Consider the following 126234-nt stretch of genomic DNA (forward strand, 5'->3'; position numbering starts at 1 on the left):
TTCCTTCCTTCCTTCTTGTAGTAAAGGGTGTGAAACCCACGGCCATCGCACTAAACTACCCCTTTTATTTTTTATTTTGAGGTAGGGTTCTCGCTAAGTCTCTAATTTGCCCAGACCAGGCTCAAACTTGCAATCTTCCTGCTTCAGCCTCCCAGAGCGCTGGGATAACAGGCGTGCACCAAGATGCCTGACTCTAGATCTCTTTTTAATTGAATTTTAAATATATGTATTTATATTTTTATGGAGATGATGGATGTGTTTAAAGAGAAACAGATGGCCTTGAAAGTGAGGAATTCATTATAAGGAAAGGTTAGGCTCACAGAAGCCACAGCACCCCCTTCTCTTCAACCCCTTGGGGCAGGCAGCTCCCGCTGAGAGGGAGGGCTCTGGGTGCTGGCTCGAGGAGAGGAGACAGCTGACGCATTTTCATAAATGATTAAGGGAGTACGTGGTTAGGGAAAGTTTGTACTTTCATGCGGAAGGAGGAGAGAAGTCTTAGCAGAGGTTCTGCGCTGTGTGGATGGGAGCCAGGGCTGTTCCAGACGTCAGCTTGATCCAGGGTGGATTCAGGTGAAAGGCGCTAGCTGCCTCTTCCATTGCATCAGTGAAACCCAGTTGTCGACTTCCCTACATCTGCTGGGCTGATGGCTTTAGGATTTGGGGGGCTGCCAGGGGCTGCAAATGGAAACAGCAGCCCCATGCAGCCTCTGGTGTGACAGCTCTGGGTGGCAGCCACACCGAAGTGGGAGGTGAAGGCAAGCGGCAGGGAGGGGTGTCCTGCTTTCCCTGTGGTCCGGGATGGGCGGGGCTTCGGGGTGGATGGGGTCTGGCGGGGGTAGGTTGAGGAGCTGGGAGTGTTTGCAGGTCTGGCTGGGTGGTAAGGGGCCATTCTCAGCTCCAGGTTCCTGGGGAGCTCAGGCCAGATCCTTTCATAGCCGTCTGGCAGAGTAGAGACCTGGGCTGCCCCCACCCCGAACCAGCCTGCACCTCCTTCCTGCTCCTGGGGTTGCTTCTGTGCTCCACATGGGCAGGTCCTGACATGGCAGGCAGGACAGGAGGGTGCGCCGGGGCCCCTGCCCGAGTTCCCACTGCAGTGTCCAGCTGGGAGACGGGCAGGACGGCTCTGGGGCGAGTGGTGTGGGCTGCAGCAGGCTCAGCTGCTCTCACCTGGCTCTGAAGCAAGAAAGAGCTGTGCCGAGCAGCCCTGAAGGCAGCGACCTGCGTGCTCACCTTCCTTACCTTTTTCCCCTTCTCCGCTTCTTGCAGTAAGATTTTTCTTGAACCAACAACCAAGTGATCGGGCACCTGAAGCTGAAAGCATGCAGGACTTGCAGAGAATGTCCCCAGCTCTCGGGCAAGAGCCCATTGCAGAGGCAGCTCATGTCCTCGTCATTCACCCAGGACCTCATCTCATGAAAGCTTGACTGTCAGAACTGGATTCCACCCCAAAAGACAGCTCTCCTCAAAGAAGATTTGCAGTTGTTCTTTGTAAAAAAGAGAGAAAAAAGGGGGAATTTATTTAAAATAGGCACAAGTAAGCCCCCAAGGGATGGGGGTCATGAATTGCAAGAACAGCTCCCATCAAACTCAAATCCTCAAGCTTCGGACTGTGCCGAGGAGGATAGAAAATGAAAGGGTACAGACTCCCCCTCTGCCTTCCCTGGAACATCAAGGCAGTTGGCGCGATGGGAAGATTACCTGCAGAACCGCTGTATTTGATATGAAAAGGGTTAATGTCATCTTAGTAGATTAGAAATTCTCTGGCTCGATTAAGAATGAGAAGCAAATGCAGAGCTTCTACATGAAGGCGTGCGCACGAATCCTCTTTAGGCACCAGAAACAAAAGGGGGGAATGGCCCGGCGGGCTCTGTTTGACGCACAGACGGGCGAGGATCACGGGTTTTATGGTCCTCATGTGGAGGATGGTGAGGTGATACCGGGTGGGAGCACGATTTGGTCAGGGTGGTGGGCAGAGGCTGCAGCCGGCGAACCTGTCCGTGGTTTGTTAACCATCACTACGCATCAGTCAGCCCTGGGCAAGGCATGGTGTGTGTGTGTGTGTGTGTGTGCATGTGTGCATGTGTGTGTTTGTAGGCAGTAGGTGGAGCAACAAAGCCCATGCCTACAGAATCACTTGCCCTGGCTGAGAAGGAAAGACGAGCTGCTAGGAAGCAATGAATTCCAGAAGGAGGCACTCAGCACAGAAAACTTCCTCATGGCCAGAGATGCAGGGGCGCTTCCGATCTGGCTGTGTGGCAGGAAGGCGCGAAAGCCCCGGCAGCCTTCTCCTTGGCCGCGCTGCCCTCTGCTCCTCCCAAACGCCACCTGCTCCCTCCCCAGGGACTGAGGGCTCGGGTCAGGCCAGCCGTGTTATTGGATTTTAAATGAGGCGATGGCTTTTTAATTCTTGCTTTAATTGCCTTTCCATACTGGGCACTGAGAATGGTTGATTACCAGGCCACTAGGCCTGGCGGTGACATTCCTTGTCCAGTGTCCCTTCAATGCCGTGGAAGGGACTGGAGTTGTAGAGCCTCCGCCTTCCGGGTTCCCAAGCACAGCCGGGCCTTGCGCTGTCCGTGGTGCTGGGCGCTCCTTCCCGCCGCTTTTGGAATTTAGAGGGCGGAATAATTTAAATAAATAGACCTGTGTACCTCCCTCTTCCCTAAGGGTGGAAAAACAACCCCTGCGGAGGAGCCTCTGGGTAATGGCCCCTCACCCAAGCGCACTCAGGAAAGCAGACTCGGGAAGACCACGAGGAGGAGGCTGCAGCCTTCCGCTGTGGGTGGGGCCTGCGGCAGCTCCCCAGGGACGGGAATCCCTGGAAACATGACACCCCTTCCTCCGCCGCTGCCGGGCAAGTCTGTGTGGGACCCAGTGCTCCCCAGGGCTGGTGACGACGGCCCCGCCTCTGTGCATGCCAAGGGGCCGCAGCGCAGGGAGGCCGGTTCCCCGGACGGTGTGGGGGCCGGCGAGGAGAGGCCCCGTCGGGGCGCCGTCGGGCCGCAGCGCGCACCGCGCGGAGTGGGTAGCAGCGTCTCCCTCACCTCCGACTCGCCAGCGGCCGTCCTGAGCCCGTGCAAGCCCAGCCCGGGTGCGCGAGCTGATGGGAGGGCACCTGGCCTCGTCCCCCGCAGGCCTGTCCCACCCGGCTCCCCGCAGGGCTTCGGTGCATCACCGTGCATCTCGGCCATCTCACAGCCACCCTGATGGGCCTCTAGCCCGGCCTGGCCTCCTCCTCTCTCTCCTTGTCCCCTGAGGACTTACGACGCGGGGAGCCCTCCGGTGTCCACCTGATCCAAGGTCAGAGTCAGAGAAGCTGGCACCGCGTGTTGGGGCCCGGGAACCTGGAATTCGGCGTGCTTCCTCGAGGGCGGCATCTTTTGGGGCGGGAGGTGCAAGGAGCGCAGCCCTGAAGGGCAGTTTCCTGATGCTACAAGGCCGCCCGTAGGGGGCGCTCTCCTGCAGGGTGGTGGGGCTGGGGATGTGGGAGGGGGAAAGGCAAGGGAGGTCCCCCAAACTGCATATGCTGCGGGGGACGGGGAGCCAGGAGGCAGAGGGGATCACGGAAGCCCTGCAGGGAGGAGGCGCTGGGGGAGCCAACAGGGGTGCTGCTGTGGCGCCTGGGCCTCGTCCCCCACCCCACGGTCCTTCCCCACCCCTGTCAGCGTGGGTGACAGGCCCCGCCCAGCCTCCCCGCTTTCATCTCAGCATTTCAATTCGCTGATTTAACATTTCCTCCGAACACAGGGTTGGTTTTTCCCCCTTACTTGATTTCCTGGGGTTTGTCTCTTCATTGTTTTTCTTCTTAAAAGAATAAAGCCAAAGACAAGCACCTGTCTTTTATGCTCTCAGCTGAATTTTTGCAGCTGTTGGTGGTAAGATAGGCAGTGGGAAGAGAGAGGGAGGGGGCTGTTTGGAAGCTGGGACACTGAGGGACAGGACTTCCGCAGCTCCTCCTGGTGGATCCGGGTAGGAGCAGGGACGGGCGCAGGTAGCACCAGAGGAGGCAACAGCCAGAGCCCTGACTGCCTCGACCACACCCAGGGCCCCCTTGTGGATGGCCTCGGGCTGGTTTAGGGCCCTCCTACAGCCACCGGGTCCTGGCCCGGTCCCTGCCAGACACGAGGTCACCCCCGACCCCTGAAGCAGGGAAACGAGGACCTGGGCAGCCCTGCCGGGGAGACTGTAGCAGAGGAAAGGGTCTGGTCGAGTTCTAGAAACAGACAGCCTGGCGTGGACCAGCAGGGAGAGGCAGGCGGATTACACAAGGCCTCAGAGCCACAGGTGGACACTCTCGTGCTTTGTCAGCAGCCCCCCTTCCTCCTGCTTGATGGCTGAGAGAGGAAAGCCAGGCCCGGACATCCACTGCCCCTCCCCATGACTTGGCTGGGCTGACCACTCCCTCCTGCTCTCGACTGTGAGTCTCAGTTACCCCAAGCTGGGGAGAAAGACAGGTGTGCTCTGAGCGGGTCATTCCCGCCACAGACAGGTGGCGCTGCACGTGACTCCTGATCGGACCTGGGATGACACTGATGACATTGAGGGGCGTTAGGCTGGAAGCGTCACCTGAGTTTCTTGAAAGGCCTTCTGGGAGCTGGTTGTGGGGGCAGGTACCTGTAATCCAGTACTCTGGGAGGATGAGGCAAGAGGATAGCAGGTTCAAGGCCAGCCTGAACTACAGAGCGAGACCCTATCCCCAAAAAGAAAAGAAAAGAAAAATAATCCTGGAGGGAGACCCTGGGTGATTTCTGGGGATGTCTCTCTGCCTGCGTGCCTGTCCCTGCCCAGCCCCGTCACATGGCTCCTTGTCCATTGTTTCCCAGTAGGTTGGGCCCCTGGCTGGATCCGGACAGAGAAGAGGGGAAGCCAAGTATTTTCTCCTCTCTGGTTGCTGCTGTCTGTGCCAGTGGCTGTTTATCAGCTTCCACAGTTTGTCACCTCCACACGTGCAGAAGTGGCCAGGAAGGCTCCAGGCAGCTGCTGCTCCACGTCGTAGCTCCAGCTCCTGCCTCTTTATCACCTTCCTCACGGGCTCTGCCACCTGGTATTCAGTGTCCCTGCTGACACTGCCTCACACTTGGCCCACACATGAAGCCCAGGCTGGCCTTGAACTCATGGCAATCCGCTGCCTCAGCCCCCTGAGGGCTGGAATTACAGGCATGCGCCATCACACCAGCCTTCCAGGATTTTTTTTCCCTGCAGTATTGGGCTGGAACTTGCAATTCTCCTGCCTCAGCCTCTTGGAGTGCTGGGATTACAAGCAGGCACCACCATGACTGACAAACATCTGTATTTTTAATGACGCCCTTCAAAGTCTTCACCTGTGATGAGGGGATTCAGGCTTTGGAGCCGGGCGACTTAGGAGGCTGCAGGGTCACGAGAGTCTCTCCTGGCTCCCAGATGAGATGTTACCTTCCTTCCAGCCCAGTTGGGAAGTCAGGATCAAAAGCCAGCCCAGGCCTCGCCACCCCAGCCTCACTGCCAACATCCTTCTGCCTTGGGCTTGTCAGAAAGCGGTGTCCAGGAGACAGAGGAGGAGGAGGAGCAGCAGCGTGGCCAGGAAAGTGTGAGGCGGCGATGACAGCCCTGCTTAATATGGAGAAAGGGCTCCTAATTATTGTTTGGCAGGTGGGGAGGTAAGCAGTCAGTCACGCCACCGCCGTGGAGGCCGGCAGCATGGCGGAGGACGCTGCTCACCCCAGGACCACACCTTGCGGGAGGAACTTCTGACTGAGGGCCAAAGGCCACATGCCCCCAGCCAGAGAAGAGCTGGGGTCCCAGGGACCAACGGGCAGGTAGGGAGCCGCATGCTCACTCCTCTTGACAACGGGGCCTTTGAGGAGCCTGGGCCGCCGGCCTAGCCTCAGTTTCCTCATGGAAGACACCCGATGCCTCAGCTCCTCCAGTCTAAGGACTCTGCTTCCTCTGTTACCCTCTGAAGTGCGGGCTGTTGCAGGTTCTCATCCAAGGTGGTTCTGGGCCCCAAGAGATTCTTGTCCCAAATCCAAAGTCTCTGCCAACATCTCCTCCAGTTGGCAGCTGTTCCAGGCTCCGCCTCCTACCTCCTTGCTGTGGGCATTTTCTGGGTGATTCCTTCTGACACGGCCCTGATTCCCATAACTCCTGAAGTCCGAGTAAGGCCAGGCTCTGGGTTAAGCAAGATTTACTAAGTTTGTAAACACAAGCTGGCCAGTGGGGCCCAGCTGGGGTCCAGAGGTGCGGTGCTGAGGGCTTGCTGGTGCCTTTGGCCGAGGCCCGGTGGCCAGAGCACAGGCCAGATCTCTAAGCCCTGCTGGGGGCACCGAGCAGCCCCACTCACCGCCCATCATGTTGTCCACTCCGGCCCAGAAGAGGAGCTCAGCTGCACTTCTGCACACACATCTGCCCAATCATTTTTCTCAGGACAAAAGAGCTATCTTCCCACAGCACGCACTGAGCATCTCGGACAGCTTTGACACAGGAGTTTGTTCCCATTTCTGGCCATTCAAGTTGCAAAAACACTGGGGCTGTGCTTGAGTAGAGTCCCCTTTTCACGAGGGCGGTGGGGTGTTGTGAGCATGGAACAGATCACGGGAATCATCAGGGCTGGAGTTGGAAGTCCCAGAGGGCTCAGGTGGTCCGAGGTGGGGCTTTCAGGCTGTCGGATTGGGAACCTCCAACGTCCTCTGTGGGTTAGCTGGCGGGTGAGACTGACAGTTGGTGGTGGTACTGGGGGATGATGAGACAGGAAGTGGGGTCTGGCCGAAGGGAGGTCATGGGTGTGATCTTGGGGACGTCTGGTCCCCACACCTTCCCCTCTCCAGCTCGCTTCCTTCCCTCCCCACTTCCCGGCCGCCATGAGGTGAGCAGCTGTCAAGCACCAGGCCCTCTGCCTTGTTCCTGCCCTGTCACAGGTCAGGGCTGCCTGACCATGGACTGGGTCTTCTGAAGCCACCGGCCAAAGTGAACCTTCTTGGGTGTCTGGTGATGGTGGTAAAAAGCTTCCCAACATGCGTGTAAAGAGCCCAGTGTGTATGGTAGGGGCTCAACAAGTGCTGAGGCATTTCCCCATCTTGGCTCAGTAACTTCAGCCATGACAGGAGAGGTTCAGGGGCACCCTGGGGCTGCTGAGCACGGCAGAGAGGGAGGGAGGCTTACAGAGAGATGCCAAGGGGCCAGGGAGGGGACACAACTGGCATCGAGGGTGTGGGGACCAAACCACAGGAGCAATTGACCCCCAGGCAGTTAAGAGTGGGCCAGGCAGTCCTGAGGTCACAGGACGCAGGTCAGAGTCTGCAGGAGGGCTTCCTGGAGGAGTCGGCATTTAGACGCAGGATGGAGAAGAAAGTGCTTGGGGACAGCACCTCACAGGACTCAGTGGCCCTGATGAGAGGGCTGGGTGGGGCTGTCTGCGCTGTCTGGGTGACCCTGTCCTGGGGGCAGGGTGCCCACGGCCTCTCACTGCCCTCCAGGGCGGTGCCACACACCTCAGCACATTAACAGGGCACCCGTGACAGGCTCGCTGTCCCCTGTGGTAGGAAGTACAGAGGACACAGGCCTGGTTTCTGGCCTGAGACCGCTCTCTGGCTGTGTTGGGGAGGACGGGGCGGCAGGCGGATCAGAGACCGATGCAGGCGGACGCCTTGCTTTCATGGGTGTGAGGACCCACAGTGGACTTAAGGCCTCTCAGCAGCTTCGGACCAGGCCTGCATGGGAGAGACTCACCATTAAGCACACGCTCTCTCCCCTCTTTATTTATTTTTTTGAAATATAACAATGGTATATTGGCTCTGTTTAAAACTTTGAGCTACAGAGTGAAGTATACATCCGATGGCGGATGAGCTGTTACCATGGCTAGGATTTGCCTCAAAATCACAGAGCAGCGGTGTGGCAGGCAGATGGCACACGACTGGCCGGGAGGTGACCGCTGTACACCCTGGGCAGTGGGCACCCAGGGCTGCATTAGATCGGTCTCTGTACTTTCATGCATTTTTAAAATTCTCCACAAGGAAAAAGTTTAAAATGAAAACTCAAAAAGTATAACTGGCACCACTTTATTATTTGCATCTTTATTTTATTTTTGAGACAGGGTCTTGTTACGTAGCCCAGGCTGGCCTTGAACTCATGGTGATCCTTGTGCCCCACCCCCCGAGTGCTGGAGTTACAGGCCTGCAAGCCACACCTGGCTTGCACCATTTGCTTGAAAGCAAAGATTTTAAACTATGTGTCTGGCATCTGTCCCTGTGGAGGAAGCCCACAGAGACAAAATACACTGTGGCTCGGGGATGCTGTGCAGGGATCCGTGTTTTATGAATCGCAGTGGCCCCTTTGGATTCTGGGAAAGTGGTGGCAGCTGGGACGTAGACTGCATTCAGTTGGCTGAGGGTGATCATTCCAATAATGCTGAGGGCTGGGCATGCAGGCTGAGGGAGAGGGATAGCCTCTATTTGAGGTCAAGTAGGGAACGGGCACCCCAAGGGCTCAGGGCTGAGAGAAGATGGGGCCGGCCCCCACAGAGCTCCTGCTGCCTCTGGTTACTGTGTGCTGTGCAGTGGGTACTGGCTTCATTTGCACCTGTAACCTAATTTCCCGCGCTGCGTCCCATTAGGCAGGTGACAGGTGTTCTTCAGCCCTGGGGAGCTGTGCTGGGTAGGAAGACAGCTCTCCCAGGTCCCCCAGAGCCCGGCACTGGGCTCCTGACTTCCTCTTTCTTTGGCTCCTCCTGGGGCCACTGCCGCCCCAAAGCCAGGTTCAAGAGGCCCAGAGGGACAGGGGGAGATGTTCTCCCTTGCCTGCGCCCCTATTCCTGCCTTCCAGGGAACTCTGCTCCCCTGAGAACCTGCCTAGGGACATTAAGGAGGGGACAGGGAGGAGGGCAGGACAGGCGGGAGACAGCAGGATGCGGCCAGGTGGGAGGCGGAGGGGCTGGCAGGGTTTCCTGCTGCGACCCAGGCCTGGACCGTCACCCAGTGGGGTCAGTCGGGTGTGGGGACTCCAGGCCCAAGGCCCACTTCTGCTGCAGAGCCTACGGGAAGCCGGGTTGGTAGAGCACACCGCATATCTGCTGGGAGGTTCCAACAGGGATGTTGGGCCAGCACGGCCACCTCCCAGGGGAAGAGGCCTGTGGGGCCCCTGGCTGGCTGTGACCTGCAGCAGTGCTGCTTTCCTTGGGCTCCTTTCCTCATTCCTTCCTGCTGAGGCCAGAGGGACCAGGAACGGGCAGAGCCTTTCCCCGAGGCGCAGGGTCCTGCCAGGGGCACCTCCCTTGGGGGGCTGGAACCGGAGCCTCGGCCTTTCACGACTGCCTGGCGTGGAGCTCTTGGTATGGCTTCTGCCCTTCCAAGCTATCTCCTGGAAGTCTGTCCGTATGCACCGGCTCTTCTGCCCTCCTCGTCCTAGAATATCAGGCCAAGTGCTGGACCAGGAAGATGGGGTGACAAGGCCAAGCCCATATTTCAAGAGGAGCCTCCAGAGCAAGATCTCAGCTCCCCCGGGGGCCCCACCCTATTGGTTCAAATGTCTGGGTGTGAAGCAGTCAGCTGCGGTTGGGGAAATAGGGCGGGGCCCTGTGATAAGATCCCTCTGGCCCAGCCTGTGGCCATGCTGGGACCCGGGAGCCTGTGGGTCCCTCGGACCCTGTCCCTTCCAGACCAGGCTTTAGTAATACCTATTCTTCCTGGGCCTCCCCCTGCCCCCACCTGAGGACCCCTCACCCCTCAGGGCCGCCTTCTCCTGCCTCTTGCCTGGTATCGAGCCTCCCTTCACCACCCGAGCCCCTGCCATCTTTGTAGCCCCGCACACCATTCTGACACACCCATCGGGGGCTTCTCTTTCCGCTCCAGGGATGCGGGGTCTCTGCAAAGCTACAGCCGCTTAGACAGGGACTGTGCCAGCTGACCACCACCTGCTTTTCCTGGCCTGGCTCCAGCGCTGCCCCCAACCCCTGCCAGCTCACACAGCACCCCAGGCCCTTCGTCCAGTTCCTTAGAAACGCAGACACCATCCTTCTCGCTCTGTTCCCCTTGGCTGGGATCCTTCAAGGCTGAGCAAAAATGCTACCTTCTGCCTGCCTGCTTTGCCTGACTCTTCAGGTGGAATTAATCACCACCTGCGTCCCCACTGTACCTGCGAGCACTTCCGGCGCGGGACCTCCTCCTCCTCATTAGTGCGGCTCTGTCTGTCTCTCTCCCCGCCCAGCGCTGCAGCGTCCAGACAATGGGAACTGTATCTTATTCATTTCAAATTGGGCCCTGCACACAGTAGGTGTGTAGTACACGCTCCTCACCTTGAATAGATAATTGCTATTCGCACTGTGCACCAATTGCCCTTTTTCTTGTAAAACATTTTAAAACGCTGATGAAAATAATCCCTATGGTGTCTTAATGTAGCAGATAAATGCGGGGAGGAAGCCCCCACAGTTTGCCCCCGCACCCACCCCCAACCCCGCCCGGCAGCCGCAGCACAGGTTAGACCAGCAGATTTGTGCCCAGTCTGGCTTGGTGCGGGTGGAAGAAGTTTGCATTCTAACAAGGTCCTGATAAAAATCGCTGGGGTCCCCAGTCTGAGCGCACCTGCCTCCCCCAAGCCCCATACCAGCCAGGAGCAGGGTGCTACCACAGACTGTCAAAGTGCACACTAGGACACAACTCTATGCCAACTCTCCTGGCTGTGCTGAAGCCACCTTCTGCGTGATATTACAGCCCAGCCTGGAGAAGGGGTGGGGAGTCCAGGGGTCCACACACTCTGAGGTCTTGGCCTGGCCATAAGGGATCACATGATCCCGCCCTGCTTCCCCCCAGCCACAGCTGATTGGTCCACACTCAGACACATGAACCAATAGGGTGGGGCTGCTTCAGGGCTGGAATTTTTTGAGAGGCCTGTCCTAGAGGGTCTGCATAGGACACTGGCTTGGCCACTGTCTGCAGGTGGCAGAATGATTCCCTCTGCCGGGGGTGGGCTAGGGCCCCAGCTGGTCACTAATTTGCTGAGTGACCTTGGGCAAGTCATCTCTAAAAGGTGGCTTATTCTCTGATAGTCTCTCCTGGGTCCCAGCAAAATACACGAGGCAGAAACACCTGCGTTTACAGCTTTCTGCAGGCTCTTGCTCCAGACAGGCTGGTGGAGTGTTACTCTGCTTTCCAGGGCGGAGGGGAGATGCCCCCAAATGGCACGGAAGACCTCAGTTTCCTCCTGTGCCTTCCAAAGCAGGACAAACAGCCTCTACGGTTGCTGTACGTGTGTGGTGCCGAACGTGTGTGGTTCAAGGCCAGAAAAGTTCGACCACATAAATTCGCTATTTGTGAAGAACGAGTTGTAACAAACATTTATTAGGCAGCTACTCTGCTCCAGAGCTGGGAGGGAGGCAGAAGTGCAGAAAACAGGCAGAAACAGCCCCCTGGGGGCAGTTTACATTCTACTCGGGGGTAATAGGTAATAAACAAAAATAGAACTAAAATATACAGTGACAAGGGCCAGGGAGAGGAGTACAGTGGGGGTTCTCAGAGCATGGGCTCTAGGCTTGGCCAGTCAGGGTCTCTGAGAGACAGGAAGCAGGAGTTTCCACAGGTGTGGGCGGCAGCTGGGCTTGTGTGTTTCCGAGAAAAACAAAGACCAGCCCCGGGCTGCCGCCTGTGCGGGGCCTTGAAGCCCGAGCCAGCTCACAGCTGCCCAGGAGGGAGAGGGCCTCCGAGCCAAGGGGCAGCAGGAACCAAGATGGGGTGGGGACTGCAGCCTTTTGCGTAGACGTGGACCTGATCTGAGTCAGGCCAGCCACACGGGGTCATTCACTACGCCTGAGCAGAAGGCGCCTTTGAAAGGCTTCAACTCCTGCTCTCTGCTCCCCCTGCCACTCAGCCCCAAGTAGGGAAACTGAGGCACAGGACTGTTCCTCACCCCTTCCAGACCCTGGCTGCAGGTTGACACTGTTGCTCTGTTTCCTCCAAGGCCCCTGCCCCTCCCTGCAGCCAGCTTTACCTGACAAAGAGCTGTTTGGGGCAAAAACCAAGACAGAAAGTTTGCATTTGGGTGGCGGACCACAGGAAGGCACAGGTGGGTGTTCCTCTTGTCCCTGGGGCATCATTCTAGCACCCCAAGGGCAGCCCAGCCCCTGTGAGCCTCTGGCTGGGTGGGGAGCGAGTAGGTCTGTGGTCTGGAGTGGGGTTGAGACTATTCCAGTGCCTCAGTTTCCCTAGGGGGCCGAGCAGTCCAGCTGGTGGGAGGAGGTGCTTAAGCCTGTGTATCTTGGATCCGGTGTCAGGGGGATCTCAGTGGTGCTTTGTGCTTGTCCTAGGCTCATCAGGGTCACAGGCGAGCCTGGCTGCAGGGCCCTGGGGTGAAATGGGGTGAAGTACAGCCTGGGAGCAGCGGCCGTGGGTGGCTGGGCCTGACAAAGGTGGCCAGGCCATTACTCACCAGTCCTGATAGGCTTTTATGCTCCCAGTGGTGACATTTTTGCTGAAATTGCTTAAAAAAAAGTAGTGTGCCTCCCCCGGTCATTTTTCTACTTTTTCCTTGTAAATGAAAAGGCAGGATGTGTCCCAGGAGGGCTGCCGCTGGAGCATCACTTCTCCTGGACCCCGGACCTCAGGGTGAGTGAGAGATGCAGTCTCAGGGCCCATGCCTCCCAACCTGCCTCCTGCCTCTAGCACCCTCGTCCTGTCCCGACCCCAGCACCAGCCGCTTCCTGCCAACTCCCTTGGCATCTGGCTTCCTTTACTGCCACTTTCCTTTCCTCCCTCTCCCTGCAGGTCCCCTCCCCACTTCCCAGGCCCCTCCTCATTTTGCAGATGAGCAAACAGAGCCCCAGGGAGATGGAGGCGTCACCACAGCCACCGCGCTCCTCCTCCTGAGCAGTGTGGCTCCAGGACCTGGCTCCTAATGGGGACACCTCAGGCGTTCCGTGTGCCACAGCTACTGTTCATGTCCTCTGTGAGGGGGTGCTGATGGGGTCCCTCCAGCACAGTGTCTGTGTCGTGGTCCCCTAGGCGCGCCCCCACCAGACCAGAGCCTGACTCTGGACCAGTGACGCCAGTGTGACTGGGACCCAGTTAGGAAGGCAGAAGCAGGGTCCAGGCAGTTAAATCAGACCGGACACTTTACTGACACCCCAGGAAGTTTGGGAGCCCCAGAGTTTGTGCCGCGCTGTTTCTGGGGGATGGCTCACATGCCGACCTCCAGCCACCCCAGGGCTGCAAGGTCGGAGCTGGGTGCTCACAGCCTCTTGTGCACCAGGGAAGGAACATCAGAGTCCCCGCCTCGGGCTGCCTGGCACTGGGCGGTGGTGGCAGTGGGCAGGGGCTCGGCTGAAGCTGGGGAGGCTCTGATAAATACAGGGTCTGCGATGTCTGGAAACCATGACCTGGCATTAGAGGGCTGGCCTGCCCACCTCTTTCCGGAGTGTACGTTCCCGGGGCAGCTCTGGCCTGGCAACCGGCCCCTGTGCAGGGACAGGCATATCAGAGCCCAGCCTGGAGGCAGAGGCAGGAAGGATGGAGGCCGGGAGCCTCCTGCGATGCCCCCCATGCACCTGCCTCAGCCTCCCCTGGATGGGGAAGGACACTGGTCCCACGGGACCCACAGGACGGAGGCTCCCGCCCTGGGGCGAGTGAACCAGGGCTTCGAGGGACGGCTGTCTTCTAAGATAGATCCTGTAAATCCTTTCCTGGCAGGGGAGGAACCTGACAAGGTCACACAGCTGTCTCTGGAGGGCGAGGTAGTGGGCTGCAGGTGGCATCTGCCACAGCGCACACCAGGCCAATGGTCCCAGAGTCGCCCTGACGACCTCCCTCCCACCCCACAGCAGGTTGCTGATGGCCACAAACCTGTGTGTTGTGAGATGTGCGGACCGATCCCGATCCCCCTCCCAGAGACGGGCTGACTTCTTGTGACCAACACAAGGGGTAGAACTGGCTTCTGGGACATCCGAGGCTAGATCACAGGTGGCCTTGCAGCTGTCTCCTGGGTTTCCTGGGTCGAATGTTCTTGAAGCCATCTGCTGTGTTGTGGAAAGCCCGAGGCCCAGAGAGGGCCGCGTGCACAGGGCCAAGGCCCCAGCCACGGGCCAGGCTGAGGCCGCAGAGCCGCTGGCGCACACCAGCTAGCTGTGGGGCGAGCCATACTGCAGATGGCTGCGCCACTGCCAGGGCGGCCCCCGACATCCTGCGGAGCAGAGAGGAGCCCTGCCCTGGGTCCTGCCCAGATTTGCAGATTCATGAGCCACACCAATGACAGTGGCCCTTTTAAGGCCCCGAGGATGGGGATGGCTCACTGAGCAGCAGCAGGTCCCCAGGACCCACCCTGACCCCGGTCTATCAGCAGATCTAGTGCGCGCTGCCTGCTGAAGACACCCATGCCCCTGCCATTGCCTCTTCTGGCTGGCGGAGCGTAGCCGCCCCTGGTGGGGTCTCTCCTCCTGCCCCGGCCCCTGCCTGTCCTGCTGAAGCCTCAGACTGCACCCCTGCCCAGCCCCGCAGCTTCCTCTACTCAGAGTGGGAGCCAAGCTCCCTCCTGTGCCCCAGAAAGCCGCAGGGACCGGAGCCACTCACCTCCCTGCTTCCCCCACCTCCAGCTCCTGCTCTTCTTGTTAGTCCTCGGCCTTCCCAAGTCCACCTCTTCCCCGGGCTTTTGCACCTGCTGCTCGCTGCTCCTGAAGCGTGCTTCCTGCAGACGCCCTCCAGACTCCATCCTCCCTGCTCTCTAGGAAGCACGACTCCCAGGCCCCCCAACCCTTTATTCAGCCGCGTTTTGCTTTATGGCTCCTAGTGCTGCTGTCATTCCACACTAGATCCTAACCAAAGGCCCAGCAGTGGCACCTCTGCCGTTCTGTTTGACAGACGTCTCCCCACAGACGCGAGAGCCCTTGAGAGGAGAGGGTTTGCTGTTTGCAGCAGCGCTGCATCCCCGGCGCCCCGGCCTACAGTGGGTGCTCGGCACGTTTGTGCAGTGCAGGATGAGGAGAGCCAGCCTGGGCTACTGGAGCCCTGCTGTCCTCTCCTCCTCCTGCAGACCGCACTTCCCACAGCCCTTGCTGCGGGCTAGTGGCTTGGGCTGGAGGGTGAGGAGGGGCACAGTGCCTGGCACAGTGGGGGCACAGGGCCTCCTGCCTCGAGTGGGGACATTGCTCACCCCCAGCCCAGTGTCATCCTCCTGCTACCGCCTCTGCGCTCACCCCGGCCTCCAGGAGCAGAGAGGGCGCGGAGTCTCGGAGAGGCCAGCCCAGGTCTCCAGCTCGGGTTCCTGCTGGGAGCTCAGTGCCTGCCTCCCCCCCAGTGGGTGTTTCCTTCCCAAACCCCAGGCTTCTCAGGTCTGCCTGCCTCTGCGCCAGGCCCAGGGATGTTTCCAAGGCCTGAAGGATGGTGTGGTTGCGGAGGGGCGGGGGTGAGGTCTTCTGTGCTCTGGAGGGAACGTCTGCCCTGAGCCTCCAAAAATAACTTTCTGTTTGGCTCTGGAACGCGGTTCTGCTCTTCATCTGACACAGAGCTTTGCGGGGAACACAGAGGCAGGCGGTGTGCGTTGCGGGTGATTTGGCCTCGGTCCCCACGTCCTGGGGGAAGGGGATGGCAGCGCCCCAGGTGACATAAAGCACCCTGTACATCGATGCGAAGATAGTGTTGGGGTTGGAAGAATCCATCACATGGTTACCCCAAAGGGAAAGTGCTGCTGATTAAAGTAGGACATGCTGTTGACAGCCAGACAGGCCCCATTCCAAGGATACGGAGGTAGAGGCAGACATGGCGTGCTGTAGCTCACACCTTCCCGGCAGAAGGGATGCAAGGTTTTCTTTAGATCCAAAAGCGCTGGGCTGCTGCTCTCAGTAGGGCTAAGGGACAGTAGATGGCGACAGTGACAGTGTCACCAGAGGACAGAGGTAAGCAAGAGGGGACCCTGCAACAGAAGCAGAAAGCAATCTGCCGCCCACAGAACCTGCTGAATGGTGAGGCCAGCAGCTCACCCACTGTCTTGTCAGCTGGGAGGGAGACAGATGACCTCAGTCCCACCGTCTGACTCATGGAGTGTCAGCATGGGGACTGTCCAGACCTCTTCTAGTGACTCGGCTCTCTGGGTTCAGGGTCCATCCCAGGCCCAGGAGGAGGGTGCTGGAGGGGCCTCATGCCTTGGCTTTCTGGAGGCAAGAGCAGAAACCCCAAACCTGGAGCTGTAGAGGTCTATACAAGGTGGTGTGCTGTGGGAGGGATGGCTGAGAAGTGGGGCCCAGGAACACCCAAAGGAGGCAGGTCCAACCACGCCAGGAGGGCCTCAGGGGAGATCTGCTGTGGGAAGGGACTGGGGAGACCACAGTGGACCCCAAAGTGCTGCCCACTTCTCTCCCTCAGGACACAGTACTCGTTCTCCAGATGTGGGGACACGGGCAGCTGACAGCTACCTCCAGTCTGAACCCCTCTTCCCTGTGGCTGGTCTTGGCTGAAATCAGCTCCTCCCTCAAGGTCACCCCCTTGTCTTGGTTTGGAGGTGGGGCCTGAAAAGATCTGTGCTTGTCCTCAGCTCCTAGCTACTCTCTGGTTCTTTCTAGTACTCTCTGCTTTCTGACTGCCATGAGGTGAGCATCTTTCCTCCCCCACGCCCTTCCACCATGATGTTTCTGCCAGGGAACCAGCCGACCATGGACTGGATTCTCCAAAACCGTGAGCCGCGATAACCCTTTCTTCTCTTTAAATTGCTTTCTTAGGTATTTTGACACAGTGAAAATCTAACGTACCTCCTCTCTGGGGCAGCTGGCACCCGTGACCGTGACATGCGTGAGGGTAGAGGATGGTCCTCTGTCCCCAGGTGGGACAGCCTGCAGGGCCATCTCTACTGGGCAGCTCCCCTGAGGGGGCCACAGGGCTGTGGCTTCATTGCTGCCCAGCTTCTCCCTCTGCGGGGCGCTCCCTCCTTCACCCACAGGGGCTGTGCCCAAGAGCTTTTCCCAGAAGCCCTGCATGCAAATCTCCGGCTCAGAGTCTACTTTGGAGGAACTTTCCTTGCCCTGGAGGCCAAGCGCAGAACAGAGAGAGACAGCGCATGGTTGCTGGGACACCAGGAGAGTCCTGCTCCAAGCCCCGGAGGCTCCTCCCCCTCCCGTGGGTGCTCTGGATGAAGGCAGCTCCAGGGGCTCCCCTGGGAGTATCCTCTGGCAGCTGGACTGTGCCACGGACAGGGGCACAGGTGCAGCCCGGGCAGGGGCTCAGGGACTTTCGACAGGTGACATAGCCACCAGAGGCCCCCAGCATGGCTGGACCAGCACAGGCCTCCTACCCACGTGCAGATTGCAGCACATTTGAGCACCATGAAAGCGCAGGTCTGGCCAGTTGTGTAGCCTGTGTATGATCACGTGGGTACAAATGCACGTGTGCTCGTTCGTGCACAGAGGGAGGAGGAAGCTCATGCGGCTCATACCTGCACTTCGGTGTGTGGTTTCGGGGAAGTGTGACTGAGTGCGTGCTTGCAGGTGTGGGTGTGCATGTGCAGGTCCGGGGCGTGTGTGGAAGCGTGCCCGTGTGTGCCTCCAGACACTCACTGAGGATGCCTGCTCTGCACCGTCTCCCTCGCCAGGCCCGGCCTCTGCAGCCTGACCCCTCTGAAGCTGTCGGGCAATGCCCCTTCTGCCCAGCCTCTGCCAGGAGGCCCTTCTGGGGGAAGCCAGTGCCAGCTCCAAGCTGCCCTTCTTGTTCTCCCAAAATATGGAATTCATTTTGCTGCTCAGATCAAAACTTACAGGTTTGGCTGCTATATTTCCCGGTGTCTCTACACCGGGAGCTTCCGGTGTCCCCTCACTGCCCGGGGAGGTCCCCAGCCATGGGAACCGCCACTTCCACCAGCTCAGGATCTCCCCGGAGATGTAAACGGAGCCTCCTTCTAATTTTCTCTCCAGGTGGTGGTCCATAAATGCGGACGATGAGAGCGGAAAGCCGATGCCACGCTCCTGGCCCCGGCTCAGCACCCCTCCCCGGCTGGGTGTCCAGGGACCTGGGTCCCGAGCTTGGTTTTGATAGTGACTTGGGGAAACTCATGCTGTCTGCACCCCAGGTGGCTCCTCTGTAATGGGAGGGGCCACGGAAGGCCCCAGGGCTCCTGCCTGGCCTGCCCTGTGCTTAGCTCTGCTCCCCGGGTCCCCTGTGCCCCCCTGCGGTTCCCCACAACTGTGGCCCACCTGCCCATCCCCATTTCAAGCTCTTGGCTGACCTGGCTGCCAGCCACACGGAGGGATGAGGAGGTCTGCGGGCCGCATGTCCTGGGTTATTACATCGAATAAGCCGACAAAAGCCATCAGAAGATACAGCATTTAATAGGAGATTAAAAACCAACAAGAGCGGCCAGGGTTCTGACCCCGGAGTCTTGCGTTTTTAATTTAATTTCTTTTGCCGCTCAGATCAGAACATTCTAAAATGACAAAAGTAGCTGTGTTTGCTCAAGGGTTTTAGCACTAATTGATTTGGCTGAAGTTGTCCCATAAGCTGCATCTTCTCAGCCTCCGTGAGCCTGTGTGGGAAGGCGAGGAGGTGGAGGCGACCTCAGGGGCCCTGCCAACCCCTCCCACAGGCCAGCAGGCCCTGGGCTGCCACTGCTGCTGCTCCAGCTTCTTCCGCCATGTTAGCACACACCTGTAATCCCAGCACTCTGGGAGGCTGAGGCAGGAGGATCACAATTTGGAGCCCCGCCTGAGCAACTAAGTGCCTTAATGAGACCCTGCAGTGGAATGACAACTGGTGGGGAACTTGTAACACCCAGCCAAACTGAATCAGTGTGGTGCTGGGTGTGGGAGGCCCACCTGAGGGTTGTTGCCAGCAGCATAAAATGGAGAACTGGAAAAGAAAAAGCGGAGCTGTCAGGGGGCTGTTGGTTCTCCCGGGGCTGTTGATTCCGCTGGAGGAGCTTGTCGTGCTGGTTTTCCTGATATAAACTCTGCTGTCCTCATCACTGGAGGAGCTCTGGACCTTGTTGTCACTGAGGATGGCTGCAGTTCACTTTGGGGGAGCTCTGGTTCTCACTCTGAGCATCGCTTCCTGGCTCTGGAGGGGAAGGTGGTGCACTGTTCAATCTCCTGGAGAAGCTTATCGCTCTCGCTTTCCTAGTCATCGGACGAGCTCAGGACCCCGTCATTGCTGAGGATGGCTGTGGCACTTTTCAGGGCAGCTCTGGTTCTTACTTTGAGCATCGCTTCCTGGCTCCAGTGCAGATCCCTCAGCCTGCTAGTACAGATCCTTCATCCCGCTGGCACAGACTTTCTAGCTTCTACCACTGACTTTTGGGCCTTCCCAGCCCAGATCCATGAAACAGGCCTGCATGGGATGTTGTCGTGGTCTTAGGCCTCCAGTTAGACTCGTGGGAGGCATTGTTACGGGCTCTAGTTCTTCAGCTGGACTCACGCAGGACATTGCTGTGGGATCCAGGCCCTCAGCTGGATTCTTTGGGTCTTTAGTGTGTGGACAGATTTCTTGCACTCTTTTGAACTTGACTCTTTGGATAACTATTATAAAATAATCCTATAAATTGTGTGTCCTGTATTAAATTGTTTCCCTTGCAAACCCTGACTACAACAGACCCTGTCCCAAAGTAAAAGATAAACAAGGGCCAAGGTTGTAGATCAGTGTGAAGGCTGTGGGCTTAGCCCCTCTTATCCCCAGCCCCATATAAGTAAATACAAGGAAAAGAAGGAAGGAGCTGATTTGCCTGGGGTGAGTGTACCCTGAGGGGCTGGTGACCCTCCTGGCAGGGGCAGGTTTCCGGCCAGGCCACCCCTCTGCAGCCCCCAGTCTGTGCAGACTTTGCAGGTCAGAGCCACCAAGCCTTGGGCCATGTGGGAGGCCTGCTTGCCACAGGCCCCTCTGTACTTCTGCCATTGCCTCTCCCTTGGCCTGGCTGGCTCTGGTGTCCTCGCACTTTCACGATTGAGGATGACAGAGCAGCTCTCTTCCAGCCCCAGTTTGAAATCCCATGGTGTCTCAGGTGGCTTTCTGTTGCTAATAATGCAACGATTGCACAGCGCATGGGTTATGAAGAAGGTCATTTTATATGCTCACGGTTCCGCTCCAAGGTCAAAGGGCCACAGGCGCTGATGGCTTCTCACACTGACTGTCCTTAGACAGATTATTTTCTTAGAGGTGGCCCAGTGCATCACATGGCAAAAGACAGGGAGAAAGTGTGTGTATGTGTGTCCTGGTCTGCCTCTGCGTATAAAGCCCCAGGTTTCAATCACAGGGGTTCCACCTTGGTGACCTTGTCTAATCTCTACCACCTCCTGGATGCTCCACCTTGAAACACATAATCCATTCGATTTCCTCCCTCTGAAACTGCTCACCATGCAGATTAAACTCCAACAGGATTTCAAAACCAGATTCTAACCATAGCACCAGAGAAGGGCTTTGATTGGCCTGGCTTGGGTCATATGCCTAAGCCTGGCCCAATCACTGCTGCCTGTGAGGTGGGATCTCTGCCCAGACCACATGGCCACAGCAGGTGGAAGGTGAGGACAGAGGGCAGAGTGTAGGGCAGGGTGGAGATTTCCAAACCAGGAGACAGGGCACCTCTTAAGTGCCACCTTCTGTTACTATAAAGAAGAAAATAAAAACTCGTAAGATACTGTTGAAGCCAGTTGTGGTGGTGCATGCCTGCAGTTCCAGCATTCTGGGAGGCCGAGGCAGGACATCATCTGAGTTGTCTCAAAATAGTAAAAGAGTACGGATGTAGCTGAGTACAAAGGCCCTAGGTTCTGTCCCCGTACAACAAAACAAAACAAAGCCCCCCAAAAGCAAAACAAACCCGAAACCCCGGGGTTGACATGTTCTACCTGCTGGGTTGTCACACGTGAAAAAGTGTCTGGAGGGGGCATGGAGGATGCAAAATCCTCTTCCTGCTTGGTGCCACCACTGCCAACATGGGCGAGGAGAGGAGACTCAGCTGCTGCACCCCGGGCGTAACTCCCTAGGGACAGGCTCAGCCCTGTTCTCGAAAAATGTGAGAAGTGTGGTATCTTCGAGTCCAAAACTATTGTCCCCCATCTCGGCATTCATGAGCCAGGGGAAGGGGGTGCTCAGGAACAGAATTCTTGGCAGCCGTTAAAGTTAATGAGCTAGAGGTGCGATTATCAAGATGGAGTGGATGTGCAGAGGAATTGTTGGCTGAGTGGAAGCAAAGAGGCGGACAGCCTCCTACCTCTCATTAAAATGTAGCAGTGTACAAATAATGTGGTGTACTACTTAGGGATGCACATGCAGGGAGTGAATATGTAAAAGCACACGTGGGAATAATACCCTACCGTTGGAGAGGGAAGGGGGCCGCACGGGGATTTGGGGGGATGCACACACAGGGTTTCAAAGGGATGTACATATAATGTTTGGTTTCCTTAAAAATAATCTACACCAAATTTCTTTTTAAAAATGGAGATATCCTGCTTGTAGGAAATCCATGAATTTATGTATATGTGTATGTATTTTTAATGTCCTGCTTTTCCTTGCCATTTTATAATGAGCGTGGAAACATGGTTTGTAATGATTACATAGTTTCTCCCATGAGGATGCCCTATAGTTTATGAATGCCTGTCCTGAAATGCCATGTATAGGCTGTTTCTATTTTTTTTGTCCTCACTACAGTGACTGTCCTCAGGCAGGTTATTTTCTTAGAGCAGAAAGCTCAGGTCCGTGGGTCAAAGATCTGACCTATCTCTAAGGTGCATGTTAACTATTGGTTAAGGATAGTAGTCAAAATTCTGTGGGTTGCAAGTGACAGAAAACCAATTCAAACTGGTTTAAGGAATAAGGAAGAAGGGAGAATGCTTGTGTTGCTGAAAGGCAGGTAGGGTAGGCTGCCTTCGAGGGTGGCCCAATGTCCTCCAGGCTCTCCCAGTCCCCTGTCCCTCTCTCTCCTTCAGAGACTTGAGCTCACCCTCTCCACGTGGCACAAGATGGCTCCAAGTGCTCCAGCACTCACCATCCATATTCATTTCCTGGGGCTGCTGTAACAAATATTGTAACAATGTGATTTCCATGGATAGAAATGCATTTGCTCAGAGTTTTGGAGGCCAGAAGGTTGCGATCAAGGTGTCAGCAGGGCCAGGCTCCCTCTGGACCCTCCAGAGGACAATCAGCTCCTGCTGATGGACAGTATTTCCTGGTTTGTGGTGGCATCACTGCTCAGTTTGCATGTCACCTGCTCCTTGTGTGTCTAGTCTCTCCTCTCTGGGTGTCTAACCTCTCTTATTAGGGCACTTTCCCTGGCACTTAGGGCCCACTGAAATGATTCAATATAAATTTACCCTGTTAAGACCCTGAATTTAATCACATCTTTTGCTGTACAAGGTGGCAGTGGTCCCTTTGGCCTGTGAGGTTGTAGTCACAGGTCTGGGTGTGAATTGCCCAAGGGGCGGGGGGAGGGGGGCCTCACCAGCTCAGCATATCCAGTTGGTCCTGGAGCTCCAGTCAGGTGCAGTGGGTGACCCGGCTCCCCGTTAATTCTCTCTGCTCAGAATCCCCACGTGCCTTCCATTCCTTCCATGGACCCTGAGTTACAAGGACACCAACGCACCGTGGGACAGCCGGGACTCTGAGCATTACGCTAATGGATCCCAAGGGCAGCCAGACGCTCTGGTGTTTGGGGTCCCTGGCCACGTGCAGCCTTGGTAGCAGGACAGTGCGTCCCTACGTTGATTCACGTGGCTCCCCTGCCCTCCAGCCTGGCCAAGTCCCTGCTCTGGAGTCCATTGGGTGCCTGGCTGCTGCCTGGGGAGTGCGGCTCAGCCCAGGAAACGCTCGGCCGGGGCTGGGTCTGAGTCCCCGCATCCCAGCCTGGTAGGCTGGGGCCTTGGAATGACGCGGCCTCCAGCCCCGCCCCGTCACATAGAGTGCTCCGGACCAGGCAGGGGAGGCAGAGGGCGAGTAGACAGGGCCTGGATGCCCCGAGGTTCCCCTGTGACGTTAGCTTTGCCCTCTCCAGCCCGTGATTGGGTTCTCAAGGCCCCAGTTTCACTTTCAGGGCCACCGGCTTGGCCCATCCTTTCTCAGAGGTCGGCAGCCAGGCTCCGAGCAGGTGGCTCTCCCAGCGGGAGGGTCGCAGAGATTTTGTTACAGCTCCCTTCCTGCGCCGACCTGGAGTCAAGCCAGATGGGATCTTGTCTTGTCTGGAATTCTCCCACCTTGCAGGAGACCCCGCCTTCTTTACAGTCCCAGCAGCCCATTTCTCGCCTCTGTTTCTGCCAATGCCATGCCAATTTCGGCCCGTGCCTCAGTTTCCCAGTTTGTAACTATACGCACCCCTTGGGAGACCCGTGTGAAATTCCTCAGCCTGTGGGAGTTGACTGATAATGTGCCCCAGGGGCTGGATGAACTGGGTCTTTCTCTTCCCGACCCCCCACGAGGCCCCCAGGACCCCTCTGAGCCCAGTGGAGAGGAGAAGACTCCTTGGGCCCAGCGGCAGGGGAGGGAGCAGCCAGCCTGGGCAGGGCGGCGGGTGCCGAGGAGCCTTTCCGTTCCGGACAGGTGGGGGCCGGCTGGAGCTGCTGCTCCAGTTTGCTCCCGTTTGGACAGCGGCTCTGCCCACAGTTCACCTTCTCAGGGCCACAGATGGCTGTGCACGGCCGGGCCAAGGAGGCAGCGGGGGAGGCAGGAGCACCCCAGGCTGGGGAGAGGCAGCCGTGGGGCTGTGGTGCGGAGCCTGAGGTTTGGCTCCACCCAGCCCAGTGCTAGGCCATAAAATTCAGGGCCATTCATTCATGCATTCATTCAGATTTTCACGCACACTTCCCAGAGACACTGGCTGGGAATTCGCTATGACACGATGTCGAGGCCACCCTGGCGCCCACAGCGCAGCGAAGCCAGCGGGCGTGAAGGGAACACGAACGGGGAGAGGTGGGCTTCACACTGAGATGCTGGCTGGGGGAGGAGGGGTCCTGGGAGCAGGGAAGGCCTGGAGCTGAGGGGTCCACCGGGTCTGAATCTCTCTCCCCTCCCTTCCTTTGAAGTTCTGCTTAGGCTCCCCGCCTCCAGGAAGCTCTCCGCCACTGCCTCACTCATACCTGACGGGCCTCTGGACGCAGTATTCCCCGGCGTGTCTGGTCCCTCTGCTAAGTTCCCCATGGGGGAGGACTGCCCCGGGGCAGCTGTCGGGAATCTGCTTGTCGGGAATCCACACAGGGCCTGGGCGTCACCCCCGTCTCCTCAGACTCAGCGTGGTCGCCTCTTCGACCGGAAGCCTTCCCTGGCATGTGGCCTGGGCTCAGAGGGCCTCGGAGCTGCCCCATCCTCCTCCACCTGTGCCTGGAGCACCCGGCCTTGCTCAGGGAGGCGAGGAGCTCTGTCTCCACCTCTGCCTTCTGCTAGTGATGATGTAGTAGCCGTGGGTGCAGGCTTTGATCTACGGCAGCTGCCTCCCGCCACGAGGGATGGCCAGGGCCGGGACATCACTTTCCCACGCTGACCGCCGCGCTCCTGGATTCATCTTGCTGGAGGAGCTGAAGATGAATGGGAAGGTGGCTCTCCCATGGTCCCTCTGTCCCTGTGTCCCTCAGTCCCTCTGTCACTACCAAGCCAGGCCCCGGGAAGTGGCTGGTGGTGGACTCTCTTGACCCAGAACCTGTGAAAATGGGGAAACTGGAGTCCAAGAGAGGGAGGGCTGGGGGGCAGCGGGCCGGAGTGTGACCCGAGCACCATCCATGGTGCACAAACTGAGGCACGCACACTTTCCCTCCGGACGGAAGGCGGGGAGCGTGAGAGCCGAGGGTAGGGGGGCCAGGGAGGCCCCATCCCTTCTGGCGGCCAGGACAGCGGGTGGTGAAGTCCTCCAGACCTCGCCCACGTCCAGCCCCGGGGAAGGGTGACCATCGCACCGAGACAGAAAGCAGGTTGGGGGCAGCGCTGCCTCCAGGACTCTGGTGAGGCGCTGTGCTGTCCTGGTGAATCTCACTGGGCTCCACCAAGCGCCCGGCCCGGGGCATCGACTTATGCTCCCAACCTTCCAGCCTCTCAAGGCTTGAAGGTAGAAGGCTGGCGCCTCAGAGCGGGGCACCCAGCTGGTCTCGGCAGAGACCAGCCACCCTCCAGCCACACAGCCGCCGTCACACCTGTCCTCCAGGGTGGGGGGCTCTGAGCTGAGACCTGGGGGCTGGTGGTGAGGACACTCCCGGCTTCTGCCCGGAGCTCCTCTCCACTCCCCATTCTCTCGGGTGCCTCTCCTGTGGGCTGTGATTCGTCTCCTTTCCTCCCCTTTGCTTCCCACAGCGCTGCCTGGCCTGCGCCTGCCCGGGGTCGCCCAGTAGGGGGCACTGCAGGAGCTGGGCGGTGGTAGAGCACCTTGGCAGGGGGAGGCCCTTGGGCTTGGATCTGGCTCTGTGCCAAGGGCCTGCCCTGCATCCTCCCTGTGCCCACTTTCTCCTTTGCCCCCTCAGCTGGGAAGGGCCCAAGTGTCTGCTGCCAGCTCCCGGGCGAACACCATCCCTGTGCCCCACACACTCTGCCCATCCTCCTCTTGGCTCACTTCCGCTGCTTCACTCCTGTCCTCGGTCCTTCCCTTCCGCTCTCACCCTCTCTCTCCAGGTCCCTCCTCTCTTTTGTCCCTTCTCAGCCTCCTTCCTTCTGGGTGGGGACCGACTGTGGAGCCCGGCTCCTGCAGTGCCGTGGCCTGGTGGGGCCTGGAGTTGGGGCAGCTTGGTCGCACCGTCACAGTTGACTTCTCGGGGGCATGGGCCCAGGGGAGGGGCTGCACGCCAGCCAGACCCTCAGGAAAGAGACTTAGGAAGCCCCTTCCCCTGCTGCATACCTGATGAGGCCAGGCGCTTGCAGCTGTTTGCCCAGGACCCCGCCTCCTAGGGAGAGCCGGGTGGGGTAGATTCCCTGCAGCACTTCCCAAAACAGCAGTCGTGGGCAAAGGTTCCCTAGTGAAATGAGTTAGAGAAACTGCACGCTGTAGATTCCCACTGTTGGGGTGCGTTCTGTCACCACGACGAATGCCTTGCTTCATATCTGTTTGGACCAGGGCCCCCAAATCTGGGCCAGGGAGCCAAACGCCATTTTTTGGAATCATTTTTGGAGGAATCATTCCCTTAGCTCAGCGTTTTACAGAACTCATCCCGGGAAGCTTTCGTCTCAGCATGGCTCTGTGACAGAGAAACAGGGGCAATTCTGAGCTTCTCCGCTGGCGCATAGCGATTTTAGGAAAAGCATTTTCCATCCCTCAGGTCGTCATCTCTTCATGTCTAAAAAGGGAAGAGTCTGTTGCTCTGAGGATGCAGGATGATGATTTCTCCGATAAGACTCTGTGTCAAAGGCAGGACTCGCCCTAGCTGAAGCGGGGTACAGGAGAAGTGCTGAGTGTCATAAGGGCCCCGAGGCCGAAAACACACACGGGGCCACACGAGCCAGGAGGACAGTGATAACCTAGGCAGCGTGCACACTCCGTCCCTTGCCTCCTCCTTGCACATCTGTCTGCTCCTTTGTCATGCTCTTTTGACCATGCTGAGGCTTCCTTCTGAGCTGCAGGAGCCGCAGCTCCCGACTTCCTGTCCTTCCCTCCTCCCTGCGGTCTGGACTGAGCTTGTTCCCCCGGACCCAGTGCAGATCTGCAGGAGAGAGCCTGGCTTAGCCTGCTAAGCATCTGCTCCTGCCCCATTTAAGTGTCAAGGGTGTCTGTGTCAGTCACTGATCTGGTTCGGGCCATGCCATGGGCCATTTGCCCGAGGGACAGTCCCGGCAAACGTGGTAGAGCTGGGACACAGGCACGGCAGACCCCACATGGAATCCGTTACATGCAGGGGCTGCGAGGCAGGGCGAGGGCTCGGGTCGTGGAGCCCCTGTGACGAAGGCCAGTTTGTGTCTCTGCCTGAGGAGCAAGTGAGGGTCAGCAGCAGTAAGGACTGGCATCCTCAGGAAGGACCCCACTCCTACCCGCCAACTTCATGTGCGTGAAAACACCTGGATGTGGGACACAAAAAATGTGACCCCAAAAGGAAAAACACTGATTATTGAATTGTCTTAAAATTGAAAGCTTCTGGGGCTGGGGATATAGCTCAGTGGCATAGCACCTACCTGGCAAGCGGAGGTCGTGAGTTCGATTCCCAGTACCAAAAAAAAAAAAAAAAAAAAAAAAATCAGACTTCATAATTGAAAGCTTCTGTTTATCAAAAGAAATCATTAAGAGTAAAATGGCGGGGCTGAGGATTTAGCTCAGGGACTGGGGATTTAGCTCAGTGGCACAGCGCCTGCCTGGCAAGCACAAGGTTGTGAGTTCAATTCCCGGTACGGGAGAAAAACAAAACAAAAAAAAAAACAAAAAAAAGTAAAATGGCAAGACACTAAATTGAAGAAGGTATTTGCAATATATATATCTAAGAATGGACAAGAACTAGAATAAAGAACTACACATAAATGTAGAACTTCATAGTGAACTATAAAGCAGTAAATTAAACACAGAATCAATTTAAAAAACGGCAAAAGATCTGAACAGGCACTTCTCAAAAGAGGACACCAAAAGGGACGGAATGGCCAGTAAACCCAAGGAAGTGCTCCTCAGCGCTCGTCCTCAGGGCGTTGCGAGTGAAGCCTCAGGTGGTGTCACTGCGCACCCGCTGAGCGGCTTCCATGAGAAGACAGGCAGCAGGACTCGAAGCGCATGCGCACAAGCCGGACCCGACCGAGACTTCGGGCCTGTGCTGGTACAGCCTCGCCGGAAAGTTGTTCAGCAGTGTTACCAAGCTTGAACCCAACAAAGAATCCCACCCTTATGAGGTGTGGTCAGAAGATATGGCGAATGTTTGAAAAATTTATCACACACTGAAAGACACGTTCTCATGAATCTCCCTAAATGCCCCCCTCACACACACCCCTCCCGCTTAAGCACACTCATCCCGCCGTCCTTGCTGCTTTCTGGAGCACTTCTGGAAGTTCTCTTCTCAAGGGTCTTTATGAGATGTGATAAAAACCATGGTGAGCGCTGCTGCCTAGTGCCGTCCAAACAAAAGGCAGGCTTGTGAAGGTCTTGCGGTGCGCTTTCGTCCGCCTTCTTCACCAGTTCTGGTGCTGCTGGACTTCTGCGTCTTCCCCAGAGTCAAAACGACCGTGAAAGGGAAAGGTTTTGAATTGATTCAGGTCATTGAGGTAGCCATGACAGAGCAACTAAAGACATTCACAAAACAGAGGACTTCCAGGACTCCCTCAGCAAGGGGCAAGCGTGCCAGGGTCAGTGTGTCAAGCCGAGGGGGAGGATTTTGATGGGGGTTAATGACAGTGAGTCTTTTTCTGTAATAAACTTTTAAAAACGTAAACCTTCTTTGTGTTTTTGAATCGTAACTAATAGTCCCCATAAGAAGGTGCTCGGACGCTGTAGCGAGGGGTCTTCCAGCAGCCTTCCTCAGATAGCCCCGCTGGAAAGAGCGTGCTGCCCATCAGCTGCAGAGGGCACACCAAGTGTGACACCTCCGGGGGCCAGAGCAGTGCCAGCTGGGAGCAGGCAAACCACGCTGCACACGCGCCGGAAGGAACCTCGCAATGTCAAGCAGAGTGGGCCAGACCCCGCGACTGTGTGTCCCGTGCACATGGAGTTCACAGGTAGACGGAGCCGTGTGAGTTGTTGGAGGGGCTTTGTGAAGGGCTGTTAAATTCCACCACTTGACCCAGGTATAGACAAGACCTGTGCGTTTCACAAAGGTGCATCCAGCAGCTCATTTCCGGCTTCTACACGTTCCTATATCTATGTGCTCAGTCATGTGATTCTGGGGAGAAAAATACAGAGAGCTTGAAGTGCAGATCCCTGTGACCCACCAGAGACTCTGACTCATAGGCTGGTGACAAGCTCCCTGGCCGCTCTGTGTCGGAACCACGCCCCACGGGTCTGGGGCCCAGGGTCCTGGGCAGGAGATGGAGCTGGGGAGGTGGCTGCTCTCTGGAGCTTGCTGGGCAGGGGAGACGGTGTGTGGACTCGGGCCAGCTCACCGTGGGAAATGACCCTTGAGGGCTGCCTTCTTGGGGCACCGTGTGGACCGTGGGACCCTGATCATCTGTGAGTTGCTCTCCTGTCCTGGGCTGGGACCCATACCCGGACCTCTCAGAGGACTTGCTGGTGTGGACAGTGCTGCCACAGATGGCTCTGGGTGGGCAGTTCTGCGTCCGTGTTCTCCCCACTCCCCGGGTGACCATGAGTCCTGGTGGACAGGGCCTGGGTCCCCAGTACCACACACACACCCTGCACAGTGACTGGAAATCAGACGTCTTGGTGGCTTCCCACCTGCCCTGCTGGGATCCTGACTCCTGGCTTGCTGGAGCTAGAACAAGAAGAGTACTCTGGTCCCCAGGGTGAGAAAGCACCGCGCCCTCCCACCTCCAGCTGCCTGTGTGTGACTCCAGGTAGACAGGGGGCCCTGGGTGCCCACTCTTCCCTCCTGCCTGGGCCACAGACACCGGGAGGCGGTTCTGGCTGTCTGCCTGTAGAGTTCATTAGAGGCTGAGTTATTAACTCCGGGCTGGGGCAGGGCAGCCAGGCTCGGGCGCCCTTTGGAGCCAACAGGGGCAGGCTGGCGCTAATTGAAGCCTTAATTAATTTTCCCAGTGGAGGCTCCAGCCGGTGCCTTCCCTCTGCCATCTGGCTGCGTGTCTTCTCCCGGTGGGATCCCCTCTGCTGGCCAAGGCACCCTGGCTGCACGTCCTCTGGGCCCAGAGGACTTCCTTTGGCCCCTCTGCCAGGTCCCATGACCCAGGTCCTGCAAATCCCTGGGCCTGTCCAGGCACACCAGTTTGACCACAGAGTGACCCAGAGGTGGACAGGATCAGCGGACCTTCCAGAAGGCTCCTGAGGACTCAGGGTGTCAGTATTTACATCCAGCTCTCAGGAACTGAGCGAAGGGTAGGGTCCGAGCAGTCTGCAGGTCGGTAGAGGCAGGTGATGGAGAGGAGTTGCCTGGAGAGACCCTTGCTGGAGACAGGGTGCTGTGGGCAGAGGAGGGAACCTAAGTCAGGGGGCCCCTCCCTGGCTCCAGCATTGAGCTGCGGACCAAGTGTTTGCAACCCTTGAGGTGGCTCTGTAGACCCATGCTATGGATGGGCAGTGGGAGTGTGGGGTGGTTCACCCGTCTGACCAGTCTCCCACCCTTGTTGATGAGGGGAGTCCAGAGTTAGCAGCCTCCTTCCTGATCAAGGTTCCGGGGTTGGTGTTGGCCATCTTGGGGCCCATAGATGCTTCCAGCCCTTCTCCACAGATGAGGACAGGGATCAATTTCCCGCTCTATCCCTTCCTTAGCCCCTATGGAATGGGAAGAGGGCAGTGTGGGCAGTCAGTGAGTTCCTATCTTTAGCAGACCTGGCAGTGGTGAGGAACGGCAGAGACTGACGCCAGACTACCTGGGTTCAGTTCCTGGCTCTGACATTTGCTGGCCGTGTGACTGTGGCCAGTCCCTTAACCTCAGTTTGCTCTTCTGTAAAGTGAGGTGGGAGAGCTACTTGCCAGGCCGGGTGTGAGCTCAGTGAGCAGGCACAACTTCTACGAGTCCTACCCTCCCCACGCCCTAAACTCTGAGTGCAGCCTCACCTGGTCCTTGGCCAGGGTACCTGTGCCCAGTCACTGTCTGGGCCCTGGGTCCAGCCACGCTGTCACATAAGTGAGGACAGCCACCCGCTCCCAACGCGCCCTGCCCATGGGTGCCTGGGCCCCTCCACCCAGTCTGCCTGGATCCATCCACTGCGCAGCTTCTGCAGACTGGAAATCAGATCCGACAACAGGTGGGAAGGCTCCTTGCCAACTGCGGAGGCTCTGCCCGGCCAGGAGTTCAGTTGCTGCCTGCACCAGACCTGCACAGAGCAGGGGATGCACTGAGGGGCGCCCCCAAACCCTCCCTCCACCCCAGTGCAGCGTCCTCACGGCCGCCCCTCCCGGCTGGTCCGCAGACAGCTCCGGGCAGTGCTCCGGCCTCTCCATCCTAAATGCCATTCCCCCATCCAAATGCCATTTTCCTGTCTGGGCCGGAGCAGCTGCCTGCTGTCTGAAGCGGCTGGAAATTTCTCAAACGTCGCTTTGATTTATGGCTCTAGTTAATTCTCGAGGAGGCCCGTGAGCTGCCCTGAGCGCCGCAGCCTCAATGGGATAAATCATTTAACAGGTGGTTAAATATTCCTAAGGTCTGGGGCGCACAGGAGGATGGAGACGGGGGTGGGGGAGCTGGGGAGACCTGGTGAATTTTTTAAGAGGAAAAGGAGGACAAGGCTGCTTCAAAGCCTGTGGTGAAGTTTGCCACAAGCTGGGCTGGGCAGCACCTGTGGACCCTTCCCACCCTGGGCACGCATGGCTCCCTGCCGCTGCGGGTTCCAGATGATGCCAGCAGGTGCCCACAGGACCCCGGCGCCTCCAGCTGCGCTGAGGACTCTGATGTCAGGTGCAAGGGTGACACGGCACGCGCAGCACGGGGGTGGGCAAGTGGTGTTCCAATGTGAACTGACACTGGCTGTCACTTTGAGAGTCCAGGACTGTGTTGTCTTCCAGCTGCATGTCTGCAGGGAGCTGTGAGGCTGCAACACCTGTCCCTGGTAACCTCTGACCCTCACAGCCAGCTCCAGAGCTGCAGGGCAGGGAGCCCCCTGTGGTACAAAGGTGTGGACAGGCTCAGAGCCCGGATTCCATCAGGAGCAGGGGCAGGGAGACGACCCTGGGAGTTGGGAGGGACTCTGGAGGTCACTAAGCCCAGCATCCATTGGACAGATGGGGGCAGGGAGGAGAGTGTTGGAAACAGGAATGAAGTCCCTAGGGGAGGCCTGTGGGAGGGTGTCCCACTGGACCACAGCTTCCTTACACGAAGGCTGCCGCTCCAATCCAGGGAGGCCGCGGCAGTGGCAGGAAACAGGCCTGCTGGAGACCCGGGAGGGAGGGAGGGAGGCTTTTGACCCTCACCCCTCCAGTGCCCAGTGCAGCCTGTGTCAGGCCAGGCCGGAGGGAGCACGCCTCGTGCTGTGGGGACAGGGTTCTCTGGGGCTTAGGGCCCTCTAAGGCGCATGGAGGGGCGGGGGGAGGCAGTCACAGGGAGACAGGTCTGCTCCAGGCCACCCCGGGCCTCTCAGAGTGACTCCTGTCCCCTCTGAGCAGGCTACACCCTGGCAGAAAGAGCTCAGGGCCCGGCATGCAGGTGCAGACAGGCTGCCCACTTCCTGCTAGAAGGCCATGAGAAGGAGGATGTCATCCCAGTGGACAGACCAGACCCAGGGCTGATGGCCTCTGAGGCTGCCGCACAGCCCGCGTCCCCCATGTTCTGAGGGCTCCCCAGGCAGCTGAAGCACAGGTGTCAGATGACACTTGCTTCCTCTGCTCTGACCAAGCCCCAGAGCTGCGAGGGGTCCGGGTGGGGAAGGGGCTGGGAGATCCTGGGACCTCCCTCTCCTCCCTCTGCAGCCCTGTGTGTGGGGACCCCAGGGAGGGATGACAGGCAAGGGCACATCACAGAGCCCGCAGGAGCCTGGAAGGGTGTGGGGGCTGCTCCACCGTCACCTGCTGTCCTCCAGCTGGGGAGTTTGTGGTGTCCGTGTCTGGAGGGTAGCTCCTTGGGGCAGGATGAGGCCTTGAGCCCTCCGATGCCCCCCACGATCAGGCAGATGCCCTCCAGGCATTTAACCCTTGTGTGAGAGCGGCCCTCTCCTCCAGAAGTGTTGCCAAGCCCAGAGAGTGCTGACAGGGGACCCTGAGCAGTGGGGCTAAGTCCCAGCTGGGTCCGGCCAGGGCTGGGGCATAGGAGGAACTGGCCTGCAGATGTGCAAGGGGAGGAGGTGGCCTGCCCTCCTCCCCTTACGTGGGCGCCTGGTGACCAAGCTGTTCAGGCCCTGTCCCTCTGCGACAAACGGGGGAGGGTGACTAGCACATGCCTGGCTCTGGCTTTAGGGCGCACTCGTCCTCCCCACCTCTGGTACAATTAACTGTCCTGCCAGGGCAGCCAGAATTGTCATCAGCCTGTCAATCAAACCCCCGTCCGGTCGGTGGGGCGGGTTCCTGGGAGCAGGGGCTCTTGGCCCAGGCAGAGCACTGCGGCTGCGCTCCTGGCGGGTGCTCAGCCTGCAGCGAGCTGTTGCTGCGGTGTCCTTGCGATGAGTAGGGTTGCAGGTTCGAAGCTCAGGGCTTCTAAGAAGAGGGGTCTTCCGCCCCCGGCTGATGGGGACCTCAGGGATCTTCCCTCTTGTGCAGTTGGGGGTCGGCGGTCACTGGCTGCAAACCTCCAGGCAGGTCTGTGACCGCCCCTCCAGGCCGCCCCAGACTCTCCCAGGTGCCCGGGGAGGGGTGTGGCCTTGTGCGGGGATCAGGGGTGGAGCCAAGGTTCCTGGTCCGCCCCCAGAGGGCCGGCAGCCCCCCACACCTCGCTCGCCCACGCCGCACCCCAGGCTCCGCCGCGAGCCTCGCTCTTGATGGCCGTTGTCATCTCCGCGTTGCTCTCACGTCCTCATTCTGCCTCTGCTCCCGCACCTCGCGCGATGGCAGCCTCCTCCCCAGCCAGACCCGGCTGTGCTTAGCTCCTCCCCGCGCCCCTCCCCGGCCGGCCTCCTCCTGGCTCCTCAGCCACACCAGCTGCTCTGCCCTGGCTGGGACGCTGTTCCCCAGATGTCCCGAGGGCTTGGTCCCCAAGGCCGCCTGCCGAGGGCGGCCCTCCCTCACATCTCTACCCCTCTAGTGCCGCCCTGCGCAGCCTGCTACAGCCCCCAGCTCTGACCCTGTCTCTTTTTTGTCTGTTTCACAGATCACCTTTTTTGGTCACCTCTGCCTGCCCCCGCCCAGCTCTGTCACTTACCTGGAGAGACCTCCTGATGACATGGCATGTTCCTCGCCGTCTTAGGAGGCGCTGGCCGGGACCTGTTGCCTCCGTTATTTTGGCCCAGTGCCCGCAGAGCTCCTGGGGTAGGGTGGCGCCCAGGGCACACAGGTTTGACCGGCGCATGGACTGGGCCCCTGGCTGCTGCCGGCACATAGGCACCCCGAGAAGCCCAGCGTGTGCCAGGTGCGGTGTGTCGTGGGGACCCCGAGCAGGGAGGCAGGCACCGTCCTTACCTTCACGAATTGCATCCCCCACCGCATGTCACCGCATGACTCTGGACAGTCACCCGCCGCAGGAGCGGACCCCGGCCAGGGAGGGGGCGACACAGAAGGTGATGTGTGGGGGAGGGGCGCGGGGCCTATTCCTGCCTCTTCCCCGGACTCAAATCCGCCTCTGCTCCCTCTTCGGCCTCCATGTCCCTGTCTGCACCTTCATCATCTCACTGTCGCACTGCAGCACCTCCCAGGCCCTGAGTGGGTGTGCTCAGCAGTTATTGTGCAGTGCCGGAGCCCTGCTGATACACACAAGGGGACCCACAGGAGAAGCAGCGTCCGGGCGTCGGGGCCACGGTGCTTGGGGACCCTCAGCGCCTGCTTGCATGGTCATTTAAATACATTGCTCCTCTTTTAACATCAGGAGATGACACACATGAGTCTAGGTCTTTGGTTTTATTTGAAAAATAAAATCAGGGGCTGGGGATACAGCTCAGGGGCACAAGTGCCTGCCTGGCAAGCACAAGGTCCCGAGTTTGATTCCTGGTACCAAAAAAAAAAAAAAAGAAAGAAAAGAAAAAGAAAAAAAAGAAAATCAGCCGCAGCCCCGTGGGGCTCACTCACATCCACAGGGCCCAGGGGCGGGTAGCTAGCTGGCCCATCACCGGTCACCGCAGCTCCCTGGGGTCCCTCAGCGCCGCCTCGGGCTCACTCTGCTTACACGGCCTGGCCCATGGGAAGGGCTCCCTTGGGCTTCGCGGTCCTCCGGGCCTGGGATCCTCAGTCTTCCGGGTGCGAAGGGTGCTCCGTGCGCAGCTCTCTGCACAGCTCTGCTGTCCGCGCTGTTCCATCCGCTTCCACAGGACGGGGCCTCCCAGCCTCCTGCCCTCCAGGGACATCACCTCCCTTGCTTCCCTGTTCCTTATGTTTTTTAAATATGCATTTTATTGACATTTTCCAAGTTTTAAAATTATTATTATTTTTTTCATTTTAAAGAGAAAAAGATAAAACAAAATTTCAAAACAAGATATTAGGAGAAGGGCCGGGGATAGAGCTCAGTGGCATAGCGCCAGCCTGGCAAGCGCAAGGTCCTGAGTTTGATTCCCGATACCAAAAAACAAAAAAGATAATAGGAGAGTAACAGTGGTTAATATGTTGCATGTTGTTATCTTTAAATTAGTTACTGAGATATAGGCATTTAATTGTCCAATATTAGCACAAACCTATTTTTGCTTATACTACCTAATGCTTACATTCCTGGTGGAGAGCTGGTATGTGTACATGCCACATTTTAATTCTTTTTTCCATCCCTTTCCTCCTGCCTCTGCCTCCTGGTCCCCTTCCCACTTGCAAAAGATCTATCTTCCTATTTACTACATACATACATGCGTACATACATTTATTTATTTATTTGGTTTCTCAGGTAAGAAAATTGTGTGATATTTAAGGCTGTATGCCTGCTTTACTTCACTTCACATTGTGTCAGAGTTTCATTTTCCTACAAATGCCTCAAGCTATCTTTCTTTATGGCAGAGTAGTACTCCACTGTGTGTAAATAATCACATTTTCTTTATCCACTTATCTGTGGATGGACATCTAGGCTGCTTCCAAGATTTCGCCGTAATGAGTTGCGCTGCTATAAACCTGGGTGTGCATACACTGCAGTGGTGTGATGTCTGTAACTCTTTTGGGAAGGTACCTAGAGGAGGAATAACTCATTTGAATTTCATTTCTAGTTGTGTTTATAGGACTCTCCATGCTGATTTCCATAGCAGTTGTACCAGTTTCCATTCCTACCAACAGTGAGGAAGGGTTGCTTTCCCCGACCTGCCACCCGCAGCCTCACCAGCATTTGCTGTTTGACTGCCTGATGGCCATCGTTCTTTCTGGAGTGAGAAGAAATCTCAGTGTTGTTTTAATTTGCACTTCTCCAGTGGTCACTTCTGTACTTCCCGCTCCTCTCCCTGCTGTTCTTTGGAGCTCAGCCCATGGTCTTGACTGGGGTGGGGTGGGGCACCACTAGCTGGGAAGGGGCTGGAGGAAGTTTTGGCAGGGGAACTGTCTGAAGGGGAAATGTTCTGTCTTGATAGGATGGGATCACTCCCACTTATCAACACTCATTGAGAAACACTCAGACCAGGCGTGGTGGCACACGCCTGTAATCCCAGCACCCGGGAGGCTGAGGCAGGAGGATCGTTGTGAGTTTGAGACCAGCCTGGGCTACGAAGTGAGCTCAAGGCCAGCCTGAACCGCATAGCGAGACCCTGTCTCAAAAAAAAAGGATAAATACTCATTTGCTTAAAATGAGTGCAGTTTATTGTTTGTGTTATAACCCCGAGAAAGGAAATGTAAACAAGAGCTCAGCCCAGTGTTGTCACCTCCCAGAACCCCTTTGGTTGCCCCAGGAGGAGGAGGGTGCCGGAGCTGCCTTGTCACTGCCATCCTGGGGGACAAACTTTGCCTGTGGCCGCCCAGAGCCCTGAACCCTCCCCTCGGCCTTGAGGCCGCAGTGCTGAGCCAGTTACGGGTGCCTCCCCAGCTGGTGGCCAAGTGCAAGAGTGGCTGGGCTTGAGCTCCGCCGCTTTTGCTTGCTCTTCGGAGTACACAGAGTCAGACAAACCCAGGCTCAAGCCCCATTTATGGCCTCACTACTTGTGTGGCCTCAGGTGCGTGACTTCTTGCGCCTCAGAGACACTAACAAACCTGCCTCCTCGTCCAGAGGCACGGTGCGCTCAGGGCTCCCGTCCTGCCCGTGCCAGGCCCTGCTTCGGAGCCGTTCCTGGCGGTGAACCGCCCCCCATGTGAATGAGGAAACTGAGGGCCCAGGGCTGAGCTGGTGGAGGCAGCAGAATCGGGGCAGGCAGTCGGACTCCAGCTGGAGTGTGTGGCTGTACTGCCAGCGGCAGCTGCTTTTGTGTTATTATTTCTTCTCCTTCTCCTCCCCTGACACCAGAACCACCTCCAGTCTTTAAGGTCACCGTGACAGCTAACGTGAAGCTCACAGAAGCAGGCTCTCTTGGCTCTCCACAGCGTTTCTGGATGGAACGCAGGCTGGGCCCCTGCGCCAGGCAAACCCCTGTGCTGTGCTGAAAGGGGCCAGGCGGATTAACAAACAGTTTGGCTAAATCCACAAACACTTAGCCAACATCCTTGACGCACTAGCAGTACGCTAGCACCTGTAGCAGAGTAGGGGTGGATGGAAAGGGATACGATAGGGCCGAGACCCACGCAGAACCAGACCAGACCTTCTGACATGAGAGAAGTCTTTATCGGGGGGAGCGGCACGGCTGGCTGCCCAGCAGACTAGGACAGCAGCGAGCTGAGCAAAGCATGGGGTTTTTAAGCTTTTGGGGAGGGTGTCTTTGGGCCAGAACATTTTTCGCGAAGGGGTGTCCACGGGCCAAAAGAGCCCGAGCAGGACGGGTTGCTCGTGGGTCAGAACAGCCGAGCAGGGGGTGTCCATGGGTTAGAACAGCCCAAGCAGGAGGGGTGTCGTTCGTCAGAGTTGAACGTCTGGTTCTGCCAAGGTGGATGAGGGTAAGGTTGGCTTTTGTCTAGGGGAACTGGAGGGGAACAGGTGAAGAGGAAGGAGTTTTTATTAACTCCTTAATAAAAGAGCTTAAATCTCCCACAGGGGGTTTGCCTTGTGACTTATCAGAAAGGATGCCCCTGCTGCCGCTGCAGCCTGGGGTACAAGAGCTTCCGAAGGGGGAGGTGTGGGGAGACAGCCGTTCAGGCCCTCTCTATCACCTGATCTTGGCTTTGGGAGTGTGGTGGTGTCTGCCATGCTCTTTGGCCACCCAGTCCCAGCTAGTCGCTGGAGCCCCCAGTCACGCCTTATTTCCTGTCCCACCGCTGTGAGATTCTAACACCTGCTTTCTCAGGAGACTGTGGAGGGGTGTGTGATGGGTACAGCGGGCTGCTCATGGACTCCTCCCCTCTTCTCTAGTCTGCTTCCTTTCCTGCCGGGGGAGGCTGGGAAGCCATGACTACATTTCCCACACTCCCTTGGGCCCCTGACCTATCGAGTTTCAGCCAATTCCAGCACAAGAAACAGGTTTGGAACTGAGTTATGTGGGGAGGGAGGACAGGAGTGAGCTGCCCTTTTTTCTAGAGTCAGTCCTGGTCCTACAACTTCTGGGGCAGCTGAGGCAGGCGCTCCCTTGGCAGCCTGCTTCCCGGGTGTGGGGCTAGGAGCTGTTCTTGGCGGTTCTGCTAAGCTGTTCACTTGGGGCTTCCTTTTCAGTTCCCCGTTTTTTGGCCTAAAAGAAAGTCGTGGGATTGTTCACCTGCAGCTAAGAATCCTTCCACCGTGCCCGGCAGTGCCTGTCTTGATCCCTCCTCCCCTGGTCGAGGTCCATCTTGATGCCACAGCCCCTGGGCCGAGAGACTTCCTCAGCGCCATCGTGATGCTCAGTTGTCCCCTGGGAAGCTCGTGAACCCCCGCAGGGCGCATGTGCCACCCCTCCCTGTAGAGACAGGAGCGCGGCCAGGTGGGCTGTCCACCTGCGTCCTGACTCCATGCAGCACTCAGGGTTCTGGCCGGCGGAGCCCAGGCCTGCGCAGCCAGTTTAAGCAGAAAAGGAGTTCTTGCGGGATATTGGCTCCCGGACTCGTCAGAGGGCGAAGGAAACAAACACTCCTGGTTGAGCTTTGAGGAGCGATTCCTGAAAACTCCCTGCAGAACTCCAAGAGATCCTTTGCCTCCCTGGCAAAGGGAGAAACTGCGGAGGAGAGAGGCGTCCCCCGGCTGTTGGCTCCAAAGCCTCACTGTGTCTGCAAGTCAGGAAGCCACCTTCTGAGTAAGAGAGTCAAAGCCACAGCTGCTGGGGCTCCCTCTGCTCTGCCTTTCTGTTCCCTCAGTATGGGCGTCCGCATCTGCTCTCCTTCCCCTCACCACAGCGCCAAGCCCAGGTCCTGTGCAGTGCCTCTTACACTGGTGACACCCAGACACGTCTGGAAGCCTCTTCCACATCACTTTTAGGAACATCACCCAAGACATCAGCTGGCCAAGATGCCTGCCATCTAACCCCGGAGTTTTTTCCTGACCAATCGAAGGGAAGGAGTTGCCCAGGGCCACAGTGAGTTAATGGCAGAGCCAGGATTGGAACCCAGGTCTCCTGACCTACAGTGCAGTTGCCTCAGAAAGGTTAGGGTGCCTTTGGCTGCTTCCTCATCTTTTCTCTCATTCCAGCTTGCTACCGGGACCGTGCCCCTCTCAGTACTATCTGACCGTCCCCTAGAGACCCAACCCCTTGGACGTCCTTCCTGGGCCAGCTTGCTTGGCATGACACATGTGTGGTGATTGGACTTAGCCAAGGAAGCAGCCCTGTGTGGCCAGCTCTCCCCATCCTAGGCAACAAGGCCATCGAGAAGTGCCTGACTCATTGTCCCACACCAGCTAGAGGGGGACACAGCTTGGCTAGCAGCTGTCATGCCCCGCCCCACTGCTTCCCTCTGCTCCCCCTCGCCCCTCCAATGGACTGGGACACCTCACTTCAGTGTCCTCCCTGGCTACCAATCGGACAGCCTCCACTCCGACATGAGTACAGCCAGATAGGCAGCGTGGCACCCTTCCCCCACCCACGCTTGGGGGCGCCGGGTGAGGCTAAGGTGGGGAGGGAGAGACCGGCCCCCTCCCGACACACCCAGCACTCTCCGCAGCTCCCAGGCCGCCCTCGCTGACCCCGGCCCGCAGCTGCGGTTCGGGCAGCGCTCCCAGCCCTGCTCGGTGAGTCTGGGGGCTCCCTCCTGCGTGCGCCCCTGTGCCGCGCGCAGTGCTGTGAGGAGGACTCGCTCTGGTGCCCGTAATCCTGCTCCAGAGTCACTTCTCGTGGTGTCGGCTCCAAAAGTCCTGTAAACCTACTTGGGATTTTTACCCTGAGCCGTGTGGACAGAGCGGCTGTCCCAAAAGAAAGGGCAATAAACACCCAGAGCTGTTAGCAGCGAGGAGCTCCCGAGGCCAGCAGCCGGCAGGGTCGACCCACGGTGTCCAGCATGAGCTGGACAGTGACAGCTGCTTCCCTCCTGTCATCTGGTGACAGCAGGAGCAAAAGAACCCCAGGCTGATTGGCAAAGGGAGCAGGTAGGAGGTACAAAGTGATTTCCTCCTATGGCCTCAAAATACGGCAAGCCGTGAAGCTTGGGCCTGCAGTAACAAAGGTAAGCCTTCCAAGCCTCCCTGCACTGTGGAGGACTTTGCATGAGGATTTCTTTCCACGGTTCCCCATGCTGTTATCATTCGGGGTTGCTCTCCAACTGCAAAGATGGTTCCTAGAGTTCTGGGGTCTCTGTGGTTCCAGGTTTTGTTCTGCAGGGAAGAGGGTTTTAGTCCCAGCATTCCTAGTCAGTGTCCTGAGACACACACTGATGGACAGATCCAGGTCACATGACTGCTGATCCCGGCACTGTACCCTATGTTCAGTGCACCAGTTTGCTAGAGGAGGAGGAAACCTGGGGAGAGACTAAAGTATTCTGAGAGACTGCACAGCTCCCGTTTGTAGGTTCCCCTAACACCATGGAGTCTTGAGAGAAGAGTGCCTTTATCATGCAAAACCCCTTCTCCAGTGCAGGGACTGGATTGATCGATCGATCAGCAGGCCTGACCACTTCACAGACACTGGTTCCCACCACGACCCAGCCACACTTCTGCCAGCTGTGGGAAGCTGCTGCCAGGAGCATCACCTCTGCTCCATGTCCTGGGCGCTGAGACTGCAGTCCAGTGTGCTGGGCTCCGGGAGTGTGTTCTTACTCCATCTGGGCCTTTGTGTCGGGTATGGTCCTTTGCCAGGAATGTCCTTGCCCCCTTCCTTCCCTCCGCTAAGCATCCACATCTGCCAGTACCTTCTTAAGCCCTCATCACCCTCCGTACACTACACTACACTATGCCCTGGCCACTTCCCCTCCAGAGCAGCAGCTTGAGCCGAGGGTGTGGTTCCAAGGTCTTAAACCTCCTTGCCTCTGACACAGTCCTGGGACTTGGGCCTTCCAGCAGGGAAGGATTGCATGCACTGTTGCACAGTGAACTCTCCCTCCCTGCTCTGAAGGGCCCCCACCAGGGTCTGTAGGGGGCAGCTGAAGCAGAAGATTGATCACATGTGCGTCCTAGAGCAAGGCCAACCCTTAGAAGAGGGAGCACCTGAGGTGAGCCAGGTGAGCAAGTTTTTTCAGCCCCGAGAACATGAGGCACCCAAGGCAAGCTAGGTGAACAAGTTGTTAGGCAGAGGGGTTTCACGGGACATCAACCTGCCTAGTGTACAAATAAACAGGCTGCAGTTGTTGGGCGGCTTCATTTCTCCAGCCAAGAGAGAGGGTTCCACCTGACCTCAGCTTTCTGCATTTTGACTCCTGCCTTCATTTCTTCACAGTCCTTCCTGTGGGAGTTTCTCAAGTGCTGCACTGGACATGGCAAGAGTCCCTGACAGCAATGGGGTAAAGTTTCCAAGGAGAGAAAGGACTTGAGTGCACTGCTTGTTTGCGGACTATTGATGATCTGGATCTAAATGTCCCCCAGAAGTCTCATGTGTTCAAAGGTAGGGCTTTCAGAAGGTGATTAGATCATGGAGTGCTATACTCATCAGTGGAGGAATCCATTAAGAGTTCATAGCTGACTGTGCTGTTAGGAGGAGGGACCCGGCTTGGTGGGGGTCATTGGGCATGTGTCCCCCCCCCCCTTGGCTCTCTCCCTCTGGCTCTTGCTTTATCTCTGCTTCCTGGCTGCCATGCACTGAGCAACTTTCATCTACTAGGCTCTTTTGTCATGTTGGAGCCAGCTAACCATGGACTGAACCCCCTGAAGCCATGATGCAAATAAATCTTTCCTTAAAGTTATGGGTGTCAGGCATTTTGTCCCAGCAACAGGAAGGCTGACTAAAACACGGGCTTAATGAGCACAAAACCAAGTCCCTGAACCAGAGACCACAGAAGACACAAATTCTCAGTCTCTGCTGGTCTGTGTACATTGACGTGTGCGGTTCACCCTGGTCCCATCTCCGTACCTCACTCAGTCCCTATCCTTTGTGAACACACCTGGAATCAGAAGTTGACAGTGATGACAGGGTTAAACATTCCTGCTCCCGTCACCACCACTTCAGAACCTGCTGTGGGGAAGATTCGGACAACTATGGGCAGCAACTAGCAGCTTTCAAGTCATTTTTAAAGATGAATATCACACAGGGCTCACCTATCCATGCACATACCTTAACAAAGGTTCATAGAAACTGTACCTGCTTGTTGTATACTTGCATTCTGCCTGAGAGATATATACTATATGCAATAGTATATTATAAATATATATATATAAATTATAGATAGACAGATAGATAGATAGTCATGCTGGTCGCAGCCCATGAAATTGATTTCACTACCCACCAAGGGTAGTGTGCTGTTTGCAAAGCAGCATCTAGGAGCAGCTCCCGACTCCGTGGTCACGGAGGGGTGACTGTGAGCAGCCAGCGATCCTGGGTGCTTGGTGGAGAAATGGGGCCGAGGTGACAGAGGAGACAGAGCGTGCCTCCCTAAGGGGAAACAAACGATTCTTACAAAGCCATTGACAAATGAAGTCCTGACAGGCCGTGGGCTGCCTCGTGAAAAGGGACTAGCGTGCTTTGCTCCAGTTTGGGGTAGCAGCTTTGCCATCACCGAGAGAGAACTTCCCAGACCTTCCCCACCCCGTTCCTCTCCTCCTCATTCCCCTCACCTCCTTCTTGTTTTCTTTCCCTCCATTTTTCTCTACCTGTTTGGCCTTGGTGAGGGCGCTAGGCAACCGTGGGACCTGGGCCACCTTCCTGTCTACACAGTGTCCCTCCCTGGCCCGTGGCCTCGGCTGAGTCCCAGCCCTTCTGTAGGCACTAGGGTGCTGGACCATGCTGTTCCTGTAGGCTCTGAGAGGGCCCAGGGGGCTGGTGCCAGAGGCCCCGGACAGCTGCCCACTGGGGCAGGCTCACTAATCACAGGGGTAGGGCACATGTCGGTTCTTAATGCTTTCTGCAGCACAGCCCACCCCAAGCATATAATTTTCATCAAATGATAGCAACATTTAGCTTCAGCAATGGAAATGTCAACTTTAATTATTTTCAAGGAGTCTTGATGGCTCTGGGAATAAATCAATATAAATAATGATTTCATAAACTCTGAATCATGCTCCTAATAGCATTGTATCTATAATTTTAATATGCAAAACAATTTTTCTTCACAAGTTAGCAATTAATTGTTGTCAAGTGCTTCTTTTTTCTGTTCCCTTTTGCTGTCAGCTTGGTGCTGGGGCCGGGTAAGGGCACATGGGCACCAAGGCCATGTCCCTGACTCAGTCGACATTCTAGCTCTACTGCCTTAAGGGTCCAGGTCGGTATAATTGTCTCTTCCCCATAAAACTGTCCCCGTACTCTCAAAGCCACATAACACCCACTCACCCCTGGCCTACCATCTCCCAGATGCCTGCCCTGGCCACCATGCCGGCAGGGACAGATCTCTCCTCACCTATGTGGCATTCCCCAACTTCTATCCAGACTCCCTGGACAGAGAGCAAGACAGGTGGGGGGGGCACGGTGAGCTGGGAACATGTCCGTGGCACGCCACTCACCATCTGTGGGCCTGGATGGCTGACAGGTGACAGTGCCAAGGGTCGACTCCTGAGCAAAGCTTTTATTTGGAACTCACAGAGAATGACTCTGGTGGATGTGAGCTGAAACCAAATTGATTAAAAAACACCAGGTAACAGGGACAGCTTGAAGTTCTGCTGCTTTTGGACATGCGGCTGGCAGTCCCTCAGAGTCCCCAGTTCCTACGGCGGCACAGCAGACAGGGCTGCACAGCGGGAAGCTCCTGGATGCTGCTGTCCGAACAGCTGCCTTTGGAAAGTGGTACAGCCACAGCCATGGCCACTGCTGCCACCCAAAGGGAGGCGTCCCCCACCGCCGTGCCCCGAGTGGGGACTGCACTATGCGCCCTTGTCAGCGCAGTGGAGGTTGTGCTACTTTAGCTTTCCTGCTTACTATGGGGTGGGGAGGATGAGAACCTCAGGTGCTACAAACCCAGAAGAAGGGTCAGGCCCCTGGGCCCACAGGCTCCCGCTGTCAAACAGCTGAGGCTCCCACAGCCGTTGTTTGAGGGGACGTTTTCTACATCGCCAGCCACACAGGTGCGGCCCGAGCACCTGCCCCTCCAGCCTGACCCCTGCCCTGAGCCTGCGGTGCCAAGGAATCTGCAGGAAGAACGCACAGAAGAGTCCAACACCAGCATCGTCTGGTTCCACGACAGTCACATCTCTCAGTGTGAACAGATCATTGCATTCTGGGCTCAGCAGCTGGTCTCAGGGGATGACAGCCAATGGCCCGTCATGCCGGCTGTGGCCCGTGTGGGTGCCCGCCTCCGCAGGCTGGCCTTGGTGGTGACTCTGACTGACCGCATCTTTCCACTCACATAGACGCAGGGGCCTCCCTCGGTCACCGCACATCTGGGCGGAAATCAGAACTTGCAGTCTTTGAATTCATTCACAAGACGGTCTGAAAGCTCAGGTCCGCTGATTTAAGGAAACCTTGTTTCTCCTTGCGAGGCGCAGAGGCTCACGTGGGATTCGTGCTGGGAGGGTGTGCAACCCCCTGAGTCCCTTTCTGGGATTGTGCTCAGAAGACGGCTGAAGAGTCGGAGCCAGCGGGCACGCGGGCGGCCACACACCCTGTGTGTGTTCCTCGGAGGGGCTCACTGAAAAGAATCGTCTCATTTTCCCTTCATGCACAAAGGGAGATGTGAACGCTCTTTCTGACTGTGTTCCTTCGAACAAAGACAAGATACAAGGATTGACGCTGGAGAACAGCCCATTTGGGTACAGTGCCCAGGGAGACCAAGTGACGCCATTCCTGAGCAAGCCCTTCAGAGGTTACCTGGAGCCCACAGCGCCTGCCCCACGGGGCGTCCAGCAGATAGGTGGGGCGGGGCTTCGGCTCCACTTTCCCCAGCAGTTCCCCTCCTAGCCAGTGCCCAGCTCTACCTCCATGGCTCCAGTCCAGCTCTCCTCTGCCTGCCAGGCCTCACCACACCCTCCTGCAGACCTGAGAGCCCTCGACCATCAGGGACGACGGAGTTGGGCTGTAGCCTGGAGTGCAGGGCCTGGACTGCCTGCTGCCACAGAGGGACAGCGGCAGAGGGGCAGCAGGTGGGGAGCGCAGTGGGAGTGACTGAGGACGGAGGGGGGGGCACAGTGGCACTGGAAAGCAGGCGCTAAGGGCTCCGAGCGCTGGCCTCAGAAGCTCCCCAGGGTGGGCACACGGGTGCAGGACAGGGCTGACTGGCCCTGGGGACAAGCCCCGCCTCCCACCCGCCTCCCCTGTGCAGGGGGAGCTGTGTGACGGCCATGTGGTCCTGCCAGGGCCGGTGCTCCTGTTTACTAGTCACGGCCTGCAGGAGCAGCAGCGTGGGGGGCCATGCAGAGGTCTGGCAGATGCCTCAAAGCAGCTGGCCAGTCCTCCAAGGACAGAACGGCTTTCCTCTCTCCTGCCGGCACCCGCGCTGGCCCTCGGGGGAGGTTTCTGGCTCCCTAGTGCTCCAGGGCTGTGTGCAAGGTGAGCCCCACTTGGCCAGGTGGGGGGACAGGTGCAGGTGTGAATACAAACTCTCTCTCATGCCTGCTTGCCAAGGGATCTTCCAGGAGGAACCCCAGGCCTCCGTCTGCCCTCTGTGGAGGATGGGTGAGACAGGGGAGCGAGGACCCCGCCACACCTTTCCAGCGTGCTGCCCCCAGGGATCCCCACCGCTACCTTCACTTGAAAGCCTGTAACATGGGACTCCTCGCTCCAGCAGCCCCACTCCCAGCCAAGAGGCCCCAAGCAGCAGGAATGGAGTGCCCTCTCTGCTCTGCAGCTTTTCGGCGCCCGTGGGCCTGCTGCGCATGCCCTGGGTACTTCAGTACACCGTCTGTGAGCACTCGGCCAGGCAGACCCGAGGTAGATAGATGGGTGCTGTGGCGCCGCCCCCTCTGCCAGGGCTGCTGCAGGCCGGCCCTCCCCTCCTGGGCATTTATTGTCTGGGCAGTGGCCGTGGGTCTGGGATCCGAGCTGCAGCAGAGCCTCCCAGGCTGTGCCTCTGCCTCCACCCCCACCCCCAGCCCCCCGCCCCTGTGCCCCCAGGCCCTGATTGCACCCTCTTTTCCCCCAAGGCCTCCCACTGGCCCTGGAAACTATGCCCTTGCGATTCTAAGGGCTTTGTTCTTAGGGCTGCAGTGGCCTCTTGCCTGTCCCTGGCACCCTGCCTATTGACAGTGGCAGATGCTGGCTCTGCCACCAGCTTGGGGAATCCACCTGTTCTGCCTGGTTGGGATTCATTGCCCTGGGTGCCCCTCATTGGTAGTCTGTGCCGGGGCCCTGGGTTCGCTCCAAGCTGGGGAGGCCCCTTACTGCCTTCATGACCTCCAGCAAGAAGCCCCAAATCTGTAAAATGAAGGGAAATGTTCCCTTGATTCTTCCCAGCTTCAACATGTGTTTGTGTGATGATGCTGGAGCATCTACCCGCCATTTCCTTTGCTGATAGGAGGGGGAGAGTAACCAGTCCACGGAGACGTCAAGTGTTGAGTGTAGAAAGCACGCCTTCTCCCTTTTCTAGGGTGAGTAGTTATCCACCCTTTAAAGGAAGAGCTGGGCCTATCTGAGGGGTGCCACCAAAATGTGACACACTTCCACCTGGACTTGGGCTCCAGTGCCCTCCTGGCCCCACCTACCCTCCCTCCAGGGAAAAAGGAGGTGCTCATCTTTAGGGGACCCATCCTTGGGGAAGGTCCTCAAAGATACCTGGAGATCGTCCAGGGCTCTAGTGACCAGGACACAGCTCTGGCCTTCCAGGGGGTGGACGTGGGGTCTGAACAGTGCTGGACTCTTGGGACAGGAAAATAGCCACTGGAGGAAGGCAAGATGGGCACAGCGCACCCCCATTTCCTAACAGGCCACGGGACGAGGAGGAAGGGGTGGCAGGCAAGAAGCCCGGGAGCAAGGTGGCAGCATCTGCACGACACAGTCCAGGGTCCCGTGAGACACTTCAGGAGACGCAATGACAGATGGGGAGAGAATGTGCCCAGTAGGGGAGGCTTCCCCCATTCATGTCCAGGATGCAAAGGCCAGAGATCCAGTCCTGAGCCCTTGGGGGAGGAGCAGGGAGGAGCGGGCTGCTTCCCACACACCAATCACCATGCTCTGTGCTCTGCAAGGCTGAGAAGAGACCAAAGGATGGGCAGGATCTGGGGCCCCTGGGGGTGGGATGCGTTCTGAGCAGATGTGGCCAGGCTGGCCCAGGAGGGGAAGTCGGGAGGACCGCCCAGGTCTGAAGCTTTCCCAACACGCCCTCTACAGGAGGTTGGCTTGCCCACGGGCACCCTCCCCAGTCCCCACCCCATGGCCCAGCCCACGGCTGCAAGCTGCCTGTGTCAGACCTGCAGACCTCAGCAGAGCTGGGAAGGCCCTCTAGGCAGGAGGACTGGAGCCCCCTGCCCCGCCTCTGTCTCTGTCTTCCAAATATCAGCCCTGGAGCCCAGAAGGAGCAGAGACTGAACGCATCGCCCTGTGCTTGCCTGGCGCGCAGCTCTGGCTGCCAGTCAGGGTTAGCTAAGTGGGGAGGTCCGAGTTCACACACAGGGCTCAAGGACTTCGTTATCAGCAATCCCACACGGACATAAGACCTTGTGCTGCTCAGAAGGCTTTGCCCACACCCTCAACAGGCAGTGCCCAGCCCGGGGCACTTGCCAAGGTAGGAAATTTATCTCCGTTTTACAGCCATAGAGGAAGAGGCCTCTGAGACCCTTGCTCCCACGTTGGGAGCGTGGGGAATGGGGGTCCAGCTCAGAAGTGGGGACCCTGCCAGTGCCCCTCAGTTCCCTTCTTTTTACACCTTCCCGGCCTGGGTCTTTTTGGCTCCCTGTATACTCGTAACTGAGCAGCTGAGGAAAGTGTTGGCCTTCATGGGCACCCAGAGAGCACGTGGGCAACCAAAGGCTCCAGAGTGCTCACAGTGAGGGCCCCACACGGTGCGGACGTGGCGTCAGAGGAGGAGGGGCCCCGAGGCTGAGGCGCTGCTGGGCTCTTCCCAACCTCTTCTCTATGCCATCGACTCATTTTCTGCTCGGAGTGAAGATAAATCACTCAGCTCCGGAAACCCACACTTAGCGCTTCGCTCTTTCCGTGGGGTGGGGGCGCCTCCCGACGGAGCGTGTGCCTCGCAGATGGCGCGCCATATGCCTCCTTCCCTCACGCCATCACCTTGCAAGCAGATTCTGTCAGGTTTCAGGAGTAAAAGCTTAATTAACAAGTGGTGTGTACAATTATGTACTTAATTATCTACCGCTTTTGTTTTTCTGTTGCTTTTTTGTTTTATAAGTTTGGCAACAATGATAGGCAACTGTTTCCTCACGCGATCTCTGTGCCTTTGTTTGTGTGTTTGTTTTCTGCCATTTGGAGACCACCGCGGGGCTCTGGGGTGGAAATCCCCGCTTTTGGCCCGCCTAGGACGGACATGCTCAGCGTGGGGCCATCCCAACTCACTGATCAAAATCCCCGGGCAGCAACGCGGCAGGCACCTGCGCTTTTAGGAAGAGTTGTGGTGGTGTCTGCATGTGGACCAGGTGTCTGGACACCAGTTGGCTCTGGGGAGGTTCACCGGAGCCTGAAGAAACGCCAGAATGGCAGCCACATTGTGGAGCACCATGCTCAGCCCTTTGGCTGGGCCGTGCACACTCCAATGACCACAGCAGGCCCCTAGCACCCCTGTTGTTGCAGCGGTCCTTGGGGCTCAGCTTCCCCTAGCTCTTTGGCAGTCTAGATTTATACCAAAATACACAACAGTGGCCAAAGTAACACTTAGATCAGTTATTTATACCAAGAGCGACGAGGTGCGCTTGCCCCAGAATCCTGCTCACTTGGACTTACTGTCCACTCCCCTAAACACAGCCTGAACCAAAGTGCAGTCATCTTAGGCTTCGCTTTTCCCTACATCAGGGCCTCCACGTTGCTGGCAGGCAGCTGGAGACCCCTCTTCTCGCTCTTTCTCCCCCTACTATGCTGTGGAGCTGGGGGGATGTCTGCACCGGGGTGGTAAGGAGGCTCTGGGGCCGAGGGGCCGGCCTGCAGCTGGGTGAAGACGGGCCATCTTAGAGAGCAGAATTACACAAGGCAGAATTGTAGAAACACAGAAGCAGCCAACCAGCAGGAATTTTCTGGGCTGAAGCCAGGCCTGGGATTCGTGGTTTAGAAAAAAAGCATTTAAATACACCCAGAGGGCTTCCTCTTCCACACCGCCCGACTGAGCATCGGGGAGCAGTCTAGCGTGGTCATCTTCTATGGGCACCGGTGCAGGCAAGCCTTTTGCCGTAGACACCTTCCTCTGAGCTAACACCTCAGTTAGCACCACATGCGGAGAGCGGGGCCCACAGCAGACAGAGAGGAGGCCTGTCATCATGGAGGTGGCCTATCTGGGCTCCTGAGGGCCTGCTTCTCAGGCATTCTCCCCACCGTGCCTGTGGATATTGGCAGAGGCTGGATGCAAGCTGGAGAGAGAAGGAGGAAGAACTGTAGAATCAGGATGTCTGGGTGTCCCTTCCTCCTTCCAACTCCAAGAGAGGTCAGGCAGCCGCTGCCCTGCAGTGCAGGCGGGCGGGGTGTGCGAGCCGCGGGGGCACGGTGAGGGCTTTGCCCCTGTCCATTTCCACTGCAATTCTGTGCGCGGAGGGACACGTCCTCTTGGCTCCAGAGGGCTTGTGCCTAGAAAGATGGCGGAGGCCGGGCTGGGCCCGAACTGGCTTCCTGGTGTACAATCGCCAGGGCCCAGAATGAGGGCTGGGCCAGTAGGAATTGGCCACACTGATGAAACTGGAATAGACACAGCAAGTGTTGGGTGGCTGTCCTGTACCACAGAGAGAGAGGAGAAGGCGCTGCCGTCCTCTGTGGAAGATCACGTCCAGCTGAGAGGCCTGGGGTGAAGGCGTGGGGTCGGACTAGCGGACTCTGCCGCAGGTGGTCTGGGACGTGCCCGGAGCCTGTGGTGCTGTGGCAGCGGGAGTCGGAAAGTGAGAAGACACACTGGCAAGAAGAGCTGGAGACTTAGGGCGGCATGCACAGGAGGACGGGCGAGGCCTGCACGGCGCTGCCAAGGGGCACCGGCTGCCCTCATGCCCACCCCACCTTCGACCTAGCGCTTCAGGTCGCCCCCTGCAATTTCCATTTCCATTTCCTACTTGAAGATTCCCAGAAGAAAGGCGGAAACCCAGCGAGGCAGGAGGAGGAAGAGGCCCCTGAGACCAGACCTGGGCCAGCTTCGAGGGCCGAGTAATTTGAGGACCCGTGGGGGGCTCATCACTGTGAGCTGGAGCTCTTCTGTAAGAAGCTGCCAAAGCTCCTGGGGGGCCCCAGTCGGAGGAGGAAAAGGCGACCGACGCCTCACTCCCCTCGGCGGGGGCGGGGCAGGGAGCGAGAAGGTGGCGACTGTGGGAGCCGGAGGAATAGGAGGAATAGGGGGCTCCCCTCACTGTGCTGGGTCGCTCTGCGTCCGGACACTTCTGCTGCTGGGCCAGGAGCCCCGCATCTGAGGCTCACGACAACTCACACCCATCTTAGCGTGGAGCAACCCACCCAGGGCTCCCTTGACAAGAGGAAAGATTGCCTGAGTTCGAGATCGGGAAATACAAGGACGCTGGAAAGCAGACCCAAGCACGTCTGCTTCTGTGACCAGGGAGATGGCCCTTCTGCCCCGCCTCCGCCCAGGTCCTGCCGCCACGACAACTCAGGAGAAAGCTGTGGCCTCGTCGGGCACACCCCAGTCTCATCCTGCTGGGGGCGGGGAGGCAGGGGGAGGAAGCCACACCACCAGGGTTAAGGTGCCCTTTACAGTGGTCATAGAGCCCCCTGCCCTCTCGCCCTTTGGGTCATTCTGCAGAGGGACCGCGCCCAATGGGTCCCAGCTGGGTGCTTCCTGGGTGCTGTGGGTGCTGCCGAGGCAGCGGGGGACAACCAGGGACAATGCGGGGACTGCAGTGCTCAGCACAGAGGCAGAGGAAAGGACGTGGTCACTTTCAGAGGTGCAGCTCCACTGCTTCCAGACTGGGGAGGTGACTGTGGTATCTCAGTGCCATGTTTAGGCCTGGTGCTGGGGACAGGAAGCCCCGCTGTCTTCTCCCTCCTGTGGGTTGTGGGTGCTGGTCAATTGGGTTCCATCACACAGGCTGGCGCCTGCAGCCCCAACACCCCGAGGACACTTGGACCCTCACATCTAAGCCACTGCCCTGAGCGGGGTCCATGGCAATCCTGGGGCACTGCTGAGGAGGAAGGGACGGCAGGGAGCACAGTTGTCAGGAGATCAAAATGGTCACCTGGCTGCTCCCTTCCCCTGCCCAGGACTGGCTCTGCCACAGGGACCTGGCAGTTGCTCGTGAAGACTTGTCTGGCCTCCTTGGCCAAACCGCATTCCCTCGGCTGGTCATCCGCCTCGTGCGATCACAGCCGGCCGCCCCCATATTCCCCGCTACTCTCACTCAAGCTCCCTCCGCCCTCGTCCGGAGAGGCTGGGCCGCTCTATGCCAAGGTTGTCCACGATAGACCACATGTGAGCGGCCAGGGTACGGCACCCCCTTCCCTCTGACCACCACAGAAACTGCTTCCCATTCTGTCATTCCAGATGGCTCCACTCTGCCCTGCAGGAGCCCGAGGGCCACCATCCCAGTGGTGCCATCACTCGCATCCTGCGGATCCTCCCCTGCAGGTGATGGGGCAGGTGGGGTGAGGGCTGGGGGGCCTGGCCTGGGCAGGAGGGGTGAGGAGCAGGCTTCCAGGGCCTGGGCGCTAGCGTTGGGCCGGTGGGACACGTAGTAGAACACAGGGCCTCTTGTGAACACCTGGCTTCCCGTCCCTTGCTGTCCAGGTGCAGAGCCATTGGGTTTTTGAGCAGTTTTAGGGGACAGCTACCAACAGGTGAAAGTTCAAGTACAGAGGCTGCGGGCAGTGCCCCCAAGAGAGGGCTCCGTCCCAGGAGGCACAGTCAAATCTCAGCGAGACCATGCAAGGCCAGGGGAGGCCCCTGGAGCGGAAAGGGCAGGCGAGGTCTGGAGCTAGAGGCCACCGGGCAAAGGCCAAGTCCAGGGTGAAGAAGCTGCTGCCTTTCGGGCTGCCTGCCCCAGCCTGCCCTTGGCTGCTCTTTGCCTTTGCAATTAGACGGTTCCAAAGCCCCTTCCCAAGGTATTTTGTGCCTCTTAACCACAGACGAAGAACAAGGGGAAAGGTTGCTCTTCCCAGGTGGGCTCATGGTCTACAAGGTTTTGAAACTGAGTAAAAGCACTCTGGAATCAATGAATGTCTCAGGGCCACATGGTGCCCTGGGTCCACCAAGGGCAGCCATGGGGGCCACAGCCAGATGGTGGAAGGGCCTGAAGGACTCCATGCGGTCCTTTCAAGTAATTCTCTTTCAGCTTCCCATCGGATCTCTATCCCGATTCCAGGCACCTCCCCCAGGGCTGCACAGAGGCCACTGTCCCCACTCCCAGCGGAGCGTGGCCTGCTGGCCCCAGGCGGCACACAGCATGTCAGCAGAAAGGCTGCTCGGCTAGAGAGATCGATAGGTGGATAGAAACGTCAGCCTGAACGCCAACAGCGGGAGGCAGAGGTTTGGGGAGGAACGGAGTCCGGCTGCCCCGCTGGGGACAGCGGCTCCCGGGAGCGCCTGGCCGACACGGCACACACTGTCAGCACGGGAGGAAGGGTTGTGAATGGGGTCCTGCTAATGAAGACCCGCTAGGCAGCTCTAGCCTAGGCGGGATGTGGCCTTCATTCTGGGCTGCATATCTGCACCTCCCAGGTCAGTCAGTGGCCGGGATGCCCGGCCACCCCTCCTCGGGCTGCGTGGGTCCTGTGAGGATGGCAGCCAAGCCGCCCTCACCAAAGCACCCAGCAAACACCTGGGGACCAACTGCCTCAGCTAAAACGCACCAAAGCCGACCAGGAGAAGCAGGAACTGGAAGCCCTGGACAGGGTGGAGCTCGGAAGTCTCCGAGGTCTGACTCTCCACGTGGAAGGGCACAGCGAGAACCGACTCTGGCTTGAATAAGCCGCGGCAGGTCCATGAAGGTGTCCTTTCTGGGGGTCACAGTCCGCTGAGGAACATCTGTTTAGGTCTCTTTTGGAGAACTTTGGGGACAGAGAGAATACCACACAACCTGGCAGGATCCCAAAGAGCCAGGTTGGCAGGGGCTTGGGGCAGCATTTTTCTGTATTCTAGCCTGAAGAAATCTGACTGCCTTTGGGAGAGTTTGAAAAAGTATGGCCAAGCCAACAAGGTGGTCTGGAATTTCTCTGAGACACAGCAGCTCTGCAGAGGTGTGGACAGCAGGGCTGCAGGGCGGGAGAAGAGAGCTGTGAGCACCTACGGCGCTGCTTAACGTGGCGGCAAGAGCTTTTCCAAACAGGCCACCACACTGCTGATCTTTATTCCTCTGGGAAGTTCCCCCCAAGTTCTTGGGTAAGTCAGAACTTGCTAACTTATGTCAACTCATTTAGGAGCAGCAGCTTTTTGGCTGCAAGAGTGTCCAAGAGCAAGAATTGGGAGGAGAAGTGATTCTTGGAAATTGATTGGGTAGGGCTGGAGGCCCAGGGAGAAGGAAGGGTGGGTGGAGCCAGGGACGGCTGTTGCCCAAGACCCTGGTGGCGGCATCCACACCCTGACAAAATCACCCTGAAAAATCTGTGTTCTGGGCTGATAAGATTTGTGCCGTTGAGAACCAACTGATTTTAGGGGTTCTCTGGGTTATACCAAGGGGCACAGCCAGACGGGAGCCTGGGGTCTCAGGGCAGGTGTGGATTTAACAACGAGGGGAGATCTGGGACAGTGGCTACCAAGCCTGGCAACAGGGGCGAGAGCCTTCAGGAGTCATGGGGTGCCTGATGCCAATTTGCCAACTGCTGGGCTGAGCAGCTTGTTGAGAGACAACAGCTTCCAGGCCCCTTGTTGAGGACCGTGGGGCCTTGGTTCTCCAGAATAAGCCGCGCTAGGGCAAGTGTGGGCGTTGGGTAGATGATAAGAAGCAGACCTCTGAGCTGGGGGCTTCCATCCTCCTAGGGTCCAAGCGGGGCAGATTAAAGCAGAGGACATCTGCTTGGGAGCCTTAGGTAGTCCTGAGGTCATTCAGGGTCAGCAGGCCTCGGACCCTCCACCTTGGCCTGAGGTGGAGTTGCATCCGAGGTTCCTGAGTTATATTTGCTTGCAGAAAGCATGGAAGAGTAGGTCCGCTGTCTTCTGTTTGTCACAGAAAAAGCATAAGTGGTAAGTGGGGACTGGCTGGTCGAGGCCCTCAGGGTCCCTGGCTGGTTGTTGTGGGAGAAATCACCCAAGTGAAAGGATATTCCATAACTGGAGGCTCTGCTCCACAACATTCGTGGGGTCACAGCATGACTTCCTTCCAGCCGCTCTAAGTGACCCACATCAGTGGGGTCGGGGAGAAGCAGGGAGGCCTAAATATAGTGCATGAATCTCAAAGCAAGGGCTCTGCTGGCCTCCTCCTGGAATTGCTCCTCCACCTCATGGTCTCTGGATTAGAGAAAGGGATGTCCTCTGGCCTACCCCTTTTGGTTCTGCCAGGCATGGCGCTGGGGTTGAGAAAGACTTTGGTCTTTAAACTCCTGGTCCCTGGGTCTAGGTCATGGATTTGCCACTGACCAGCTGTATGACCTTGAGCCAGGACCCTCTGGGAAGAGAGAGCCCTTTTCAGTTTCCCTAAGGATTAAATGAGCACGCAGGTGGGAAAGGGTATATTGTACCTGCAAGGTGCTGTGGAATGGACAAGGGTTTTATTCTCAGCATTGGGGGCCCAGGGCCCCAGACAAGGGTTCCAGAAAGGAAGACTGGGCATTGAGCGCTGCCTGGGGTCCAGAAGACAGCCCACCTTGACATTGCCATTTCAATGTGGGGGGCAAGAGCTTCTCCAGAATCCGGGGAGTCAGGCTCCGTGTGGTTACGCCTCCACCGAGCAGGAGGAAATGAACCTCGCTGGCCACTCCGCTTCCCCAGATCCCTTTACTGCTGCACGTCATAAATTACCATCCCGTTTTACTTTCCTTTTACAGCCTCTTCCAGGCCGTTTCTGGCAATTTACTCTCTGCTCTGGGCCAACTACGTGAGAAACGGTTTCCTGGTCTTTATCTTTCTCTGTCGACAGCTCACATTGTTGGCGACTGATGCGGCCGCTGGGGGTCAGCTCCGTGGCCACCTGTTGGCGCAGGAAGCATCAGAGCCAGCAATTGGAACGACACCAGAGAGTGGGGCCGCCCGGCTCGCCCTCGAGTGCCTGGAGGGAAGTCATGCTCTGACTCCACGTGTGCCTGTGAACTTGGGGGCCAGGATCTGGAATAAGGTCCTCAACTCCTGGGGCCTGGGGCAACTCCAGGGGGCAGCAGCAGATCCTCCAGAGTCAAAGTCCTATAGTTCTACCTTCAGGAAAAGGCAGGAAGTAGGGGTCCTGAAGGGAGGCACCAGGCTTACAGTCTAGTCCCAGCTCTGTGACCACTCAGCTGCCCCGGCAGAGAGACCTTCCTCAGACCCAGTGTCAGTTTCCCCCTTTGTAAAGTGAAAGGGCTGAAGCAGATCACAGAGTCCCTCTGTGCCGCCAGGTTACACCTGGACGGTGCCACTGCACATTCACAAAGCACCAGGTCTTTATCCGAAGGTGGCAGGAGCCCCTGACCAATGAGAGAATGTTGTCAAGCGACACGCACGGCGGTTCTGTTCTCCATGAAATGCTGGCCTTTCAAATGAGGTCAGTGCAGGAGGGAAGATTCGAACGATGCTCCTGAGAGCCTTAACATTTTTGACTGAATTTTCGGATCCTGGTTAGGGGGCAAGCAAAACGCTGGCAAAGTCGTCTCTCCTGTCATTATTCATCTAGAAGAGGATTTGGTCCCCCAGTCCTACTCTTCGTGTAAATTGTCAGGGGTCGCTCTCCCGCATCTACTTTTCGGTGGGACGTTGGCTGCCACCTGCCTGGCAGCGAGGAGATGATGAAGAAGCAATCAGCAGATGCTGATGAACTGAAGCAGCTGGGTGGGGACAGGAGTCACAGGATTCCCAGCAGGGTGGAGGGCTGGTGGGTGGGAGAGAGCTTGGCCCCCACTCGTAAAACAACCTGAAAAAGGGAAGGGAGAGACTTGGAGTGAGGAAGGAGGCAGAGCTGCTGTCATTCAAGCTAAAAGACCCTGCGGCCCAGGCAGAGAAAAGGGTGGCAGATGCATGGCTGGTAGAAAGATAGCCTTCTCCGGGCCTCAGTTTCCTTATCTGTAAATTAAGAGGGTTAACTAGACAGGGCCTGCCCTTCACCCTGTCAGGTAGCTGTCTCAGAGAGGTGGGTCAAGGAGACCCAGGACGCCTAGGAATGGAGTTTTCTGGCCCCTCCGGGAGCACTCCCAACTGCGGAGATTGGCGTACAGTCTGAACTTGCCACTGTCTGGGTTTAGGTTATAAAAAAATAACTTCCAAAATTCAGAGGAACAACTTCCCTGGTGAGTCACAGGGCTGGAGAAGACTCCCCCGTCCGAACTAGCGGGTGTGACGTGGCTGGCCAGCCAAATGCCAGAACTTTCTTTTCAGGGCCGTGCTATATGTTTATTCAAATAAATTCATATTCCCATTTGAACGAGGGCCCCTAAAATCATACACCATCATGTGACACCCCCCCCTTATGACTCCGTCTCCCTTAGGAAACACACAAGTGCTGAACTGTGTGTATGTGTGCGTTTAACATTGGGGGACAGTGGGAAGCAATATATGCTTTTCATTTTCTTTTTTTTCTGCTGTTTATTCTTGGAACAGCTCCTGTGTCAGAGGTTGGACTGGTAGAAAGGAAGAGGGAGGAGTTGGGGAGGGACTTTTACAATTTACCAATCCTCAAGAGTGCAGGTCCCTCTGTTTTTAAACCCCAAAAGCACTTTAAATTGAGCTTCTTCAACCAGGAGGTGGTGCTCTTAATGGCTGCCCTGAGGCAAGGCTATCTCTGGCAGAGCAATCTGAATCATTAACAGGAAGTTGGGGGGAGACTGAGCAACCTCAGTCAGAGTGCCCCATTCTTAGAAGATAGCAGGTCCGACACATCTCCAGTGGGGGGCTGGACAGAGATGCGGGCTGTGTCTCAGGATGGGAACCGCCTTGGGAGAGCCTGGCCCTAGGATTGTGTCTGTAATCCCACTTCAGGAGTTGGTCCGATCTCCCCATCTATCTCCCACATCCAGCTGTGAACTGCTGGCAACACTGACTCTGCTTATTTGAATGTTACCCTGCCAGGTTCCGGCTGAGGATAAGCTATTACAATCTAAGACATTGTGTGCCAAACGGTAATACTGCCTTTCGTTTGTACAGCACGTCACCCACTCCCGACGTGCAAACACATTTCCTAGGAGGCAAGGGTAACTCTAAAATTCAGTGGCCCACTAAGGCAGCAAGTCCCATTTTCTGACAATTCAGGAAGGGAAGTTTGAGTCCTGTGAAATCAGTTCTCTTAGCCAGCAGAGGATCTGGGAGAATCCCTCTAAAATGATTGGGAAAAAAGAGTAAACTGAGATCTGTAAGAATGAACTTGTAAATATACCACTTCCGGTAAATTAAATACTTTAAATAAAATTCGACATGTGTGCCAGGCCCTCAGCTAAATGCTATCTGGAATAAAAAATAAGGCAGGGCCCCACTCATTAAGCTCATGCAGTCCAGCTGGGGAGGTCAGGCTGTCCAAAAGCTCATGGACATATCGCAGAGAGGTGAAAATACCAAGTTCCTGTCTTTCCCTCCCAACCTTCTGGCAAGCCCTGCCTCCTGCCCCAGGAGCCTGGCCTGCCCTGTCCCACTCCCACAGGGCCTTGCCGCCCCCACTGGACACCCACCTCAGCCTTCTTCCTCCAACCCCCACACCTGCTTGCTTGTATTGCAAGCCCTAGGCTTCTGCCACTTTATTTTGGAGGGATCTGGACTCCCCTCAACAGCTAGGACTGTGAGGTCTTCCTATTCCCACTTCCCTGTTGTCTTAAGGGTTTTAACTGCAAAGAAACAACGGAGCTGACTAAAATCATCCAGAAATACCAAATATAGGCTCCTGCAAGCTCCCCGCTACTCCCTACCCCATTCTGGGCTTGTGTTTAGAGCCCCTGACTTTCTTCTCTGAACACCACTGTTTTTACTGCCAAGGGGGCAACAGCCAAAAAAAACCCAAGCTTATCCCCGCTGAGGAGCCTTCGCGGAAGCTCCACAGCTGCGCATGCTTCCTGTATTCTCACTAAGGGCCTCCCCAGAGCCTTGCCACCCCTACTCCCTAGTTACCCAGTACTGATGCTTAGTTAGTCCTCCCTCCCCAAAGAGGCCACTGCGGTTTCCAAGGATAGGAAATCCGCTCTTCTGAGAACAGCAGCAGGGAGAATGTGAATTTCCATCAACCCACCCCGCTTCCCCCTGCTCCCCCTGTGGTGTGGCTTGCAAGTCCATCACCAGCCGGCCAAAAGCCCCTTTCAGGCCCAGCCCTTCCTTCAGCACCCAGTCTGGTCTGAGACCTCCCCTTTCCCGGAGGGCAGTCCTAGCTGCTGAGCACCGTAACAGGAGCGCACAGGCGGAGAAGAGCCCCCCGTTCAGACCATCACAACATGGCCGCACTGTACAGGGAAGTCCCTCCACTTCTGCTCCAAAGCCCAGCCAGCCCTTGCTGGGGAGGCCGCCGGTGGCGAAGCAGAGCCCGTCGTCTGAATTCAAGGTGCCTAGGGAGATCAAGAGGATTCAGGACACAAATTGTTGTGGGAATCATGAATTGCAAGTGTCTGGTGCTCAAAGAGGTGGAGCAAACCAAGCTCTTTATTAAACCAGCTCTGGCCCAGAGGAGATAAGTTCTCCAAATTCTGGGCCCCAAGCACTGGGGAAAGGGGTTTTATAGCTCTGTTTTAATCTGGGAGGGCAAAGGAGGTGCTGAGAGGGATTCTGCAGAAGCTCTTTACAGAGGCGAAGTGTAGCAGGTGCTGTCATCCTCTGAGGGCTGGAAGCCGAGGGGTCTGGGTACAGTGGGCACGGAAGGTATCAGGTTTTGTGGTTAGGGAAGTTTTAGGTACAGGCCAGAGGTTCACAGGGACATCCTGCAGTCGACAGACAAGCACAGAACATTTCCTATTGCACTTGGGGCAGGAACTCGTAGAAACAGGGACTTGGGGGTCTTCAGGCTTTAGATTTCCTCTTTAAAGTGGCCCCCGAAAGCAAAAGTGCTGGAGGGCTCTTGGTGGGCCTTTCAAGCTAACTGACAAGAAAATAATACATCTTAAGGAACAAGATTCCACATGTGTGTGCAGTAACTCCCCAGAATGAGTGTATTCAGTATGTACTTCAAACCTGGACTTATAAAAAACAAAGAACCTTTTCTAAAAAGAAAAAGGACATTAAAAAGACTAGGTCTTGGGTCTATCCTGTCTCCATCTCTGTCCTACCCCCTCAAAGCCCTAGGTCAGGGGCTGTCCAGTCCTTCCGACCCAACGACTGCGGAAGCTGACGTCTAAGCCCCTGTCTCCCCAAGAGGTTTTTGACCCCAGGGACAATCTCATTCCCTCTAGGCAGGTCACCGAGACCCTTTCAAAGTAGGCAAAGACTCCCGTTCTGCAAAGCCAGGCCTGAGAGGCCGCTCAGCCTGACCACAAGACAGCATACTTGACATGAGAGACTTTTGTGGACAGTGCTAAACCTGTCCTAGTCCCCAGGGCGGCTGTCCAAAGACGCTCACGTCCGCAAGAGCAGAGGGGAATGATCAGAATGACCGAAGCCTCGACCAAGCCGGGCTCCTTGGGGGCGGGGCCTCGGGGCGGGTGGGGGAGGGGCAGGTGGGTGGGGCCTGGGTGGGGCCGAGACTATAGCAACGGCCACGGCCACGGCAACGGCCGCCCCTAACGGCTCCCTGTGCAGCGGGCGGGTTGGGAGCGGGAAAATCGTCCCCCAACCGCCCATCCCCAGAAGAGTCAGAGCAGTGGGTTCGGGAGGAAGCGGTGGGATGCGGGAGAACTTTCTAAGGGCCTAGGGAACGCGCGGAGGGAGCCTGGAGCCGCTGGTCTTCGGGGCTTCCGGCCCACATACAAGGCCCGGGTGGGCGCTTGGAGGACACAGGGCGATGGACAGGGACGCGTGGCAGGACACCGAGGCCTCTCTCCCGGGGATGTGGGATGCGGGCCCCAGATGGAAGAAGGCAGCAAAGACCCTGCTCCCTCCGGGTGTTAATTTTGACCTTTTTGGACCTTTGGGGGTGTCTGAGAACACCTGTGATTTGTCCCCTAGAAGTGACCTTGCAAGGGGGCTTCTGTGTTGGGAATGCGGTGGGGAGGGTCAGGATCGAGGAGAGGGGCGCTGAGGGCCAGGGACTGTGACACTTCAGGAGTGGACAGGTACCAGCCGGGGCTGGACGGGGTGACAGGATGAGCAGGCAGGGCAGTCTGGGGCTTAGGTGGCTCCCTGCTGTGATCTTCAGAAAGGACACTCACAGACCAATCCAGAGGGAGCCCGTGGCGTCTGACCTCGGGCACCAAGAGTTTGGGTGGACAGGACTAAAGTCCATCAGGCGCTTTCTGATGCCGTAATTTCCCTGTCATGAGCATCGGGAAAGGAGGGCTTCCTTGTGGCCAGAGCACAGAGGCGATGAGAAGTCGGCTCACGACAGCTCCCAGGAGAAAAGGGTGAATGGGAGTGGGCCATGGCCAGGCCACCTCTAAGACGTTCACAGGGCTCAGGCAGAGACTCAGATCAGCCGTGGTTTAAGACTTGGCCTGTGCAGCCTCTGGGGGTGCAGGCAAGGCAAGAGGGGAGCCCCTCCCCTTGTCATTCATCTGCTTTCCCAACTGGAGGGCCTGCTCCCTCTGGGCAGTGAATAAGGAAGACCCCCCCCCTCCCGCCCCCGGCACTGTCCTGGCCCAGAGTTAGCACTGGCATTGCACATACTTAGGTGTTTATGAGATCCACATCAGCAGTGGGCTGGGAACTGTGGGGCCTGGAAGCTGAGGGATGCATGCACGAATCCATGGATGTAGGGCAGTCTGAGCTTGAGCTACTGGGGAATGCAGGTGAAGCCGCCCCCCTTTTGTCCTCGTGCTTACCTAAGCTCGTGGCTCCAGGAACCTCAGGGCCAGCTGCAAGTTCTCCCCCTGAGCTATGAGGATTTCCGGATGGGCGCTGGGTGGGTGGTCTACGGACATGGCAGTAACCACCCCCCCCCCCCGCCGCCCCCATACCTCCTTGTTTCCCCTATAGTCTTTTCCAACCAGCCTGCACTAATTTCATAAAGTGAAGGGACCATGGTAGCCACATGAGTCTGCCTGCCTGGCCCAAAGAGATTAGAGAAAGAGGAGAACATCTTTGAGGTGGGGTGACCAGATGCGTGCTGGAACACGATGGTCCCCAGAGTGTATAGAACCTTTCCTTTTGGAAGAAGCCAAGGTCCTGCCCTCACTGCTGGGACCCGGCACCCCCTGGGTGTTAGTCTCCTTTGGAGCTGCTCCTTGCCTGGGCCCTTGCTAGCTCCCCAGGCCCACCCTGCCCCACGTGTTGTGCTTGTCTGCATCTAATCTTTGTTCCTGGCTGAGGCAGAACCTTTGGTTCCAACAAAGCCCAGGAATCAGAGCCCCTAGGGCCCAGCCAGGACCCAAGTCAACTTGATGCCCTCCCTGATCACAGGGTCTCACAGGCACTAGGATGACTTTTCAAGCTCTGACGTTGGGAGTGTCCCCATGTGTTGGTGGATTGAACACTGATGTTGTCACAAGCCATACCTAGAGGCCATGTGTATGTGACTGCTTCTCTCTGAGTGGCCCTGAAGACCAAAGGAGGGCCCAGGTGGCCAGGCGAGGCCCCTAGTTGGATGCTTTTCCACTCCCAAAAGATGAGCTCTTTCATAAGAGAGCAGAGGGTGCACCGCAGAATTGGGCCTCCAAACACTTCCGGGACTGAATTCTGAACGGTGGTTCTTGCAGACATCTGTGTTGGGGACAGGGAACAGGCTCTTGTCTCTGCAGTGGCAAATGACCAAGGCCAGAGCAGACACTGTCATGTTTTAGGTGTGAGGACACTGTGTCAGGAGCTTACGCTGAGACAGCCCCCGAGCCCCATGGGGGAGGGGCGCGCAAGCGTCTCCCTCCCTCCCACTTGGGTCACGAGCCACACTGCGGGAGGCACAGAGGAGCACCTGATGGGCCTTTCCTTGTGCAGCAGGGGAAGTGGGATGGGGAAGTGGGCTCTTTGTAATAAGTACGTCCTTTTTATGCTGTCTTCGTGAGCCCACGCCGCCTGCAGACTCCTTGGCTTCTTCCTGAGGTGAAAGCCACATCTCCAGCTGGGCTGGCCTTTGTCCTTTTTTGGGTACAAGTTTCTAGCAAAGATTCACCTCAGGAGCCACAGAGGAACCCTAGTCTCGAATACAGGACAGTGAGAATTTCACCTCAAAAGGAGTCCAAGGATAGCACTACTGGCTATCTGGGCAAAAGCAAACCCTCAAACACCTCCTCTCCAGCCCCCCAAATAAAGAGGAGGCTCTGCCCTCAGATGGCCGAGGCTCCACTGCAGAGCCACCAGGGCGTCCTGACCGTGGCCCTGGTAGGCAGGTCAGAAGCGGGCACAGGGCGGCGCTGCAGTGACTTACTCTCTCACTGCCCAGAGCAGCTGAGCTGGAGAGCAACTAACGGTTGGTTGGTGTCCATGGGCTCTGGGGAGCATGAATCTCTGCGGACTTCCAGACACACCTCTGCTGTTCTTTCCCCTGCCAAGCGCAGTTCCTGAACCCAGGGTGGCTGGGGCGGGCAGAGAGCAGGGAAGAAGCACTTCCTGGGGCGAGCTCACCTCTCCCTTCTTGTCCCCAACTGTACAGAAGGCACAAAGACGGGAGACATCGCCCATTTGGTCCACTGCCACTCTGCTCTGGCTGTGGCGTCTACAGCTGCCTGGGCTTAGTGGCCTGCTATGGCCTTGGAGCTGCCGTGGGCTCCCTGACAGAGGGCGAGGACAGCCCAGAGAGGGCAGAGTTAATCCTGCAGCCCAGGTTGGCCGGAAGGTCCGGCATCTTAACAAGAAGGGCTCAGGTCTCCCTGGGTGGGTTTCCCCACAGCAATGACTGACACTGGCTGGTCTCTCTTGGGCAGGGCAGGACAGGACAGCTAACATTTCTTTCTCTCCAGATCCAAGTTAGACTCTGTCTCCAGATAAACTGGAACCCCAGTAGGAGGAGGAGCCTGCACAGAATGGGGGTGAAGCCGAGGAGCCCTCAGCAAGCATGGGGTGAACTGAAAATAGCCATAGCCTAGGCTTGTAGAAGGACACAACTTCTGGTGTCAGGGAAACCTTCCAACTCTTTTTTTAAGATTACACATTTTAATCTGATCGACACGGGTAAACTATGGAAAACAAGAAAGAGATTTTCTCTTAGCTCTGCTTTACGCACGGCCAGATGCAATTTTTTACACCAAGCTTTTAAAAACCGTGTTGGTCAGAACACCTTATGAAGCTTTTCTATGTGGAATCCAGGGAATATACTATTCACAGAGTGGGGAAATCATAATGGGCAAGAAAATACAGAGACAAAAGAAATCACCAGGGGGCAGAGGAGGTCTGTGTGGAGCAGGGGACCCTCCAACCGCTCTGGGACCCCTTCTCTGGGACGCAGCACGCTCCCTGGCAGCCGGAAGTGGACTTGTTCTAGGAGGCAGCACATAAGTCTGGAAGGGTCTCCCCCACAGGCAGAGGAAGGAGGGTCTGTGTCAGAGAGAGGCTGCAGGTGGCTGGCGTGGGAGGGCAGGAGTTTTGTGCTTCCGGGCAGCGGTGGTAGTGACAGTTCTATCGTGGATGATACCGAGGATGATACCGAGTTGGAGCCCTTGGCTCATGTGAGTGACCGGCCACGGGCCCAGTCCTGCCTGGATGCTGCAGCCTCTCAGAAGGAATTTTTGGTGACTGCTGTCCTGTTCCAGGCTCTCCAGGGGCTCTATAAAGCCTGTCATGAAGCTGCTTGATATTTGGCTGGCTGGTGCTGTCGGGAAGCCAGTTCCACCTTTTTTTGTTTGTTTGTTTTGTTTTTGTTTTTGTTTTTTTGGTTTTTCTCCGGTACCAGGAACCGAACTCACGACCTTGCGCTTGCCAGAGCAGGCGCTTTTGCCGCTGAGCTAAATCCCCAGCCCCGCCAGTTCCACCTTGGGCTGCCAACACATCCGCATACTTGACGCATCTTCACAACCAAAAGAACCCTCCAATATGTCCAGGCTTTGCGGGCATTGTACAGCTTTAGTCCACCATGCATGGTTTCTCTGCAGTCCCTGCACAAACAGAGCAAAGGCGTGCCTGAGTCTGTGATGCTGTCTCCCTTTACTCTCTGGCTCATGCCTAGGAGATGACACCGGGCTGGAAAGGCAACCGGTTTAGTGTACGATGACCAGGTAGCTAAAGCCTCTCTCCAGCTTTGAAGATCACAAGGCTCAACCCTCCCTTTCTAGTTCTTCATTACAACTGCAGCAAGGAGCTGGGTAATTTTGCTTGGGGGTTTTGCAAAGTATTTTTTTCTGCGTTCAAACCCAGAGTTCTTGTCCACTTGCTGTGCCCAATACAGTGGCATCGGCCATGCAGTTATCATGTAAACAAAGGTCAAGAACACTCTCAAAAGCACTGGTCAGCAGAGCCTGAGTAATTAAACAATCAATATCCCCACTGACAGAGATTTTAAATGTCTTTCAGCTGAGGGCAAAAATTCAGCTTCTTCTTGCTCCTCCCTAACGTGCTCTCCCCAGAGCTGTTCTTCAGCGGCAGGGCTCCCTTCACTTCCCCACCACCTTGTGCTACTTGGTTAGTCTTCCAGAGCCACGTTGGATTTTGTTCATCTACTTTGTTCAAGGCCAAGTCAAACTCTTTTTCCTACATCTTTTCTGCATCTGAGAAGCTCAAGGTACTTTCCACAAGCTTCATCCCCAAAGTTTACCTTCAGAAAGGACCATACATTTTTCTCAAACTCATCAGTCTTTTCCTGGCAGTGCATGATGATTCTTTGCCACTACTTGACCTGCTGCAGCTGAGCTGAGCGGCTGCAGAGATCCTCTCCGGTCGCCACCTGGCTGCTCACTTCCTGGGGAGACGGCACTCTGACACTCTCAGGGATAAGCAGCTTGCCCTTAGATGTAAAGGAAGCACTGACTGGTCTTGGGATCTACTGGGGCCGGCACGTACTTTGGTGCCCAGCCTTCTGCGGAATCTGAAATGGTGGAAAGGGCTGCCCTGTGCCAAAGCGATCGATTCCCACACGGTAACGATGACAAAAGGCTGTCCACTTGTTCCTCCCACGACGGAAGAAACGCCAGTTCGCCCATCAGAGGAAGTAACTGAGAAGACGGGCACACCCCTGAATGTCAAAGCACCGCTGTGTGTGGGTGGGAGGCTCACAGAGCAGCTCTCCCGTCTTTGGGCCAGAGCAGAGAATCTTCGCATATTTTCCACAGCTCTGTGACGATTCAGGATCTGCCACACTCCAAGCACTTGCCCAAATCCGCAGGGCATGGTTTTCCAGGACACAGGGTAGAGAGGTGAGGAATCAAAAAGCCTACATCTGGATCATTGGCGATCTGTCCTCCGCCAAGGCCAGGACCATCTGAACGGTAACGGCAGGATGCCAGGCCAACACAGAGCGCAGCATCTGTGTCTCAGCTCCTGGTGTCATCAGAGTGGCAGAATTGTTTAGATTCCAGATGTAGACTTCAGATTCCTTAGCACCCGAGGCTACCAGATGTTCACATTCTAGCCTCTGACTGGGCCTGTCCGTTCGTTCGTCACTCTGGGCAATTAAAACTTCCAGCTCCGGGCTGCAGCCTCTGATAATGGAAAGCAGTCAGGGGGCCAGAGATGGGAAGACCTTAGGGGCATACTCGGTTCTCCCCACCCCTGTAAGCAAGCCCTCCTGCTTGTTTCCAGGGTTCCAGAGACTCCCAGGCCCTTCTTCCCCTTCCCAGCAGTTTCCTGTGGAGTTTTGGGTTCTTTAGCAGATCCCCGTTGCTTTCAACTTTGGAAGGGCTGACTTCCAGGGAGGGCAGCCCCCTCCCTGCTCCCCGGGGGGGCAAGTTCTTCTGCCTTCTCTGACCTGGAATCTCACAGCTCTCCGGGAACCGAAAAGAGGTGCAGCGCGAGTTCCATACACACCGGTATCTCTTCTCTGGCACAATAACAGTACCCAGAGAAAGTTCACGGTGGAAACCTTACAGTGTGGCCCCTGGGAAGGAGGATGAGCCCACCCTGTTTGACTGCTGAGTACCGGGGAGCAGAGACAGGCCGTAAAGGAGAGTTGCCTTTTCCAACAAACGCTGCTCCATGGCTGTGTGTCTATCCAAAGGCTCGGTGACCAGAGGCAGTGGTGAGAACCAAGGACTGAAAAACTGCAGTGCGCATGGATTCAGCTAAAGGGCCCCGAGGGGAAGGGCGGTCAGGTAACCTAGGACAAAGGGAAGCGAGGGCGAGGGCTGTCAGGTCCAATCCCCATTTATAAAAGGAGTGGGGGATGCTAGTATGACTGTGGAGAGGTGGAGGTCCTGGACCTCGGCAGAAGTCAAGCTTGCCACCACCGTAACCACCTGAACCCCTGCAATCAGAAGCAAGTCTTGATCCTTGCATATCCCTATTTACGAAAGCAGCACTATTCACAGAAGCTAAATCTTGGAAGCAGCCTATAGCCCACGGACACTTGAGGGGATAAAGAAAACGTGGCATTTACACATAACGGGGTACTACTCTGCCCTAAAGAAGAATAAGCTTGAGGTATTTACGGGAAAATGGATGCACCTTGAGAACATAATGTTAAGTGAAATAAATCAGACACACGAGCTTAAATATCACACAGTTTCTCTTGTAGGAGAAACCCGAAGCATAAATAAATGAAAGAGGAAAATAAAGATAAAAGGAAACAGGGAGACAGATCTTTTGGAAATGGGAAGGGATCAAGAGATGCAGGGAGGGGCAGAAGGGAGGGAACAGGGATGAGAAAAGGAAATAAAATGCGTTGTGTATACACACCAGCTCCACGCAGGAATGAAAACATTATATACTGCAAACATGGACTGATCAAAAGAACTGGAATAGAGAAGCTGCCGGGGTGTTCTGCCCCTTAATCCTTGGTGCTGCCACCCTGGCGGGGCTGCACCTCCAGGCGGAAGAGGGCTCCGGCAGGTGTGTTCATGAGCCAAGCTCACTAGGCACACTCTCCTTTGGCACGCAGACCACTTGGGACCTTAAACTGGGTCCAGCCTGGCGGAGGCAAGGTCGGTAGCTGGCCTGTCCGCTGGGAGAGCTCCGCTGGGAGCCAGGTCTGCACAGGCGCAAGAGTCCAGAGCTTACCCCGTACGTGGTTTCCGGCAGGTACTACTGAGTGCTTCATTCTTGAAAGCCTTGATCTCCTAAAGAACCTGGCTTTAATTTACACTCTCCTCTCCAACACAATTGTCCTTTTCCTCTGGTCAGAGGTTTTGAAATGGATCAGAACCATACAGAGGCCCCTAGGTTGAACAAGTATAGTTTCTGGGCTCTTATTCCACTCACTCAGAACCAAAATCCCCAAGAAGGGCTGGTATCTCAGGCAGGCTCTTCCTTCCCAGAATTCCCCCTCTTCTCTCTGAGGTCAAAGTTAGAGACCTGGCTCTGGCCAAGCCCCTCGGCTCTGTGCAGGGGAGGCTTCATGGTTGATACTTGGTGTGAATGGGCCTGAGGGTTCCTGAAGCTGGTGCCATAGACCTAGAACTGTCCGCAGCGCTAACATGCGGATGGAAACTGTGGCTTCTTGCTTGAAGAGCTCCCTAGTTACTGGGTGTGCTTGTCCTTGCACTGCCTGAGCTAGTCAGAAGATCGGGCTTGAGATGTATGGATGGGCTGCCTCACGACACAGCTCTGCCTCCATGGAACTGGGGGTATTAAATCTCCTTGGCCTGGAGGACAGGAGCCCCTTCCCGGAAAGCCAGGGAAGGGAGTCCCTTGGCTGCAGGTAGTGGGGCGGGGGGCGCTAGTTAGAAGGCTGGGGGTGCCTGGGCTCCAGACCTTGTGTTACCTGCTCCACCATTTAGGCTGGTGCTCTAGGAGCTTGTGAGTAGCTGCACAAGGCAGCAGTGAGTGGGAGAGCCATCAGGAGAGACTTAAGTTAGATGGACACTGTTAGTAGCCCAGTGGCCAAAGTGACATTTTTGACTGTCAAAAAAATTCTAATTAAAAAGGATCAGCATTCCTTGGCCTCTATTCAGAGATGCCTAGACTCCAAGAGCAGAAAACACTAGTGAATGAAAAACTAGAAACCCTCAACTGAGGGGCAGGCATTGCCCCAAGACCCCGTGGGAAGGGCCCCTGGGTCTAGGGCCAGTGTGACAGGCCGGAGGAATAGATAGGTCTGTGGTCGAGCAGCCTCCCGCAGGCCGCCACACCTACTTTCTCTCTCCTGTGACTTGTAGGAAGATTCCGAGTATTCAGCTGCAGAAATGTCTCGGATCTGCAAAGGTATAACTGAGGGGACAATAGGGAAGGAAGCAGGGGTGGGGTGAGTACCTCTTTCTTTGAAATCCAAAGCCCTGGAGTTTCACAGGGGCGGTCATTGGAAAGAATATTTTTCTGCTGCTATTTCCTGTGGCTGGAAATGTGGGCGAGGTCAAGCCCAGGAATCTCACAAAGCACACAGCTCACCTTCTCCTGCACCCACCCTCGCCCAGGCTTCCCAAGGCCTCAGCTAAAGAGCAAACTTCATCCTGTCTTCTGGAGTCTGGGGTGTCCCTCGTGCTCTGCCGTGCCGGGCCATCCGTGCTGCACCTGCTGTACCACAGCCTCTCCTTTCTCAAGTTCTCAAGCTCAGTGCCTCTGCCCACAGCTGTCGGGGACGTGTCCCTGAGCCACCCCTTGTGGCACCTAGCATAGTCTGAAAGCACACCTGGGTCTCTCTCCTCTTCCAGGCTGACTTGACCTGGGGCAGCTCCCCATTTCTGTCCCCAGACTCTCTGGCACTTAATAGGTACTCAATAAATATTTGCAGAAAGCATGAATGAAGGGGTCTCTGTGGTTCTCTCCCTTCCCCCGCTTTCAGCCGTAGTATCTTCTTCAACGGGCAGTTCCTGCGAGTTGCCCGGCTGCTCCGCTCCTCAGAGGCCCGTGAAAGAAGACTGAGCTGCAGAGGAGGGCAGAGGCCGTGCAGGCATGAGCATGAAAAGGATGGAGGAGCCTGGGGGCAGGAAGCCGGGGAGGGCCTGCATTCGTGGTGTGGTAGAGGACGGCTCAGGGCAGGGGGCGCCCGGGAGGAGGTTTGAGAAAAAGAAGTAAGGAGTATACCAAAGGAGGTATGTGTGGGTCGTGCAAGGGACGCGGGGTTTGGAGGTGGAAGCGGCCTGCAGAGCCGTGGAAGCCACCCCCGGCCGACATCAGGCCAGCGTGGGCAGAGGCGCCTTGCACGCTGGTGCTCACAGCAGCTGGAGCAGGAGCTCACGTGAGCTGGAGTGGCCCCTTTAACTGCACTGCTATTTCGGGGTGGAAAACAGTTCTACTATGGGGACTCTTCCCAACAGAAAGACTCGTGGCTTTGTGGGGATACACATGCAAGGAAGTTATGGCAGCGCTGCGCACTTCAGAGTGGAAACACCCCCGGGGGTGGCCAGCTGAGGAGTGGCCACACTCGTGGGGACTTCCATAAAATGGGGCATAGTGCCACCTCCGCAGAGTGTGACGGCGTGTGCGCTCCCCCCTAACGTGGAAATACGGGGGCATGTTCACTGGAACGAAGCCAGCTACAGAGCAGTGTGTGCTGTTTGTGTTTTTAGAACAAACTTCATCTGTGCACATACACCTACATTGTGTTTGTGCACAGAAAAAGGTCCAGAAGGATGCGTTCTGTCTCTGTCGATGCTATTGCTTCTGGATAATGGGATTTGGGCTGCAAGGACAGCCCCTCTGACATCGTCTTTCTTCTGTAATAAAAAGGAAAAGGAAAGGCTCTAGGATGTGACGGTGAAGAGACTCCAGCCCTCTGGGAGCTCAGATGCCTTGGGCCACTTCCACGGGGAAGAAGCAGGAGGGGCAGGCAAGCCCTCAACAGACCGCAAAGGTCCTTGGGAAGTTTCCCGGGTCTGGCAACGCTGAGATAGGGTGCTGGCTGAGGGACGGCTTCTGTCTGTAGGACGGAGGCCGGGTGGGTGGAGAAGAGAGCGGAACTAACAAGACACTGGCAACAGGGCCTCTTGAGTGGGAGGCCAGCTGGGGTGAGAAGGGCCGTGGGTGCCCCAAAGCCGAGGCAGGGGATTACCCTAAAACAAGGATGCGGAGCACACTGGGGACGAGGGGGCTGTGCGCAGATGGAGGATGTGGAAGGAAGCTCATGGTCATGGCCCAGGATCCTGTCAGTGAGCCCGTAGTACACGCGGCCACCTGGAAGGGAGAGGGCCAGGAAAGCGGACAGGGCCCTGATAGCTACGGTGAACACCGTGCCAGGGGGCTGGCAGACTGACGTCGGTGGCCCCCAGCAGCCCGGTGAGCGGTTGCCCGCGACTTTGTAGCAGGGTGCTCTGAAGGTGCCACGCGTTTCCCTCGGCAGAGCTCGAGCTCAAGACTGGAGAGAGTGAAGGTCCTGCTGTTCCAAGGCTGGAGAGGGGTCAAGAGAGGGGCATCTGATGGGTTGCCCCCAGTGTAGACAATGAATGTGACGTGTGACCAGAGAGCTTCCGTCAGGGGCCAATGGCAAAGTGCCCGGGTTCGGCCCTCCCAGTTCTGTAGCCCACCCCCACCTTCCCCATGTATTCTGAGCGCCTTCTGGCTTCTCCTCGTGGGAACTGCTGAGCTGTCTAGGCGGGTGCTGTTGGGGCAGAGGTAAAAATCAGCGAGGCTAAGGCCCAAGCTGCACATTCATGAATTTGACAAATATTTATTGAGCGCCTACTATGTGCTAGGCTACATTCTTCCCAGCCCTGGCAGGGAAGTCCTCTGGCTTGTTGATAGATGCCTGTGGGAAGGAAGGGGTTCTGTGGCTCAGGGCAGGGCTCTGAGGACACAGGGTTGGAATGGTTCTCATGATGTGGCTTCAAGCCAGGAGGGTGCTGAGCTTGAGGCCTGGCCTGAGGTTTGGGGACCTGGCACAGACTGAACCAAGAGCAGCCCTCTCTCTTTTGGGAGAGCTGAGGAGTGGAGCTGGTGGGAGGGCGCACGCAGTGGAGAGATGGGTGTGTCTGCCTTCCTGGGCATCCGGGTTCTTGTGGAGAGGCACCAGGCTGGGGCGAGCCATTCCCTGCCACCGTGAGGCGCCTGCCCTGGGACTAGCTGTAGCTTCCAGCCCTCATCTGCTCTGTGAAAGTGGAGAAGAAACCCAGAGGCCAGAGAGGGCCAGAACATTGGCAATCGTAGGGGGCAGAGGGGTCTGTAAGGAACAGGGAAGCCTGAAGTTGCTCCGAATACGTGGGGAAGGTGTAACAGAGCCGCCAGGGCCCTTCCCTGAGGCTTAGCGGATTCTGTTAGCCAGAAAAGCCCTTCTGGTGGCTTCTTTTGTCCTCAGGTCACCCTGAAGCAAGGGCAAGAAGAGTTCGCGGGCAGGGTATAGAACCGCGGGGCAGGTGGGCCTGCAGGGAGGTGGCGGTGAGGCCTAATGCCCTAGAGTAACTCCCGAGACTTCCAGGACACCTTTCCTTCCACCTCACCACCTGGCCCTCTGCTGGTTCCCCTTCTGGGTTGAACCTCACATTCTAGGGTCCCTGCTCTGATGCACCCTGTGCTTTATCATGTGACTGAGTATGTTGGGGCCCTGTGACCTGCCCCAGGCAGTCGCCAGTTTGTGATTCTGATGAGCTCGGAGTCAGGAGCTCACCTGGAGCTGCTTGTATGGTCGCTTTTGGGAAGGGCCTTCCGGCATGGCTGGAAGCAGGAGCTGCTTGCAGGGTGACGCACAGGGAGTGGCTTCTCCCTTCTTTTGCCTTCGAAAGTCTTTGGGAGCCCTCGAGGCTGGGCTGCGACCTCGGTAGCCCACAAGCAGGAGCCGGGCACCCTTCTTTCCTCTGGCTCCTATCTCAACCACCGCTGGTTTTGGAGGGAAAAAAAGGCCAGAGCCAGTGGGAGAGGGCAGAAGAGGAGGGGAGGAGAGGACGGGGAGGACGGGGACGAGAAGGGGGGAGTTCCGCCCTTCCAAGCTTCAGGCGGCCCGGTAGCAGTAGGGCATTCTAGGCCACCGTCGCGGTGTTGGGGTGGGCAGTGCTCAAAGCAGGGCCCGAGGACTCAAGGTGGATTCGATCTGCTTCCAGTGTCCTAGGTGGGACGTGAGGGCGGCTCCTTGGGAAGACAGGCCCTTCCCATCTTCTCTGCCCTTTCCAGTGGTCTCTCTGCGCACATGGTTCTCAGAGGGGTGGGTGAGTCTCTGGGCCTGCAACCAGGCCTGGGAAGGGGAGTGTGGAGCAGCTGCTCGCCTGACCACCCCCCTCAGCCCCAAGCAGACCCTCCTTGACCTTGAAAGCCACCTCCAGCCTTGGGTTCACAACTTACTGAGTTCGGCCTTGTGCCAAGCCCGTCAGGCAGGTGGTTCCTTCCGACTGGAACCTCTTCACCTGCCTTTCATTCACCACACGCAGGAAGAGCTCACAGTGACAATGCTATGCACACTCCACTGTGGCCTGCATGTAAGAAAAGCCACCCCTGGCCTTGTCGGACAAGGTTAGACACTGGGCTTGGCCTCAGGGGTGGAGCTCCCAGGGCTCCCTGCACAGCCCCCCTCCCTCTCACAGGGCTCTCTGAGCTCCCTAAGCTCCCTTCACATTCACTTTCAGCAAGGAAAACTCTCCAGAGGGATTGTACCTGCTTTTTCACTAGGCCTTTGTGAGTGCGGGGTGCCCCGCCCTGGTACAGGGTGGTGTTGGGAACAGCCTAGCCCTCAGCTTACAGCTCCCTAAGACACACAGCCCCACTCAACCCACTTCTTCCTGGAGCCCCAAGCTCCCAGACACCCTTCTTGGGGCTAGAAAAAGCCTCCTAACATTTTGCTCCAGGTAGACAGCAGAGCAAGTGCATTCCTCTGGGGAAACACCTCATCTTGCACCAAGGGCCCGAGGAAGCTGCCCCATAGGCCCGGTCGTGACCGCCTTGCTTCCTTGGCCACGTGTGCTCAGGTCCAGCAGACCCTGTGCTCTTTCAAGGCCCCGGGGAAAACAAGGCCTGTCCTGAGGGTTCCAGCCTCGTGTGCCTCGTCGACCCCAGCTGCCCCTCCTTTTATTTTTATTTCAATGTAATATGACTGAATATTAACAAGGTATTTTTTAAGAACACTCTTTTTACTTCTAGGAAAAAAAATAAAGCAAAATATCATAAGAAATTAAATGACAGTATTAATACGCGGTGTAAGTCATAGACAAAAAGACTCTTACAAAAAAAGGAACCAATATTTAATAGCACAAAACTTTCTTTTCAATGAACTAAGAGGACCTAGCAGTATAAAGGAAACAAATTAACATATATATTGAAATGTCTTGGGGGATTATTAGAACTCCTCCCTACTTCCTATTTCTCTATCTTCTAACTTGCTTTCTGTCTGTGTATTTTGAGTTTCTCATATAAGAGAAACCATGCCACTCGTGTTGTCCCCTGTTTGATACGGGAGTCATCTCTGTTGTAGGTGGGCGGGGGAGGTGAAGCCTCTTTCCTTCCTTCCTCTCGAGGGATTATGACCTCTTCTCTGGCCCTCTGCCAAGGGGCAGGGCGTCCTCTCCTTTTGTCTGCTGTCCTGGGCTGTCCCTTCTGTAGCCTCACTCCCTATGATCAGGAATTTACCACCATTGAGGGTCAATACTCTTTCTTGTGTGCCATTTCCCTATTTAAACAAATGACGCTGAAGGAGCCGGGCTCCCGCAGGCTCCTCGGACCATTTCTGGGGGCAGTTTCTCAGCTGAGCAGTATCATCTCCGCTTGGGAGTTTCCCATTTCTCCCACTCATGCAAGTTTTTGACACGTTTTCTTTCTGTCTCATCTTCTTTTCTTTCCTATCATTCTTTTCTCTCAAGCTTCTCCTGGTCATGCCACGGGCTCGGGTTCATCTTGATCCTGCGTTGTCCCCAGCTCTTCCTGCTTTGTCACAAGCACCCCGTCATCCCTCATAAGGGCTGTCTTTGAGGCCTGACTCCAGACCCTACAAAAGGAGGACAAGGGAGGGGAAGGCACAGGGCTCAAGGAACGTCACAGGGTCCCCAGTTTTACTTCCTGGTCTCCACTGCAATGTCACTGATGAGACTTGGCCTCTCATGTCCCAGATGGCACTGACCAGTCAGTCAGCTGTTTCTGCTCCTTCTCACGTTCTCCTCCAAGGCCTGTGCCCAGCGAGGCCCCCCACCCGGTCTCCACTTCCTCCAAGCCCCACTCCAGGGGAAGGCGACCTGAGTGGTTACCTCCCTGCCTCCAGCCAGCCAGAGATCGGGTGTCCCCACGAGTGAATATGGGGTGGTGTGGACTGGCCATGTCCTCCCAGGGGGTCCAACCAGGCTGCCCTTTCTGGGGCCCTCAACTCTGTGCTCCCCTACTTTCAGCTTTTCTGTTCCTTATCTGCAGCGCACCCTAAATTCCGCCATTGAGTTGGATGGCCAGCTGCTGCAAGGGGAGCGGAGCATGTTTGTGGGGGCCTCTTTTGACCACTCGAGCCTCAGGTCCAGGGTGCTTTGCGTGCTTCCTTCCGGTGATAGGTGAGAAAAATGGCGGTCATAGACCAGAGGAAGGCTGCAGAGAGCAGACATGGGAAGCTTCCTTATGGAAGGCAGGGCAGAGTCCCGTGGACTTGACAAAGCTAACGTAAGCTCAGCTCGAGTTGCTGCAGTTGTGAAGGGGGTGGGCTCCATGGGCCCCCAGAAGGGAAGGAAATTGGCTCAATTAGCAGCGTGAGGGGAAGGTGCCCTCGCAGTTGAGTTAATACAGACTCTGGACAGAAGAAGAGGACTGGAGGGACTGAGTCCTGAAGAGGTGGGCACAAGGGTCTCTGGCAGGCCTTGGAAAGAAGTAGAGCCCTATTGTGTGCACGAGGGAGGTGCAGGGAGGACGCCAAGGCACTGGGCCCCTGACCTTCCACTTCCTCAAGGAACAGCTGCTGGGGGAAGAAGCCTGAGCAAGTTTGCACAGAGGGAGGCAGCTGCTCAAAGCCCAGGCAAGGGCTGCTCAAGAGAGCCGAGCTGAGGCAGGAGGAGAGCAGGTCCTCCTGGTGCTAATGAGAAACTGTGCTGCTGCCGCCGCAGGCACTGAAAGCTGCATGTCTGAGGTCAAGAAGCAGCTGAGGGCTGCTTCCAAGTGGGCCGTCTGCAAGCAGCTGTGCCATGGGGGCAGTGAAGAAAGAAGTTGAAGCCTGGGTGTTGAGACCGGAGCGGGCTCCAGAGTCGAAAACACGAGCATGTTTTACAGTGACTTTGACTGAAACAGGAAAAGAGATAATTAACAAGAAAGTTGAAGTATCTGAAGGCCCACTGACGCTATCAGGGATAAGTAAAGTGTGGGATGTCTCAGAGCACAAAGGGAGGAGATGCAGATCAAAAGCACAGTCACTGAGCAGAAGCAGCCAGGCGTGAGAAGACCGCATGTCACACGCAGTCGTTTCCATCATGTTCCAGAGGAGGCACCCGTGGGGTTTGAATGCAAGACAGCGGGCTCCCTTCTGGGAAGGGCATTTCCGGGTGGGGTTGCTGGGGGCCCCTGGGGCAGGGCTGGCCCTGTTCTGTTTTCTGGCCCAGATGCCATTATCTGCAAGGTGGATTGGTCCAAACATTGATGACCCAAACTCCCTCTTATCTATTTCCCTCCATCCAAACTCAACTTAAAACAAAATACTGCCATTGGGCAATTATTCTATGGGCTCCAAGGCCAGTTGCTTCTGAGACCATCTTCAACAAAGTGCGGACCTCCTCTGGCCAGGCAGAAATGGGTACAGAGCGTCACGGTAGCAGCCACGCTTCCTCTCCCCACCTTCTGCAAGGGGATAATGGACAGCCTCTGAGAGCCAAGGGCCACCTCCCCTCCGAACTGCTCCGGGCCCTGCTGGGCTCTGCTAGCGGACACAGGCCGGGGTGCTCTCCCCAGGAACAGAGCCCCAGCCTGGAAGTACAGCCCTCAAGAGGGAGCAGCCTTTCTGTAATATGCCCGAGGGCTCTTGGTGGCTGCGGCGGGGTGGGGGGTGGGAGGTGCTACTCAGCATTCTTGAGACCTCAGCACTACGCCTGGGCGAGAAAAGGGGGACCCCAGGGTTTGACATGACACCAACACAAGTAATTGTGCCTGCGATGAGTATGGAACTAAGCCCCGGTGTGCACATTAGCTGTGACCAGGGCTGGGTCAAGTTCTGGCAAGAAGGGCGGACACATTGCGCCTGGCCCGCGTCCCTGCGGCTTCCCTGGTGCTGACCTGGCAGTGAGCTATTGGGCATGCGAGCACTGGTTGGGGCAGTGTGGTCACAGCCCGCCTCCCTCTCCTCCATGTGTCACCTGCAGCCTGGGCAGACATCTGTCATTAGTCAGGATATGTGTGCTGGGATCCCGGCGTCCGCTGCCACGCTAGGCCTCACACAGTTCCTTCTGCGGCCCCAAACGTCCTCTGTTCCCTCAGGTTCTCCCCCTGGGCTGGCTTGTTGGCTTCACATTTACTTTAGTCTGCCACATCCCATCATAGGCCTAGTCTTTCTGTTCAGCGGGTTTTCAAATATTCCCAAGGCTTCCTATGGGGTTTTTGCTCTTTTAAACAGCTCCTTTTGATTTTTTTTCCCCCTATAATGGCGCCATTTTATCTCAGCTCCTTTGCCTGATGCAAGGGCTGGAGAAAACCGTATCTGGGGCCTTTTCACTGTCCCCGCCTCACACACACAACGTTAAACCTTCTATCACCATTAAGAGACACAGTGCCATTGCAGTTCTCTCCACTCCGGGGCCTGTCGTTTTGGAGACCGAGCCCAGTCGATTTCCTCTCTCTGGATTTGAGAACTGGATTTGAGGAAGCCTTCGTCATTTATCTTAACCAAAACCCGTGCCCTAGGGTCAAATTGGAAGCCGACAGGAGTCAGCGGCCAGAGGGAGGGCCTTCCACCACAAGGAGGGGATGACGACACAGGAATAAAAAATGGTGCCAGTGAAAGAGAAAGTGCTAGAAACTGTTGGGGACATTTCAGCGCAATTGGTAAAATGGAATGCAGCTACTGAAAACCGGTGCGTTATGGCTCTTAGGAGCATTTGCTTATCTGTGTGCATGGGCTCGATGGTTTAGCCAGCCCCTGGGGACAGCCCTCCTATTTTCTTCCTTCCTGTAGAATTTCCAGTCTGCCCTGGCTTCTGTCATTGCGAAGTTGCCCACCGAGTTCCCCCGCCCCGCCACTTCTGCTGGGACTCTGCACTGACCACTGAAATCAGCCATTGAGAGTGTGTAAAACAACACACACTTTTTCCACTACGTCCTGGGCCTCTCCCTCTGGGCCCTCTCTGACTAGGGGGTAAATTTCATTACTGCCCCCAACTTTTAAAACAGTTCCTTTTCATTTCTTACTGATCACTGTCAAAAGGGTTGATGATGATTGGAATTTCCTATAGTCAGTGCTAATGGTAATTTCTCCCATTTTAGTGGAAACTGCCCTGAGTCCCTTTGAGTCTGCCCCCGCCTCCAGCAGCCAAGAGCTACTCATCCAACTTGTGCGTTTGGCCCCCAAGACCCTGGGAGCACCGCATCCAGCACCTGAGCTGAGGGTTGGGGTGCGCAGTTGGTGCCAGGATGTGGGGTCCTGACCACGCGGACGGGAGGTGGGACAATCCCGCCACATTAAACCCACAATCGATGGCAAATCTGACGGTAGCGTTGTTTGTGCCATTACTCTGCTTGCACTGTGACCCCTGTAGGTCTTCGGGGCCTCCTCTGCTCCCTACCTCCTCACCACCCTCCTGCACCGGGCAGTGAGGTGGCCCATGAGCCCCTCCCTCCTTCCTGGAAGCACCCAGACCCCAGGATCACAGCGTCTAGCTGCCAGGCCTTTTCCTCACTTTCATCCTGACCTCCAGTAGATAGTCTGATTCCCAAAGTGCTCAGGCCACGACCCGTGTGGCCCAACAGGCCAGAGAGGCCAAGGCCGCCCCGTCTTTCCAGAAAGCCTCAGGGCCAGCAGGGAACAGAGCCTCACTCCACACCGGGACCTGGAGGCTCGCTCCAGGGTGCCTTACTCGGTACTGGGCAAGTGTGGCACCCGGCAAGCTGCAGCCCCCACCTTTCCATCCCTTGATCCGTCCTCTCCGGGGCCCCTCGGCACCCTGCTCTTCCATCACGTGTGCTTCGCCCTCTTTCCTCTCGCTGCTGCCGGTGTAGGACTCAAGAACCAGGAACCTCTGGTGGCGAGAGAAACCAAGTGGGCACTCAAAGAGGTGGAGAAAACCAAGTGTTACTGGGCTCGCCAACCCAGAGCAGGGAAGTGCTGCAGAGCCCAGCCCTGATTCCTCATTTAGGTTAGGTTGGCCTGGGGTCTGAGCGCAGCGGAATCGTATAGAAGCAGTCAGGACACGCAGGCATTGTTTGGAGGTCACAGAGGCTGGGTTCATGGGAACATTTTGTGGCTGTATACATGGGGTTACGAGGCAAGCAGGAAAGTGCAATGCATTCCTTGTTGGGAGGGGTATTGTGAGCTTCACGTTCTGAGGCAGGAAACTGAGGAGGAGGCTGGTTCAAAAAGGCAGAGGCACAACGGGGTGCAGGGCGCCCCGGGGATCTCAGTGCTCTAGACTTCCTCCTTCCTACCTGCCAGACCCCGACAACACCTGGCACTTTGGGTCTGCAGCCCAGCTTTCACTGAGCACTTTGCTGTGGTCCACGGAGGGCTGCATCTTTGGTCAACTCGAAGAGCCCCCTGCGCGCTCTTTCCTCTTTCTAGCAAGGGGAGAAACCCCTGATCCCTGGGGAACAGCCCTGGCACTGTGTGCGAATCAGGAATTGCAAGTCTCTGGTGGCGTAAGAAACCGAGTGGGCACTCAGAGAGGTGAAGAAAACCAAGCTCTTTATTAACTCAGAGGAGATAAATTCCAATTCTGGGCCCCGAGCACTGGGGAAGGGGGGTTTATAGCTCTATTTTAATTGGGGAGGGCAAAGGAGGAGCTGAGAGGGATTCTGCAGAAGCTCTTCACAGAGGCAAAGTGTAGCAGGTGCTGTCATCCTCTGAGGGCTGGAAGGGCAGTCACCAGACAAGCACAGAACATTTCCTATTGCATTTCAGGTGGGAACTTGTAGAAATAGGGGTCTGGGGGCTTCAGGCTTTAGATTTGCTCTTTCTTCTAAGATGCCAGGGACGTTGCTCCATAGCCGTTTTGTGTAACAGCAGGCGTCCCCGTGGATGTGGTGGAGACATGTCCTCCGAGGGCAGAGCTTGGGACCTTGCGGGTACCAGAGGAATACAATGAAGGCTCGAGCAGACCGCCACAGGGTGGTAACCAGGAGTGGGGGGCCTGCTGGGGCAGGTGAGCGCTAAGAACTGGGTCAAATAGAAAAATGTAGGAGGGTCCGGAGTCACAGCTGTCGTCCAGGGTGGGCAGGCCGGGCTTTGGGGTCACCACTTTGCTTCCGTACCACGGGGTTCCATCCTATCCCCCAAAGCTCAGCTCAGAGGACGACAGAGGAAGGAGGGTTGGGGTTTGGGGCCCAGGCAGAGGAGGAGGGAGGCTCTTTTCTGGGCTGGAGCTGGGCTCCACAGCCAGGTTCTGGGAGGCTGAGAGCTCAAGGAGCAGCGGGAATCTCGTAAATCACCTTTAGGTGGCCCCTGCACCCTAGGGAAGGCACAGGATGGCTCGAGAGTGGAGGAGGAGAACTCAACTGCAGCCTGTTCGCCAAACCCTTTCAGTAATCCTGGGGTGAGTCCAGGCCACCTGGTGGGAGATGGCAGCAAGTTCCCATCAGAGACCAGACAGGGGCTGCGCAGAGGCCTCAAAAGCCAGATGCCCTTCCCTGGGGAGCGGCCTCTCCCCCCCACCCCTTCCCACGCCTCCTCCCTGCCCAAGAGCTCCCAGGGGCTAGAGATCAGTTCCTAGAACAGGGACCAAGGCTGCTCTCAAGACACACGGCTGGCTCAGCTTTTAGGGACCTCCGGGAAAGTCACCACCGGGCCTCTGACCCCTCACCCCAGGCTGTCCTGTCTCCCTGTCCGTCGAGGGCCTGTTCTCTTCACAGAACTTTCCATCATCCAGGTTTATCTTGGCGTCTCTGCTCCGGGGCCGGCTTTCTGTCTCCCCTCCAGAGCAAGTCAGCGGGCGGCAGGGCTGACCATGCATCTCCCCAGGCTGGAGAACGAGACCGCCGCAGACAGGGACTTAATGAGTATTTGTTGAATGGATGAATGGGTGGATGACAGCAAATGGAAAATGACCAGCCCTCAAGAGGGAGGGGGCTGTGTCAAAGCCCCTTGATTCTCATGCCAGGATCCCTCTGGCGGACCCGCCAACTGGGGACAGACCTGTTGGGCTCCTGAGGGAGGGTGCTCTCGGCCTGGGTGGTCCCTGGGATTTCGGGTTGGGATGCAGCCCTCTTTCATTTAAACCTGACTCCCTGAAGCAGAGGGCGGGGGGATGAGACCGGGGTCCTGCTCCATCTCCAGGCATGAGCTAGGCAGGGAGCTCCGAGGCGTGGGCCTCTGATGGCATAGGAAGTGCGGTGCTCGGCACAGGGAGCCTGTGGTGCCCTTGGGGACAGTGGCCGTCTAGCAGCGAGCAGTGGGGTCTCCCATGGTTCAGAAGTGTGCATAGGCTGCGTTACCTTGCTGTGTCTTCCCCCAGGGTTTGGGGCGTTTTGGATGGAGACTGGCCCCCAGCCCCTTTTAGACTTCTCACAAGCAGTTCCAGCCCTGCGTTCTCCCCAGCTAACTGTGCCATCGCTGCTACAGCTGCCTGACACGGCCAGCATGAAAGGTCGAGGACACAGAGGCGCCCACAAGCTCCCCCCGCCTCCAAGTTCAGAGCCTGTGGGTACAATGGGGGGCAGTGTAGGGCAGGGAAGCTCAGAGGGGAGCTTATCAAATAAGTGGGTGACGCCTCTCAGTCTTTTGCAAGCTTCCTTCAAACTCCCCTTATGCTCTACTGTCTGTAACCAGGCCCTTGCCCGTCATGCCTTGTCCTGTTTTCTGGTCTTGTGTGTATTCCTGGGCAACTCTGTCATGTTTGACCCTTAGGGGCCACCATCCCGCTTTCTCTCCCCTTCTCAGCAGCGGCCACCTGCCCTCCTGCCAGCCTCCCCTCCCTGCCCTTAACAGCAATACTGACAGGCCTCCAGCTCCCTGCTTCGGCGTCACCTCCCAGGGCAGCCAGTGGTCCCTGGCCATTTTAAACACTGAGGACAAAGAAGGGGTGATAATATAAGGATGTAGAAGAGGCTCAAGAAATCATTTGCCTCTGAGCACCCATCCGAGAGGCCTGGAGCTGAGTTCTTCATGGGGCCCCTGGCTGCTTTGTTGGATTTTCTTGAATTTCCAGGAGGTCTAAGAAGATCTAGTTTGTCCTGGATGTTGTATGTGGCCTCACCAGCTGCCGGAAGTGAGCACGGCTGGATGGGGCCCTGTTTCCCAAATCGATGGGCACAGGGCACCCCATGGAAAGGGAAGCTGACTGTCCCAGAGCGTGGGAGTTGGAGCAGAGAACTGGAAGTGGATGGAGGCGATGATAGGGTCTTTGTCCCCACCGCTGAGCAGCCCAGGGCCGCCAGGCTGAAGAAGACCTCGTGAGGGTCTCACGGGGCCTGCAGCTGGGGAGGGAGAGGGCTCTCAAAGCCAGAGTGCCCCACTAAAGGCCTTCTGAGGGTGGACCCCGGGACCGTCCTGTCTGGTGGCCTGGTTCACAGGCGCCCCAGGGTGAGAGCTGTGGAATCCAGGCTGCACACACGCTCAGCAATGTCGCTTTTGTAAGGATCAGGGGTTAGGTGCTTTGAGGTGTGACAGCATTGCTCTTTGGCTTCTGGGTACATAGACTTAGAAACATCCAGCAGTGAATGGGATGGGGGGTGGGGTTAGGGATGGATCAAAACAACCAACAAAGCAGAAATCTGTGTCCAGAACCTGTGACCCTGATAGTGCAGAAGACAGAGGAGCAACTGTGGGGACCTGGGCCCCTGTAAGCAGGGAGTGGGCCGCAAGAGCCTCCCAAGAGGTGGGGGGGGGAATAACGGGCTGCCTGGGCAAGAGAGCTCAGAAGGAGCTGTTGGCAGCACTCTGAATCAAGACTGTGCATGGGGCCAGCCCCCTCTGGATCATGGCCTGGCCTTGAACTCAGCCTGGCAGCTAGGCTCCTTAACCTCCGTGGGAGACTTGCAGCCGTGGTGTCCTGGGAAGCGTATGCTCAGCAGCAGGGATGGCTTTCGGGTGGGACCAGCCAGTTTCCACGTCTCAAAGCCAACTGGGAGCAAGAGACCAAATCCAGGAGTAGAACTCACATTTCCAGGAGAAGCAACCTGACTTAGGTTTGGAAGGAAGAACGCAGCTGCATCTTAACTTCCCATGTGCCATGGACAGGACCTAGAAGAGGTCAGCAGTTTGGCTACAGAGGTGCCTGGCATGGAGTGTCACACCAGTGTGGACACCAGGCTGGACCACACAGAGGTGGATACAACTGGCTCTGGGTTGCCAGCAGGAATAATGCTAAAGACAAAAAGAGGGACACCCAAGAGGACCCCTGCTCACAAGAGGACAGAGTCCTGGAAGATTCTCCACTCCGACAGGGACTGAACTTTAGCCCAGCATGGACAGTGGATACACAACCATGTGTCCTAAGTTATGAACCAAATAAAGAATGTCATTCTTTCTGCCCAGTCACATGGGTTAAAGGTGGGGGCCCTGGTGCCCCAGCAGCTGCCAGCTACCAGGGCAGGGCACCAGTGTGTCAGCTCCCAGAAGCCCCCTGCTTGCAGCACCCTCTGCTCTTTCACAGAATGTTCATACCCGAGTCACTGAAGCTGAGAAGCAGGAAGTGCCGACGCCAACCTGCCTCACCCACGTGGCCACGCACCTGCCAGGCGGGAAGTTCTGTCCTGCAGGATGGCGCTGGGTCAGCCAGACAGACTCAGCCAGGCTCAGCCCTGAGGTCCAGAAGATCCTGGTAGCTGAGTCAAAGGGGCAGCTCCTTGGCTAACCAAGAGCCTTGCGGGTGGGGTCTCCATGGCAGCCACAAGTGGGGAGTGGCCAGAGGTCAGGCAGCATGGTAACCCTTCTGCAGGGAAGAGGAGGCCTGAGGAATCCCAACCAGATGCGGATAAAAACACTGAGGAACAAGGAGAAGGCACCGGGAGGTCCTGCTGGGGCTCTTGGCCCCTGGAGAAGGGGCTCCTGTCCTGGGTTTTTAAGGTGAGAGTTCTGGCTCCAGGAGTCCCCAGGGTAGCAGGAGTGAAGGACAGGAAGGAGCTGTGACTCGTGCAGCCACACGTGGGTCTGAGGTCTGTCGGGAGGGTCTGCCAGAAGCTCTGCGGCGGGGACTTGCAGGCTGGGGCTGTGTGGCTGGACAGACAGGTCATCCCAGCCAAGCCATGGTGCGTGGATTGTCTTTATCTCAGGACGGGTTCGGTGTGGCAGCTCCACAGAAGTCCTGTGGTTTCAGGGGCCGATCTGGGTCCCAGGAGATGAGCGCTCCTGCTCAGAAGCAGGGGCGACCTTGTCCCAGGGTGACAGCAGAGCTCTGCTTTTCCTGGGATCTGAAGTGACCACAGGTTTAGGGCAATGACTAGAGAGCTCTAGGTATTGTTCCAAGAGGTTTGGAACCAGACAGTTGTAAAAACTGGCAAGTGAATAGCCCTGCAAGTCCTGTGATGCTTGGTTATCTGGCCTTGGTGTCCTCGGTCTGGAAGAGGACAGGATAGGCTGGGTCACGCGCACGGTATTCCTAGGTTTAGGCAACTGCCCCGTAAGTGACTAACACGTTTCTACATATTCTAAGTAGGGTCTGACTTCAAGTTTTAAGGTAATAAAAGAGAAGGATATAAAATGAGGGCAGACGCAGCAAGCTTTACTCGGCTTTTCATCACCCACTGGGCAGGGGCAGACCCGGCCTCCGTTCTATCACAGGAGCTGGGCGCAGGCACGGGGGTGCGGGGAGAAGAGGCCACAGATCCTCAGTGGGCAGCCAGGAAGGTGGGGCTGTCCCCAAGGAGGGACCATGGGCTGGTCCTAGTGGCCATGTTTATTGCAGTGTGCAGCCAGGCAGTGGGGGCTGGGCCCAGGCCGGGAAACCCTGCCTATCTTTCTGCCATCCTCAGCCTGTCCCTCATGGTTACGAGGCACTGGCAGAGTGGCTAGGGCCTATCTGGAGCGGGGGGCAGCAGCCCAGGTAGGCACGGGGGTGCAGCCCGCTGAACCAAGCCCTAAGGAGACAAAGTGCAGATGGCCCAGAGGTAGGCCAGGCCAGACCTGCAGATGCAGAGGGACTGGGGCCTGACCAGGGCCAGGGCCACCGAGGAAACGGAAGATGGGGTGCCTGCACCCAAAGTTCAGAGGTCATTGCCAGGGACAAAACTACTTTGCCACCGGCAGCCAGGACCACAGGTGATGGACGAGGGCCGTGCAGTCTTTGCTGTCCTTGGGGCTGCCCTCCAGCCTCTGCAGGGGCGGCTGTGGTGGGCGTTGGTACCCTTCCCGGGGGGCTCCCCTTCAGTAACTCAGGAGGTTTCAAGGGCAGCGGGCAGCGGGCAGCAGACTCCCCGAACCTGTCAGACTAGCCCTGAGGGCTGCGCGGGTAGCACCAAGCCCTGACCCAGCGCCAACACGGCTCCCCTAAAGGGAGGGGATAATTTATTTACCCTGCTCAGGGCCTGCCCTGGGACCTGGGCGTTCCCGGGTTTCTCGTCCTGAATCCCCTTTTAAACCAGCTCCAGGTTCTTTCTTCACAGCCCAGGCAGGATGACTGGGTCCCAGGGCCCACGAGTGAGCGGGCTCAGTGCCACGGGCAAGCCCAGGCTGGGCAGCGTCTCTGGGGCCTGGTCGAGCAGACGGGCACTGGAAAGGAGCGCCGCGCAGAAAAAGGGGTGTTCTGGGCAGAGACCAGAAGGCTTGAGGGGCGGGGGCTCCTCGCTTATAAAATCAGGGTAATGCCAGTCATTCATTCGTGCCTTCATTCATTGAGCAAACCGTGTGCACAGCTCTGGCCCCAAGCACACAAGCCTGTCACGCAGGCTCTGTCTGTCTTCTACCTGGAGTCCTGCGGGGAGGGCAAGGGACAAAGCGAAAGCACAACAGATTCTACAATAGGTGACAGCTGTGGGTGCAGCCCAGCAAATAAAACCAAAGGCCCGCTGAGCTAGAGCAGGGCTCCTGGGGGGCGGCAGGAGGTTACTCCCTCTGAGGATCAGGCAGAGTCATGGAGAGAGGGACCCACAGGGGCTGCCTTGCATTGGGCCTCGGCGTGGCCCTGGCACCCAGCTGTGAGGGCCGGCGGGGGCGCAGGGATGAGGGGAGACAGCCCAGGGCTCCTCTCTGGTATTTGTTCTTCTCTGTGGCACAGAAGGGGTGGTCTCCTGCAAGAGGGCAGAGGACTGGAGGGTGGGAGGGGCCAGCTGCACACAGACCGGGAGCCCAAGGCAGGCAGTAGTCAGGACGCGTGAAGTCACGGCCGTGCTCAGCAGCTCGGGGAGTGGGGAGGGGAGGTCAGCACCGGGCTAGGGACAGGATGGACGTGAGGACAGGGCCAGGGAGGTGGCGGGCAGAAGGCAGCAGCCTGAGGCATGGGGGGGCCAATGTGACACCAGGAGGGAGCTCTGATCCCAGGAAAGGGGGGACCCTGGGGTGCGGGGGGGTGCGGGTCACTTTGGAGGAGCAGAATCAGTGAGCTGGGCCTGGGCACTGGTGTGGTCACAGCAAGAGGGTGACCCAGGACAGTGCGCCCTCCTGCGCTACCCAGGGGGCGGCATCTCCGCACCAAGAGCCTCTGTCTCACCACACTTATGCATACAAACACGCTCCCCACTGATACTGTAAAGAAGGTTGGGGTAGGTTACGTTTTTAAACTTGTTTCTGCCATCGAATGAGCTAGTCATTTGAAAATGTTAAAGAATAACTGGAAATTTAACAAGGCGCTGTGTGTTATGCCAGGGAAGAGAACGGCAAGGGCCCGATTCACCCTGCATAGTGGGCGGCGGCAGCCTGTTTTCTCCTGACCGCTCTGGTCCTTCTGATAGAATGGCGCAGCTGGCTCTTGGGGACAGGACTAAAGATGCTCTTTACCCAGGAGGCCAGGTGGGGAGTACAAGAGGACAGACAAGGCGACCGGCAGGGTGAGCCTGGTGGGCCAGGTGGGAGGCCCACCCCGTACGGGGCTCTGCAGAGCTGGGAGGCCCCCTACCTCCTGGTAGGGGGTCCCCGTTGCTCTCCAAGGTGCTCCCCACATGGGCTTTCTGGCCAGGTTTCTCAGCCCCTGGACAGGGCACGTCAGCAGGTGACAGCAGCGGCAGAAGGGCAGCCTCCCTGTTGACGGCTGAGGACCAGGGCGAACCCACCTCTAACCCCTCTAGCTCTGTCCCCTCCCGTCAAAAGGGGGCAGCATGTGTACTAGTGAGCTTTGGGTTACCATAATGTGACACCTGACATAAGCTACTCGTGAACTCAGAGAAGGTTTCTTTTAGCTCATGCACCTGGTGGTTCAGATCCAGGGGGAGGTGGCCCTGTCCAGTACTGGACGACACAGAGACTGTAGAAACAAGGCCGCGTCGGACATTGCTGGTGTACACTCTCCTGCACAGGTGTACCTTTGGGGAATGGGGCTCAGCTGAACAGGCTGTGGCCACAGTGGGTCCAGATAGGGGCCAAGGTGCTTTCCCAGAGGAAAAAGAGCGACAAGCTTGGGCTGTGTGTGGGGATGGGCTGAAGTCCAGCCGCTGCCACGGGCCAGGGGCTCGGCTCCAAAAGCAGTCTCTTCCGTGATGACATGGGCGGTGAAGTCATCCGGAAGCCGTTGGGTTTTCGCGTAATTGGCTCCACCCCTGGGGGCCAAGCATCCTGACCCTGAGGGCCCAGGTCCTATGCTGGGGCTAAAGGATGTCAAGTGCTTGGGCTTCGTGGCCACGGCTGGAGACAGAAAGTGGGAGAGGAAAATAAAACACCCACCAGCTGCACCGGGCAACAGCCAGGTTAAGCCTGCTTAACGCTCTGTGTACAGCTGAGTAGAATCGGACCCAAGAGTTAAGACAGCAAAGGAGCACACACCACATGGAGACAGAGGCCAAGCTGCTGTCCCCCTCTAGGCATCCATCAGACGCTTCCGGTGCAAGTGAGGAAGCGGTGTCTGTAGCCAAAGCAGCCTCGGGTCCTGGGAAGTCACCTAGGCAACTGCCTGTGACCCACAGCACAGATGCTGCCTGCAGCGGCACCAGGGGGAAGCTAAGACTGCACCGCCCAGCCGTGTGACCTCCAGAATCAGAGATTTTTAAGCTGGGCGAGTGAGGTTCCAGGGCTTGTCTAGATTGGTGTTTTGGGGTTTTTTTTTTTTTTTTTTTTTGATAACTATTTCTCATTTTGTGTAAATATTCTGCCTTTGTGGTTTTATCAGGGTCGCATGAAGCGCGACCACTGAAATGCACCGTGCAAAGGGCAACAGCTACTGCGGCCAGAGGCTGATCTTGTCACCCCGCCTTCTGCCCCACCACTGTCCCATCGTGGTGGCTCCTAACTGTGTCACACTGGTCTGAAGCAGCTAACATCTCAATCCAGGAGTTAGGGAGAAAACTGCGCCCTGAGTCCTGGGACCTCCTTGAAGTTGCACCCCAGTGACCTCAGAGCCTCCCACCCGGCCCTTGGTGGTTTCACATCGCCCACCCTCCTCCTCCCCATCTCCCCGCCTCAACTGAAGCACCTGGGGTCAGCGTCACCACCCTCCTGGTGTCCTCAGCCCGCACATTTGTGTTGTTGGCGGAAGTTCCCCAGCTCCCAGCAGGGGCAGGTGACAGTGTTGAGTCCCAGCCCCGCTTGGTGGCCAGGTGGAGAGCACACAGCCTCCTGCATCCCCAGGGTCCTGGAATCTGGGCCTCTTCTCAGCACCCCCCTGTTCCCTGATTGGGACAACCCTGGACCCGGAGGCAAAGGTAACCCAGGGAGGCCACCACTCGCGTCCAAGGACACAAAGCCAGCAGGGCTGCCGGCTCCCAGAGCCACGGGGACAGAGCAGCTGGCAGCACCCATCACCCTCCCAGGGAGGTCTCAGTCACCAGGGCACAGCTCTGCCCCTGCCCCTCCAAGGCCACGGGTAACCATGCGTGGTGTGTCTGAGAGACAGAGTCCAGGTCCCTGGGTATGGCAAAAAAAGGACTGCAAGTGCATACCCAATGGTAAAAGGAAAAGCAGCTACATTTATTGACGTTAACTGGAAGGTGTTCTCAGGGCAGCAGAAATAAAAAGGCCGGCACAGAAAACCCGGTGCTGAGATGGCGGAAGAACTAAGATGAACGACAATAAATCAGGCTTTTGGATTTCCAAAGATGTGCACCCCGCCCGGGGGGCTCTCAGTGGGTTTCTGGATAAGATTGATAGAGATGATTGACAGGGTGCTAAGTCACCTCAGGGGCACCTTAGTGCTCAGGACTCTTCCAGAACTCACTGTTGAATCACGTGCATGATGTGCGGACCGCACGCGTGAAACTCTTAGGAAGTTGGAGCAGGGAAGTTACTGAAGGTCTGGCCTGGGATCTAACACGCCTGTGCCCCGGCCAGGGGCTTTAGAGATTTCCTGGGTCTTTGTGCTTATTTGTGCTTCTCAGGACTGGAAAGTAGGATTAGCCCTGGGAAGCTGTCCAAATTCCGGTGGATGGGGGCGGGTGGTCTCTGAGGTCCAACTGCGCTACCTGTTCTACACCCCTCCTTTCTTAGCAATAGAACCCTGCTTTTTAGTAGGAAATTGAGTGGCTGCCTAACTCCACAGTCCTCCATTCAAGGCCACGTGTGGCCGTATGACTGCCGCACACACACAGCTGCCCTGAGTGGATTTTTTAGGAAGTACTATAAAGAGATGAGCCTACTCTTCCTCCCACCCTGCCCTCCTGGTGGAAGGGAAGGCCGCCATCTTGGACCATAAAGTAGAAACCACCAGTTGAGTAACTGGTAGCCATGGTGCCCCAAGAATGAGCCCCAGACTTCCTACACACGGTGAGTGAGACTTCTGGCTGATCTGAACCATGCCATTTTTGTGCGGGAGAACCTGTGCTGACAGCCAGCACTATGTGTCTCCCTTAGCTCCTTCCTTCCTCCCCTCACCCGGCACTGATGGATGCCTCCCCGTGGAGACACCAGAGACCTAGGAAGCCTGTAGGGACACCTCAGAAAGGACATGCATACCAGGGAACAAGTGACCCAGCTGTGAGGGCGGAGCCTTGGGGTCTGCATCCTGCAGCAGTGGTGGCCAGGAGCTTCTGCAGATCAGGGAGAGCAGTGACGCAGGAAGGTAGGGTGTGGCTAAAGCTGGTTACGAAAGGAGGCTTCAGAAAATCCCACCACACATGCGCAGAACAAGCCTCAAGCCCGGAACGTGGACTTCTCGTGAGAACTCAAGCAGATTTTCCACAGTACGACCTGGACCTAACTCCCGTGTGCAAAACACAAAAAAAAGGGACCTTCGCCATTAAGTGCTCGCTTTCCTGTCTCTTCACGGTAGCCCACTCTATCTGTAGGGTGTGTTTTTATTTTTCTTTTTTCTTCTCTTTTCCCCACTTTTACTTGACCAACCTTGCTCAGCAGAGCCCATTTTTCCCCAACCCTTCTGGTTTTTTCCCACCTTTAATCAATGTGAAACTTTACCATCGTTTATGCTTGCTTCATTCAATTCTTTATTTGGGACAGGAAGAGAACCTAGAAATCTTCTCTAGAAGGAAACTCCAGCACCCCAAAATCAGAACCAGCAGGGCCCCCCCAGCCACCCCAGCCACCCCAGCTGTCCCTCAGGCCAGCTAGAGAGGTGGGGTGCTGGTGTGTGGGAGGCTCTGTGCAGGCTGAGGCCAGCGGCAGAGCCTATCCAGATGTTCAGGTTCACCCCAAACGGAGACGGGGTCTGGAAGTGAACACTGCGGCAGCCCTTGCCCAAACCCCCACAGTCCATGAGGCTTGCTTCTTAGAAGGTGGCTTCTCCTAAGTCCCCACTGAGCTCAATTTGGTGAGTACTTACTGAGCGCCAGAGCAGTGGGGTGCTGGGAACATTCACAGCCAGTACCCCAGGAGAGCCCTGCCTATAGTGTGTGCAGACCCGCCGCCCGCATGGCTCTGTAAGCACACTGCAGCCGGTTCCCACAGGCTCCCGAAGCGGCCGGAGCAGCTCCCAGGCCGGCTCAGGCATACCACTGTGTGGGGCACCTCCGGCCCTGCCCCAGGTCCCCAGCTCTGGCCTAGCCCTACACTCCTCAGGTTCCTGGACAGCCCTGCTTGGGCCCTGGAGCTGCTGGCCCTGACCTGGCCCATGGCCGAGAGGCTGTGGCCGCTGGGGATCTGAGAACCAGGGGACAGTCACCTCCCCAACTTCCTGCCACCACCCACCTTCCTGGCCCTCCCCTACTCGCCAGTGGCTGAGCAACCACCCCCACCCCACCCCGCCTCCATCCTCCCCAGCCTTTTCTCGTGCACTGCGGCAAGTCCGCTCTCGCAGCTGTCTCTGGGTTCTGATCAGTTCACCAGTCCCTGCTGCCAACCCCCTGCCTGTCCCATGAATGTGCCTGAGGGTGGCTGCGCCTCTCCTGTCAGCTAGAGAGGGAGGAGCGGCCCCCTCAGCCTCCCTGCCCACTTCAGCCTGGCATCCGCTGCTCCACCTCCAGGCAGCTCAGAGCCAGCTGTGCCATCTGCCCGGCAGCCTGGGGCATACGGCCTTTATGGCCCTTGGGTAGAACATGAATCTGGGCCCCAGTCTCCAGGCACAAGGTGCCAGCCCTGCAGGGGAGCAGCTTAATGACCTTCGTGAGCAGTAATTACACCCCAGGGCCCACTCCTAATAACCACGTATTCTCCCTGTCAGTGCGCCTTAATTGAAAATGAGTAGGCGATACAAGTCACTGTAAAGTTGGCTGGCAAGCCCTTAACGTGATATTAATTGTAGTAATTAGTAGTCACTTTGTGTTGGAGTCATCTATAAATAGGGGGTCCATTAGTTTAGCAAAAGAGCATGATTTAAAATGCAAATAAAAGTCCAATTAGTCAGATAAATCACTCACCTTTCCCAGGAAATTATCATCTTCTAAGACGACAGCTGCCACTTTGGGGTGCATGGGTCAGTTCAGGGCCTCTGAACTCCATCTTATACTTGAACCTGAGTGGCCCATCTGCAACACTGTCCCTTTAAACAGGGTGGCCCAGGCTCCCTCAGGAGGTTGTCACTCTTCCAGTGTTCCCACATACTCTTATTTTATTGGTAGTAGCGCTGGTCAGGTGCCCTAGTAGCTCCTCCCTCTGTCCACTGATTGGTTCCCTGTGGTAGCACAGGAACAGTGTTTAAAGGAGCAGTAGCACAGGGCGCATCTAGACCCTGGGGGGGAAGGTTGAAGGGTGAGGAAGTCTGTCATTAAATATAGATCTTTACAGCCCACGCAGAGTGAGTCACCAATGCCGAGTGTTGTCTGTGACCTGAAAGAGTTAAAAAAACAGACCTGGCACTTTGCTCTGGGGGTGGACAATTTACCCCCTTATGCACACACACCAAAAAAATACCTGTGGTGTCAGTTGCTGGTCTCTCTCTGTCCCTCTGTCTCTCTGTCTCTGTCTCTCTGTCTCTGTCTCTCTCAGGCACGCTACAGACAGTGGTGACTGGAAGTAGATGGCAGCTGGCGGGAAGTGACAGTCTCAGCCTCCAGCCAGAGGGGGCGATGTCTACAGCAGCCTTCTGTGATGGAAGCGATCCCTTCACCAGTGCCCACTATGGGCTGATGTCTGAACCTCACAGTGAGGGAGCCCCTGGGGTGCAGCCAGCAAGTGGGTGCTGGTCCTCTCCAGGGTTGCTCAAGCTGCCAGAAGTGGGTGTTTGGACCCAGCTCTGAGCCCTTCCTGCCTGCCCCTTAGCCCCTCTCCACTCCCCCTCAGAGATATTTGCTCTAGCCCACGGTGGTATTTGCATTGTAATTAGAGCAAAGGAGGATGGCGGTCACACCTGTCACCCCAGCATTTGAGAGGCTGAGGCAGGAGGATCACTGGGAGTTCAAGACCAGCTTGGGCTAAATAGTGAATTCAAAGCCAGCCTGCCCTACAAAGAGCGATCCTTCAAAACAAATGGGTCCTGCCGGCAGGAACCAGCAGGGAGAAGCTCCTGTACAAGAACTTTGGCCTGGATTTTAAAAGACCAAAAGATGCCATCGAGGGCACCTATGCTGACAGGAAATGCCCCTTCACCAGAGCCATCTCCATCCATCTGGTCCTGTCTGGTGTGGTGACCAAGAGGAAGACACAGAGGCCTCTGGTCCATCCAGACTGTCTCCACACTCCTGCAAACTTAGTCACTTTGAGAAGCCCCAAGAGAATGTGTCTGTGTGCCTGACCCCGCCTCAGGGACGTCCAGATCGGTGACATCATCACAGTGGGTCTGAGCAGGCATCTGAGCAGGACAGAGCACAGTCTCCACAGCCACCAGCACCAAGAAGCAAATCCCGCAGTGCTGACACAGGACACCTGCAAAGCAAATAAACATATTTTGCCAGTCACACTACACACACACACACACACACACACACACACACACTCACTCACTCACACAAAGAGTATTATCCTTCATTAACTTTTCTTTTATGATTAAGTGCATCTTACAGGGGGTAGTACTTGCTATTTTTAATGTCCTACTTGACAAAATAAAATATTGGCAACCCTATGTTGGTCCTGAAAATATATTTTGTCAGGGTACGAAGTCCAAATGTCGAGCTGCCGAGCTAACTGGTGGAGCAGCTTGAGGCTGCTGAGTCTGCTGCACATGGGGAGCAAGCATGGTGGCTGGTGAAAGAGGGACACTCACTGTGGGACAGTTCCCTCTCAGAAACAGCACAAGAAGACGAGATCCTGGATGCAGACACACAGGGAGGCCTGGGTCCTGCCCTGGGCCCCTGGCGTTACAGATGAGGAAACTGAAGCCCAGGTAGGAAAAGGAGTCCGCTATGCCGCACAGTGAGAGTGGTCCAAGCTCAGCCCTCACCCCCCCTTCCCCAGAGACCATCACCTTCCCAGGCCCTTAGGGAGAGGCAAGCGGCATCTAGGCGGGAGGGCTGCCCAGGCCTGGGGAATCTCTGGCTTCTCCACAGTGAAACTGTTACAGGCAGCTGAGTTAGACAGAAATATTAGAAATATTATCGGCAGTCAGACAGGGCCGGGCCCTCGATGGAGCCAGTGCAGAAGATGAGACAGACACCTCCAGCTGTGGACAAAGATTAAACAGATGTGCCCACATACTTCCCTAGGGACAGACCTCAGGGATTGATGTTCTAAATAGGTAGCAGTCACCTTGAAAAAGCCAGGAAGAGTCACTAGCCCAACCCCCTACAGGAAAAGCCCGGTCTGTACTCATGCCCGCTTGCTACGGGACTCGCTTCCCCATTAGATCCCAATTTAATCAATTTTACCTGAACACTTATACTTGTAATCTTATTGGCTGATCATAGTTTTATCCCACCCCATGCCCACCTAGCGAGTTCCCATGTTTTCTACCTTGGACCTGCCTCACCTTGTGGTTTTGCTCTATAAAAGTCCTTAGAAAAAAAAGATTCCTGGGCAACCCACTCAGGCCCCCCTTCTGTCCCTCTCTTGGACAGAAGCTTTCTTTCCCTCAAAAAATATATTCTGCTCTTAACCTCTGTTGTTCCTAAAATTCATTCAGTTTTAGAGAACACGAACTCGTCCCAGATACCGTTCAGGCTGGGAGTCTTTTTCCCTATGTCAAAACCAGTTGTGCACTCCGAGGAAGTGGAGAACAGGCCTGCCGACAGCCCGCCCGAGCAAGCCACCAAGGAGCAAAATCCATGCTCAGAACAGCACCCAGACAGGCCCACCCCGGGGCAGGGAAACGACTGGCCCGCCTCGCTGAGGGACCCCAGCCTGTCCACCAGGAACAGTCTGGCCCTACTCTGACCCTCCCACCTCCAACATTAAGATCCCGACCACAAAATCTCCCCACTTGTGGGAGGACCCAACACCAGATGGGCCTCTACCTCAGCACTGTCTCCTTAAACTCACTCAGCACCAACTCCAACCCCCAGGGAGGCTCCAGTAACCCTCCTGTTGGGGCAGGGGGCACCTCAAGCTGCAATTTCTCTCACTGGGCAACTAAATGAACCTTATAGGTGAGACTGGGATTGTCAGGCTTCTAACATTCAGTGAGTATTTCAGACTCAGTTTTCCATGCAGCGTAGTAAGGAAAAACAGCAGTGATGAAAACAGTGAGCGTCTGGCCCTGAGATCAATAGACAGACATAGAGACAGATGGAACAGGACTGAGAGACCAGAAATGCACCAGTGTGTCTGCAGTTACCTAATTTCAACAAGCGAGCCAAGACCACTCATTGAGGAAGAGGTAGGCCTCACCAGACAGTGCTAGAACAGCTGGGTAGCCATATGCAAAGAATTAAACTCAAAAACCCTAGCACAGGTACCATATTTCCCTCAAAGGAAGACCTAAACAGAAAACAAGCCCTAGTGTAATTTTTCATGGTGGTCATAATTCGAGCCCTACCCCAAAATAACCCCCAGTTGAGATGATCAACCAGACAGATGCACTTAGTACATCCATTGTTATACACAGCGGAAGCATTGAATTACAAAATATTAATATATATTTAAATATAAACAAATACTACTGACATTAATACTTAAAATAAATGATAATATAAATTATAATTTAAGTATTTGTGAACACCAAAGTGGACGCCTTTAGACAAGAGGTGAGCACTTACATAAACAGGTGAACGTGAGCCTTATTGCTGAATGACTAATCAGAGCAGAGACACAACACATGGATAATGGGCTCCCTTGATAATGAGTAGATGTGTTTGTGTTTAATATAAATCTTTTTTTTTTTTTTCTTTTTGAGACAGGGCCTTGCTACGCGATTCAGGCTGGCCTTGAGCTCACTTTGTAGCCCAGGCTGGTCTCGAACTCACAATGATCCACCTGCCTCAACCTCCCAAGTGCTGGAATTACAGGTGTGTGCCACCATGCCTAGCTACAAATCATAATTCAATATATTGTGTGTTGTAACAGAGGCACTTACTGCAGTCATGTGAAAAAAAAGAGATATTTTCTGAATTTTGCTGCCTGCAATTTTTTGTTGCTTTGTATGAATCATCATTCTTAGCTGTCATCATTTTTGTTTCCGCACCTGGCCCGGAAGTCTTCAGTGAATACTTGGTTTCATGGGAAGTCTGTGACACCCAGCCTGCAGGAGGTCATGATGTGGCTAAGGACTTCGTGGAATAAAATCCCTGGCAGCAGTACTGCCAATGCACTATGAGCAGGCCACAGGACGAGAAGTGCTCGTCAAAGGATAGCTCTATGGCTGGACATGAGCAATCGGGGCCAGTGGTTCTACAGGAAATGGAGTCACAAGAAACTCGGGCCAGAATTCAGGGTTGGGAGAGGAAGAGCAGAGAGACCACCCAGGCAGGCTTTGTGATAGCAATGAGGTTGTTTTGTTTCTCACTTGGGTGGGAGCAGGCCGAGACCAGGCAGGAGTCAGAGGCAAGCTGAGAAAGAGCAGAGGTTTTCCAGAGGGAACCGGTTGCCAGGCAATAGGGGTAGTTCCCAAGCATTGGTCTGAGGAGTTGCTGCCTTGAGGAGTCTGGGGGTAAGATGCTCTTTGGGTGGCAATGCAGACCTACTTGGGTGCTGGAACCGAGGGCAATGTAGCTGTACTGGGACTTCCTGGGACCAGAGGCCAGGACATGGTGCTCTGTAGTGGTCTTTGGTCATTCCCATGGGCGTGACACTGAGGATATTCCCAAAGAAGATAACACAATTGTATTTGAATACATGTAGATTCTTGTACATGAACAAATAAATAAATGCAGATTGTTATGCATGAAAAAATAAGACATCCCCTGCACATAAACCCTATGGCCTCTTTTGGAGCAAAAAATAATATAAGACCCAGTCTTATTTTCAGGGAAAAAACAGTAGCACAGTTGGGGCTGGGAGACCACTTCCCTCCAGTCAAGAGCCATTTGGGCAACAATCATTCTATGGTTCTAAGAGAAGCAAAAATAAAAATAACAAAGGCCCAGGAAATCTGTAAAACTCCAGGCTAGAGCGCTTGCCTGTTAGATCTGGAGGCCTGACCCTCAGTAAACTTTTCCCCACGGAACCTCATCAAAGGTTCCTATGTATGGACCAATCGCATGCACATAACTGAATCAGAGTGGGTCCTGGCCCAGGCATGTGTGTTGGGGTCCTCTGAGATAACTCAGCACCATGTCAGTCATTCCTGTCTCTCTTATCCAGAGAACCAGTGAGCAGCATCCAGGCTGGGCTACACATCTTTTACAATCCAAACGCCTGATTTTATCTGTGTGCTTTTTATCTTCTTGTCATCCTGACACCACTTTGCTGTTCATGCCACATTCGTATTTCTGCGGGCGTGGACCTGCCCTGAGCATGTCTTCTCATCATTATCTTCAATAAATGCAGCTGCTTTTTCTTTTACCATGGGATGTATGCTTGTGATTCTTTGCTTGTCATACACAAGACCCTGGAATCTGTCAGCTCCACCACTGGATATCATCCCTACCTCACACCGTATACAAAATTAACTTAAAATGAGTCAAAGACCAAAGTGTAAAATGTTAAAGCTATAAAACTCTTAGGAGAAAATATAAGAGGAAATCCTTCTGGCCTCTGCTATCGTTTGGATCTTACACGTCCCCAAAGCTCTCTGTGTTAAAGGGCTGGCCCCAGCTCGATGCTACTGGGAGGTGTCAGAAGAGGTGGCGGGGGAAACGTTCGGTTATGGGGCATGTCCCTCACAGGGGGCCACGGGACCTGGGTGGGGCTCTTCCTCTTGGGCTTCCCAGCCATGATCCTACCACAAGACTCTGCTCCTGCCCCACTGCATCCTGAAAGCAATGTGTCCCGGGACCAGGACTGGAAGCTCTAAGACTGTGAGGCCAAATAAAACTTTTCACAAGTTTATTATCTCAGGTACTTGACATGGTGACAGCAGGCTGACTATCACAGCCTCAGATTCCGAGAAGGAGTCATAGCTAGACACCAAAAGCGTGAGCAACAAAGGAAAACACAAATTGGACTGCGAAAAAATGAAAACCTTACGTGCCTATCAGGACAGTGAAAAGACAACTTGTGGAAGAGATGAAAATATTTGTAAATTACACGTCTGATGAAGGACTTGTACCGAGAAGAAAGGACTCTTACAACTCAATAATAAAAAGGCTAAAAAATTTTAATAGACAAAAGATCCGAGTAGACATTTCCCCCGGGGGCAGATACACACATGGCCAGAAAGAACATGAAAAGGTGCTTAACATCATTAGTCCTCAGGGAAGTGCGAATCAAAGCCACGACCAGAGACGGCTGCACACTCACTGATGCGGCTGCGGAAGGACCAAAGCCCAGCCGGGGCAGCAGCGCGCAGCACGAGGCCGCCCTGCAAAGCCGGCGGAAGCCTCTCCAAGCTGAGCGCGACCGCGTGAGGCGGCTGCCCCGAGGGGTCGTGAGCACTGCGCCTGCGCAGAACCTAGTTCGTGGGCGTCCACAGCAGCATCCGGATATTGATTTGGGGAGAGCGGGGCGCAGCGCTCGCTAACGAGTGGATAAACAAAACGCAGTATATTTCTTCCTGGATTTTTCTGGGTTTTTTTTTTGGTATCAGGAATCGAACTCAGATTGCCAGACAGGCAAGGCCGTATATTTCTGCAAAGAACATTCACAGGCAAGTATGTGTGCACACGTTTTCTTTTCTCTTGGAAAAATTCCTAGGAGTGAAATCGCCAGGTCATGTGGTGAATTCATGCTTCACCTTTTTTTTTTTTTTTTTTTGAGGCCCAGTCTCACTATGTAGCCCAGGCTGGCCTCAAACTGGAGACGACCCTCCTGTCTCAGCCTCCAGACTGCTGGGCATGTTTCACTTTTTCAAACCACAGCACACATTCAGAGTCTCCCCCGCTTCCCATCCTAGGGAGGAAGTGACATTTAAGCTGGGCCGGGGGAGTGGGGTCGACGAGGAGCCCTATGGGTGTGGAGGCCCCACGCCTGGCAAAGGTAAAGAGCGTCGCCTGTCAGGTGACCTGACTCAGTACAATCCTTCTCCCTGGGTGTGAAAACGAGTCCGCCAAAGAGAAAGCAGCGCCTGAGGGACAGGGTGTGCCCTGGCTGCATGACAGCACTGCGGAGAATTCCGTCCACGGGCATGATTGATTCAGCCGCTGGCCCTGGTGGCTGAATTCAGTCTTCAGCCCCTGTTCCGCCACGGGAATTGGGGAGCTGGGGCTGCCGGCCCCGGCCGTCCCTCTAATCGCATCTTGGCCTTTCTGGTCCCCATCCTGAAGCCACTTGCAGCCCCTTCCACCACCATCTCCCGGGCATACAGGAGCTGCTGGCACCGCAGAGGTCCCAGGCTGTGCTGGGAGCCGGGGACAGAGGCCAGGTCTGTGCTCCCAACCCTCTCTGCAGTCTCCGTGCTCAGCGAGTGTGCAGGTGTCGGGCCAGGTGGCGGTGTGCTCTGTGTGGTACATGCAGTGTGTGGGACGGAGTCAGAGGGTGGCAGTGGACCTGGGCGTCCAGGAACTCTGCCCCTCCCTCTGACCTGCTGCTTCCTCTCCTTGAGCACCTGTGCCACCTCTGCACCCTACCCGCAGTAGGACCAGGTAGACACAATGCCACCCTCCATGTGGCCCTGCGGCCCTGCCCAGGCTCTATCTCCTTGAGGTCGGCGTTGGCATCGGCAGGCGGGGCAGCAGCGACAGGGCCAGTGAAAGGGAGGGTGAGTTAATCTTCCCTGGAATATTAATGGCCCCAGCAGGAGTGCTGGGGACGCCAGGCAATCTGCCTTTATTAACAAGGCGGCGCCAGCTGGAGCAGGGCCCAGGAGGCGGAGGAGGCAGCTGGGAGGAGCCGACATCTGGGCAGCAAGGGCGAAGGCAGCTGGCCCACCAAATCCGCCAGCCACCCCTGTCTAAGCGGCCCCTTGCTCTGCTCCTCCCCGGGCTGTGCCTGCACACCGCGTCACCCTGAACCTCCGGTTCCCACCCTGGCTGCAGGTAGGATCCGGGAGCGGTTAATGATCATGATGTCGCCCACGCAGGGACCCTGGCTCCCGCGGCCCCACGCCTGCCACCGAGAGCGCAGACCATGGCGGTGGGCTCCCTTCGTGCCGGGCATGGGTGCCCTGCTTTGCTCACGGAACCCCATAAGCCGTGGTCTGACTGTCAAGAGCCTGGTGTACAGAAAAGGAAACCGAGGCATAGGGTGGGAACATGGCCGACGACACACAGAGGCAGCCGGGGGGCTGAGGAGAGGACCTCGAGTCTCCACAGGCAGGCCACCAGGCCCTGGGTCTCTCTCTGAGATCAAATCACGAAGCAGCAAGGATCACGGGGAGAAGCGAGAGAGGCAAAGAAGCTCTCAGCAAGCTGAGCCAAGCTGGGCAGCTCAGAGCCCGGGCCACACCCGTGTCCCTCCTGGGGAAACTGAGGCTGGGCATGGGGACTCGACTCCCTGCCGAGTGGGGCTGGTGCTCACAGGCGAGCAGGAGTCACGCGTGTCTGGGGGGCCATGGGTGCACACATCCCTGAGCCCACCTGGCCCCCGCCCACTCCCAGCCCCTGGGGGTCTCCCTGGACCTAGGACCAGAGCAAGTCTGCGGGGTCCAGGGCTCCCCTAAGGACAGCCTGGCCCGGGGAGGGGGCCTGGACCCGCCTGAGAAGCAGAGATGAACCTCTGGCTGTGGTGGGGAGCAATACAGATGTCCCTCCTTTGGCCTGTTTTGTTCACCACATCGGAGCAGTTCATTAAAGCTGTTCGCAGTGATTCATTCTGATTCCCCAGCGGGACAGAAACAAGGCCTCAGCCCAAGGCCAAATTCTGCTCATAGGATCCGTCCCCAGGCAGAGGGACCCAGCCACCTGGCACCAGCAGCACCCCCGGGTTAAGCTGGCCTATGCCAGAGATGGCAACACACCCAGCCCGCTACACCCAGGCCCTGAGGCCCCTCTCTGAATCCTGCCCCACTGCCTAGGCTGAGCCACAGGGGAAGGGGATCGCAGCCGCCTCAGCCCTGCCTCAGCCACTGTGCCTGACGCCACTGTCAGAATCGTTGCCTGTCACGGTGACCACGGCAGAAGCAAGCTGACAGGGAGTTTCTTGAGCATGAGGCATTGTATGAATCCGCTCACTGTGAGGATCTCAGTTCACAGAGACTCTGGGGCCACAGAGCTCAGTGACTTACCAGGGGGACACAACCAATAGGTGCTAGCTGCACACACAGTGGGTGAACTCCCTGAAAACCATTATCGAGCCCCCTTCCTTTCCCTGCTTTACTCTGTGGCTAGAAACCTGAGACAGTCATCACGCCAGCTTCCCCTGCTGCTAGGGGTAGCCCTGTGGCACAATTTGGCCAGCAGGTAAGAAGTGAAAGTCCTTGGATCAGGCATTGCTTTCCAAATAAAAAGACAATACCAGCTTAGGGAGAATCCTGTGCCTTTCCTCTTTCCCACTCCTTTGGTTCCTATTCTCCCTTTCCCTTATTTAAAAGGAATACAGATGTGATAACCAGAGGCACAGCTGCTACTTCGTGGCCATGAGGAGGATATCAATAAATATGATGGAGCAGAGAGAGGGTTGCAGGACCCCAGTGACATTCTTGAGATACTATACCAGCTCAAGGTTCCCCTTCTCCCTGGATTCTTATTGGATGAGCCAAATAAACTCCTCCCTTGTTTAACCTCTGCCAACATTTCCTGTCACTTTACTCACTGCCTAATGCACTCTGAGCTGATAAGATTCAAACACAAGCAGTTGCCTCCAGAATGCTGATCTTAGCAATCTTGCCTTACCTGTCAGAGTCTATAAAGGCTCTGAGTTTATAAATAGAGATATATCCTCTATTTAAAAAAATTTTTGCTGGGCGTGGTGGCACACACCTGTAATCCTAACACTCGGGAGGCTCAGGCAGGAGGATCATTGCAGGTTCGAGGCCAGCCTGGGCTACAAAGTAAGTTCAAGTCCAGCCTGAACTGCATAGAGAGACCTTGTCTCAAAAAAACAAAACAAAACAAAAAGCAGAAAATAAAAAAAAAAATTAAGACAAGCTCTGCCTAAGGTGCCTAGGTTGACATCAAAGTCATGATCCTCTTGCCTCAGCCTCCCAGCTTCCCCTCTGCCTACTCCTGCAGCCTTCCTTCCCTGCCCTGCCACGGAGGCCAAGTCTAAGGCCACTCCCTAAGACCCAGGCTCCATGGTAAGGTCCATCTCAGAGGGGACCCACCCAGGACACAAGAGCCAGAAGGACCCAGCACATATGGGCTCATCCATGAACAGAGGAGAGCCATGCAGACCTTCAGTATGGTGGGACAGGCCCCAGGGAGTGGGGAAATGAAGCTGGGGTCTCTGGGGACCCCCCAAATGTTTTCCCAGCTCCTGCTCAGCAAATCGCACAGCCCTCGGGGTCTGCGAGCCGCCCTGGCCCCTCATCACGCCCCATTTTGCTGTGCTGAGGCAGGTTTCTGTCTCTTGCCATCTGGCTGTCTTGGAACAAGGCTTGCTGCTACTCTGTGTCTTATGGACAAGAAACCAAAGCCAGAGAGGAAGGGCCGCCCTGACGTCAGGGCAGATCCAAGTCCTTTACTCACGTAGCCAGAGCGACTGGGGACCCGCTGCGTACCAGGAAGAGAGTCGCCTGGGGACTGAACTGTAAGCGAGGGCGGCTGGGCCCCACTCCCCTGAGCTCACAACAGGACGAGAAAGAGACCGGTAAGCAGACGACTGCAGCATGACCCGCGCCGGGACTGTGGTCAGCAACCTTTGTTGTCACCAGGGACTGGTTGCACGGAAGACAGTTTTTCCATGGACCGGGGGTGGGGGTGCTTTCAGGATGACTCAAGCGCATTACATTTCTTTACTTTACTTCCCTTATTATTACATGATAGTAATATATAATGAAATAGTGACACAACTTGCCGTAATGCAGAACCACTGGGAGCCCTGAGATAGTTTTCCTGCAACACAGATGCTCCCATCTGGGGGCGATGGGGTCAGAGACACCCGAAGTGTGTTGCTTCTGTCCATTCTACTCCAGAATCTCCTCTTGATTGCTACTGCTGCAGAAAACCCTGCTCCCCAATATCGGACGTTGGAAGTGGAAGCAGGGTTCTCAGTGCTTTTGTGGCAATCTCAGGATACTCTTCCTTGACTTAAATGCAGAACATAAGCAGAGTTGACATGGTCTCAAACATAGTTTTAAGGTTACCATCATTTGTGATCACAAGCAGTTGACCCTCTTCTGGCACAAACAAAAACAATTTACCTGGCTTATTCACGAATGGGTCACAGATCCATTCCTTCCTAAAAAAAAAAAAAAAAAAACCTTTTTTGCTAGGTGTGGTGGCACACACCTGTAATCCCAGCACTCAGGAGGCTGAGGCAGGAGGATTGCTGCAAGTTCGAGGCCAGCCTGGGCTACAAAGTGAGCTCAAGTCCAGCCTGAACTGCATAGCGAGACCTTGTCTCAAAAAGACAAAAACACAAAAACAAAAACAAAAAAAAAAAACCTTTTTAGGGTCTTCATGGTTGAGAAGTAATCCTCAAATTCTCTGAAAGGATGGAGGAAGGAAGCCCTGGCTCAGTCTCTTTCAAATTTCTACTAATATTTGAAACATCTCAAAAGTCCTTGTTCACTTGTCACCCTCCTAATTCCAGTTTGGCTTTGAATGCAGCCATTTTATCTGACAACTGGAACACAGCTTTCATTCTCCCCTGAAGTGACAGGTTGAGTTTATTGTGAGGTTGAATTATCACACAAGTAAGTAAGCATTACAACCCACTCTTTGTCACTGAATTCTGTTGCCAGTGACAACTGTCTTATTAAAAAAAAAAAATCTTTGTAGCAGCCTCGTAACTCAAAAACCTAGGTCAGTGGTCTACTTCTAGGACGCCATCTTGCTTCTGTGCATAAGAGAAAATGTGTGTGCTCTGCATCAAGAGCTGCATGAACGGGTGTGAGTTAAGGCATGTGCAGTGATATCTTGGTTCATGAACTTAGTTTGTTTTACAATTTTGGAGAAGACACCCACATTTGTGTTCGTGTAGGGAAGATAGGTGTAGTTGTGTTTGTCACCCAATGTAAAGTTTGTGAACAGAAGCAAAATTCTGTCAAATGCTTTTGTTTGAGAACTGAATTGCTTGCAAACAGAAGTATTTGTGAACTGAGGTACCACTGCATTTCAGTGGGGTTGATACTTTGAATTACATTCTACAAAGCAATGTTAAATTCTGGTGACATATTTTGGCTAGCCAGCATTTCTGTGGATGACACTGTGTGTAGACTCACATTTGAAGGGATGTTTTTGACTGGAGTAGCAAAAGCAAAAAGCCGTCCAGTCATGGCAGCGGCTCTGTCTGGGCACACACTAACAGAATGACTGACTGAGTTTTCCTAGTAGATGATCATTCAAAGACTTGAATAATCTGTAGCTGTGGTGTTGGTTGGCAAGAAAAGTGCACATAACATATCCCTGTGCATTCCTCCTGGAAAATATATTGCAAAAACAGGCATTGTTGTCTTGTCAACATCAGCAGATTGGGCAGACTGGATTGTACACCAGGGTGACTCATTAATCCTCTCTAGCAAGTGTGCCTCAATATCTGCTATTTCACCATTGCATCTTGCTATGGTACTAGTTGAAGGAATACATGCCGCCTTTTGACCTGCAGCCTCTTCTAAAAGTTCACATCCTTAGCAGCAGGCGGGACCAACCCGTTACCAACAGCAAAGGGCTTCTTAGCTCTAGCCATACGGTTTAGCCACTCAGAATGACGCTGTCAGTGCAGAGACACTTGATGAAGTGCTGGACCTCAGTAATTGTTTTTGTTATTTGTGTTCACATTTGTTGTCTTTTGCAAAACTCCAGAGGCTGGTCTTTTAGTGCAGGGTGCTTGGTCTCCATGTAGCAAAACCATTTTAAAGGTTTTGTGACTTTGTTGGATGGCTGTCCCCACCTATTTTACACATATCATACAAAGAGGGCTTGGAGATGTGAATCATCTGCTGCAATGAACACAAAATCTAAGCAGGACTCTTGATCTTTCTTTTAAATGCAGCTCCCTTTTTTTGGTGGCTTTAGTGTCTTCTGTTATCTCTTCATTAAGTCTTTTCTCCTTTTCCAAAACCTCTCCAGTGATGATTTTTACTCTTTTTGGCTAGGGTTAGCTCATGGGCTTTGCCAAACTGTGACTGAGACAAGTGCACAGGGTGGGAAAGACGTGTGGACAGGAGTTGTAAATAAAATGATGAATGGGCCGGCCACACAGAGACTAAAATAAGTGTGGCTTCTGACTAAAGCCTCATCAGATACAGCTGTTTGACTGCAGTACATAGACTCACTTGCCAAAATAAAGCCTGCCAAATACAGCTTGTCACTTGTCCCTCACTGAAAGGGTTTTGATATGATTCTACAAGCATGATTTGTGATGGTCTCTGTGTACTCAGACCTCTCTGTTCATCTGAATCTGTATTTGCAGCTGCTCCCCAGGGCTAGCATCACCATCTCAGCTCCACCAAATCATGGAGCATTAGATCCTCATAGATACTAGGCAACCTAAAACCCTCGCATGTGCAGTTCACAGTAGGGTTCATGGTCCTATGAGAATCTAATGCTACCACTGATCTGACAAGAGATAGAGCTCAGATAGTAGTGGAAGTAATGAGGGCAGCTATGAATATAAATGAAGCTTCCCTCAGTCACCAGCCACTCGCCTCCTGCTGAGCAGGCTGGCTCCCAACAAGGCCATGGACCACCATCGGTCGTGACCTTGAGGTTCAGAAACACTGTGCTATGGAGCCAGTTAGGAGGGCACTTGATCCAGGCTTGGGAACTCAAGGAATTTCCCAGAGGAGAGAGTATCCACATCAAGGAGGAGCCCTCCAGGAAGAGTGGCGGGGCAGGAAGGTCTCACAGGCCAAAGGGAATGGCACATGGAGTCCACACGGTAGTCTAGCAGATGCTAGGGGCTGATACGCCCAGGGGTAATGATACGCCCAGGGGTAATTATACCCCCAGGGGTAATGCAGCCTCCCTAGTCCTGTGTCACTCGGGTGCAGTGATCAGTCAGTGGGACACCACTGTGCCCCTCACTGCAGGGTTAGGACCAGTCTGAGCCAATCAGAACCTCTCTGGAGACTCTGAGGGAGATACAGAGGAATGCGAGGTGGCAAGTGCTGGGGCATCTGTGGCTGAGCCCTAGAGGGGCTGCCCACGTGACCAGACTGCCCATAGCTGCTCTGGCCCCAACAACCGGGAGACCTGTGGTCCAGCCCCCACCAACCTGCTTCTCTAGTTCATCAACTAATCCCCTAGTCTCATTTAACTTTTCTGCCACCAATTTTTGGTGCTCATAACCAAATAATCCTGACTCAGAAATTAGTACCAGGAGTAGGATTGCTGCAAAACCCTAGGCACACAGCAGCTAGTTAGAATCAGTTTTTATAACTCCATGGGGAGAAAACAGTAGGACTTCAGTTTCTATTACTGGATATAAAAGTAGCTGCCAACACATAGTGGCAAGCCACTAACCATGTTCCACCCTTGGTCACCCGGGACCAGGTGCCAGCCAAAAGTGAAAGTCTGTCACAGCTGCCACAGACCAATTTATAAAAGATGAGGAACATTGGGACCATTGGCCTGACAGTTGTCCCTAACACTGGGTAATTTAAAGCAAGAAAATGACAGGATCAAATCACAGCGTTCACCTCGAGGCACAGAATAAAATTCAGGGCCGTTACATGATCAGGCAAAAAGAATCTTTTACTGCATAGAGCCATGGAGTAGAAATTGCTGAAGACTGAATTTAGAGATTGATTTTAAAGTTATTCACAGCCTCACCAGGTCCTATCTGACAGAGACGAGATGGCCAGGAAATATTGGCATCCTGTCAGAATAGTAATGTCCACGAGGATCGTGAAGACCCTTAGGACACTCAGCATTCAAGAACCTTGCCGCACCACGGCTGAGCTCCTTCGTGACTCAGCCTCATGGTTTCTTCCAGAATATTTGGAATCTGGGCTCAGCGTGGTCCAGATGAAGATGTAGAATTGGAGTGGGTAAGAGAAGATGATACCCTCCCCCAAAATTGCACAAGTTCTCTGAAGCATATTCCTACTGCAGGAGGTACATGCATAGGAATGGGCCTGAGGGAGCTTTGGTGGTGGGGGGGGTTGAGCTTGGGCTTGGCTTTAGTCACTGATATGAGAGTGATTACCAGAAATTATGCATTCAGGGTGTTCTCTCAGGCGGTTGGCAGAAGTTCTGACATTTTGCAGAAGTCACTAACGCGAACCTGGACCAAATGATGATCCGCACTAATTGGCAAAAAGGGACTGGAAAATCCTCGGCATAATGAGAAGAATGAGGCCCACGCCGCTGGAGACAGGAATGCTGAATGGATCTATCAACCCACAGCCATTCAGGGGCCTCTCCCTGCCTCCCTCCCTGGAGGACATGATCGGTGGGAAAGGATAACGCCTCTTGTCTTTCCACAATCAGATATACAGAAGGCCTAGAGCATAACGAAACATGCATCCACGAACCACTTACCCGCTTCCTTAAGACAGGAAATGTGTTAGCGCGGGTCCTGGGGCAGGGGTGGGTTGGAGATGCCTGGGAAGGAAAGTGGGGTGGGGGGCAGGGGCATCTAGGACACCAGGAGGCCCGAGCTCTGGAGAGGAAGGAGGCAGCGGAGGTTGGGGACAGAGTCTCCGACTGCAGGGCTGTTCTGAGAAAGTCCCAACGAGGCCCTTGGGCAGTCCCTGAGCAGTCCGGAACCTCCGCACACACAGGACGTGCAGGCTCTGGGACCCTTCACCTGGGTACTGAGTGCAAAAGTAGGTGACTAGAGTTCACCGGCACAGCGCTGACTCCTGGGGACAGGAGCGCTCCTGCTGGCGTTAGGACAGAGTGGTACTTCAGGGGCTCAGAGAGAGGGCTGCGCTCCCACCTGATCTCACCTGACAGCAGGGCAGGACTTTGACCCCCTCCAACGGTCACTTCTCAAGTTCCCAAGAGAAATGGCAGAGAAAGAGACGCTGGCACGGGATCACACACAGGGCTGCCGAGCACGGAGCACCGCTGGGCACGGCCTACGTGGGGGGCGATGGCCCCTGATGCATGCTTAGACTGCCAACTGCTTGTGACCCCGGCAGACATCCAGTCTCTCTACAACCTATGGCAAAAGCCCATTTTTTTTTTAAAGCATTAAGCATCACCTTGTGGGTGACAGAGAACACACATCAGTTTCTCAGACAAGACGAGGGCCCTACACCTCCAGGGACCGTAAAGCTCGGCATTTAGTGCTGATCTGGGAAATGGGCTGTGCTCCGAGTGAGGAGCACCCAGCACCAAAGGCGGGTATTTGCCCCCATGGGCAGAGGCGCAGGCTTTACTGCCCAGCCTCGGGGCCCCAGACCATCCCCATCTCAGTGGCATCACCCCACCTCAGGCTGGCGCTCTGTGTAGCTGTTCCTCGCTATGCTGGGCTCTGTCCTGATAAACTCACAGTACGTAGAAAACACGCCAGTCGGGGCGCACCTAACGCGCTAAGCTGCTGCCCATTCTCAACCATGCAGCACACCGGGGGGTCTCCGGGCCCCTCACAACCTGTGCTAGTGTGGCTGACTGGGGCTGCCTTGTGGCAGAGGGTCTTACTACATCACTAGGAGTAAGCCTGGCAAAGATCAAAATCCAAAACTCAAAGTACGGTTGCTGCTAAATGCACAGGGCTTTGGCACTTCTGTGGAGTCATTCTGCCCCCATGGTGGCTGTCGGCATTCCTGTTATGGTTTGTGTCTGCACGTCCCCCCAAAGCCTCATGCAGTCATGGTTGGGCTTCTAGAGTTTACGATTGATTCATGCTCCAATGCTGGGATTTTGAGTGTGAGCGCTACCCCCACCCTGGGGCGGGTAGTTTGCATACAGTGTAAGGGAGGGAAAGAGGCTTGCTCTTGCTGCTCCTCCTCCCTTGTGCTCTTGCTGCTTTTGCTGTTTTCTACCGCCATGAACGGTTGCCCTCTGCCATGGGCCACTCTGCCTTGGAGCCGGCCGAGCATGGACTGAAACCTCCACAAACTGTGAGCTATAAAAACCTTTCCTTCCTTAATTCTGGATGTCAGGTATTTTGTCTCAGCAATGACAGAAGAGTAACCAAGACAGTAAGGTTGAGAATCATGGGTTGAACCACTAAACGTTGAGGACTGTCTGTACCGACAGCGAAATACCAATGACCAGAAGGAAGTCACAGGTGCCCTGGATGTCCCGAAAGATGCAGGTGACATGGGCTGGGACATGATTGGGGTCTGGCAGCTCAGAGAGGACCCTGCAGGCAGTGTTGTTCTGACACACAACTGAGTGTTCTGTGGTGAAGAACAACCTGGAGGCTGGAGCCTTGGTGCACCTGCTTGGATCTTGAAAGTAGCCTTAAAATCAATTCTAAACCAGGTGTGGTGGCACACTCCTGCAATCCCAGCATTCAGGAGGCGGAGGCAGGAGGATGCCTGTGAGTTTGAGCCCAACTTGAGCTACATAATGAGTTTACAGTCAACCTGAACTACATAGCAAGACCCTGTCTCAAAAAAAAAAAAAAATCAGTTCAGACAAGAGAGGGTTCCCTGGGCAGCTAGAACACACCGTCTTGAGTGGAGCCCCAAGGAGGGAGGCTCTGCAGAGCCGGCGGGGTCCAGGTCTGGGTCCTCAATCCTTACCAGCAGTGCTCAGTGTCAGGCAGGGTGCAGGTCTGCTCCCCTCCACCTGCAGCCACCCTCAGTGCCTGGGTACCAGAGGCTCTTGAGAGCTTTTGAACCCAGAACTCTTTTCCCTGGTGAGTGGGCTGTCACCCCAGGCTGTACAGAGACTTGAGCCTTGGCCTGCCACACGAGCTGTCGGAAGCCTGAAGGGTCTACTGTGCATCCGATGCCATTGGTCCCGGCCCTCTGTGGGGTGACAGCAGCACTGTCTTTAGTGCGTATGGCCCCTGTGTCAGGGCTTTCTTTCTGACCCACGTGGGCACCTTCTATTCTCTGGAGCAGAGGCCAGCAGATCAGAAAGGAATATTTCATTTGGCAGTAACAGGAAATGCTGGCTTAAACAGTAAATGGGACTTATTGGATCTCCTACTTTTTAAAAATACAAAATTTACTGCTTCAGGTAAGGCTGGATCCAGCACCCCAGGGAGGGTACTCACAACCGTGTCCCAGCCTCTCCTCACTGCCTCCCGGGGTGTAGACACCATCCTCACATTGCCCTCTCTGACTCCATCGTGGCTGTCAGCATTCCCGGAGCTGAAGCTTCCTCCTTCCAATCTGACGGCACAATGGCACAACTCTGCTTGTAACACTTGGAAAAGCAAAAGAGGCTCTTTTCCCAGAAATCCCTGACTTCCTCTTATCTCATTGGCCTTGACAGATCATGTGGCCATTTGTGAGCCAACTCCTGTTGCTTCACTGATTGGCTGCTGATATCCAGACCCCGCCCCAAGGCTGAGCGGAGCCAATCCTATCCCAGTGGCTTGACCAAGCATGAGAGAGGCTGGTCCTCCTAAGGAAATGGGAAGTGGGCTTTTTTGCCATAAAGGGGTGTTGGTGGGGGGAGCTGAAGCGTGGCCCCAGCATTCAGCCAGCTTCACACAGGGACATGGAAGTGGGGGAAAAGCAGGGTTGTTCTCTCACTTAATTACTGAACCCTAGCTTGTGTTTTGTCTGCCTCCAGCCTCGCTCGTGGGATTCTTCGGGGGGCGGGCACCTCCCGGGAGGAGGAGCCGGAGCCATGGCTGGGTCAGGGCCAAGGGGGACCCAGAGCCTTCAGCCCCAGCCCTGCCTTGGGTCCCGGGCAAACGCTGTGCACGAGGTGGCTGCCCCAGCCTTAGTCCCGCTGACAAAGCTGGAGCAAGTCCTCAGGAGATGAACCCTTCCTCGGGCTCCCAGCCGCACGCTCTTCAGACCTCTCCGCCGCCTTCTCGCTACCAACCCCGCTCGCCGGTGTGCTCTAAGCGGCGGTGCTGCTGCACGACGCTCTCCAAGGAGGGCGTGCTCCCCGCGCCCCGCTCTGAGACTGTGGCGGGGACGCACAGCAGGCGTGCGGCAGGCCCGGCGGAGGGGGACGGCGACCGACTCCTCCGGCTCCTCCACTGTGACCTGCACTACCGCTTCCCCCGCCTCAAGTGCACTCCTCAGCCTCGATTTCGCCTGAGCCTATTTTTCACGGCTGTGGCTCTGGTTTCTGGGGCAGGGTGACCGTGATTTCCTAGAAGCTGCTGCCAGGCTGGTGGCGGATCCCAGACACCCCCTCCCCACCTGTCTGCGGGCGCGGCCCCTCCTTGCTGGGGGGCCTTCCTCACGTTACTACGTTTCAGTTACAAACCTAGCACTCCGTGTATTACTTACATAAACTTGTTTTCCTGAAATCTCTGTGTTTTCCTGTCTGTGAGAAACTGTTTAGGCACGGGGCAGAAGGCACAGAAATTTTATCATTAAAACTAACGGAAATATTTCTTCATCTAATGGCTTTTCATTTGGGGCAGAGTCTCAGAAATTCACGGAAGTCGCTGAGTGTGGCCCTCTGCTGAGCCTGAACTCTGCACCTCTGCTGGGGGCGACTGTCCCCAAAGGGGACCTCCAGGCCAGCCCCACTTTCCCCAGTGTCACCAGGTGCTGCCCAACCCTTCCAGGCAGGACAGGAGACACAGCCAGGGTGGGAGGAGCTCTCTGCACTCTGAGCTGTCCCTCCTTTCACAACCCAGCCCGGCCACAGAGAGCGGCCCTGAGCAGCGGAGTTTGGAAGGCCCGGCGCATGTGGGCATACAGGGGTGAGGAAGCGGGGCTGCATGCGGTGTGACCACCCTCACCCTGAGCTACGCAGTGACAGCAGTGGCCACGGTGGCAGGAGGCGAAGGAAAGTAGGGGGGTTTGGGACTGGGTGGGGGAAGGTGGGGGGAGGAGAGATAGCGGCCTAGACTGTGGGGGAAAAGCAGGGTTGTTGGGGCGGGGTCTGGATATCAGCAGCCAATCAGTGAAGCAACAGGAGTTGGCTCACAAATGGCCACATGATCTGTCAAGGCCAATGAGATAAGAGATAGCGGCCTAGACTGTGGGGGAAAAGCAGGGTTGTTGGGGCGGGGTCTGGATATCAGCAGCCAATCAGTGAAGCAACAGGAGTTGGCTCACAAATGGCCACATGATCTGTCAAGGCCAATGAGATAAGAGATAGCGGCCTAGACTGAAATATTTCCGTTAGTTTTAATGATAAAAAGTCACAGAAACTGCTCCATTAGCTGGAGAAGAGGATACCAATCAGCTCCCATCAATGAAGGGCTTGGGTGTCAGGTACAGCTGCATCCAGGTGCTCTGGTGCTGTCCTCTGTGCTGTCTCAACTCTCCACTGGGCTGGCTTTGACCCAGGCGGGCAGGGGTGGCCCCTCAGTACCCCCAAGGATTCATCCTGTGAGCTAGAAATGTCCCCCAAGAAAGGAGCTGCCTCTCCTAACCCAGCACTGGGGAATTTGGGCAGAGAGGTCAGTGTCCCCCTGGAACCAGCAGTGAGGTCAGCTCTGCTCTGCTCACAGGGACCAGGAAGAGGGAGAAGGAAGAGGATGAGAAGAAGCCAGGGCAGTGAGCCGGCGACCCCTCACACTTGAGTTTGAGAGGCAGGAATTTTGTTCTGCTTCGGGCTCCCAGCCTGGAGCGCATTTGTTGAATGAATGAATGAAGCTGAACTATCAGAGGTGATCAGAAAACCAGTGCAGTGGGCAAAGCTTCTGCTCCAGGGACTTTTGCCAAAGGTCACCATGCCAGGGTCCCGGTGTGGACTATGAGGAGGGCTGGGGTCTGCAGACAGCCCAGTTCCCTCGGCTGAGCCATGCTGGGAGCAGGGAGAACATGGCAGGGGCCAGGGCCTCCAGGGGCCGGGGAGTGGAGCGAGGCACCTGGCAGTGACCCCGGGCACAGGGAGCGCATTAGGTGTGCTCTGTTCCCTGCAATACCTGCTCACCCCTCCTCCAGCTGGCTCTGGAATATAAAGACTTCTCCTGCAGCTAGGAGCGGTCAGTCTCACTGAGTTCTGGCCAGTGGAACCATCTAGGAAGTTCATTAAAGACAGTTGATACACACCCTTTCTTATTCTTATTCACCCCTCTGCCCTTTCAGCTGTTGGAAAAAGGAGGAAATGGCTGGATCTGTGGCAACCCTCTTGGACCACAGGAGGTCCCTGGAGTGGAAGCCACTAAGGAAAAAGAAAAAAGGCCCAAGGTCTCTGAGGACAGCAGAGTTGCATCATCCTGGACCCGTGCAAGAGAGAGAAATACATTTTTATCTTGTTTAATTTGTTGCTAGTGTATCTCTGTCATTCTCAGTCAGCCTAATCCTATCAAATTCTCACTCTAATCCTGTGATGTGAATCATCATAAGCGCAAAAGCCCTGGGGACAGTGGCGCGCTGGGATCCTTCTGAGACGGGGACACAGAAGACCAGCTCCACAGTACTCTAGCTGGGGTGACTTCCAGCCATCAGGAGCAGGTCTCCGGGACATGGAGCCGCTGAGACACGGCTCCTCAGACACTCCGGGTGTCCTAGGTGCCAGAGGACGGTGCTGGCCCACTTTATGGGGCCGCAGGAGGTCACCGGAGGAGTGAGCGCCTAGGAGGGAGGTCTGAGGCCTCCTGGGGACGGAGCCTCGGGGAAGGGAGAACAGAGACAGCTGTGGGATGTCCCTGTCAGCTCACAGCAGCGGCTGGGCTTCGTGTATCTGCATCCCAGCCCGTCCTGAGGGAGGCAGCGCAGGCGCGGTTGGCCAGGCCAGGCCCCGCAGCACGGCTGGGGCTCGGTGTGTCCCGGGGGGGGGGGGGATATGGGAGCCCCAGGCACAGGACAGGACAGGCGGAGAGGAGAGCCGCCAACATGCAAGGACTTCAGCGTAGGGCTGACAATAAAACAGGTGAGTGAAATAAACAAGACGCTTCTCAGAAGAAGTACAGGTGGCCAATAAATACATCAGAAATGTTCAGCATCTCTGACCACCAAAGAAACGCAGATGAAAACAACACTGAGATTCTATCCGACCCCAGAGAGAATGGCCACCGTCAAAAGATCAAATAATATCAAATGCTGGGGAGGCTGAGGGCAAAAGGAACACTTTGGCATTGCTGGTGGGAATGTAAACTAGTACAACCACTATAAGTATCAGTATGGAGAGTCCTCAAAATACTAAAACCAGAAATTTCACTCAACCAAGCTACTCCCCTTAGGTGTCTTCCTGAAAGAGTTTGGGTCATCGTATTACAGCGAGACACGTGTGCCCATGTTTATAGCAGCACAGTTCACGAGAGCTAAATCTTGAAAGCAGCCTGTATATCCATTCACAGATGAACAAATAAAGAAAATGTGGTATTCACCTACAATGGAGTATTACTCTGCCATAAAGAAGGATAAACTTGAGTCATTTGTAAGAAAATAGATGCACCTTGACAACATAATGTTAAGTGACATACATCAGAAGCACAAGCTTAAATACCTACTGGTGATCTTCTGGAGTTCAGCAGAAAAGAGAAAAGCTTGCATATCACAGTTTCTCTTAAATGAGAAACCTAAGTATAAATAAAGAACAAAACAAAAAAGTGAGATAACAGAAAACAAGGAGACTGATGCTCTGCAAATGGGGAGGGCACAGAGGTGAAGGGCAGGGAGGGCGCAGAGGGGACGGGGCCACAGAAGAATGAGACGCGCTCTGCCCACACGCCGCCTCCCGCAGTGCCTGGTCACGGTGCTGATGAAGCATTTTCTCTACAGCGTAAGGCCGGCTGGTGCTGCTGGGGAACCCCGGATGTCCTTCAGGACAAGGCCAGGCCCTCCGGAAGCCCCAGAGGGTAGCGCTCCCCCCACGGCCCTCGCACCCCGCAGGTCCAGCCCTGCCTTGGTGTGTACTCTCCAGGGAGAGATGGGGTTTCAGGCCTTTGCAGGCTGAGGGGCGTCAGCCTGGCTCTCCAGGAAGGCGACAGTGGGCAGCCTCCTCTTTGCCCTCACCTGTCTCCCCTGGGACTCAGTTTACCCCAGGGCAGTGACAGGTCTTGTCATATGTGCATGAGAAATAACAGAATGAAGAGCGCATGAGGACTGCACGGGAAGCCAGGGCGGGGCTACCGCCTGTGTGCGCGTGCGCGCATGCGTACGGGTGGTCCCTGGGAGCACCTGCGTGCGCGCGCAGGCGGCGGTGGGGCGGGGCGGGGAGGGGCGGGGCTCCCTGGCGGCCTGTGAGGCAGGTGCTGGCAGTTTATCTGACTACGATCCCGATACCGACGAGGAGGTGTGCTAGTTCCTCCTCACTTTATTGAATCCACCAACCCTTCGCCGCCTCAGGCCCTGAGAGGGGTGATTAAAAGACACTTCAGCATGCCGGTTATTGCCAATTAACAGGCTGCAATATAAACAATTAATAAAGCCGCAGCGGGAGGGGAGAGGGAGGCTGCCAGCCAGGCGGGGCGCACCGGCCCAGTGCCCACCGTGGCTCCTGGGATCCCCAACCTGGGCAGGCCGTTAGGGTTGGGGCAGTGGCTGCAAGGTGGCAGAGGGGCCGGCGAGGACAGCATGGGCACGGGCCGCAGTCCCCCTGCTGACGCCGACACTGGGACGCCTGGACGGCGCGCCCGGGACGATACGCTCCGTGAGCCCTGGCCGTCACCGTGCCTCTTAGGATGCAACGCGAGACTTTCCCCTGCAGCAGCCCTCCACCCGCCCCAGTCCCTGCGGCCCGCCCTTCCCTGGCTGAACGGTGCCGCTCCTGCCTGGAGGTGGCATTGCCAGTTAAGGGCACCCTCCAGGCCAGGCAGGTGAGCATCCCCAGAGCGCCACGCTGTGCCCACGTGTGCCGGGTGTCACACAGGCCAATCTAGAACCCCCAAAGCGCCCTGAGGGGGACGTATGGTTGTAGGAGGGGCTCAGGACTGGCTCCTGTTGTCACGGGCACTGGACTGCAGCCGCAGACTCCACGGGTCCCGCCCTGCTCGGTGAGGTCAGGAAGTGCATATGAGCGCTGCACCCTTGCACCGCCGGGATACACAGGCAGGAAGCATAGAAGGGCTGGGTGGCTCCCAAGGCAACTCATTCCCGGGTGCTGAAATTCCAATTTCCTATCAATCTGCGTGTCAAATACTATTCTTTTTTTTGTTTTTTTTTTCTGGTACCGGCGATCGAACTCACGACCTTGCGCTTGCCAGGCAGGCGCTATGCGGCTGAGCTAAATCCCCAGCCCTTCAAATACTATTCTTGATGGCCCTCTTCCTGCTCTTCCTCCTCTTTCCCTTCTGGGGACTGAACACAGGGCCTTTGCACTGAGCTACATCCCCAACCTATTCTTTATTTTTTGTTTTGACACAGTTTTACTAAGTCACTAGATGCCCAGGCTGGACGCAAACTTGCAATCCTCCTGCCTCAGCCTCCCAGAGTGCCAGGACCCACCAACAGCTCAGGAGCCATCCAGAAACACAGGATGCACGGGTTGGACCCACGGGCATAGCTTGCCCATCTCTGGACTGGGCTTTAGGAATCTTCAGCCCCTCCCGGCTTCCCAAAGGGAACATTTCTGGGTTGCAACTGCCAGGGAAAGACAAGCAGGAAGTCCACAGCTCCCCCATCTAGCCCCACGGTGGGGTGGGGTGGAGACAAAAGTGGGGGTGCCGGCCGGCTTCCTGGACAATCATGCAGTCGAAAGGTGTGGGTGGACGTGAGCAGAGGGACATAGGAGAAGCGACACTGTGTGTCCCCGGCCACAGTACTGGGCCAGGTGGCCTCACCAAGATGCCCCAGCCCCGGCATTGAGAGCGGGCCCTGGAACCGCGGCCGTGTCCGCCATGCTGCACGTCTAGAAAATAAAAGAACAAATCCGAGGGGGTGGAGGGATTAGATTCCCCTGCCCATCTTTGCCTCATTCACTCATCCAACAAACGTGGTCAAAGCTGCACTGAAGGCAGCTGATTTTTCAGTCTGTGCCCGGGCTGGTCTGGTGCTGCCTTCGGAAACGCCCCTGGAGGAGGGGAGGCTGTGCCGAGGCCCTTCCGACCTGCCTGGGAAGGAGGGGACACAGGGGTCATCCGTGTCCACGGAGCGGGGACGGGCTCTTGCAAGGGGAATCCTGGGTGGCTCAGCGGTCTCTGCCCACTCACAAGGTGCTGCTGGCTGGTGGGGACCAGCGGCTTTGACACCCGCCCAGTGGGGTCCCCGGCGGCCCCAGCGCTCCTGCCTCAGTGTCTGCAGGCGCCTTGCCAGGCCAGGCACAGGTAGCACAACCGGATCCAAACCATCACATCTCGGGCGGCACTGGGGACCTCACCAGAGCTCGGCATTCACCAGAGCTACCGTGGATGCAGGGTCGGGACGTGATGGGGCCCTCTCTCACCCCGCACCTCTACCCTGCAGAAATCCATGGCCAACTCTGACCACTTCCCTCCACCCCACTGCGGCTTCAAAGGAGGCAGTCGCCCACTCCCCCACGGCCTCTGCCTCCGCCCCATGCAAGCTCATCGCCACCCCAGCACAGCACGCCGGGCCCGGTCCCCTGCCCTGCACCCCCCGTGAAGGGTCCCCATTTCCATTTGTCTGCAGACACTAGGAGAGACCTGGGACCTCCCCAGCTGGCACTCAAGGATCTGCGTGTGTGGCCCTGGAAAAAAAAAAACCCACATATATATCCTGCTTCGTCTGCAGTTGAGCAGCGCTTCCGCTCTGCGAGCAGCGGGTCACCGCAACGGCCACAGAAGCCGGGCCTCTGTCACCCACACGGTGCGGATCGCTCGAGTCCTGGTGTAACTGTGGCGGAGAACGTGAAATATCACTTACGCTCAATCCTCTTTCAAAACAACAGCGGCTTATTAAATTTTATGATTTAGTGCGCTCATAAAGAAGCACATATATTATTCCATCACGATTTGTTCTTAATGTTTTGATAACTGCATTTTTATTATAATTAGTTTCCTCTGAATCTTATCAGTTTTATAGTGCGGGCTTAAAAAGGTCACTCTGAGAAGGCGCCCACGGGTTCCCCAACATCAGAGGGGCCGCTGCACAGGCAGGGAGAGGGAGCCCTCCGTAGGCGTCGGCTCTGGGCAGAGAGCGCCTGGCACAGAACAGGAGCTGAAGAAATAGTGGGGGGAGGAAGGCGCGGGGAGCAGCGTGGGGATGGAGGACCCAGCCTGGAACGAACAGCCTAGGGGAGAGAGCGGAGCCTGTGCCCTGCGCCCACACAGCCCTGGGGCTGAAGCTGGCTCCACCGGAGCTCTGTGGACCCCTCTGTGAGCCCCGAGAGCCTCCTGCGAGTCTGGGGCACTTGGGAAGATGGCGATGCCAGGGAGGTGCCCAGGAAGTCATCAGAATGGGGGACCAGAGGGCCTGGACACACCTGCGCCCTGGCCAAGGTCACCCCCACCCAGTGCCTGCAGCCACGTCCTGGTTCCCACCCCGGCCTTGAGCAGGCCCAGGCCCCACCACTGCTCTGGAGCCCTAGGTTCCTCCACTCCCCCGCCCGCCCAGCCTCTGAGCGGGATGGCCGCCAGCCTCTGCCCGTCACCTCTCACTCAGGCACTGCGGCAAGCAGAGGACGACAGAGCCAGAGGCAGCCAGCCCTCCAGCGCCCCAGGGTGGAGAGCCCTTCCTGGTCACCTCCTGCTGCCGCCCAAGCTCCAGTGCTTATGCTCGTGTCCAATGGCCACATGGGTTATCCCTGCCGCTCCTCTCGAATCAGCCCAGTGACATTATTGTGCCCATTTTACAGTTCGGGAAGGTGAGGCTCCAAGAGGCCAGGGGACAGAGCCCTTTGTCTCCTGTCTGTGCTCGAGTTCCGCGCTTATGCAGGCCTGCAAGATATGACATGCTGTCTGCTTAGACAGGCCAGTACCATTGGTTCTAAGGTCCCATTGGTGACTCTGCACCTCTGACCCAATAATCCCCACAAGGCGAGGGAGAGGCCCGGTCCTCCTGTGCAGAGACAGCTAAGCGCCGATGCCAAGTCCGGCCCGGCCTGTGTGTCCTGGGTGTGTGCCCACCACAGCAGCAGGTGACATGGGCGGAGGAGGTTATGGGGATCAAGAAACCAAAGCTCAGGGACAGGAAGGAGGCAGGGCAGCCTGCAGACTCAGGAGACAGGACCTCAGCTGGGGAAAGCACGGAGCTGGCCACCCAGGGGCTGGACGCTAGCCGATAGCCTCAGTGGGCACAGCCGTTTGGGAGGGGCTCCGGGGCCCAGGGAGGATGCTGGGCTCTGTCCCCGGGTCACAGGGCCCTGCTCTGCGCGTGGCACAGCCCTCCCGCCGACTCGCCCGACCTTGGCCTGCAGAGGGAGGTCCCGGAGGCCAGGTGCTGCAGGCCAGGGGCTGCTGAGAGCTGTTTACACCAGGTGGCAGGGGGGAGGACAAGGCGGGGGCACGCTGTCCCCTCTGGAGGATGTGTGTGCTGTGTTAGGGTGTGGGCATGCACACGTGTATGTGTGTACACGTGCGTTAGTGCATGGGCGTGCACTGTTGTGTCTGCACATGTGTGTGGGTGCGTGTGTGTGCACATATCTGCATGCATGCGTGCTGTAGATGAGCGTGCCTGTGCATACGAAGTGCGGGTTTCACAGGGGTGTGTGACATGCATGTGTGCACGAAGAACAGCTCTGGGGAGGGCGCAGAGATGGGGTCCCCGCTGTTGGCCCCACCCTGCTGAGGCTGCAGAGCGGCGAGGAGACGGCACAGGGATCCGGAGCCCGAGCCCGAGGGAGGCTTCTCCCAAAGGTGCCACCACCAGCAGGGGGCCGGGAGGCAGGAAGCAGCACCTTATTTAAATGCAAATGATAGAAATACAACTTTTCTTGATTAAAATGCAAATTACACTTCAGTTCCTGACACCGCCCGAGCGTCAGAGCCAAGAAGCGGGAAGCAAACCCGAGGAGGCCAGCGCCGCCGCGAGCAAGCGCAGAAAGAGTGGCGGGCGGGGCGGGGCGGGCGCTGGGCGGGGTCGCCCTGCCCTCTCAGTGGGCTGAGGAGGTGCGGGCGCCGCCTGTCACGCACCAGCTGGGGTCGGGGAGCCCTGGAGCCCAGCCCGGCCTGGAGCCCTCAGCCGGGGAGGGAAGCGCGGTGTGCCTGCTGTCTCCCTTGCCCTCTGGGTGGCCAGGACCTGGCACTGCTCTGGAGTTGACCTAAAAGGTCCCCAGCCCGGGCCCGAGGCCGGGCTGCCAGGTGCAGCTGCGTCACCGCATGCCGAGCAGGTGCTAGAGTTGCCGGCACCCCGCTCCCTGCGCTCGGCCTGCGTGCCCCAGCTGGGTCCCCTGGGAGAAAGGCGGCTGCCTTCCTGAGCACCCTTGCCCGCGGCCTTGTCCAATCCTTTGTTCCCTCTGCTCCTGTCCTCCCTGTCCCCGGGCCATCGTCCCAGCCCCTCTGGGCCATCCCCCTGTGGCTCCCTCTGTCCCCTGGGATCAGGCTGGTGCCTGGTCTCTACCTAGTGGGCGAGGCAGGGTCCGGGAGCCCGGCAGGGCGGGGCCCTGCACGGCTGGTGCTGAGAGCATCGTGCGGGTGGGGAGTGTCCCGCTCCTCCATCTGCCCGGCTCCTAATTTAGGCAGCAGCCGCCCCGCGGAGAGGGAGCCAGGGAGCAGGAAGCAGAAGGCAGCAGGAGCCCAGGGTGACAGGGCGGTGCTTCTGCCTGCGTATAAATAGTCCCGTCTGTCGCGCGGGGGGGGGGGTGACTTCCTGGGGCACCTCTGATGTCATCGGCTTCCCAGGAGCTCTGCCGGAGCCTGAGGCGGGCTGGTGGGGGTGGGGTGCTCACTGCCCCCGGGGTTCTGGCCTCTCCCAGGCACCCGCCATGGGTGCACATGGGTGCCCGCCTGCGGGGCCCGGCTGTCGCCTGCTGCCTGCTGCCCACGAGGCAGGGACCCCCAGGCAGCTCCCACTGTCCTGGGACAGCCCCGGCTGGGGTGGGTGCGGGAGGGTGGGGCAGGTGCTCTAGGAGACGCCTTGTTAGCAGCGCCTGGCACCAGACGTCTCCCCTCCTGTTCCAGGCCTGCGTATCAGCGTCCTCTGGTCTGCCCCTCAGAGAGGCAGCATATGGGTGGGAGCACGATCCCCATGCCAGTCCCTGGGAGGTGGGGTCAGAAAAGGAGATGACTAATAGGCCCTGGAGTTGGCCGTGGGGTACTCGGGTTATTGTCATCACAACCCCACAGACAGAGGCAGGCTGCTGGCTGCACAAGGGCGCCTGGCCAAAAGGACAGCCCACATGTTCTTGCCTCCACGCTGTGTACCCGCTACGTGTCTGTCCCTCCCAACCTAGGCCCTCCACAGCCCTGCTTATGATGCCTGTTGTCACCCACGTCCTGTGAGTGTAGAAACCGCAGCCCCGAGATTTCTCCACCTGGAGGACCTCGAGCTGAGCTCCGATCCATGGGTTCTGACTTCAGAACCTGTGCTCCGAACTGCACGGGCCCCTGCTGCCCGGCCTGGCCCCGCTCGGGGAGCGCCAGCTCCTGGGGGAGTCAGCTCTGAGGCCTGGGGACCCCAGAGGAGAAGGGGAGGGGGGTCGCCCCTCTTCTGTGGACCGGGAGTCCTGGGGCCCCAGTCTGAGCTGCCTGCAGTGGGAGGAGGAGGCTGCGGGCTGACTCTGACTCAGTTTACCCACTCACTCACCTACCAAACCAGGACTAGACCAGCTGCTGGGAGGTGGGTGTCTGTGGGATGGTTTGAAAGGGCGTGGTGTCCGTGTGCACCTAAAGTTCCCTCCCACACTGTCACCTGCCCCCTGCCACCGTTCCTGTCCTGGGAGCTGGTCCCAGCCTGGTGCCGCCTGCCTCACACAGAGTGGCCCAGATGCCAGCCCCTGCGGCCGGCTCAGCTCCGCGGCGAGCCCAAACATCTGGCTGGCAAAGGGCACGCTGGCTCCCGAAGCGGCTCCTTCTGCACAGATATGTTCTTAATATTCAATTAGTATTTACCCACCGCGAGCCTCAATTACGCCATTGACTCGCAATGAAGAACCTAATTAATTACCGGAGTCCTTGACGCCGCAGGCAGGATCTCCCCCTTCGGCGGCTGCGCCAGCGAGCGTTGAGATCGTGGCGCAGAGACACCAGCAAGCCGGACAGCAGGGCGCCCTGGGGTCCCGGCTCCAGATGCGAGCCGGGCAGAGTGTGGGCCGCAAAAGGCGCCTTCTGGAGTGCAGAGAAGCGGCGTCTGTATGCATGGACAGGGAGCGGCGCTGGTCCCTGCAGGGGCTTCCTCCTCCACAGGCCAGGGCCTTCCTGCCCTACTGTGGGTTCTCCAGGCGACATTCACGTCTGTCCACTCACCCTCCCCTTCCCCTTCCCCGCCAAAGCCGCCACACCCTGGAACCCTCGCACCCCTGGCCAAGGCCTCCTGCCCCCACCCGCCACGCGAACACCCCCCCAGACCGCCCCGCCTGGGTCTGCACTGTCCCCAGACCTGCTCTGCCTGTCCCCGCAGCATCACCAGAGCCTGGGCAGCCAGGGATCACCTTCACCAGCACCCCTGTCTTACTTCTCTCTCATTGCTGAGACAAAATACCCGACACCCAAAGTTAAAGGGCAAAGCTCCACTTAGCTCACAGCTTGCAGAGGTTTCAGTCCAAGGCGGGATGGCTTCGCAGAGGAAACAGTTCACGGCGGGCAGAAGGTAGCAAAGCAACAAGGGACCTAAACAGCGTCTTCTGCCCCTTTTATCTTGTCCAGGCTACACGGGGCAAGTGGCACTCACGCCCTTAATCCTAGCGCCCTTGAGCCAAACATCGCACCGTGAATCGATCCCAGGGTCACACACTGTAAACGCAGCCACCTCTGAAAAAGCCTTGCCTTTGAGCACAGGAGGCTTCGGGGGGAATGACGCCCCCTTCCTGCTGGGTGACCCTGAGCAAGGTCCTCACCCACCCGGCCTCGGGCCCAGCTGTGGAATGGTGAGCCCTGGGACAAAGTTGGGGCCTCTACTTGCGCTGTCGGGGTGGGAGCCGCCACGAAAGCCCCCCGAAGTCCAGGCACACACTCAGGGGGCTGTCAGTCTCTGGTCAGCCCGGGAAGGCAGCGACATCGCAGGAGTCCCAGGACCGGCACCTCCCTCCAGCCTGGCTTATAACTTCCCCAAATCCGCCACTCACTGGGCACGTGGAGTGAACTGCTAGCACTGCTGGGAGCCAGGCAGGGAGGACACCAAGGCCACCCACTGACAGACAAGACCGTTGTGCAGGAGAGGAGGCCCGGGGAAGGCAGGCCCTGCCCAGGCACGTCGCAAACAACCTCAGCAAGCCCTTTGCTCCCTCGTACCAATGACTGGCTTAAAGGTATCCACACCTCCCGAGTCGGGCTAATAAATGAAAAGAGACATGTCTGCTAGGAGAATCTGGGAAAGGTTTTCCTCCCTGGTAAAAAGAGAGCTGTATGCTAGAAGAGGAGCCCTCCCATCCTGGTTTGGATGCTGGATGTGAGTATGTGATGTGGCAGCTGCTTTGTGATCATGAGGGGAAACATGGCTGACACACTGAGAGCAGAAGGGTGGTACACCAAGCAGAAACTAAACTGCTGGACCTGCCCTTGTGCTGCCAGCCACCCAGCATCTTGTTCAGCAAGCTGGGTCTTTAAGTAAGCTACCTCTGCTTCCTCAATTGTAAAGCTGAATAATAACAACAGCTGGTTGGAAGGGTTGTTATAAGAATAAAGATGAGTTACTTGTTTAAAAAAAATTAGGAATACGCATGCATATACAACTGACCATGTTGGTGTTAAATAAATAGAAACAAACTGGGTGTGGCAGTGCATACCTGCAATCTCAGCACTCTGGAAGCCTGAGGCAGGAGGATCACAAGTTCGAGCCCAGCCTGGGCAACTTAGTGGCTTAGCAAGACCCTGCCTGAAAACACAGAGTAAGAAAGTGCCGGGGACGGAGCTCACTGAGAAGGCCCTGAGCTCCATCCGCAGTACCATGAAAGAGAAAAGGTTTTCACGCCCCGGGCCTGAAGTGCCCCAGCACCAGCAGAAGGGAGGCTTTTCCAGACACTGCCCAGGACCAAGGCACCCCCTCCACCGAGACCCCTCCTCTGCCGGTGCCAGGTCCTCTTCCCTGGAGCCGGCTGCTTCCTGTCCCCACCGGTCGGTCGGGACACGGCCACCTGCAGAAGGTCTGAGAAGGGGGAGAAGCGAACCTGCGGCGCCGTTGGTGGCTGCATCCTCCAACATTTCAGTTTCTTCACGCAGCTGTCACTGGCCCAGTGGAGGCCCTGGCTTTTCCAGGCTTGGCTTCCCCTGCTATGGGGCTGGGGCCCAGAACATGCCCCCTTCCGCATAGTGACCCGTGAACAGACTAATGCTTTGCTGCGGTGGTCTTGAAATTCTTCATATTTTAACAGGGGGCCCTACAGGTCCCCCACCTCATGCTGCCCAGGCGGGGCCCTATTCCGCCCTCACAGACCCGAGCCCATGCCTGTTCCTTGCCAGGTCCCCACAGGTGCTGCTTGGACCTGGACACACCTGGCCAGTGCCCTCCAGGGCAGCATCTCCGCAGTGTCTCCCACTCTCCCCTCCCAGGGCTGAGCCCTCGCTCAACCCGGACGGCCCCTGGCCACGGCTGGGGACGGGACTCCTGGTTTCCAGCCTCTCCCACCCCTGCACACCAGCTACTGAGATCTTCCTCAGTTACAAACCCGATCAGGTCCCTTGGCTGCTTAGAACACTTCTGGGGCTCCCGGAGCCCCTGTGGCCAAAGGACAAAGCACCCCGGGTCCAGCCCTGCCGGCGGATCTGGAAACCATCATCCCCGAGACGCACACACTCACACACACACTCTCTCTCACACACACACACTCGGCAAGAGCAGGTCTGTCCCGGAAGCCTCGCTGACGGGAGTGGGGAGATGCGGGCTGAGTGGGGGGGATATTCACCCCACTCGGCCATCCCTGGAAGCCCTCATGCCTCGACTGCTCCAACGAGGGGCTACAAAGTCCAGACAGAGCCCTGACCTCAAAGTGGGACAACTGTCAGGGCCGCCCCTGGGGCTGGCACAGGCTGTGCGTAGAGCTGTATCAGAGCCCAAGTCCCCAGCCGGCCATGGGGGTGCTGTGGCTGTCTGGTGGCCGTGGAGGGGAAACCATCCGAAGGTCAGGACTGCAGGGCTGACCACGAGGGCAGGCAGGGGTGCCACGGGTCCCGACGTCCCTCCCAGCCCAGCTGTCCCTGCCCAGAGGGAGCCCCTCAGCCCCCTGAGCCCGCATCCCTGCCACACATCCCATGGGCCACCTGGGTCGCAGCCACGCTGTGGATCTTCTCCTCCACCCTGAAGCCGCCCAGGGCTGAGGGAGGGGGCAGGAGGGGACACGTGCAGCCTGCACACACAGCGGACAGGACGGGGACAGCACCCAGGGGCAAGGCCCACCCAGTGGGAAAGTGGAGCACATACTGGGCAAAAGTCCTCCCAAGGGACAGCTACAAGGTGCCTCTCTCCTTAGCATTTCCATTGAACAAGCTCTGGTCTCTGCCATCAGAAGGGGAATTAAACATCAGGGCCCTCCACCGCCCTTCTGGCCTCTGAAACGGATGCTCCCCGCCCCTGGGACCTCCGGGACCTCCCCTGCCAGGTCTCCCTCCATGCGTGGCCCTGTGTCCAGCTCTTCCTGTGAGGGACGTTCATTCCCTCCTGCGCTCTCTGGCGCAACCCTTAAGGGCAACCTCAGGGCAGCAGCATCCATGCGACCATCTCAGGCCGGGCCCCTGAAACACCCGCCCTTTTTTTTTTTTTTTTTGGTACAGGGAATTGAACTCATGACGTCACGCTTGCCAGGCAGGTGCTGTGCCGCTGAGATAAATCCCCAGCCCAACACCCGCCTTCTGCCCCACTTGGGCAGCACCAAGGGATCCCAGGGCCAGCACACACAGCCACAGCTGTTGCTGGGCCCCAACGCAGCACGGGTGCAGGTCCACACCCCTGCGAGGTCATCCTGCCCTCCTCCCTCCCAGCCCAGAAACCAGCCTGTGCCAAAGCCTCTGGGTGTGGCCGCCTAACTCCTTTTCGCATCTGCCTGCCGCCCCTAACTCGTCATCACCAAGCCCAAGTCAGGGCACCTTCCCCTAACACAGTGTCCCCCCAGGGTCACCAGGCAAAATGCAGGAAGTCCAGTTAAATTTGAATTTCAGATAAATCATGACTTTTTTAGTGTGTCCCAAATAGTGCATAAGGTACACTAAACAATTATTCATGATTTATCTGAAATTCAAACCTATTTGGCACTATTTTTTAATGTTCTTTTCTAGTTAAAATTCAACGAGCTCTTTGAAATATTTCCAGGATCATTCTGTTCTTTTATTTGCTAAATCTGGCATTCCTGGTACTAATTGATCTCCCTGCATTCCTACATGTGGCCTGGTGACTTTGCTCAAAAAAAAACTTGCTAGGTAGACTGTGAAGTTAAGTGTGTACTAGATCTGCCACTTTAGAAAAAAAAAAAAAAGACACAAGAAAATATAGTAAAATACTCAAATACATGTTTTATAAAGAAAATAGCATAGAAAAATGGTGCAAAAAATCCAAAAGAAAGCAGAGAAAAGGAAACAGAGGAACTAATAACAGAACAGTAGAAATCAAATAATAATAGAAATCTATAATTATAAGCATATTGATACTTAAATGTCAATGATCTAAATATATCAATTAAGAATCAGAGATTATCAAAATAGATAAAAATGAACAAGACTCAACAATACCCACTCTGAGTATAATGACATAGATAGGCTAATATAAAAGCAGACTCTTGCAAAAAGCAACCAAAAGAAAACTAGAGTGGTTGTTTTATTTCAGACAAGCTAAATTTCTTGTAAGGACAATTATTAGGGATAAAGAGGGACATCTGACATTTTTAAAAGAGTCGATTTACCAAGAACACATAGAACTCAATGAGCGCACATCTTACAAAGAGCCAAAGAAAAAGCTGTTAGAATTAAGCATAGCAGACAAAATCCACAATTATAGCTGGAGATTTCTGCACACTTTTTTCAGTAATTTAGAAAAAGCAGGCAGATTGGCAAGGTTATCAGAGAACAGAGAAATACTATCAGCTAACTGTCTTGGTTACTTTTCTCTCATTGCTGGGACAAAATACCTGACACCCAAAATTAAGGAAGGAAAGGTTTATTTC

General features: G+C 56.3%; 2 long non-coding RNA genes and 1 pseudogene across 2 annotated transcripts; 1 reads left to right on the forward strand and 2 right to left on the reverse strand.

Moving 5' to 3' along the window:
- Positions 1 to 55006: 55006 nt before the first annotated feature.
- LOC106149064 lies at positions 55007 to 59689 on the reverse strand. Its single transcript, XR_001234998.1, has 2 exons — positions 59611 to 59689; positions 55007 to 56074 (listed from the first exon to the last, which is right to left on the reverse strand). It is a non-coding gene; the product is annotated as an uncharacterized LOC106149064 (long non-coding RNA).
- A 4520-nt stretch (positions 59690 to 64209) lies between these two features.
- Positions 64210 to 99214, reverse strand: LOC102011588 (annotated as a pseudogene).
- An 11605-nt stretch (positions 99215 to 110819) lies between these two features.
- Positions 110820 to 112316, forward strand: LOC102012575. Its single transcript, XR_261833.1, has 2 exons — positions 110820 to 110899; positions 112236 to 112316. It is a non-coding gene; the product is annotated as an uncharacterized LOC102012575 (long non-coding RNA).
- The last annotated feature ends 13918 nt before the right edge of the window (positions 112317 to 126234 follow it).

Source organism: Chinchilla lanigera, unplaced genomic scaffold (genome assembly GCF_000276665.1).
Source record: "Chinchilla lanigera isolate Chin_1 unplaced genomic scaffold, ChiLan1.0 scaffold00036, whole genome shotgun sequence".
NCBI lineage: Eukaryota > Metazoa > Chordata > Mammalia > Rodentia > Chinchillidae > Chinchilla > Chinchilla lanigera.